Here is a 144,179-nt window from a genome sequence, read left to right on the forward strand (position 1 = left end):
ACATCACTTTTATATCTTCTTGTCAGACGATTACAGTTATTAACAGCAGCGTTTAAAATTCACTTTCTTCTTTGAAGGAAACCCTGTCTGTAAGACAGAACAAATTACAAGTGCTATGTGTAGTGCAGTAGTGTTAAAGCTGCTGTCAGCATCCCAATGTGGCCATATGTCTGACATAAAGTACACAAAAGAAAGTGTTGAGGATTGAAGCACAGTCCGATGATAAGTAGACTTTTTAAACAATAAGCCTCTCAAGTGAGCAATATACATTCTGGTCTGTTTTTCTTACTTTGTACTGCTTTAAATCAAAGTCCACGGGTCTGCAATTGCTGAGAGGTTGGACATGTTGTCTGCGAATAAATAGGCTCTCTGCCAAGTAACTACAGCTCACTCTTGGTAAAGGAAGAACATTGTTCACTAAAATAGTTTGCCTTTTGATGCCAAAGGAAATCAAATTGTAATCAAGGGCTGAGAACGGACTGAAGTCATAAAGGCTGGCTTGCCTCAGACTTTGGCAGCTTTTCTTGTTCCCAGGCATATTAAATATAATTTACGTTTGCAGAGGGGAGAGGCTTTATTGCACTGGAAATTTGTTTTAAATAACACTTAAGTGAAACAGTGTTGGGGGCAGCCAGGGATACGCTTCTATTGTCATTTAGGCTGATGAAAATCCAGAATATATTCACAAGCTTTAACAGATTTATTCTGAATTTTCATCTTTGTAAATAGATATTTACGGTCAATGTTGATTAAAAAATTACATTTCCTAGGTTCTGGTCATCCATTCCAAGATGAAAGGCTTACCTTAATTACATAACATTCAATTTTAATGTGCATGGAAAAAATAATCTTAACTGTAAATGACCATTTTTGGGTAAAAAATCATGAATATTTTATAAAAGTGATTGAATCAATTCTGTTCTTGATCTGCGTTATGTGAGATGAAATCAATTTTATTGACAATTTCTGCATACCATCTTGAAGTTTAAAACACACTTAATAGCTGCAAAAAATAAGTCTGGGAACACTTCAAAATTATTTTCTGTTTTTTACTTTTCTAAATACTTCTTATAATATTAAAATTTGTTTTGATTTCATCATAGAGTTTGAAAAAGAACTTGAAATATTTTCTCCCAATAAATGATAATTTCATTTTTCAGTATCAGTAGCCTGCTTAGACAAAATATTGTTTTAATTCCTTGCACACTTTTGAATAATAAATTTTTCTTCCAAACTGACACTACAGTGTAGATTACATCTGAATTTTGTTTTACAGATTTGTACTGAATCAAGGCAATGGAATCTGTCAACAAAATGTAAAAGGTCTTCCATGCATATCTAATTTAAGATAACATTAACTTCTTTGTTTTGCAGCTTTGTCACATTGCATACAGCTTTTGTCAGCAGATTCACTGTAGTTTCTACTGTATAAAGGGAAATATGACCTTATTGAGAATCATAAGGCATGATTAAACTACTGAAGAAGGATTTGGATAGTTGTTGTCTTTAAAGAGATTTTTTTGTCTCAATTTGTCTGTTGTAAATTATACTGAAACAACACTCTTCCACCTTAAAATGGCAATATCAATATTGCTTTGCAGAGCTCACCTCTTTTCAAGTAATAATTAACATTTGGATCAAATTAATTCTTCCAAAAGACTAGGACAGACTTTGTATTTTGCCAACTAATTTGGGAGTCTGTCACAGACTTGTAAGAACCTTAAGAATACGTTTTCTGTTTCTCAATGCTTCAGAAACCAAAACGAGTAGGCATCTGTCTGGGATGTTTCTTAAAGATGTGCCCCTGTCTATGCATATATTTGCCCAAGTCCTGATGACACCTGACATCTAAATGACTAATTTAATGCCCAAACTCTGCCACCTCAAAGTAACCTGTGCCTCATGGCTAAGGCTGGAGGCTTCTTTGAAACAATATGTTGTTTGTGTACTCCACATAGGCATCTAATTCCAGTCAACTTGAGGCAATGGGTCCTAATAAAAGGTGAGGTATCTGGAAGTCCTGACCTACATTTCTTTCCTATTGCCTGAGTCCTTGTATGAGCGCAGCTGAAAACAAAACCATTTCCTGTAGGTAGAAACCTTCTTCTCAAGGAGAGAGATCAGAATTTAAATGTATTATTTTCTAAACAAAATTAGTTATATCACACTATTAATATTCAATAATTTGAAGGTTAAAAACATGATACTGCCACAGAAGAGGAAAATAATCTTTTTTTTTTTTTTTTTTTTTTTTTTTAAACTTACAACACATATGAAAATATGTCAAGAATTACAGAATTTCTAAGAATACCCTGACTTACAGTATCAGTGGCTATTCTGAGGGGAAGATGACAAGGTGAAAATTTTGACATCCCAACATAAAAATACTAAGCCTATTAATTGTAACGTATGGCTGCTCTTTTTTTCCCAGCTGTAATAGACATTTGAAAGACATATGGTGAAGGCTAAGAAACTACAAAAGACAGAAGGGTGACTGAAGAGATAAATGCTATGACTCTCAGACATGAACTAAACATCCTGGCACCTTTGACAGCCACAGGCACTCAGGGGATTTGACAAATAGGTAGTCACTTTAAAATAGACCATGTCAGGAAATAATACCATATGATCATGAAGCAAGGGCTTTTAGACTAATAAAAGCAGGACACCACTAAAAATACAGACTGGGAACACATTCCAATAAGTAACTGGAGAGACCTCAGGACATGTGTTCCTTTCAGTGAATATAGGGATTAAGCAGCTATGTGAGCTTGCAACTGTGGTTTCTGTGATAATCTGCAGCTCAGATATGCTCTGAAGTCAGGAAGATGCTTTGAGACAGCCCCACACACTCTGAAGTAATCTGCATAAGAAGCCCTTCACAAGACACCTTCTGGATCCAAGCCTGTCTCGAGTATTCCCTTCTCTAGCTCCACACAGTCCTGTATCGCACTTTTCAAGCGCTCTCAAATTTTCTGTTGTTTTTCTTCTTCCCTTTCAGTCAAACAATGCAATACGGTGTATTTAGATGTTAATAGGAAGGTTTGTGTAAATTTTGAAATAGGAACAGACAGCTTTAAAAGTTTTTACTTTTATATATAGATAGATATATAAAGATATTTATACCTTTGTTATGTTCTTTCTTCCTTTTGTATTGTCTTGTAAACATGTCATGAACTTGATCCTTCATTTTTGAAAACAATAGGAGCTGGATGTTGACTTCAGTGGAAGCAAATGAAAGACCTTCTCTCTATTGTTGAAACTTTCTTTAAAAAAAATGTAGCTTTCAAAACCATTTGTTGAAATAAATATATGTGTTGAAAAAAAATGGGAGCAGAAGGATCTATTTAAGTGCTCAAACTGTAATTGCTGTTCTATCCACTCACAGACAGGGCAGTGTTGTGAAACAGAGAAGCAGATATAAAAGAAAGTCTGAGTGTAAAAAAATATATATGTGTGTGTGAGAAAGAATTAACTTTGTAAAACCACTCTACTGCACCTCACCGTCATTTTTTTCTGTAGATGCTCCTTGGCAGATCAGCAGGCAGTGTCCCACAGTGTTTTCAGGCAATAAAAAACTCACACGTTTTCTGAAGTAGGAAATAGGTACACATGCTGCAGAGTTTGGGAAACTATTTTTGTCAGCTTTCAGTCTTTTGTTAGACTTGTTTTTTTGTGTTCTCGAGATTTCCAAAGCCAATCGGTCCGAAGTTAACAGCTGTTCAAATGGCCACATGATTTTGGAGAAGATGTGAAAATGAATGTGTATCAGAATTTTGGTTGAGATTAAATGAGGTAACTCATTTCAACAATTAACTTGAAATTAACCCTTAAACTTCTTTTACATGCTAAGACTTGATTATTTGGGAAAAACACAGTTGATGGGGGTAGAATTACCAATCTGTCAGCTTAACAAAGGACTTTGGGAAATGGGTACTCTCCCTAGGAAAGGGATTCTTTTGCAAAATATTTTGTCTCAGAAAATGTACAAAATTCTGTTACAGTGGAAAAGTGGGTGCACAATAATGCAGTTAATTTTTTAACAGGCAGGAAACCAGATGATATGATAAGAGATGGGACCTGTGATAGTGTCTGTAATTAAAAATATCTGAAACTGGTGTACAGGTTTACATCTGTCTGTATGAGTATATATGTGTATTACACCTAAGAACATATACGTCTCTACATAAACACCAAGTACAGCTCCACATAGTTTTACTTAATTAAAAGCACACAGAGACTAAACAAATGCTTGTTAACAGCAGAAAACACTTCTTTTTTTCTTTTTTTTTCTTCCTCTGTTTTTTTCTGGGTTGAGATTGGGCAAAATAAAACATCCGAAATCATCTGTACTGCGAATGTCTAGATTGCATAACCTATAGAAACCTTAAGCTCACAAACTTTATTTTTTATTTGGTGAAAATCCAATGCTGTGAAACAGCGAGATAGAGCAGCCTTGCCATGCTGAGGCAAGGGATGCTGTGTGCTTGCTATTGCAGCCCTATCATGCAAATAATGAAAAGATTTCAGCCAAACTAAATTTAAACAAACAACCCAAGCTAGAAACTCCCACTCCAGATCAAGTGTTTGTTGCAAGGAATGTCAGAAACATTAGTTAAGGCATAAGAACTCAAGAGACTGGTTTTGCAGAGCTGTTACAAGCAAATGTGGAAAAATTATTCAAAACTGAACATCACTTCAAGCATTATAATTCTGGCTATTCAAATTTTTGTTCAAGTTCGATATTCCTACAATAAAATCCCAAACTCTCAATATAGATTCCTTTGCCCACATACATACAAATGAGTCGAAAACATGTATTGTACACATCCAAGCATTTTGCTATGTATGTTTTCACTTTTTAAACACTACAGTTTACTTGCTAAATTCCTTCACTAGTATAAGTTTAGATGATAAACAGAGGTTTTCAAAAAGAGGATCACAGTGTAGTAAAACTTCACTATTCACTATCTTAAAACTTCACTATCCAACCATTAAAAAAAGTTAAAAAACAAGAAAAAGATTTTTCAGCAACATTTGAAAATAAAAATCTCAATGACACAGATATTAATGAACAGTGGATATTATAATTTTTAGGATACTTGAATGAAACTATTGAATAGTTCTCATGGATACTTTTTGCCTTCCTCTACAATAATATCAACTCTTTGAAACTTTTTTATAGATGATATTCATAGTTTGTCTTCTGTTTTGCAGTTCTAGAAGACACAAGGCAAAACTGGCTTGGAAGTTAAAGAAAAATGAAAGCATGTTTTCTCTACGGTTTTAAGAAAGGATGAATAAATGTTGTGTACCTAATATGCAGAGACATCCTAGTATAACAAGATACAGCTTAACTCCTAGAGCCCTTGTTATTTAATCCATTTAGTTCTGCCCAGGGATCACATGAATTTATGGAAACCCCCTGCTACTCTCTTTGTTGACTTCCATCCCTGCTGGGAGATCCCCATCTGCTGGGAAGTGAAACTCTGTCCTGAACTTTACCTCATTTAACAGAGTGCCACATGTAAATCCAGCTTCTTCATTTATTACTTTGACAGAGCAGATGGCAGTTGGCTTTTAAAATACTATAATGTTGCCTAAAACCAGCTATATTTGTAAGATATAATAGTTTTAGTTGCTTGGATTCTAATGCTTGATTTTCATGAAGAGACTGACACAGGCAATTAAATTTTTGAGCCATCAGTACTTAGCGATGCATCATAATTTAGCTGTTTTCAGAAAATCATATTGTGATCAAATAATCGTTCATTAAGACAGAAAATACTTTTTTTAATGGAAATTTGAGACTTGTGTTTGGTGGCTGATATGACTGACTAGTTTTCTAATAGTCTTAATCACTGGAGTATTTCTTTACTTGTTCATTTAAGCCCATTAATGAAAACATATGATGTTAAGTCTAATATCTGCTAAACCTTGATGACTGTTTTGACTTCCAGCATTGTCCTATAAATAACTGTGAATGACATGCACTGAAAATCAAAGAGTATTATTTCACTGTGATTAAAGAGAACAGGTTCATCCAAGACTTCCACTTTATCCAATAAGACTATAGAGAAATTCTTTGTTAGCTTGAGTCAGATGTAATGTACTTCAAAATGTCTTGTCCTCAGAGACGCTACCGTAAATGTATAAAGCAAGATTTAAAAATAACCCGGAAACTCAGACTCAGCTGCCAAGTTTGCTTATAAAAGGCATATAATGAGATAGGAAACATTATGCACAATCACAGAATCCTGGGTTTGAAGGCTGCAAACACTGTAAATTACTTGTCCCCAAGATCCAGCCCAATGGCTTCTTTGTTTGTCTGTTTGTTTATATTCAGTGGTCTGAAAGGATTTTTAGCCCTGAAGGCAGAAAGTAAACCTTACACTGTCAGTGCTGACTGCTTTGAAGTGTTAGCTATATGATGCTCAGTAAAATTCGGAAAGAGTATCAGAAAACTGACATAGCCAGGCTCTCTGCTTATGTTCATCTTGACCATGAACCTTCTGATCACATTATAAGCATTACGGCTAAAGGGCACTGGTTGTTGGCGTGACATTTATGCTCTGTCATGCAACCATGTCATCTTGTATGGCAGCTTCCGGGTGAGACCTCATATGAGACAGACAATCTGTATTTTCTGGTATAAATTAAGCAAATGTCTCTAATGTGCACTTCCTTCGTTTAAATCAGGCACTTTAAGGTATTTTAATCCTATGCTTATCCTTAAGCTCTAATGGCAGGTATTGTTCTACATAATATGCCTTTGCCTTTCTCATGATAAACACACTGTTGAGAAACAGGGACGTCTGTCCCCAGAGGGCTTTTGTGTTGAACTGTGCAAGCTTCCCCTGTAACTTGGTGGGTCAAACTTATCTGATAATATACCTTGCTTTTATTGACCTTATGGATAGCATTATACCAATAGGATTCTACTAGTCAGAGTAATTTCATGTAATACACATAGTATTATATTTAAAATTTTAGCACAGATATTAAATTTTTCTTTAGATTTAATATCAGACTGAATTTCCCTTGATTATTTTTGAAGAATCTTGAATTAGAAGTTAAAACCTAAGGGCCACATCCCGCATGAAAATCTACAGAAAAGATAACTCTGGTGGAAAATTCCTTTGCAAAGGTTTCTTCAGTACAATATGCAGAAAAGTGAATGAAATGCAGAATATCTCTGTTGTTATTTCATAAATTTCCAAAGACAAATTTAAGGAAAACACTAATCTGGTTTGGCTGTTTCTGCTTCAACTATAACCTTGAAAACGCACCTTTCTCTTACCAATGTAGCTCTAATAGAAAGAGCTGCTGCCTATAGACGTGTTAGGAAATCTGTGGATAATTAGTGAGCACATTTAGCATGATCCTGTGGAGAAAATGGACTGCAGTGGGAGACAGTTTGGGTAGTACAAGGAGATCAGGATCAGGAAGGCAGCTGAGCCTTGCTGGTACAAGATGTGCTATCTTCCACATATATACAACTCTCAGTGGTAGTTTAACCTTGAATGATTTGTGACAGAATAAAAATGTTACTGACTTTTTCTTTCTAATTTAAGAGCCTACAGGTTAAACTTTAGTAGGAAAAGGCTTACTACTCAGTGTTAAAGAAAATGGTAGAATCAGGACACATGTATTTATTCTAAGATGTCTAGAATTATCCTTTTTATTGTAATTTAAACTTAAAACAAATGTAAAACATGCAGTATATGGTACCTAAGTAAAGAGAGAAATGTAGTCACTAGTGAAATTTAACAGCACAGGGAATTTAAAGAAAAAGACATAAAAATCCCCAGTGTGATTGTACAAGCTTTAAAAAAATCCCCACCTCAGTAAACAGGTCACTTCCTTTTCTTGATAATTATGTGTAGGCAGTTTATGGTATTTCAGTAATTCTGATCTTTGTTTAACTACATTACTGTGTGCCAATAAAATGAGAAGTTCAAACAAGCAAAGCAATCACTCTGTGTATGGCTAGTTAAAATTCATGGCTAGCAGGGAACAGATTGCCATAGGAAAACCCTCAGTCTGTCCATCTACTGGTACTATACCACCAGCAGGGCTCCTTTTATACAAGCTTCTCCCTGTGGTTGCTTTTAATTCTTTTGCAAATCTTCCTTTCCTCTCACAAATTTATAGCCCATTGACTACTTTCTGTGGGTGGCTAGAGACATCTGTGTAGCAATGCTTCAGTGTATGTCCTGCACCCTGCTTGGAAACAACAGTGCAAAGGCCAAGAAGAGAACAGCAGTGCCCAAATGCAAAACCAAGGAGGAAGAAAGGAGCTGTTTAACATGCGTATTCATTACTCACACTCAATTAAGATTGAGTGAATGTGGAGGATCTCAAGGCACTACTTTGTCAGCCTCAGAAAAAAGTTCTTGTGATCGTTACATCATATTTCATCAGACTGATTCATTTTAGGCAATGCCAGTTTCCTCCTTGATGTCAGCCCTATTGCTATCAGCGCCACTTTTCCAGGAGGTTGTGTAGTAGATTTGGCCAAGCTAAGACTGAGCTGATTGAACTATCATATCCCAGGGCCTTCAGCGTGACGAAGGAAATGCCTTAAAAGAGTACACAGAATTAATTCACAGGAGTCTTAAATTCAGATTAATGAAATGGATTTTAATAGCAGAAGACAAGATATCCCCACAGCTTTGAAAGCATTAAATAAATGGGACAGAATTCCCTAGAGAACTCTAAACTTAAATATTTTATCTATAATAAATATTTTACATGTTTGTACTACTAGAGATCTATCTGAAAAGATATTTCTTTTAATAGAACCCCATCTTTGGATAACTAGGCAACGTGAGAGAAGGAAGGGTGAAGGAAATTTCCCCCTTTTTTTTTTTTTTTTCTCCTGGATAGCATAATTATACCAGGAGAGTAAATTATGAGGTTTAGAGTGCAATAAATAGTATTCTTTCCCTTCCTTCCCCCCTCTGCTTACTGACATATGGACATCTGAGAGTGTTTGTTCAGTGAAGAGTAGGAGATTCTTCCTTTAAAATTTTTCTTCAGTGTGTAACAGTGCTCTTAAGCAAGAAAACCTAAGTCAGTTACTCAGTTATCTTTACTGAGATTCGTTGGACCGGATTGTTACTTGTTTAACACACTTCTTGTTAAACCAAACAAGTGCTGTGTATTATGTTCATCACTGGGAACTGTAAAAGCAGGAGGCATCATAACTTACAGGTCTTGGTAAATTCTGGGCAATATTTTGTTCCAGTCTAGACTAAGATTTTAGTTTGTCAGGTTTAGGTACCAATATTCTAGACATTATGTTGTCTTTCATTATGTTCTGTTATACAGCTATTGGGTTTATTTTTTGCAAATGTGGGCAAAGATAAAGAGTAAAAATCTGCACCTCTCGCTGTCACTTGAACTGTATCATCTCCTGCTGAGCTTTCTTCACAGTTTAATTTTATATCTGCATCAGGTAACCTGCTCTGCAGCAGCAGATCTGTGCTCTCAAAGAATGTGTTTCAGATCCACCCAAGTGGCAAAGCAGCTGTAGGATGACATAGCAATCTATTGTTACCTGCAGAACCATGAAACTGCCAGGCTATGTGGCCAATTCCAAGTGGGTATTGATGACATGAACCTGTGAGATAAAAGACAAACACGACTGGCTTGTCAAGATATAACTATTTTTCTGCAGCGTGTGCTAAGAACAATGATGGCTATTAGTCTATTTTTACAGAGAGGACTACTGACAGGTGCTGTAAGTCTCCCCAGAGAGCCTTGGTGCAGGAATGATTAACTGACTGAGACAGGACTCTGAACACACACAATTACTGTGTGCCATTGCAGAAAAGACAGTGTGTGTAATATTAGGTGGGATAGGAAATTGCTTGGATATCAAGTATCAAATGCTTAGGGGGTTTAAATTAGAATAATAATCACAAATTTTCAACAAAAACAACTCCTGCAAAGGATACTAGCAGTTTATTTTTAGTATACCTTTATTTTAGTATATTTTAACAGTATATTTATTAACTAATAAAAATTTCAGTGCAGTTCTGTTGTTTAACAAGATCTATGATTTGCACTTGAACGGATTTATCTCTGGGGAGAAAGAAAAAGGTGCATGCTTTAGTCACTTATTGAAATCCCTCAATAAATTCCTGCAGGATACATATTCCATTGATTGGCATCTGTCTGCACTTAAAACAAAGGGAAAAGAGCCCCCCTTGGCACACCCCCTGGGGACTGGGAAATTTCTTCCTTTTATCTATTGTGGGTGTAAACACTCCATCTCACCCTTCCAAACTAAAGCTTTTGCTCCTGAAATTAGATATACTTTGCACTTCGTGTCACATCCCATCTCTCTGTGAAGAGAGGTCCTCTGAGGAGCTTCTGCTTATCTTGTTTTACTTTGAAACCTGTTCAAAGGAAAGAAGAAAGATCCCACTTAGCCTAGTTAGCCTGAGACTAGATCATTTGGTTTGCTTATGGAAAGGCTTCCCTTTAAAGATAAGAGCCCTTAGAATGTATCAGATAATTTGAGTTAAACTTTTGGGTTTTGTGTCTTACTGTCAGTCTAAGTACTTCCGCGGCTGTCTGCTTGAGCATGTGAGCACATCACAGTTACTCAGTTTTGTCATTACAGCGTCCCAGTGAGATAAGAAAATGTCTTTATTTTGTGCCTGGGGAGCTCAATCACAGGGTAAGTGAGGAATCTCGCCTGCAGTCAAATGGAAGCTCTGTGGGAAGCGCTGTGGTTGATCCAGGGTTCTCAGACTGGATCTCATGTCCCAGAGCAGTGCTGTCTCCACAAAAACAACCTTTCTGCTACTTTTGTCAGCTATGATAACAGTTAGTGAACACCTTTTGTTGCAAATCATGTCCAAATTATGCACGGACCTGAATTTGTGGCAGCGCTACCTAGGCATCATTTTAAGATATTACTCACACCATGTACATGCTCAGTTTTTGCAAGGTTTTGAGTGCTGCGCATTCTTTCATAATGTAAATAAACATTAAGGACTTGGCCATATGAACAGATTTTTGTATATTCCGTGGCAAAATAAATAAATGAATTTTAAAATATTCTTGCAAGTTCAGAGGAAATAATAAAGTCAACTTTCTTCATCAGATTTTGGGGATAAATATATATAATGACTTCTATGATTCAGCTGATTCACCCACCTTAAATTGTAAAAATACGACCACTTCAATCACCAGTCTTGCAGTGTTAACATTCTGGGATCAAAGTGAAAATGTGTCCGTCAGTGAACAGGAGCAAAACCCAGAGTGCTGACCCTTCTCCGCCCTCAGAAAAGTGCATTAACATGATTCTGAACTTTTTCTGCATGTTTAGCAGCTAGTGAGAGATAGGATTGATTCTTCAGTGGTGCAGATTTTTTCCCCAGTTTAAACAGGACTTGGATATCATCTAAGATTATCAATGAAATCTGTTACAGAAAGGCAGTAAGTTCTTTTGTCTTTCCATGTCAGCTATAGCTACCAGTAAAAATGAGAAAGGGAGTGACAGCACAGAGAGCTGTTGGAGAGGGTCCAGAGGAGAGCTACAAAGATGATCAGGGGGCTGGAGCCCCTCCCCTACAAAGACAGGCTGAGGGAGCTGGGTTTGTTCAACCTGGAGAGAAGAAGGCTGCAGTATGACCTCATTGCAGCCTTTCAGTACCTAAAGGGAGCCTACAAACAGGAGGGGAATCAACTCTTTGAAAGGGTTGATAACTGCAGGACAAGGGGAAATCGTTTGAAGTTGAGGGAGGGAAGATTTAGGTTGGATGTCAGGGGGTGGTTCTTTACATAGAGAGTGGTGAGGTGCTGGAACAGGCTGCCCAGAGAGGCTGTGGATGCGCCGTTCCTGGAGGTGTTCAAGGCCAGATTGGATGGGGCCCTGGGCAGCCTCATCTAGTATTAAATGGGGAGGTTGGTGGCCCTGCATGTGGCAGGGGGATTGGAAATTCATGATCCTTGATGTGTCTTTCAATCCGGGCCATTCTGTGTGATTCTGTACTGGTGTGGATTACAGCAGGGCATCATCTGGTGCAGAAACTCATCCCTGCAGTGTTTTCCTCACAGTCACTTTGTCTCTGCTGTCTGTGGGAGTGACTTGGGAAAAAGTGCAATCTGCTCTCTCCTAGGCTACAGTTAGGGAGGTTACTAATATCTCTGGAACTGTAGAAATTGCTTGTGGCTGCTGCTGCTGGCAGCACTTGTCACAGTACTTCCACTGCAGGCCTATATGGTGGAATACAGAAAGTGCTATCGAAAAGTGAGGGCTCCCCCATGAAAGTGTCTTGATTTTGGAGGGGAAGCTTAGAAGCAAAGTAAAATGCTGGCATTTCTCTTCCACACTGGTGAAGGGTTGGAAATCTCCACCACCAGGACTGGATGTTCAAGTTGATAGGAATAGCATAACTGTAGAGATATTGGCTGAAGTATGACTGTATTTTTATATTTTGTATATATACTCATATATCTCTCTATAAATATACATATATATGCACAGCTGTTCCTTTTTTTCTTTTTTTTTCTTTTTTTTCCCTTGGATGGTCTTCCACTCTGAAAAAAAAATATGTAAAATGGATAGAAGAATGCATTCTCCTACACAGTCTTTTGTGTCTTACTTAGGTAGTTAGATGAAAATTATTTCAAGTGTAAGTAAAGTATCATAGAACATATTTTCTTGCTGTTTTTTCAGTCACAATCAGGCAATCATCTTGTTTCTTTGTGCTACTAGATATTCCACTTCTTTTAATATCCAGCTTGTGGCAATCATTAGCTCTTAAGGTGACAGTGATAAGATCATTGCAAATTTTTGTTTAATGAAAGATTGCTTTCCTATTTTACGTGTCTAATGTTAGACACTGAATCGAGCAGTGAAATAGCCTATTTTCTGCCCTTGCTTGACTGCCTGGAAAATGTACTGACTATAGGATTTCAGCGCCTGGTGCCTTATGCCTTTTCTCTAGTGGATCCTGCACATTTCCATATAATTTCTGGTACAATTTAAATGACCAAAAACTACCATGATTCTTAGACTAGGCTTGCTCTTGGACTAACTATGGCCTTGTAAGTAATGAAGATATTATGACTGTTACCTCAATGAGTTTTGATTTTTTATACTGTTATACTTTCCTACACAGTATCAACCAGAGCCTCTAAAAGCACTGCTGGCTTCAGAAGTTTGTGGTTGCACTATAATTTCCTTTAACACCTTCTTCCTGGTAAACGAACTTATTCCCTACAGATAGTGAACACTCTTAACTGTTGGTACATAAAACTTAGCAAAATCAAATGCTTTGAGTACAACAGTAAGACAGTACTATAATTCTGTGTGCCCTCAGGCTTCAGTTCTCAATTATAGTGTTTTTAGGGTTACATATACAAGAGCAATAATTAATTTTCTAAATTAGCTCTGTTTTGGCTGCTTGCTTTTTGGAAGTGTGGAGAAATTTATGGTGATGCTGGTGAACACAGATGATTCTCATCATCTCTACATACAGAATTTTTATGTTTGACTTCAAGTTTGTGGAATTACTCTTACTGGCTTTTTTCCTACACATCCCTACACATCCTAAATGGATGATTTTTTCTATTTTGGTATAATTTATCATTACACCCAAAAATGCAATTAAAATGCACCAATTTTATAGTAGTTTAAGTTCTGATTCAGCAGATAAAGTAGAAAGAATAATCTGAAATTAAAATCAAGAATGATATTGCTCTGTAGAGATCATTCTAATTTGATCTGTGTAGCCAGTTCATGCCTGCAGACTTTGCATATGGATTCAAAATTCAGAGAAATTGAAAGAGAGGAGTTAGAAGGGAAGTGCATAGCACAAAAACAAAACACCGTGAGAATTCCTCTTGCTCAGCCATTAGATACCAAAACCTGTCATATAACAGTGATTTATCACAGGAAAGAAAAGAAAAGATCTTGTGTATAAATCAGAGTGTTAGCTGAGTTGTGGTTCAGCTTCAAAGCCTTCATACTACCTTTCCTCTGCTTTACTCTTCTCTATGACTTCTTTTCCCATTGCCTTTATCCTTCATCTGTATGTTAGTCAAGGTCTGCCTTAAGGTTGTTTAAACATCCCTAATTGTAGCAGTGGTTTTGACCTTTTGCTTTAGTAAGTGTAACTATCAGTATGCTGCTTGCCAATGTTAAGCATGCTCTGAAGCAGCAGGCTGAGAAGTACTGAGCTGTCTTCAGAGCACAACCTTCTCATTTCTCTGAAATAATGAAGAGTCATATGGTAGGAATCCATCTCGATGTGTTTAGATTCACATGTAAAACACAACACAAAGAAAAATAAAACTGAAAATGAGGCAAATGAACAGCATATTTTCATGTGGTGTCTGATACCCAGCTGCCTTTGGTTTTGCAGATGGACTTGGCAGGCTGCCTGAGCAATAATTACCAGTAAAATTTTCTAACTTTTCTTGAGTTAAATGAACCAACTACTGAAAGAAAATTATTTGCTTGTTATAAAACAACATCAGAATATTAAAGTGGGTAATAAATGATGATTTTTTTTTTTTTCTTAACCACTTAGACTTCAGTGACTTCAAGATTAGCTTAGGATTTTTCTACAGTGGGAGGGGGAGGGAAGTTTGAGAAAGACAGAAGGCCCTCTGGAGATGGAAGAGTATTTTCTGTCTTTTACCAGTGATTTTTAGCAAAGGACAAACTAATGAATGTGTAAGCACGCAACCATGACAACAGTGCAGGAAGAAAGAGCCTCATTACCCACAAAATTGCAGAAATTACTGTTCTCATAGGTTTCCACTGAAGAGATGCTGTTTTCTCTAGACTGATTTTTTGTTATTTGTCCAGACTGTGGACTTTTTATAACTTTTTAGACTTTTCATATCTCTAATAAATTCTTGCCCAAACAGCTATGCCTATCTTGAAACTCAAATATGATCACAAGAAGCAAAAACAAACCAGAAAACTAACCTTGTGTTGTTGAGTGTTGGCATTATCTGCAGAACTTAGAACATTAGACCTAGTTGGGATCTCTGGTAATGTTGTTCCATCTTTATTATTTGTCAGTCTTGCTAGTTTAGGAATTGTTTCTTATAAGTTTGCATAAATCACAGCATCACCTTTGAGTTCCAGTATATACTTTAACATTCATAAATTCTGACTTTTCTCTTACCACTTCCTGTTGGCATGTATATGGTGCTCACTATTGACTGTAGACTTCAAAATTTTGGAAATAGTCCATGACTTAAGGAACTATCTGCATATCTGAAGCCCTTACCTACTCAAGGAACAGAAACAACCTCTAGTTTTCTTTTGCAAGGTAGGAGGCAGTTATGGATGATCTTTTCCATGTGCTTTCAGTTGCAGAACAGCTACTAGAGAGCAGCACATGGAATGGACTTTGTTAAAGACCCTAACTCTTTCTGATACTGTTTTGTTTCTTTCCTATGACAGAACAGATTGAATCTAGTTACATGTTTCCAAACTGGGAATAATACTGAATGTACACTGTACCACTAAAATGAAATGACTTTTTCAAAACAGCACAACTAGGAAGAGCCCACAAATGGGAAAGAACAGAGAAGATTGCTTTGGTTCTTAATTATCCCCTTACTTTTTGTGTTTTGTACCTTTTATTTTCTTACCATCTTTTCCCCCTGGGTTTCTCTCTCCACTCTCTCCATATTCTAATTCAGATGTTACCTTGATCCTGTTCTAGTCTAATAATTCTCAAGCTGAGGTACGTTACATATATGAGATGAATTAAACCTATCATCTTCCAGATAACTATTTACAACCTTAAATATTTAACAGTGATTCCTGCATTAAACCACTACCCATCTCTCTACAAGTTAACATGTTGTCATTTATCACTAAGCTCTGTTTACAGTTCTTGCTTGCTCCTCACTTCTGTCATAAAAATCGTATGGTTCAGGCACTATGCTGTCAGTAACAAGAGTTAAGACATTTAGCTCATTGCTGGTCAGCTCAGTATCTTCATGTCCTTCCTGGAAATGGTTGACAAAAGAAAAGGTTAAGAGTTGCACAGTAATAAGGTCATAAGATACTGAAGGACAGCAATACAAGGGCCAGGAGAACAATGGCAAGGACAGCTGGGAGATGTGAAATAGTAAAAGTTTGCTTGAGAGAATAACATCAAGAGGAGAAAAGTAGATCATTAGAGGAAAAAGGAAGTGTTGAGCGTAGAAAGAATCTAGTATCACATTCAATTAAGCCTGCACACCTAGTCAAAACACTTCTACAGAGATTAAAATGAGAACAAAATTGATTGGCCATCTGTATTTAACAACTGTTATTTTCTTTCAGTAAAAATAAGAACCAAAAGGAAAGGTGAAGAAGGTTTCTTTTATTGCTTCTATCTTTATAAATTCTGAAACACAAAGATTCAATAGAACTCAGGTGGAAGCATATTCCCTTTGTTTAACCACAGGTCTGAAGTGGAGATATGATTGCTTAATATAGATAATCTAGTATCTGCATTAAAGATCTCTTGGGATAGACATTTAAGGTGATGTTTTTGTATCACTGTATTCTGCAATATTAAAGAAGAGACATATTTTGAATTATTAAGCTGCAGTTCTCTGTAAATCAGCTGAAGTTTCAGTTGTGATGAATTTTCTCCAAAGCCTCTAAAGGCTTTTCTTTTTCCTGCATACACCTCCCAGTTAAATTGCAAACTTGATTACCCTCCAAAATCCATTTATTTATGATGATTGTTTAATATTGTCTCCTCATTTCCACAAACTGCATCATTATCAGCCTTACCACAGCACAAATATTTATCCTATCTTTTACCATACTCTCATATTACCACCACTCTCCATTCCTCTGGCCATTGACCTTCACCTTCTTCATTGACTCATTGTCTTTTCTTCTGTCAGAGCTCCCTGTCTCTTATATTTCTGCCTGGTCTAAGTTCGCTTGGGTTTTGCTAAGCCTCTAGGAGGTAACAGATAATGAATAGTGAACTGGTAGTAGTTCACTTTGTATTTTTAGGCACTTGCCAAAGCATGAGGGTCTCTTTGCATCCCTTTCTGCTTAAATCAAAAAGCCAGGCAAAGGTCAATAGTTTTATGAACTGTATCATGTGAAAGGGACAGGCCTCTTAGGTGGAAAAAATGATTGAAAATGAACAGGTGAATATAAGATTTAAATGCCCTCTTAACATGGTAAATTCTGTGGTACAAGTTAGCACGGCAGTGAAATGAGCAGGCATGGAAGCTCACATTTCCCTAGAGTGTGACTAACGCAGCTCTAAAACAACACATGTAATCCTGAAGTATTAAAGTGGTCATAAAAGAGCACTCCTCTAAGTCTATGAATATTGTGTGAAATCTGGGTCTGCTTTATAGGATGTTGTTCTTTAGTCACACTGCCTCAGCGTGGGATAGCCTAGTGCTAATGCACCTCTTTTTTCTTTCCTCTGTTTTGCAGTGGAAGCTGACTTATATTAGTGAAGTATTCACAAGCATTTCTAAATGTATGGGGCAATATTTTATTCAGTTGTTCTTTTTCCTAGGCAATTATAGAAAAGACTAAGTGCTCCCAATCTAAGGCTAAGTGCTTATGCTTCAGCAATGTACTGTACCATAAAAATGTTTGTGACGGGAACCTGTGGTACATTTCTGCCTCTAGATAGTTAGACACCATTTAATTGCCATATTATTCAACAATGACTTGTAATTACCAGCCAGATTTGCTTCTGACCCATGCACCGATGTCCCAGGTTTTCCTTTCAGGTGCTCTGGAGTGGTGTCTTTGAATTAGACAGAATTGGCAGTGTGTGCATTAAATACAAACAGCAGTCCTTCGTGTTTGAGCTAAAAGAGAGAGCATAGATTGGTGGGAATTCTTTGTGTGTTATTGTTTTTTTTGTAATACACACATACATACAAATAAAAAGCAATAATAAAACAAAGCAAAACAAACCCGCAGAGCCTGGCCCTGATGTATAAAATTCCACTTCAAAAAAGACAAATCAGAAAGTGAGTACTTTGTTACAATCAAACGGAAAGTCAACAGAGACTCTTTAACTTTTCCTGTTTTTGTTGTGTCTAATGTCCAGCAATTGGTTAAGACTAATAGACATTTTCTCACAGTTACATTAATACTTCAAAGCATTAGCACAGGCTGTGACTGAAAAATGGCTTTTCCTTTTTAAAATGGTGATGGCAAGTTTGATTAAAAACTTTATTCCCCATAAACAACTTCTGCTTTTAAACAGATTTTTTATTGTGGACTTTTAAAGTTTCATCTCTTCACTTAGTAAAACCATTTATTTGCAGAGGCTTGACAAAAAGAGTTTGAGATGCCTAAGTGCAAATAAATATAGCATGAAAACTTCCACACTGAATTAAGAACAAATTATTATTTTGAGCCAAACACTTACAAGATGTTTAAAGGAAAGATAGGATTCCTCTTTCCTCTGTCCTAGTCTACAAAAATCTATTCTCACAAACTAAAAGAAGAGTGATTTATTACTCCTGGCATGATGTCTTCTCTGGGTAAGACTGGGAGTTTTAACTCTCCCTCTGGATGTCCCTATTCACACGCCAGCTCCTAACAGCATTAGTATGTGAATACGAGACCACAATACACATCCAGGAATAAAGTTATATCTCAGAGAGGTTTTAGTAGCTGAAAATGTGGACTGTGGTGGAAATCATTTTGAAAAATATTTGTAAAATTGAAGGCCACAATACTAAATCATTCTGTTTCTTATCATTTGCACAATTCCAGAAGAACATTGGAAAAGAAAACCACCTGATCATCCTAGTGGTGCATTTCTCTGCAGTGCAGTTTTTCAGAAAACATGGAGGTTGTCTCTCATCGATGGCTTCTCTTCATTGATGGCTTCTCTTCATACCAGCAGGTTTGATGTTAGACTGGGAATTACTCAAATTGCGTTACTTGACATTCATGAGAGAAGTTGGCCCTGCACTTCCCAGCTGCTCATCCACAGCTTTACATCCTCCTTTTTTAATGACAAGTACTAGAGAGACACTCAGGAGAAAACTAGTAAATACAAAAGAAAGACAAAAAAGATTAACTTAACCTGGGACCTAGGGGTGTCTGTGTAAACATAGTGTTACCACGAAGAGTAAAACAGTGTGGGAGTAGGAAGTGGTGGCAGTGGTGATGGGAAAGTGGCAATATATTATTTGGGGGACATGTTGGCTAAAATTTGGCTGAGCTACAATGTAGCTTTATGCTTTGTTAAATACTGACTGTCCTTTCACAATCGTTGTAAATCCAGTATGATAAAATTGTGTATTAACATATGCTAGCCAATTTAACAGAAATATGTTGATATAGCCACTCCTGATCTAGGCAAACTTTCACAGTATGTAGTCTGGCAATGCACAGGGCTAGTACAGCTGGTTTTGTAGACTCAGTTGCATTTCATAGCCAGTATGCTCAGAGATTAGGAGCTACAATCATCTGCCTGGCAGTGACCTCCTTCCCAGTCCTCCCCATCAACACTGGAGCATGAGGTTTTGTCTACACAAGTTATGCTGTTGCTCCATAGCCCCATCAATATAAATGATGTGTTAATGACATCTGTTAAGTAGATAAACTACAGAACATATATATTCAAAAATAGCCATGTACAATTTCAGTTTACATATTGAAATATTGGTCAAAAGTCATTCCCAAGAAAAATCATTTGGATTTTATACCTGAAGCATAATGGCATAACTTGTTCATACTGGGCTGGGATATACCTGTGTTGGTTTCAAGTGATAATTCCATTTTTTCAAGATCTTGTCAAAGTAATTATTTTGGTAATTTACAGAGTGTAAAGAAGAAATATAAAGTCAAATTAGAAACATCCACATTATAAAAGAGATGATGAATTTATGAAATCAAGCGGTCATCCAGACCATTTTAGACAGATTACTCTGCTTAAAATAAAATTTTCCTTCACCCTTCTGTGCCAAGGCACACCTTCTGCAATGCTGGGGAGAAAGCCTATTTCTACTGAAAAGCAAGCACTTTAGATTCCTCATACTTTATAAAACCAATGTAAATATACGTCCAGTGGTAAACAGTTTTGAGGTATTTAAATCACATTTGCTGCTTGTTTTTAAATGCATTCTAGTGATCTAGCACTCTGCTGACCTCTGGATTGAAAATATCTCTCTGTGAATATGTATTATTCCCAATATTGTGAACAACACTTAGCTGTTTCTTGTGATTCTGCTTTTGCCATGTTTCTATACTTTGTTTTCCATCTATTTTTCATCCTGACATGCACACACACATTAATGGTTGTTAATATCCTTTCTAGAAACCAAGTCCTGGCTACAGTGCTCTTCAGATAATAGCTAGGGCTATGCAGGCATGAGACCATAAAAATGCAATCTTTAATCTTAAGGACTTCCTGTTCAGGAAGGAGTAAGTACAGACCAAATGGCAGCAAGCGAACAGTGTGACCTAGGTTGACTTTTAATGCAAACAAACAAATCTGATTAAGAGTTATTCACTACTAGACATTCTCAGCAATTCTGAAAGAAAAATAGTAGCTATGCCAAAACTGGAATTTCGGTTGTTTCCACCAGCATCAAGTAAGCCCTGTTTACTGGTGAATTGGCATGTTGGATTTCCTTCCTCAGTTTAAGGAACAGAGTAATTCCTTCCCACTCTGTAACACTGGTATCTCATGATCTTTCTCACAGTTACAGATACACAGTGAGCAGTGCGTTCCCTCCGGCTCTATTGTTAGAGTATTGCAGTAACTACCTTCGGAGGACACTCCTTCAGAAGATTCTCCTTCACTTCACATTTGAAGAATTGAATTTATAGGCTTTAAGCCAAATACTTTTGAATTCTTGAAATTTACTGTATTTAATGTAAGCTTTTTTTTTTTTTTTTTTTTTTTTTTGAAACTGTCTGAAGATGAGTTAGCTCTGTTTCCCTACGTGAGATAACTGGCACCAAACCTTACACTAAGGGAAAGCAAGTCTGAGTAGTCTGAGTAGCAGGAGAAATCTCCTTTATCTTCCAGTATATCATAAAGACTACTTTTATTTTTACTCTCTTTAACTCTATGCTTATTCTATTTTCTGCCTTTATTTGTTTGTTTGTTTTATCTAGCTTTGCAAAGAGGGAAGTGAAAAAAATGATAGGAAAAGTTTATTTAGAACGTAGCAGTCATACTGCACTGACAGCTAAAGCTAAAAGATATGATTTTATTATCCCATTGTCTATGATGTAGGATTTCATCTTCATGTTAAAATAAACGTAATATTCTCCTTTTTAGCTGGAGTTTCTCCTGGCAACTTGGCATATAATGGGAAGATGAAGAAGAAATTTTCTTTTTGATAAAGATTGATCAGATCCCTCCCTTTCCCTCTTGCCCTCCTTTTTCTCTACTTGCAGTTTTTATTCTTACTTACAAGATTTGCCAGTGCAAAGCCTGAAATAAAGAATTTCTGAGATTCCTCTATGCAAGGGTTGTTCCAACATTATTCCAATGCTTATCTTGCCATCTCTCAAGCTATAAAGCAACTAATCAGGATGAATCATTTTGGCTCTTGCTTTACTGCTTGTAATGGATTTTGCTAAAACAAAACAAAACAAGCCAAAACAACTGAAAAAGTAAAAAGTAACACCCTCTTCCCCTTTCCCCCTTGTCCCCCTCCCTACCCCGACACACACACAGAAGTCTAAAGTCTGAGAAAACATATTAAGGTTGCAGTCATTCAGGGCTGCACACGTACTTTTGAAGATAGGACTGGGTTCAGTTGTTTTGAATTCCTTTGGCTTTCATGAGATTAAATTGAATCTAAGTCTCCATACAAATATTTTCTCAAATCCCACTGCCTCCAGCCACTGAACTGTACAACACTGAGCTCCATATTTTGTAGATTATTTTGGAGAAATTTGCAAGTTTTGTACCTGAATACTCTCAGAAAAATACACAGCCCCTATGTACTCTGGAATTAGTGGAAATAGATACTGTTTCACGGACGTTAGTTGAATCTGTAATTTTGCTTTTCATAGGTTTTAAATATTCCTAGACTTACAAGATGCTTTTAAATCTGATTAATATCTCAGTGAGGTACACAGATGTTTGTCAAGAAAAGGATGAAAACTGATTAACTTAGCTTTCAAAATTAGGTCCCCACCATGATAATTCAAGCTGTCTTTTTTCCTGTGTTTAATCTTAGACAAAACCAATTTTTTACTAAAATAGACTGTCCTTGTTCAAGTGTCCCTTGATACGCTGAAAGCAGCTTCCTCTCAATTTGGGAAAGCCTAATCTCCACTTATCAGAAAAGAGTATGGCTACATGTTTTCCTGTTGTGTTTTTTTTTTTTTAATTATTATTTATTTTATTTTTCTTTATATAGATTGCTTGCTGCAAACAAGAATTAACTGCAATGACTGATTTGGGAACAGGGTAAAAAAGATTTGTTTGGATTTAGTAGGACACACAGTAGTTCTAAGACTTTGAAATGAACTTAGCAGATGAATTTTATTTAATGTAATCAGAAGAAAGCTCTCTCATGCAAACCACAGTCCTGATACTTTAGAGAAACAGGAAGCAATTTTCACAGTTCATTCGCACAACCAATGAAATGTGAAATAGCTTGCATGGTTAGGTGAGACTGTGGGATGTTCTCTGTATCTCTGGGTAAAGCAATACTGTTCCCGGGACATAAGGGTAAGGAGAAAAACACTGAGAAAAAAAATATTTATTAAGACCACTGTTACTGTTAGAATAATAGAGGGAAGACAAAGGACTGCTCAATGCTTTACATTCCTATTTACGTCGAAGAAATTTTAAAGAAGCTTCACACTGCTGAAAAGAAGAAGTGTTTTGTTTCATCCAGACAGAACAAGAAATTTGATGTAAAATTAGTGAATAGGGATACAGCAAAGCAAATTATTACAGGCATCACCTTCCAAATGGGAGAGACTGTTGGAAGACTGTAAATCTTCATACAAAAACAGGGAGAGCTGTTAGCTCTACTGCAGCATGTGAAAAAGGTGCTAGGGTAGAAAGATGCATCTCCCTTCCTTAAAGGCAAACTGAATGATGCAAATGCATAGAAAGATTACAGGATGAAGCTAATTAAATTTTTAAAATAGTCTCCCCCTTTCTCTCTCCCTCCCCCCCATAGTCAACTTGATTGACACTTAATAGTTATGCCAGTCCATTTGTTTCTTAAGAGTGAAGTTCCCACAGAAAAAAAAAAAAAAAAAAAAAAAGGAACAAGGAACACAATAGTTTGAGCTGGAGTCTTGTGGGGAAGTGCAGCAAGCATGGTGAAGCTCTGATGAGTCTATTGAAAAAGCAGCTGTTTCTGCCTCCACTTCTGACCTGGTAGTGCACTCCAGTATAACTGTGTTCAAAACCCTTTCACTCTTTACTCAGTGCCGCTCACCATTCAGTGGGACAGAAGCAAGATCTTTATGTTGGTTTTAAACTACTTCAAGAAGCAGATGCTGCAATTACCTTTAAAAGCAATAGCTAGATAGACCCTGAATGGTGGCCTGTTTTTATTATTGCTGTCTGTCCAGGGAGCACTTTTATTGCTAGCAATCAGTGTTAGATCTTCAATAGCAGTTGATCATTTTTGCTTCAGGCTTTTGTATGCCCATATGGCTGTGCATGGGGAATGCAAAGAAGAACAAATTTTACTACAGGATTAGCAGCCTTGTCTTGCTTTTTAATTTTACATTATGGCCTATTGTGTGCATACTGCAAAATGAGGAAGCAATGTGATTAAACCATAAAAACTATTCAAACTGAAGGAATGTATGTCTCAATCAAAAACCACATCTCTGGACATGGTAATTATAGAAGGTCTATAGAACTGCTGACACAGATGGCTTGGGAAACAATGTATACTTACCAAAATATAAAACATTCCCAAAGAGTTACCCTAAGGGTGGTGCAGATTTCTGTACTTCATTAATTTGTATTACACAAATGGTAGAGCTCAAAATGATAGGGTTAGGGAAGTAGAACAGGTATTATTAAGTGTGCAGTCTTTTACCTTGAGCGATATAACTTTTGCACATCTCCAAACTGCTTGTGTCATAGGGGCCCTGAGTACAGGGAAGTTGGTTGCTCTGAGAGAAATTCCTTGAGTAGACAGAGGGGCCTCAGCAACAACAGATTCAGTATACAGACTTGTTCTTGTTGCACCAAATTAATTACTAGAAGGCATACCTTTAATTAGCATTACATCAATATTACATTCACCACACTAATATTTGATGCAATACAATCACTGGAAGAATATGTGAAGACTGAAGAAATATTTTACTGCTTTGGTGCTAAAGTATTGTATTGCCTTTGAGCATCTGGCAGTTGGATTTCCAAACATTTTTCATCTGTAAATTGCAGTCATTTCCCAAGATTTTGCAACTTTTTTTTTGTGGGCTGATGCCATGCATGCCAAACAGTGAGCTGTTTTTGTTTTGTTTGTTTGTTTGTTTTGTTTTCATAAGTACATTACTCTGCTTTGCAGTGAAAAACTAGATTAGGGCTCTGCATGTAGATAACCACTTGGGAAGGAGAGAAGATTAGAAGTAGATACAAACTTCTACTGAAATTTGCCAATAATAATAATAAGTGGCAAAAAATGTGGATCAAGCAAGAATTAGCAATGTTATAAAAATCAGATTCAAGTTGCTTATCTTATAGACAGGGATCCACTGTTTTTAATGGTCTGCTATTTGTTGTAATGCAGTTGCGTGAGAACAGCTCAAAACAATTGGTTACATAATGTCCCTGCCTTAAGAATCTGATAAGCAGAGAAATACAAAAAGCAACCATCTGGAATTTACACCCACTAGAATACAGGCTGTGGCATTGCTAAGAAAATGAAATTCCCATCATAAAAATGCAATTTTGGAAGCTAATAAATAAGATTTTTTTTTTTTTCTCAGAGGTTACTCTCAATGACATATTAATTTCTCTGTAACATGAAGCTCCACTTCTTTCCTCCCAGAAACAGCAGTGGCAAGATGACCCTTTCCTTTCCTGTGGAGTTTGACTGACAGGGCTCTGCCAAGGAGAGAAAATGATTTTCAAAATCTGACCTAAGAAAAACCATTTCTTGTGCTCTCACAGGACTTTTGTTGCTTCAGGTGTTACAGGAAAAACAAATCTCTCAACTGCTCTGCTTCTTAATAAGAGTATTAAGATCCCCAAGCATAGCTGATATCACTCTTCCAAGCAGACTGAGAACTCCATTCATTTATTGATGCACTCTCCATGAAGGGATTATGTTTCACTTTGTTTGAAGGACCTGAGAGCCCTTATTATTTTTGTTTGCAGAAACACTGTGGTGCACATGAAAGAGACACAGAGAAAAAAAAACCTTTATTTTAGGTGGGGGAGAATGGCCAACAGTTGATTGCCTCTTTTTTTTTCTTTTTTTTCTTTTTTTTTTTTCCCATTTGAAAAAAGCTTCTTGGATGATTGATTTCTGATTTAGATTACCACATCCTCCCTGTTGTTCCTGGTTCTGTTTACTGAAATTTTTAGCTGCTACTTTCATCTGACATTCAGGATATTAATAAGGTTAAAGATAATGACTGAGTTACTCCATATCTAGCGTATTTTGGTGAAGATTTTCCTCCTAAACAGTAAAGACAAAGGCTTGCTTATGATTAAAACAAAATAAAACAGGACAAAATAATAACTAAAAAATAAAAGATAAAGAAAAAGAAAATCGCTCTCAGATTTTATCACAGCACTCATCATGCAAAGCAATTGCAACACTTGGTGGAATGACTGTGAATGTTCATGCAGTGTCCTATGTACAGGGTGGAGGACCCACTACCCAGCCAACAAGTATGTCTCTGCTAGAAAATACGCACTTCCTGGGAGGTTCTAAATTTAGTCAGCTACTGTGCTTAGGCTGTGTGGCTCTATCTAGGCTGCTCAGGTCTATGGCATGTTGGTATCCAAATACTGAATGAAAACCCCTGGAAAAGAGTGAAGAATGGCTGACGTGAAGTTATGGGGTCTGGGAGAGCAGATCCCATAATTCTTCTGATTTGGCCCATTGCACTTGCAGTGAGCCTGGTTAAATTAAGTCTGAAACTTTTTCCACATTTCCATATGTACGCCACGTTTTTTTCATTCTTTCAAAGTCAGTGAATAGAACATGTATGACTTAATTCTTTTTTCTACACTTCAGACTTGAAAAACCTCAGTTAAGAGTGCCATTCATTTTGGTGGCCTGAAAACCATTTTAACAAGGTGGATATTTTCCACACATACTGCAAAAATAAAGTAGTTTGACTAATCTTTCTTATACCTTGTTTAAGTCATAATAACTCTTGTGCTTTCATGTACCTGCCTTCTTTCTCAGTGTGAATCACTGGACTAACAGTGAGTGAAGGCTGAGCAGGATTTAATGTAACTGGAGGACAGCATGTGCAGGTTGGTAAGTTATACCCTTTCCACTACTCCATCTTTGTGTTTAGCATAATGGAGACTTTACACTTTTTCTGCATGCCAGTAAGCACTAGGGGCTTTTGACAACTGCGGAAGGCCAGGATACTCCTGCATCCCACTTTTACGTGCCTTTCAAATGTCCCCATGACTTATATCCAGTTGTGGATACCTCAGTGGATATCAGCGCACTTACTTTGTGCACTGGTAGAGTGTGATGTAATTTACCTCTGCAAGCAAAACATTTTCTAAACATGTTACATATTTGCATAGTAAAGCAGATCCTGACATTTTGATAAGTAGAAGATACATTCTTTTTATCAGTTATGCTAGATCTCCTCCTGAAAATTGCAGTGGTGTATGAAACCACGAATGAAGGTGTCGTGTACCTTCAGCAACAAATAAAACCAGCAAGGAGAAAATTCTATTTTCCCAAGGAGGTGCTAACCTGACACAAGTTCTACATCTGAAGAAAGTTTTAGAGTATCCTACTTTACAAATAATGCAAAATTTAAGGCATTAAAATATTGCTTAATGTAGTAATATACTGGGCCTAATGTTTCACTTATATGCTGTGCCTTTTTATGTATATAAACTTCATAGCTTTTGACTGACTTCTTCTAGTCTTCCAGGGTGTAATGCAGCATTGGGTCATGCCTTTTACTGTAAAGAGAGTATTTGCATTTAAAGGAAGTCTTTACAGACAACTGTTAAACCAAAGGTTGCAGAAAAAGTAGACTGCTGCTTAAGCTATAATCGGACCACAGCAAAGTGGAAGAGGAAAGATATTTTTAGTCTGTGAACTGCTGTCTTTCTTCCTGTGTCATGATTCCTGCTGCTCAGACCTGATGTTTTAAACTGACAAAGAGTTTTGAGTTTCTTCACTTTCAATTTTTAAAATTTTCTGCACGATAAGGTCAATTGATTCCAGCAGTTATCTGTTTTGATAGCTATGTAGAGAAAAACAGTAACATACTGGAGCACTAGAACCTCACTGAGATTTCTGTAGATTCTTATAAACATACTGTTTTGGGAATTTGATCTGCATTGTGCTTCATATTTTGTTTAACAATAAAACTGAATTCACACTGTGCTTTTGCCACGCTGCCAGTTTGGAAAGTAGATTTGATGTCACCAGGAAGATAATAATATTAAAATCCACAATAAATAACCAGGACTATATTCCTGCATTTCAGCTCAGAAATGGTTTTTTTTTTGTGTGGAGTGGCTTTCATAAAACATTGGCAGTTTCCAAATTCTTGTTGTCTGCAAATGGAATTTAAGGTGTTCAGGAAAAATCTGACCTTTTTATCTTTAAAGACCACTGTGGTGTGATACTGATTTTAGAGTGCTGACATTCTGCTCAAGGTCTTTACTCTCAATGGTGGCAAAGATATTAAGAAGATTCAGTGAAAATATCAGAAAGTTGATTTAAAAAAAATGTATGAAATAGAGCATATCTTTTATGTGAATATTTTGAAGGAAAATACCAACTTCCTCAGATAGGTACATGGATCAGTCTCCTCTTCAAAGCCATGAAAGCCATCTTAGAGCCTATTAACAGTATAAGGCTGATAAACACCAGCTGTGAATATGTCCTGAAATATTATAAAAACCTGTACAATTGAGTTTTTCACAGCACAATGTTTAATAATCTATTGTTTAAAGAAAAAAAAAAACCCTTTGTATGAGTCGTATTCTGAGTTTTGGTAGATAATATGCTGTGCAAATTAACTTCTATATTGATAAGCACTTAAATGAAAGTTCTTATTACTTGGAGAAGAATTAATCCTTTTTTGATTTCTCTCTCTCTTTTTCCAAAGTCTGTTGTGTTCAGACTTCATTTTGAAGGCATAATTAATTTGATTTGGTTGGTATACCATACAACAGAATTTAATATAACTGTAATTAAAGAAAAACAATTGAATTTTGTGCCCCTTCATTATGAACACTTTACCATCTAAATGTTCCAGCTGATTCAGTTATCCATGGTTTTGTGTTCATCCAGTATTGATCATTTATTGCATGGAGCTTAACTTCCTTAGCTTTAATTTTGATTATTTTTTTCACTGAGCTTTTGCAGAAAGAAATCATTCACTATAAACTCACAAAACAAAATGAGAAAAGCCCTAAAAATTATGATCATGTTATAAAAATGTATACAGTAAATACAATAATAAATATAGAACAATGTAATAAATAATTATAATGTTTTACCTAGATAATAGGTATAGAAAAAAGATGTGCCATTATTTCTTATAAGGAGGATATTTTGAATAAGAAATATTTTAAATCTAAATTACAGGGAATGCTGCAGATGACACTGTAAGAAATTATTCTGCCTTAACAACAAATGGATCTAGACCAGTGACATCAGTTCATATAAGGATATATGTCATACTGACCTCAGTTGATATGAACTGCTTCCATGGCCACATTCTATTTTCTTTTGAAATAGTATTAGATCAATTAATTAAAGTTCCTCTGCAATTGTGTCTTCACACAAAGAATTGTTTATTAGTAAGATGGTTCTAGATAAAAATGAGTAATCAGCTTTACGTGTTTTATCTCTGATCCACTAAAGCATTACTCATATGATGTGCCCACTAACTTTGAAAGTCACTGAATACCTTGAAGAGCCACTTAATAGTTCTAAGGACAACTTCTGTAATGAAAACTGTTGTGATTAACAAAACCTCTATCAGCAGTTATTATCTATAGCATTTTTTAAAAAATGCAGATGTTCTTTTAATGTGTTACAATGAGACAGCATAGATTTCTATCGTAGATGAGTACTCAGAATATTTGTCTCCTGCAGAAGGTTAGTCCTCTTTGGAAGAAGGTTTGATAGCATTTCACATCAGAAAGAACAGAACATAAAGCATAAGAATACCTCTCACGGTTTTTGTTAAGGACTGAATGTGTCTTAACTAGTGTGTGGCCATTATGGGTGCAGTGGTGGAATAGAAAGGAAGGAACAATGTCAGAGGAGATTCCTCCTTTTATCTGCCTAAGCACCTTCTTTGCTGCAATGCTCTTCCTTAGGTGCACATAGGAAAGCCATTCTGCAGTCTTCCTAAATTAGATAGAAAATAGTCTGATCCACAAAAGAGATGATAGCACAACGTAAACCAAAAGCAAAGTAATGGATAAAGCTCTGACAAAATCCCCTTGCATTTTGCAGTTATCACCAGTAAAATGCACTCTCAGAAAAACAAAGAGCCGAGTTAGACAGACCACTGATTTGATCCAGATTGTTCCCAATAATGTGCAATCAGACTCTAAAACAGTAACTTCATAGCATCTAGCCAGGTTGAATTCATCTTTTATGGCATGGTGTAAGACTTGCTTGTCCTTCCAAATTTCTTCAATTATTTTGACTTTAATTAAGATAGATAGACAACATGAGTCATAACAAAGGAATAAACTCTGAGTCTAGAAAATATTTTCCAAATACATATCCTATGGCAACTATTGTACAGATTTCTGATCAGTGTTTCTGTAGGGTTCGGAGAACCTGCAGGCAGGAAAAAGCCTGGAAGGAAGGTGTTGAGAGCATTTGGTTTACTTCAGTCAGGAACTTGGACAGGACCAGGTCACCTGAGACATACAGCTGGGAATATTTTTCTGGACTAGATCAGAAGAATTGGTCTAAAATAATGTTTTATATGGTGACAAAATAGGAAAATTCTATAGTGGTGTAGTGGTGTACAAAATCTGAATAATTTCCCCAGAAATTAAGAAAAAAACATCTTACCTGAACTAATAGCTTTTTGGGTTTGTTTGTTTGTTTTTTTTCCCTAACCATTTTATGTCTGTATTCTTCCCTCAAGACACGTAGGGGAAAAGGTAGAGCAGGCTGAAGGTGAAACTAAGCATAAAAAAGTTACAGTTCTTATTTTTTTGGCTCTCAATGCTCATTAAATTTCTACATTTTTCTCTGATATGCTGGATGTCACAAAGCAGTAGTCTGCCCACTTTTTGACAACTGCACTCTAAACATTGAAATGGACCATTTCATTCCCAATTGTGTGCACATGGAAGGAAGAGTTCTTGTGTGATGGATCTGAATGAACAGCCTGTCTCTTCCCAGCTGAATCTTTAAAGGGAGATAGGCAGTAAGTGTTGTAGAGTGTTCTTTTGCTGTCCAACACAGGCACAAACCACACAAGCAACCCCTTAGCCACCCACCCAGCCAACTTAAGTGTTCTCTGGCAGAAACTACCTGATGAAAGAATTTTTGTTGGAAAAAAAAAAATACTGTCAATAGAACCGAGATGAATTTGATTCCTTTAGAACGAGTATATAAAAGAAAATCACTCTTGACAAAATGAAAAAAAAAAAAGAAAAAATTGACTTCTCTCTTGAAGGGTTTATCTATTCATTTGATTGTCTCTTCTAAGTGAGCTGTAATTAGAGCTAGTCCTCTTCTAACCCTTGTGCTAATGAGGCTTTTGCTCACTTCTATTAGTGACAGCGCATTGTATTTTAATAAGGTTCCCCCGCCTGGCATAGCAGGGCCCAAAGATAAGGGGAAGGAGAGCAAAAGGAAATGTAAAGAAGTGGGATCAGCAGGGGGTCCCCCTCTTGGCACTGGGCTCTACAGGAAAGTGCTGTCTAACTTTGTCTTAGAACTGTCATTTGTATTAACTTCTAACCCATCACCTTCCCTGGTAGGCTAGCTTTACTCAGTGAAGCGGGATAGATCCTTGGCTTGGCCTCTCTATCCCCTATTTCAGTAAACTGAATGCAACACAAAAAGTTCACAGGGGAAGCATTTGGGGAGATGGTGTTAAGGATAGGGTCAAGAAGAGCTTTTAACTCATCTTAACATTACTGTCCTTTTCCATTTCAGCTCCTATCTGCCCATCAGGGCTTTTGGTTTGCTCAGTCATCCATTGCTAAAAAAAAAAAAAAAAAAAAAAAAAAAAAAAAAAAAAAAAAAAAAAAAGAAACAAACAACAAAAAAAAGAAACAAAAACACAAAAAACTTATAAATGGAAATTTTATGTTTTTTGAGAATCCAGCACTTTGGATACCTGCACATTTGTGTTTTCTCTCTGTATGTGGGTTGTATTTTTTTTATTATTATTTTTTCCTGCTGATTGAATCCTAGTTGGATTCAGCTAGGCAGATTCTACTTTAGTGTATGCTGATGCTGATGCAAATTGCGGGCAATTTCTCTGCTATTCAGTGGAGTTAGCAGGGAAAAGAGAATCAAGCCTTTTGTATCTTTTGTGTAATGGTCTTACATCTCAGCCAGAGCAACCCTTTATGACGAGGTCTTTTCAGACAGTGGAGGCTGTTAGAATGTGACAGATAAACAGCTCTCTATATGCCAGAAGGTAGAAAAGCATTTTTTAATTTTTTTTTTCTTTCAGTTTGTATCAATGACATCCCAAGAGCCATAAACAAAATACATTTCTTACTGCTAATATGTTCAGAACCATCTTTGGGATCTTTCACACCTCTAGGGACATGATTCTGCTCTGCTTGAAATTACACAATATTGTTTACATGTCAGTGAAGCGAACACAAAACTTTAACTCAGTTTGCTATCCACCTACGTTTTTATTCACATCTATAAATACCTTTACCAAAATGTAAAGAACAAAGAAGTTAAGGCAAAGGCTGTACATGAAATACTGAGGCATGTATTTAAAGGTGCTATTTTCCCTTTGAATATCATCATATACTTGGTCAGCTTCCTTTCTGAGGGGTCATACGTTACTGACCTTCATAGAGGAGATGTAATTTGGTGATGAAGGGTTTTAGCAGTTAAAATTTGGTGGAAAGTGTTTAGTCCACTATTGATGCTGTAAACAATTAGTATTCTTGGAGACATGAGTTTATGTTAACTCGTACTCAAATTCACACTCAGATCCTTTGACTGTCCACACTGCCTCTGTGCTGGCATTTTGTTATAAGAATTTTGATACAAGCATTTTGACACTATAACTCCTTTTTAGGAGAAACTCATTTTGGGAGGGAACATAAAGAGAGCTGATGTTCAAGTTCTGCCTCTGCCTTGTGTGGACATGACAGGACAACACTGTATTCAGGTGAAATGGTCTCAGGCCTCTAAATAATTCTATTAATCTTTGTGAATTCTTCTATGAAATTACATCTTTACATCTGTCATTGGCTGTCTCACCACAAAAACTTGCCTTCACTTTAGAAACCTTCTCTTTCATTTTTTGATGATTTCTCTAGTTATTTTTTCAAACACCTGGAGCAAAACTGCTTGAGACATCAAGTAAGTGAATGGCATTTCTATATATCATCTGTCTGCTGGGATCAAAGGCTCTTGCAAGTGGTGTTTCTTCTGATCAGCACATGTGTTCTCAGTCCTAGATGCTTTTCTGTCCCCAGATGACTATCAGGCCCTCAATGGCCTCCATTGTCACCTAGATTTACTGTGCATTGTCCCGGCATAGTGTACTCCTCGGGCACCAGCAAGAATATTCTAGGAGCAGTCTTAGTGATGGTATCTGTATGAGACAAGATAGATAATCTTCTTCTTTAGATTCTCCAGAGCCACAAAATATGTCTTTTACTGACAAATAGGAACATACTCAATATAAGTACACATTCTGGAGATTTTAAATGTTTTCTGTTGCTGCACATGCAGCTGACATGCAGTCTTCTTTTCCTTTTCTTTGTCTGAGCTAGTGATCCATTGTGCTAGCTATCTGAAAATGGCACTGTGCGTTCCCTCTCTTTATCTTGCTGCAGGTTCTTAAGCTCCTTAACAGCACTGTTAGCATGTACCATAGACCTGATGCTTTCACATGCATCTCTTCTGTCCCTTCTGCCACCTCATCCTCTTTCACTTCATTATCCAAATCCTTTTCAGCATAAATTACTGATTCTATCCTGGCATACAGTCCGTCACACCTCTGGCCATACCATCCCATAGTCAGCGTCCAGAAATAGCAGCTATAATAGTTACTGTTTAGATGGCAAAGCCATGAAGAACATTTGGAGAGGAATATATTGAAACAAGAGACAAAATGAGATAACTGACTTTACAACAAACTGCACTTTACCTATGGTTGTTATAGAAAAAACATTCCATGGATCTGGCACATGAACAAATGGCAGCACTTCATGTCTGTAGTTTTGTTTGTTTGCTTGCTTTTTTTTGTAGAATCACAGAATCATAGAATCTTTAGAGTTGAAAGGGACTTTAAAGGTCTTCTAGTCCAAATCCCTTTCAGTGAACAGGGACACCCACAGTTAGATAAGGTTGCTCAGGGCCTGATACAACCTGGCCTTGAGAGGCTCCAAGGACAGGGCATTCACTGCATCTCTGGGCCACCAGTTCCAGTGCATCATCACCTTCACTGCATAAGACTTTTTCCTTCTATACGGCCTAAGACTACCCTCTTTAAGCTCAAAACCATTTTCTATGAAACCACGTCCTACTACTCTGCTAAAGTCTCTGTCCTCTTCCTTCTTGTATATCTCCTTTAGATATTGAAAGGCGACTGTCAGGTTGTCTTGGATCCTTCTCTTCTCCAGCCCCAGCTCTCTCAGTCTGTCCTTGTAAGAGAGATGTTTCATCCCTTGGATCATTTTTGTGGACCTTCTCTGGATGTGCTCCAACAGATCTATGCTTCTATGACCTCCTTTTTTTTTTCATGTATTTGTCTTTCAGTTACTTTCACTACTATATGAACACTGGAGCTGTAAGTAAACAGACATGCTGAAGTATTAAGGTCATATAATAGCAGAAGTCTTTGATAGTGCAGCAGCCTTCAATACTGTGCACTGAACATACCAATGTTTTTTATATCCTTAGTTCCGGAGATTTTTCTTAATGTTTTCTTTGCCTTACAGATGGGAAACTGCTAAGGATTTCAAAAATAATTTAGATGTTGGTCTAATGACAGAACCAACTTTAACCTCCCTTAACTGCCTAGTGGAATTATCAGACCTCACTTATCTAGTTGAGTTGATTACATGGGTGTCTATAAAGTAAATGAGGATAAGTAACCACCTATGAAAAGGTTGGAATTAGCTAGCTGTGCACAAAACTAAATGGAGGATATCATCAGCACTCTGAATCAATTGTTCACCTATTGATTCACAGATAATTTTGTATGTATATTTTCTTCAGTCACTTGCAAAATCTGCTGCAATTTCAGTTACAGTGACATCTTGCCTTTTGTGAAAATTTGGAAAGATAAATCAGTCAAAAAGCAGAGATGTACACATATATGCATACATACTTTGCAATTGATCTCCTCATCAGTCTAGTAATAGGCTTTCTTCCCCCTTCTCATTCCATGGAGCTCTTGAACTATGAACTTGCTACTGCAACTGGATAGCCAAAATATATCAGCCATTTCTTTATTTGCCTTAAACCATATCTTTTTACTCTAGTGAATTATTTAAAGAGCTTGATATATTTCAGTTAGCTACCTTTGTGTTTAGAGATTGTATCAGTGTTAATGTTGATGCCTGGTACCTCATTTAGTGAGGGGCTGAAAGCACAATTCAGACAATATATTCATCTGTTCTAGAAAAGGATTTTCTATCAACTGTGAGAAACACCATACTCAAGCTATACTCCACACCCGTGTTAATTTGTCCTGATCTTAAAGGAGAAGAATTATGAGCTGAGGAGATGAAGATTGCCTATAGCATTGGTATAGGAGCGCCACAAGAACTCTTCCCATTCTTGCTTCATTAAGAATACTCCTACTAGTGAGTGTCTTTTTCCATGTAGAGTAATACAAATTACTTCTCTTGGTAAGAAAAGAATGTTTCCAGTTTCTGACAAGAGAAGCTTGTCTCCCAAGCGCAGACAGAGAAGTGAGATCAAGATTGTTGTGTCTTTCCTTAAATTTAAACACATACTTGAATGCTGACGTTGTCCTAAATATTATAAAACATTCTCTTCAGAATTCCAGTTCCTCAAAAAAGTTGTTTTTTGTTGCTGAAGACAAAACAATATCTTATAATTACCAAATTTACTTCAACATTTGTGTATTCAAGAGATGCCAAAAAATATATGTGTTTATAAATATGACAGTTACTGACTACGTTGGAAAAATTGTGTGACTTAAATATATATATTTAGCTCAAGTATAATAAATCTACTATTGTCATGGTTTTATGATTTTTGGTCATCAGTATTCCACACCATAACATCATGTAATGCACTGGGGGTGGGGTTTGATATCTGCCGAATGTTCGTCCGACGGAGAAGAACTACATTTCCCCAGGAGGCTTTGCGGTCAGCAAGGGGATATAACTCCATGCAAGGTCACCTGATCCTTCTTCTTCGCCTGCACTTCGCTGTCTGCGCTTCGCTATCTGCGCTTCGCTGCCTGCGCTTCGCCGCCTGCGCTTCGCCATCTGCACTTTGCCGTCTGTACTTCAGTCACTCAACTGGACTGCACTTCTCACCCCAGCATTGTGGTGAGGTCTATACAATTCAAACAGATTCTCTCTCTCTCTCTCATTGTATTTTACTAATACTATATTTAGTAAAATCATTTGTTCCACCTCAGATTAGTGCTGTTGTTTTCAAGTATTTTGGGGTCCCCTGCTTCCCCTTTCCCAGAGGCGCGGATCCGCAGATCCCTCCGCCCTGCTGGTCATGGAACTGGGCCGGACCAGCCCATAAACCGTTGACATTTTTGGTGGAGAATGCGGGCAGCGAAGCACAGATAGCGAAGCGCAGACAGCGAAGCGCAGGCGAAGAAGAAGGATCAGGTGACCTTGCATGGAGTTATATCCCCTTGCTGACCGCAAAGCCTCCTGGGGAAATGTAGTTCTTCTCCGTCGGACGAACATTCGGCAGATATCAAACCCCACCCCCAGTGCATTACATGATGTTATGGTGTGGAATACTGATGACCAAAAATCATAAAACCATGACAACTATTTACTCCTTTGAATTGCTGTATGTTTTCAAGATGTCTCATAAAATCATATTTTAGTATCCACAATTCATGTTGTGTGAATCTCTTCTTCTAATTTTATTAGTTACGTACAGGATGAAAAGTACATTTGAAAATCAGTACTCTAATGTTTTATGAGAAAAGAGAAAGAATATGCTGCATGCAAAGATCTATTAACTTTCAGACTAATATCTCTTTAAAATTTTTGTTAATGAAAGTGCCACAAATATAGTTTTGTGTTTTGGTCTGTGTAAAATTGTATTGAAAAGTTGCAATAAATTAAAATAGAGTTTAATTCTTATTGTGATAAAAATACAATGTGACCCTATTTCTTAATTAGTTGGTATTCTTTATCAGTGAGATTACATGTTCATTCCGATGATACTCTATAGACAAGTGAGTTAAAAGTACTATAGAAAACTCTCTAATTGCATGACTGGAGAGAGATTTTAATTAGAATTTTCTAAGCCTCTTTTTAATTTTAGAATTCCTCTCCACTGTAGCTAATATATCCTGAAATTTAACATATTTATTTACTACATTTTCATTTGGGTAAGTCAATGAATTTGAATCTTCTAAAAGCCAACCTTTCAAATTATGAGAATTTATCATTTTACTTTTTCTTCAGTTGCAGAAATAAACATGATTACTACTGTTTATTGGAAAAAATGACAAGAAAACTGCAGAGTCCTTACCATCAAAGACTTCTTGCCCTTAGGTCAAAGTTGTGTGCTTTCTTAAGTATGTTTTTTTTTTTTTTTTTTTTTTTTTGGTAACACTTGTACTTTTACAGAAAGAGAAACAGAAAGTAACAATAAAGATCTTTGGAAAATCGTTTATCAGGCTGAAAGACCCCTGGTGTGTTGAACAAGGAAGAAATCGTGGAGGTAATTTCTGCCCCAAAGAATCCCAGATCTAAAATCTTTGTAAACAGAGACTTTCATTTAGTACAACTGGATCATAAAGTGACAAGTTTTCCCCTAGAGTTTAGCCTAAAGCCTCTTCTGGTCAGATTAACTCTGTTGTATTCATCTGCAGACCTGGATTAACCCCTAAAAAACACTGTTTTGTTTCTCTTCATTGCATATATCCCCATGTCCCCTATTATCTCCTCTTTACATCAGACAAAGTGATGCAAAGTTTAATCCATGATAAGCTTTTTTTGTAGTTTGAGGTTTGCTTAAGACTTCTTCTTTGGCAGTTCTTTTCTCTTTTAATGCAAACAGCTCATCCAAATAGGAAAACTTGTCAATAGACTTTGCTAAACTAAAACAGAAGATAGGTACCAGCAGTATTACTAGGACAAAGTTGCCAGTGCTAAATCCATTGTCCCTTATTGTGTACTGTTGTACTGTAAGCAAATTGAAAATATGTATGTACAAGATGCGTATTTCTTATGACAGACCTGCTACTTTATTGTATTTTGCAGTGAAATCATTTCTACTGCAAAGTTTTGTGAAAGCTTTTTGAAAGCTCTTTTTAAAGATTGCTGTGTCAGCAATAATCTCTGATATAAGTGACAGGAGGAACAAGACGAGCCATAATGAAAGCAGCTGTAGAAGTGGATGTTGCAGTAAGAGAATCACATTACTTCTGTACTTACCTAACTACCTACTTATTAGAAATCACGGACTTAAAAATTATATAACATGGGGCACATTTATGATTTGGATAATACAGCTCAATCTGTTCAGTTTTTAAAGTTTTTTAGTCATTTTTATAATGTTCATATTTGTATGAAAATAATATAGAACATGCTTCAATATTGCTACTAGTATGTTACAACGTTATGATTTAATAGCAAGCCCAGCCCATTTTCAGCAAACAACTAAGTTCCAAGGAAGCTTCACTGGCCTCATCACATGAGTTTTGCTAAGGTCTCAACAAAGCAGTGTTCTCCATGGGGTAGGGTTAGGGCTAAACAGAGATAATCCTGTCAAGACTTCAAGATGTTTTCAGAAACTCAATCCAGGGCACAGTACAGCAGATTATCCCTTGGCCTTTCACCTTCAAGGCAAGCAGACATGGTATTGAGAGATGAGACATAGCTTTTAAAACGTCTACACTGGAAGTTTCTAAAATGACTCATATTAATTATTGCTGTAAATGTTTCCTGCAGCCTTTGGATGGCAGTGTTATATGCATGGCACAGGTAAACTGCATTTCCATAGTCTTTCTGACTTTCTCATACAAATTTAATAGTGACTTATTTCTTTTGATAATTTCAGAATAAATTAATTTTGATTAGAATCTTCTTTTTCATTAAAAAACTTCATATTTTTCTTAAAAAAAAAAAACAAAACTAAATCTAAAAAAAAATTATTTTATTGTTCCTCTCAGAATTTAGTTTTTAGAACTGAAAAATGTATCTGGGAGTGTGATGAACCATAATTTTCTTTTTTTGTTCTTTTTTTTTTTTTTTTTCAAAACTGTATTTCCAGCTAAAAATATTTTGTCTATTTCTTAAACCACCAATAGCTTTTAGTTTGAGCATATTAATAGACTTCAGAAGTGTATCCCAAGAAAATTCTTTCTAAGCTTAAAATACAAGATTGCAATGACCCTTGTTCTTATCATTTCAAGTTCTAAATAATGTTATATGTTCATTCCTACTATATGCATATCGCTTACAAAAATTCTGAACGTAGATGATGTACAGAATTGAAAAGACAATTCAGACACAAAAGGTTGGTTAAAAGTGGTAAAAAATACATATTTTCTAACAGAAATAGTGTCTCAATTCAATCTCCAGCTTAGTGCACTCTGTCAGCTAATTCTGTTCCAGGACTTCAGAAGACTTTTGGGCCTTCAATTAGTTCAAATATGGGGAAGTTTAGCCATGAAGGATATTTCTATCTGCGCTCTGGAGAGGTCACTTTTCTAAAGAACAATAAGGTAGACTGGTCACATTCAGAAAACAGTGATGAGATGAAGTTGTTATCATGGACAGAGTGATGGAGAAGAATAAGACAAAAGTAGATAAGTATGGAGCGGTAAAATTGGATGCGCTTTTGATAGTGCACTGAAACAGTGTCAGTCTGGCATAGTGAAAAAGATAGAACTATGTAACAATTCAGGGTGGTGAATGTGTTGTTCAGCTGAGTTTTTTTTTTGTTCAGTTTGCTTGGACTGAGTGCAGAAATGCCTACCCTGTGGAGGTCATGGTACTGTAGACATCAAGGTGTGACATGATAATGGGTTGTACTGCAAATGGCAAGGTGAAAGAAATCATTATAGGGATGCTGAGAGAATGGATGGGTAAATGGATTTGGATGCCCATGTAATCCTTTCAGGTGTGACGCTCTCCTAACAAAATGTGTGAAAATCCTCTCCCCCCTGAAAGAATTTTTTTTTTGTTTGGCAACCAGCCCTTCTGTCTCTTTCATGTTAGCTACAAAGGAATTAAATAACCATGCAAATTTATGAATTTATGCCTCAAAGGAATTTCATTACAATGCAGCTTAGATCTCCATGCTGAGGCAGTACTACTAGACTTCACTTTTCTTCGAGGGTCATGATATTCATCCTGTTAGTAGGGTTTTCCAGAATGGTACTGATGCCAATATCAGTATACCTTTCAAAAGAGAATATGTAAAAAAATCAAAATGCTATTAAGCCCAAACATACAGAAAATCTGCCTCTGGAAATTCCTAACCCTAAGATAACTAGAAATTGAGGTGGGATATCAAGATAAGTATTATAAATACGGTACTATCTACTAGTAGACATTAGTGGAGTACCTATGTTAAATTAAGCTGTGTATTTGATCCAGTCTGTTTTCTCTTATTTTCTTACTCAGAAAGCACATCATTAAACATATATTGTAATCTACCAAAACTGGTTTACTTACCTAAAGAAGTACAAGTACTGATTGAAGCTACTTTGTGATAGGACTGTTTTCTACATTCCCTTGCTCCTGTTATTGATCACTCTTTGTAAAATGACTACGTGCTACTGTAAAATTAACTACGATAATTTTACTACTCAGTTATTTAATTGAGTTTTCAATGCATCTAGCACACAATCAGATAAATGTTGATTTGTGCTTAACCTGATGCACATAATGCATGGGCTGCATCAAAAGAAACATGGCCAGTGGGTGGAGGGAGGTGATCCTTCCTCTTTGCAGTGTGCTGGTGAGGTCTCACCTAGACTGCATCTGGATGTGGAGTCCTCATTACAGGAGAGACATAGACCTGTTGCAATGTGTGCAGAGGAGGGCCACAAAAATTATCCATGGGATGGTACCTCCCCTAAGAGAACAGGCTGAGAGAGCTGGGGCTGTTAAGCCTGGAGAAGAGAAGGCTCTGAGGTGACCCGAGGGCAGCCTTTCAATATCTAAAGGGGGGCTATAAGAAAGAATGAGACAGACTCTTTAGCACGATCTGTTGTGACAGAACAGGGGGAAATGGTTTCAAATTAAGAGAGAGGAGATTTCAACTGGGCATAAGGGAAAAGGTTTTTTCACAGTAAGCGTGGTGAAGCACTGGAACTTGAAGTTGCCCAGAGATGTGGTGGGTGTCCCATCCCTGGAGACACCCAAGACCAGGCTGGATCAGGCTCTGGGCAACTGATCTAGCTGAAGGTGTTCCTGCTACTTGCAGAGAAATTGGACTAGCGACCTTTAATGGTCCCTTCCAACTCAGGTGATTCTATGGCTCTGTGATAATGCTTCTATCTCCTCTAAGCCACTGACAGTACTCAATTCCCTCTGAAGTTACATGTTAAAGGAGAAACAGCTTTAACAAATATTGAATGAAATTGTATGTTAAATGCATACCTTGTGGAGGCCTTTGAAGTTTTTTTGAAAAAGTGTGAAAAACAGCTACCATAGTTACATAGCAAAAAGTCATATAGGCGTGCCAATCACTTTTCTTGTTAATCTTATTAAAATACAGAAAAAATTGCTTTTATCAGTGGAACTTCCCAGTCAGACTCTCCTTCTACAAGATATTTATTGTAATGGTATTTTAAAATACAGTTTCCAGTCGATGTTTCTCTAAGCAGTCCAGAATTTTTCTATAAATGAGTCATACACTCCCAGTCTATTTGCTTTTTTTTCTCATTTGTATTCCTAGCACGGTACAGTTTTCTTCAGCATTTTGAAAGTTTTCTTATTAATTACATGTGGAAAAACTAACATAAACATCTGTCATTCATCCTGTCTCCCACCTTCCTCCTTCCCTTTCCCCCAGAAAAGGGGCTTCAGAAAGGAAGCTACTGTTGTCTTTATATCATCACTTCCTCTATATAAAATATGTTGTTATATCCTCTATGATATATAATATATAATAATATATAATAATTAATTTTATTCATAATCAGATGAAAAATAATGTACTTCAGAAGGAAGCGTAGATATTTACACTCAAGAGCATACTTTTATTAGATCTCCTCATCTAGTATTTTAATAGGCTGGTATTATATACTGGTATTATATACTCATCTAGTATTTTAATAGTGCTGAGGGAACTGGCGGAGGTGATAGCCGAGCCGCTTTCCACCATCTGTCAGCGCTCCTTGTTGACTGGTGAGGTCCCAGAAGACTGGAGGCTTGCCAACGTGACTCCCATTTACAAGAAAGGTCGTAAGGAGGATCCGGGGAACTACAGGCCTGTCAGCCTGACCTCGGTGCCAGGGAAGGTTATGGAGCAGATTGTCTTGAGGGAGATCATGCGGCATGTGCGGGATGAGCGGGGGATCAGGCCTAGCCAGCATGGGTTCATGAAGGGCAGGTCCTGTTTGACCAACCTGATCTCCTTCTATGATCTAGTGACCCATCTGGTGGATGAGGGGAAGGCTGTTGATGTGGTCTACCTAGACTTCAGCAAAGCCTTTGACACTGTCTCCCACAGCATTCTCCTGCAGAAGCTGGCAGCCCGAGGCTTGGATGGGTACACTCTTGGCTGGGTGAAGAGCTGGCTGGAGGGCCGGGCACAGAGAGTGGTGGTGAATGGAGTCAAATCCAGCTGGTGACCGGTCGTGAATGGTGTTCCCCAGGGGTCGGTGCTGGGGCCTGTCCTCTTCAATATCTTTATAGATGACCTCGATGAGAGCATCGAGTGCACCCTCAGTAAATTCGCAGATGACACCAAATTGGCTGGAAGTGTGGATCTGCCTGGGGGTAGCGAGGCCCTACAGAGGGATCTGGACAGGCTAGAGAGCTGGGCTGAAGCCAATAGGATGAGTTTCAACAAGGCCAAATGCCGGGTCCTGAACTTCGGCTACAACAACCCCAGGTGACGCTACAGGCTTGGGGCAGTGTGGCTGGAGGACTGCGTAGATGAAACGGACCTGGGGGTATTGATTGATGCTCGGCTGAACATGAGCCGACAGTGTGCCCAGGTGGCCAAGAAGGCCAATGGCATCCTGGCTTGCATCAAAAACAGTGTTGCAAGCAGGAGCAGAGAGGTGATTGTTCCCCTATATTCAGCACTAGTGAGGCCGCACCTCGAGTACTGTGTCCAGTTTTGGGCCCCTCACTGCAAGAAAGATATTGAGGCCCTGGAATGTGTTCAGAGGAGGGCAACGAAGCTGGTGAGGGGTCTGGAACACAGGCCATATGAGGAGAGGCTGAAGGAGCTGGGAATGTTCAGCCTGGAGAAGAGGAGGCTCAGGGGAGACCTCATTGCTCTCTATAACTTCCTGAAGGGAGGTTGTAGTGAGCTGGGGGTCGGCCTCTTCTCTCGTGTCATTAGTGATAGGACCAGAGGGAATGGTTTCAAGCTACGGCAGGGGAGATTCAGGCTGGACATGAGGAAGTATTACTTTTCAGAAAGGGTGGTCAGGCACTGGAATGGACTGCCCAGGGAGGTGGTGGAGTCACCGAGCCTGGGGGTGTTCAAGGAAAGGCTGGATGTTGTGTTGAGGGACATGGTTTAGTGGGAGCTATTGGGAATAGGTGAACGGTTGGACTGGATGATCTCTTAGGTCTTTTCCAACCTTGGTGATTCTATGATTCTATGATTCTAGGCATTATTAAGGAGTTGTACTGCTGGATGCACTGTATTATGACAGAGGACATTTGCCTGTAACATGCACTTCTGATCTTTACATTTGCTTCATATTTTTATGATAAACATAAATAGCAGAACATAAATAACCACGATGTTTGTCTTATTCAATCTAGTGATGAACATTAAAGACACAAGACTTTGATGTCTGACATCCAACTGGTAGCAGAAGTGAAACGCCGTGGTCAATGAGAGAACAGCAAATTTGAATTATTTTAATTTTACAGAAAGAATTTCTGTCTATGGCAATCTCAGAACAGTTATTTTGAGACACTTAAATCTCATCTACATTTGAAAAATAGCTCACAATAGATGGGAAAAATACCCTCTATTTTGGATAGTAGGGATTACTCATATGGAGAGGATTACTTTAGATTGTGAAAAATATTCAGTGGCATTTTTCTTGTCTGTAAATCGGTATAGAAGTGTAAAATCATATGCACATTGGAGCGTCATACTGTTATCACATACTGCAGTGAAATCAGTCACATACGTGTGAGATTTTCAGAGGCATTCACTGATATACAATCTGGGTGTCTGTAATTGGATGGGTCCAGGGAAAGAATTAGGAAATATCTATATTTGTATAAATCATACATTAACACATTCTATGCATAAGAAAAAGTGTACAGTTATAAATAGTACTATGAAGTAATGTTGTCTGATAAGCAAAATCCTGAGCTTTGATTTTTCAGCCTTTTCTGAAACAAGAAATGCTTCAATTGCAGGATGTTGCGCATCAATTTTATATCAGCATCATTACTGTGGCTATGACTTTTTGTTGCTACAGCTGAATTTTTATAAATCGTAATATCTTTATAATGTGCATTTATATACTCATCTAACATGCTGTGCCTTGGCCATTCTAGGCAGAAATTTTTTTGGTGTGTGCACTTGTTGGCTCTTACATTTCCCTGTGCATAACCCAGAGCTAAGTTGAGATGGAAGAGGAGTTCAGTCACGAGGGTGTCAAATATGTGGGACAAATGTAGCAATAACATACTGTTGCTATCAAACAAAACATTTTAAAAATGGTATAGATTTTGAAATTAAATTTAAATTAATTTTGAAATTAAATTTAAATTAAATGTTTTCCTCCCATCCTCTTCCCCTCCTTATTCCCCTCCCCCTGCTCCTTCACCCTTCCCCTCCCCGGCCTCCCCCCCTCCTCCCCCCCAAAAAAAAAATCCTAAAGCATATTTATTCTGTTTTGGGGACAACCTAAAGTAAAGTGATGTATTTATAGATTTCAATCTGTTGTTTGTACTTGTAAAGGGAAATATTTTTTAGGATTGTTTTTCTTTTACCTGATGTAGCAATCCTTTGCGTTTAGGATTTATCTCATGTGACTTTGATCTTTCTTTCTTTTTCTTTGTCCAAGAGGCAAAACCTATCCACTTGTCTGCTCAAAGGGACTGATGTTATATATCTTAGGTGCAGTCTACTTCTTGTCTGCAATTCATCCTTATTTTCATAATACACCCCAACAGATTAGATTATTATGTCATTTTCTACTGGCTTTTGAAGCAGTTTGGCTTAGATGGAAGCTTAGCAATGAATTATTCTTTATTCCCTTTAATACATCACTGTTTCCTTGGGAGTGATGCTTATCACCATATGTATCTGTCTCTGACCATATGCTACAGAGATAGTACAGTGTTGATGATTGCACTGAAGGACAGGGGTAGCTGGGAAAGTGAAGAACTCAGGTTTCACAAGCAGAGTCTGAAAGAATGGAAAGGGAAATGAAACCATGCAGAAAAAGTAAAATAAGAAAAATTGAGAAAAGTAAAATGTGAGAATGGAAAAACAGCCAGTCTCTCTCTTCCCAGCCTCCTTCCAGTCTGTTCAAGTTCAAAAAACAAATTTACAGATCTAGGTAGAGAGTATATTCACCATATTTCCCATGTATGTTATTGCATTTATTATATATGTAATAATTTTATTTAGCTCCACTCATGTATTCTTTTTCCTGCCTAAAAGGAGAAAAATCAGCCAAATTTAGTTCAGTTTTATAGTTTTATTCAATGAAATATTAGTTAAATGAGAGGAAGTGTAGAAACATGGTTAGTAGAGTCATGCAAAAGAGCTGTTCCCTCTTTGTATCCGCTATTAGATGAGATAATTTGAGGGTAAAATGCCAGCAATGCTAAGGTGAGTACTTATTAAGCTGAGGCTGAGCAAGGCACTAATAACATATGTGAGCTTGATAAATACTACCTCGGCAATAAGATCCACTTCCTATGTGATTTAAACAGAAGGTTGGGCAGGGATGAATCTAGCAATATAATGCAATGTTCAGATTTCCTAAATCTATTTGGGTGGGGTGAAGGTATTTGTGGCTTCACTGAATCATACCAGTCATTTAGGCTGTTAATTTCAGATTATTGTCTTCCATTGCCATGCCATAAAGCCTGAACATTAAGATCAGGTAGAAATGGATGCAGTCATTGTGTTCTTTTGCTGATCCCAAGAGTTTCCCAAATTTATTTCCATTTGTCATAGATGACTCTACTCTATTTTGAACTATATTAAAAACACTGATTTTGAAAAGAACTTCATTTCCTTCAGCCAGCAGAATCAAACATTACAGTAAGAATAGTTACAAATGTAACCTTCATTTAATATACCTTCATGTAACAATTGAGAGACTCACAATTTTTTCATAATTTCCAATGCTTTTGAGGAGGTTTCTTTCTTTATTAGGCAGCATATTGAAAGGGGTGAAAAATTAGAATCTTTGTCCATAATGTTTATTCTCATTACACACACTTAGGTTCTGTATTCTTACTGAAGAACCACAGATATTCTCAAATTCTTTGGCTAAACTTGACCAGTCCTTTAAGGGCATCAGATTTGGCATGCAAGCTTCCTTCCACAGACTGAGGAAAGTTTGCTTCTACAGAGAGCAGCAAAATCTTGATTAAATCTAGACCCTCTGCCACATGGACAGGATTCCTGTGTTTCACACTGGGAGACTAAAATAAATCAAGTAACTTTTACAACTGAGTTCAATGGATCAGCCACTTCAGGATCCCAAACTAAAGACTGGAAAAGTTAAATCATCTCACTAATTTCAGAAATATTTGGCTTATCCTTAGTTGGTGAAGAACTAGCCATTCACAACTGAGCACTGTAGCCTGGAAATATTTTTTCTTACATTAAGAAACTTGAGATACTGTTGAAATGAAGATCAAGATCCTTTCTGAAAGCAACAGAAACCTTCAATCCCTGTTAGCTTACTGAGTACATTATCTTATTCTTTATATTTTGACTATCGCTTTTTATTTTCACTTTGTTCTTCCTGGGACTTTTATTACTGTCTTGCAGATTGATACTATTTCTTCCTCTCATGCCCATCTGTCCACACATGTGCTTATTTTATCCACATTTCCTTTCACCCTGCTGGCTCCCGTATATCCTCACTACACCCCAGGCATGTATATTTCAAGAAGATTTATAATGTCAACTATTTTTAGCACCTTCAAAATAGTGATATAAGAAAATTGGATTCCTACCTTTTGGTGAGTAATATAAAATTATTTATAGGGTTAAAAATGAACACAGTTGCTCTAAGAGAGGCTTTAGGCTTCAGATAAGTTTTCATAGAATAAAAACAGAAGAATAGATTATATCTAGAAGATGAAGTGCCAACCACAGCTGTCCTGTCTCCTCTTCCTTACCTGGTGGAATAGAAAGGCAGTCTGCACATCTGGGCCAGATGAGGCTAGAAGTTACCATGTGATACACCTGAAGGGATAGCTAGAAGCTGCAGGTATGCTAGGGGATCACTCATGGGGCAAGTGGAAGCACTTTCACAAATGCAGAAACTTTACATGTGGCCTTGTATTAATAGATTCTCACAGGGGGAAATCAGAACATTTTTCTCACTGTAGGATCTTACTGCTTATGCACAGTAGTGGAGTTTGACATGAAAACTAGGAATGGGTCTGAGTGGAAGAGAGTGAAGTTTAACCTTTGTCTCTGCCCTGAAGTTAATTTTATCTTTGTTTGTGTTAACTTAGCAGAACTGTGAAGAGAGCCATAATAAGACTTTGTTGTTTGCCTATTGCTTAGCTTGCAACTTCGAACTGAATGGCTTTTGGTATGACAAAATTCCTTAGGAAATGCCATGTAGATGGTAGTCTGCACCAGCAATGGAGAGAGGGCTGCACTCCTTGCCTCTCAAATTCCCATTTAGCATGGCTTAATTTGTTTGAATATTTTTGATAGCCTCATGCAACAATAACATCCAATCTGCTGATGCTGAGGGGTCCCTTGTGGTCCTTTCTTCCAGAGCTCAGGAGAAGAGCAGCTGAAAACCTGCCACTGTGCCACTTGCTCAGGGTGGGCCATGTGGTATGGGAGGGTGGGGCAAAGCCAGGCAAAGAACTTGCTGCAAATGCTGAGGGAGAATGACAAGCCATGCTGAAGCTCCAGATTAGATTTTTACTACGCACATTTGGTGCTTCCTCTTCCCAGTGCACATTTGCACTCTCTAGTGGGTTACTGGGGATGCTGGGGGGAGGCCTCTGGGCCTCACCTTAGAGTGGTGTGTTCCATTCTGTAAATCTAGCATATGAATGCATATGCCACACTTTCTACTGTCAAACATCATACAGCATTCAATGCTTTTGTACCAGTAGCTGTTTCCAAAAATTGTTGGTGTTTATGGAAACTTAATTATGCTGGAAATACTCCGTGTTGTAGATGTATGCAAATTCTTCTCTCTGCCCAAGAAAGAGGTGCTTGTATTTTCTTGTATATAAACATAGCCATGTCCTTATTTCTCCACAATTGCTGATAAAGCTTTGTTTATTTATATATATATATATATATATATAATTTATATTTAAAATAAATTAGTTAATAAAGCAGTTTAGCCTACAGTATTGATTTCTATCTGTGACAAACAAGCAGTCATATCTCCTTATGGTAAAAAGAGAAAAATTCAGCTTTGTCTTATTAGCAGACTGTCTGCCTATATCTAAATGCTTCGAGCAGACTCTAAAATTGAAAAGCATAACTCCAAAAAATTGAATGACAGCACAATCTATTTTATGTGCTGAAGAAAAATGGAAATTAACTTAAAACAGCTGAAGTCTCTTCTAACAAGGAATCGTTGACATCTATTCAAGCAGTAGGGGTTGCGTGTATAACAGTATGTGATGTAATTGCCTTGAATTTTAAAGACTGCTACTTTCACAAAGATGATTTTGTTTCCTCCCTTTAGTAAAAATGTTCTTTTATTAAAGTTTATTGACCTCACGTGTATTAAATCACCACGATCTCCCTAGCCTATGTCATGGTCTCATTTAGTAACCATTACATGTTCTTTTTTTACACAATTGAAAGTGCCTATAATCTATTTTGGAATAGGCTTCAGTCCAGAAATATGTTTTACTTTATTATTTTCTCTTCTCTCTGGGGATGCCTTCACAAAATGGTAAAGCCCAAAGACTTCCTGAAGGCTAATCCTTTTCTGGGTCATATGATTCTTTTCAGATTCCATCTTGAGAGAGTTTTCTTATAACAATAGGTTCTGCTGTCTGCGAACTGGAGAAAATCCTGTTGCTTTAGTGTTAACAATGAGTGGAATTTCAGAGCAGGAGTAGTGTTTGCTTAATACAATAGAAGTTGGTACAGGCTGCACTCACAAGTGTCAAGTAAACAGTGTGGGAAAATCTATACCACTGCAACTGAGTCAACAAGGTGCCGAATGCCTAAATGTGACTTAACTGTAACTGCAATAACTATCTGGTTGACTTTATTCCTTCCTGCAGAATAGGACTTGACACATGTCTCATTGAGAGCGGGTTAAACAAGAAAACAAGCTGCTAACAGGGAAAAGATTAACAAAGCAAGCATTCAGTCACGCATTAGAAAATGCACACCAAGTGCAGTCAAAGCAACTATATTTCAGGGTGAGAAACAACTCTGATTTACTAAGCGAATACGATAGAAGGTGACATTTTAGCCCCTGCTATAATTACATAAATTCACTCAAAAATGTAAAGAAAGCAGGACCTAGCTCACATAAGTGTAGCTAATTAATTTTCATATAAGTATTAAAAAAAAAATAGCAGTCCTCAGATTGATATCAGTGGCAATAATGGGAACTCCAGTATTCTATTCATGTTTGGCCTGAGCAAACAAGTTCACTGTAACCTTACCAGAGGCAAGACATGAGACAACATACATTTATATTTAATACAGCAAATAGAAAAAGTGGTATAGACCTAACCTCTCAGAGTCTGAAACTACAACTCAGACTCAGCTATTCCTCCATTTGTAATGAATTTTTTTTTTCTGGCTTTATGTTAGGACGATTTTTTTAAAATAGTCATATATTTGTCCCTTCAAAAGTAGCAAGTTTTTCAGGTATTTTGTCGGCAATTTTCCATTATGATTTATATTCTTTTACTCTGATTTGAAATCTCATTCTTTTTTTTTTTTTTTTTTTTAAATTATTTGTGTTTCTGTGATGCCTATAATTTCCAGTTATGCCTAAGACTGTTCAGCCAACACCGAAATTCCTGTTCTAAGATAAGGATAAAAGAGAGGAAAAAAAATAGTTTTGCAAACTATTTTAGATCAGGCACTAACTAAACCAGAGAGATGTGGCAAAATTCCTATTTAGCATTCAAACTGGCTCCACATAAGAAACACTCCTGCAACACTCTATCTTCCCTGCACTGGAATCATCAGTGAGATGCTTCAGCACCATCAGTGCTAAAAATCCAGAACTTGTATGAGATCTAGGCTGCTGAACTGACTTCTAACTCGTATAAACATGTCTGGAAAGTCCAATTCCATGAAAATGATGTATAGCCATGTACAATTGGAGCAGTGTTGGAAAACTCCAGATGGCTTGTGAGAACAAAAACTATGTTAGAAGTTCCTGTGACTCAGTCAGATCAGCCTAGGAAAATCATACAATAAAGTCACTGCCCTGTTTCTCAAACCCAGGCTAGCATACCTGAACAGTTTTACTGCTGGCAGAAGGTACTAGTTTTGCTAAGGTATACTTACACAGTACTGCTTTGTACTATGTATGCCTGCTCCAAAATTAGAACTGGCTCAATTTTCTGTAACTGATTCATGTACATTCATAGTGTTCTTTATTCTCTAAATTCACTATTTCTAGACACATGCACACATGTATCTACAAATGCCTATATACAGCTACATCTACATCTTTAGCTACATCTCTATATCATCTCTATAGTTATATATTGTTATATCATATGTGGCTATGTTTATAGATATATAAATATATACATACATACATATATAAATACTTAGATATAAAAATTCAGCAAGAAATATTTCTGCCAATGAAGCCATTTCTTTTATCATTCTCTGTAAGGAAAAGAAAAGAAAAAGAGAGTGGTAGAATGTCTTTTATTTTTATTTTAGATTATTTAGGAAATAATCAGAGGGTACAGCAGATAGGCAATTGCTTTGCAGCAGCAGGGGTTTTCATTACTTGTTGTAGACTTGTGACTCAGAGGATATAGACACGGGATTCTCTTACCTTTAGGTGTGATTTAGGATATGTCTGTAACTCATAGAGTTTATTTTTCAGTATTTCCTGCAAAAATATCAAGAATCCAAAATGGAAGATTGTGCCACTCAAAAAGAGCTCTTTAGGACACACAATACTGCCTCTTTACTTTGTAAGTAGATGAATCAGTGTTGTATTTCTCAGTGTATCAGCCATCTTGAACTCTTCAGAGTCCAGGGCAGTATGTATGCCGCTCTCCTCTTTGTGTCTGGTCAGATGAGAGGATAATCCTATGGCCCATTCTTCTCACTGCTCCTTGTCTAGCTCAAGATGAATTTGAGACATTTGCTTGTGTAGCTGATGAAGAAAAAACAATGCATAGACACATGCACAGGAGAACTGTTTTCCTGTCTTGGTCACGTACCCAGGAAAGAACCAGGGATAAGCTTGTTTTTGAAGAAATTAAGGACCATTAATTGCAAGCAACTTGTGTAATGCAGGAGGCTTTTTCTGTAAATTTCATTATGGACTCTCTTCTGCCCTTTCTTCTTAGAATGACGTGGGAACAATGGAACAACCCCATGCTTGGTAAGGGTTAAGAGTAATGTATAGAGGATACTTTCTGTGAATCCTGTAGAGCTTCACTGACCTTGAGGGGTATTGCAAATAGCATCACTTTATTCTGCTATTACAAATTACAGGAGTTTGGTTATTGGCAATTTGACCAGCTGCCAACCCTCCATATGTATTTTTAAATACCATTACAGAAGTGAAATTAATTCACACAAATTTAAATTATTGTAGGAGACATATCAATGCCTTTGTTATAGAATACTAAAAGGTTTCATTTAGTCCTGAGTGCAAAAGTGAAACATTGTCTCTGAGATACGCGGGGATAGAGTGTTTTCTTTTTTTCATTTCATCATAGTAAAGTAAATGATAAAAACAATGGCATAGAGACAAAAAAAAAGACAAAAAAAAAGAAAAAGGGGAAATTTCTGATATGCAAAGGCATAAGCATATAGCTATATTTAAAGTAATCTTTCCATATATTTGAAAAAGTAAGATAGCATTCATCACGTTATGGAAGATCAAATAGATTAGAATAAAAGTATATAACCCTCAAGAGAAATTGAATAATTTTTTTTCTCTTATTCAAATGCCTTTCTCCAACCTCCAGAGCAAGTTAAGAGAATCTACCTTTTTAAGACCCTTTTTTTTTTTCTTTCTTATTTTTCCAGCCAACTAACTTGGAATTAAAAAAATGAATTATATTTTCCTTGTATGCCAAGGGCCAGGCAAACATGAAATAAGAAAAAAGTCATCACATTTAGATGGCCAATTCTCAGATGGCCAGCTTCACAGAGAATATTGACGTGTATTTGCTGCAAAGAAATGGAGAATTCAGCCTTATAGCCTTTCTTTTTTTGACAGTAGCTTAAGACATTTCAGTGACCTCTCTGTTTCGAAAACCATTTCTAATCTTAAGAACTGTTGCTACTGTTGGAAGCTTTCAGAGTCACATATAATATTACCCATAATATTCATGCTTGACACTGCCCCATCTCTTTGATTTCATAAAGCATAAAATAATAATAATAAAAAGCATCTTGTTTACATTAACCTCTTTCAGGACACATCATAATGAGTAACATTGTTCTGTCCCTTTTAAGTCACTCTATTGTGAGATCTGCACTATAGCTTTGCTTTATGAAAGGGTGATTTCCACATCCTATCAAATGTACCCTAACTTTACATGTTCTGTATTCATTACAGATATGAGAATGCACAGTTTTATCACAAGAGTACAGTTTCAGTGCACCTATGTTGCACTCCTATTCCTTTTATTACAGTCTTTTGGGTGAAAACAGGGTCTAAGGTTTCTTTGCAGTTGGCACAGAATAGCAGTTTTGAATCTCGTTCTTTGATAGGCTACTTACTCTCTGTTTTCAGACCTCTAATTCTGTCATTTTAAGGTAGTGTCAGAAGGACCATCACTGTCTTGTGATAAACATTTTACACTCTTGGAAATGTTTTCTAATGTATGTAGTTTTGAGAATGTCATAATTTGTGCTGTCATACTCAAATATATTTCTCTAAACGTTTTGAACTCCTTGTATTTCACCTCAATTCGATTCTATTCAATTCAAATATACTCAATTCAAAGATACTGTGTGGTGACCTTCACCCACTGAGATGCTTCAAACCTCAGCTCTGGCAAAGTAGTACATGTTTGTCTCTTACAATCTTATTCTGCACTTATTTGCCTCTTTCATCTCTGGGCAGTTGCTGGTAGCAAGACAAATGATTGAATGCATTCTTTTTAGCTTTCAGGACAAGGATAGACAACAATAATTATGGAATAAAATTAAGATTTGAAGAGAGAGAAAAAGACTGGGAAGGGTAGAAGACTCACTGCATAGTTGTATTTTAATAATGGGTTAAATTGTGAAAGTGAAAGGTTAAGCAAAGGTCTTTGCTCTCCTTATCAGGAAAGGTGAAAAGAGTGGCTAATTAGATTATGCAAACCAGTAGATAGCCCAATTATAGTTGATAGGCCAGATGTAACCCAGGGGACATTTCCTCTTGGAGGAAACAGAGAATGACTGCTTGAATAGCAAATACAAATTTAACCAGCTGAGTGCCTCTGTGCTGGCCAAAGGCTGTGAGGAGATTTTACCCTAATCCCAGGCAGATGAGCAGATTAAGATTGAGAGATTTCTGAGAGATTTTCCCCAGAGTCTGTCCATTTACAGGAAGAGCCCATCTGATGGATTGGACCAAAGTCCAGATATCACTCAGACATGAGGGGGTACCCCACTGGTTCCTTCTGTCATAATGAAGAAAGAACTGTTCTCTATTCTGTGTTTTGGGGAGTTTTTTAATGATTTAAACATAATCATAAGCCTATCCTGTAAAGCCTGGGAAAACAACCTGATGTCATGTTTCAAGTATAGAGTCTGTCCATGTCCTGACATGATGTCTGTATATATCCTGACTTACTGGCTAATATCCAGGAGTTAATATCCAACACCTTGTTGATTCTCTACGAGAACAAATGGTCCAGAAATTACAGACTTGGCTAAGAGCTTCAGTTTTCGTGTAGGAGGAAAGATTTTGAAACTCTCCTGTTCCACCAAAGACTTTCATATTGCTTTGATTTGTTGGATGGATTAAAGATCTTTGCATAAAATTTTGAATTTTTTTTCAAACTTAGCTATGCTGATTTTACAAACACAAAACTCTTTTCACTTTGTGAACCTGTGTAGGAATTCATGCATCAGCTTATATTAAAATTTAGCATTTATCTAAAAAAGTAATTTGGTTTCTACAGACTAGAGATGAGCTCATGTATCACAGGGTGGTTATTCTTTCTTCTCCTTACAAAAGAATGGGAAAAGTAGGTAGAAAAGCTAACATATTTGTGTATAGCACATATTTAAAACAAACTACAAAGAACCTTGAGCTTTTAATCTGATTTTTTTCAGTGTAGACAATTTACATTTGAACTTGTCTTACAAGATCTTTTTTTCTTTCTTTCTTTCTTCTTTTTTTTTTAAGATTGTACTGAATGTTTATGAGTCATCCTAAATGAGTATGTTGCTCATGGAATAAGCAGGCTCAACCATATGCTTCGTTTGCATATGCTAGTCTGGAGAACTGCAGAATTGCTCATTCCTTTTTTTTTTTTTTTTTTTTTTTTTACACTCATCTTTTCAGAATCCTTGTGATTTTTCTCAAAGTTGGTTCATGCATGAGAGTATTATTTATTATTTAGCAATAATAACAGATTCAAAGACTGAAATTTTAGCAAGATATGGGAAAGCTGATAAGATGCAAGGAAAAAAAATGGATGTATGGAGACAAAATTTTGTAATGCAGTTTTGTTTGTTTGTTTTCAACACATTACACTCTTCCATGGCTTGATATAGCCAACGTCTGAAAATCTGCCTTAATTATTTTGTTAACATGATGAATCATGTGAGAAAGTTCTACTATTATAAAATAATTAATTTTGTGTTTTTTGTCTTTTGTTTTTTGTTTTTTCCTGGTGGAACAAAATAGAGCATTCTTTTGTTTATCTTTGTTACTGTCTGCCACATGTATCAACACATACAGCAAGAAGCTATTAAAATGTGGAGAGGAGGAAAGATGCAGTATACAAATCTGAGTGGAGAACTGATGAAAAAAAACATGTATTATTGATGTACAGCATAAAGATAGCTTAAACTGAAGATGCCTCATTTTCTAAAAGCTGTGTTCTGTAAAGACACTGTGCTTTACACTGTCCTAGATATCACACGTTCCCTTTCAGCTGGCAGTCTTGCAGGGGTAACAGCTTCAGAAGATTGCCTGCTCTTGACATATTTTCTTAGTTTTGGCACAAATGTGGCTTCTGTCAGCAGTCAACATGCCTGGTATTTTCCTCCCATCAACATTATTTCTTGGAAACTCACATTCCTTGCACCAACATGCAGAAACCCACATTCTCTGGCCATGTTTGAATTCCCAAGTTTTAATCTTGTGCCAAATCCTGACAGTTAGACGCCCATGACCTGCACCTAGACTGGGAAAGATAATCTTCAGAAGACTTAAAGCACGCTGAGCATTTGTGTATCCAGTTACAAGAAACTTATCTGTCTCTTCCTTCTTCAACCGGAAGATGGACCCAGGAACTTCAGCAAAAGTGAGCTCTGACATCAGCAGCTGAGGGCTTATAGAAAGCAAAGAGAACTGAAGATACTGGTCTGAATCAAACCATAAGAAGATCCCTGGTAGAGAAAGGGCAGATACTCTGGTAATTTTTCTAAACAAGGTAATACCTACAGACTGAATAAATTCAGTCAGTTCTTTGATAAATAGTCCCATTTACTCCCACAGTTATCCATGTGCAGCAGACCAATAATACTCATGCTATAGATAGTCATCTAAGTAGCCCTGATGGCAGAGCAGAAAAACTCTGATTTGCCTTATGCATTTTAGCAGCTGTTTCCTAAATACTAGTTCTTGAATATAGTACATCTATAATGTGCATCTGTGGAGAAATATTGCACTTCAAATGTATAATCCAAAAATTAACCAAAGTTGAAATTCTTCCTGGGTAATGAGTTTCTGTTAGCATACTTGATTTGTGTGAAATTTATCCTAAGGATTACTTTGAAAAAAACCTGCATTGAGTGGAAGCAACCTGAGAAGTTGTGTTTTGAAGCAGTTTTTGAAGCAATCTTTGTGATCTGAGTGAGACTTTTCTATACCCAGATGAAATTCTGATTATGTACAAAAGCTAATCCAAAATTTTGTTCCAAAATTGAGCTGCACCTCTATTTAATCTTTTAATTTATCTTGATTTAAACTTCTGATTTACACCTGACAGATTTTTTTTCATAACTGTGTGATGAGTTGTACATATAAAAAAGATATGTCTAAATTCCTGTAGAAATATAGCTGCCATAAGTGTTTTGGTTTAACCAGGAGTAGTAAATAAATGAATTCAGTCTTACTGGTATTTTGATTAGAGTTTAGTGAGTTCAAGAGTTTCAGTTAAAGACATACATGTATCCCACTGAATTAATCTTTTCATTATTATTCATATTTAATGCATGTATTTTGGACAGAATCCAGAGACTTTGAACTCCATTGTGCTAATGAATGTAGAGATCAGGCTTTATCCATTAATTCTTCAATATTCATCCATTATTGCAGTGCAGTATTTCACTGCATTTCTCTTTTAAAATGATTCTAACTAATGTCAGTTTCTTTGTTTAAAATCCCAGTAAAAGTAAGAGTTTTTGCTCATTGTTATTTAAAGTTAATTTTATGCTTCTGGGATGGGACTTAATAACAACTTTTACAAGGCTAGTTCACACTCATGTCTGAAATGTCAAACCATGGCTTTTCCCAGGACAGACATAGTTGCAGAAGATCTGTTTGCCCCAAATTTGTGCTACACTCTCAAGAAAGAAAACCAAAAAATGACTCCCTCCTAACTAAGGAAAAGCACCTGCTTAGTAGTACAGACAAACTAGAACTGAAATATTCATGAAATATTTGTAGTTATTCTCATGGAAAGATAATAATTAGAGCTGGAAGTAAATAATCTATAATTATTCTTAAAGAATATTTTTTAGATTTTGCTTTTCAGATTTTTAAGTATTATCGAAAGTGGAGCTTTACTTCCGGATGTCTTCCTTCATTTTCTTTCATTGTTAAAAAAAAATGAAATTGAATGACTCTTTCTTGGAGAGAATGATTATAATATATAGTTTTCTATCTCAATTAAGTGTGTAAATTATGAATAATGTAAATAGCTGAAAGTGCAGTCAATTTTGACATATTGTGCAATATCCATCCTGTCAGTAGAGTACTGTGACTAGTTACTCATTTGTTTTTTCAGCTGATGGGAATGTGTGCTTAGCAGTGTTAGAAGCATATTTAGCACTTTGTAATAAAAGTTAAGAGATGACAAAGTGGAAGAGACATTTAAAAAACATGTTTGAGCTGTGAAAGTACAAACAGTGTCCAATGAAAATGCATGAGATCTTACAGTATAGTGTGTTTGAAACAATTTTGTGACTGGAGGCTAACTTTTAATATGCAGTGTATATTACAACAGGAATTGGACCCACTTGATGTCATTACAACTACCACAAGCAATGGCTTGCTATTGGTAAATGATAATTAAAGCAAATATGTCAAATTATTTTTATAGGTGTCTCAGTGCCTTATGACTGAGGGAAAGAAATTACCCTCTTCAAGCATCAATTTCTCTGTTCAAGCTTTAGCCCATAAATATCTTCAGAATTCTGAGGACCTTTGCTTTAAAGAAAGAATCTTTAAATTATCCCCAGTAGCTAGTTGACCATGATTTGTTATGAGGCAAGATCTCACAGGGTTTTCAGAATATCTGCAAGAATTTACACCTTTACTGAGAAGAAAGTATGATTTCAGTCCTTGAATTGTAGAGATTAACTCTTCATTACAGAATTTAAAATAGCTAGAGGCCAAGGAAAGTTCAACTTGATCATTTGTAACATCAAACAATATAGGATCATATTCCTGGTGCCTAATGGGACAGAAGGTTTCAGACAGCATTAGAACAGAAATAAAGAAGCAAATTAAGACTTAACACTACATTTGCATGCAGTTAACCATTTGCTTTCACCATACCATAGTTACCTCATCGTTCTTAACTGTCTTTGTCATTCTTTTCAAAAGTAGAAGAGAATTGGGGGTATTATTTTCTTTCCTGTGTTTAATTCAGGAGAGATGATGAAAGCTTCCCACCAATCTAACTTCTTAGATTTATTCCTTCCATCACCACATCCCCAGGTTGAAAGCTCACTTCCTGCTTAAAAGAAGAAATACAGAGCTTAAAATACTATTACCCTCTCCCTTCGAATTAACTGCTGCGAGAGCCATACCTTGTTAACATGTTGACTGAATGATAGAATGTGCAAAAAGTTAATTTTGTTAAACACTTTCTACTTTCTTCCTTTGAATATCTATAGAGAAAATCATGGTGGCATATTTTGTTGTTAAAAAAAAAAAAAAAAAAAAAGCCATTGGATGCCCTTAACAATTCTTCCCAGTGTTGTACATTACATATCTAGTTTTGCATTCTTTAATTAAAAGGTTGCAGTGATTCTCTGAAATTGTAGTTTTCTAAACCCTAGTTGTGGTGTGAACATCAAAGTAGTGTGGATTATAATAATCCAAACAAATAATCTTCTGTCAACTCATAAGAAAGAAGAAGCTGGTTGTTTTCATTAAGAGAAAGGCAATTCATTTAACAGTCAGTTGTTGGCTCTTTCTGTGTGGTGAAAAGTCTGTCAATTTGCATAAGAAAATAACCGCCAAAGAAATGTAAATGATTGAACTAGGATCTCATTAGCAAAACCTCTCCAGCTACCTGAAGGACCTATCTCTGCTGGCAGTAGATCTAGTTTCAAGTACCTTCTTACTTTTTAAAAACCAATTAACCTTAGGCATTTCTATCAGTTAAAGAAGGGGGAAAGGAATACTGCAGTGTTCTTGGCAACAGATCTTGTAATTTAATGAAAGGATTTTCTCCAAAATAGGCCTTTGAATGACTTCTCTTTTTTGACATTTCCTACATACCTATTCTTTAAATAGGTACTCATAAAACATGCATGCTTTTCACTATGTTAGGAAAGGAGTATATACTTTCCTGGAAAAAGGAAAAGCAACACAACAAAACAGCAACTAGAAATTTCAATCAAAAGGTTCTAATCTAGTTGAAGAGCTAGATGACATTTCAAGTTTTTTGATCAGTAACAGAGCAAAAATATCTGGATAGGGAAATAAAAATGTTACAAAGTTATTTAAGTGGTTAGTGAGGAAACAATTTTTTCACAGTGATGATCCTAGTGAACCCAGGGCCTTAACTCCCATAACATATAAAATAAAAGAACAGAGCAAAACTATGATGAAGTAAATTGATTCAGTTTTACTCTTGTCAACAGATGTTTGCCTGCATGTGTCAAATGAGAATAAGGTTCACAATATTCTCTCTCTACTTGATAATCTCAGATGTTTTAAACACATACAGTTGCTAGGAGTTGGGTAGTTCAGAGGATAAATGTGGTAATATTCCATCCCTGGACTCCTGACCCTAGCTGGCATTGGCCAGGTTACAGGAAGCAGGACTTTGGTGGACTGTGCTGACCTGCTAATGGAAGATTTTGTTTTACAAGAGAGTCTTTCATTCCTGATTTCTGTCTCAAGCAAGAGTTTTATAGGATCTTGGAACACAGGCTGGGACTATAGAAAAAAGTTAGGACAGAAATTTCAGGCATTCAAACAAAGATGTCCTGCAGATCAATAGGTACTTTCAGCATTGTGACCTAGAGTATGGTTGTGAGGCTACAGGCAAGGATTTGCCTGACTGAGCATGAGCATATGGGGAAAATAGGAGGAGCTTTAAGTGTAGTATATTAGCTCTCCAAAAAGACCCTTTTTAATAAAGTGAATTCTGTCTTGGATTAATCTAAATATCTCCTGGAACATTTACATGAGTTTAAGATTGCGATCCGCAATCCTTCTTTGTCTGCAGCTGACTGTCTTGAAGACACTATGCTCTTCTCCACTGCTTTTTGCCATTTCCTAATCTCATTCACTGCCCAGTCAGCTCAGATAATTGTAGTGCAGTCAAGATGACCTGAACTAGGAAAAAAATATCCTGTGTTTCAGAAGATGAGATGTCATTTTTCTTTTGCAGAACAAATAAGAGAAATGAGCATATGGCTGTAATTATGCAAGTGGACATAGTGGAACACATGTGTTGCCAGAGGCTGAGCTAGGATTGCAGTTACACTGCATCATCTGTTCTGCAGTGACTGCATGTGTAGTTTTCTCTCTATCATAAAATTTCACTGAGGGAAAAGGTTTAAGAAAACAGCCAGAAAGATATGCACAAAATCAAAGTATCCAATACATTGTGTAGTCACATTCTTACTTACCCTGTAGTAATTTGTTCATTTGCTAATGATAATTTTGTAGACAAGTGTCATTAAACTTATCAAACACATACAAATTAACTTTTCGTTAATTGTGGCAGACAGAGTCTGTGAGTAGATAACGAAGATGTGAAACCTTTGAAGACATCTGTAATGAAGTCTCTGTACCCTAAACAATAGTGTTTGTTCCAGATTAACAGCAATGCAAATTTCATTAGAAACTAGAGCCTTTAGTACAAAGTGACAATGACATTACTAGGAGTAAAATAGCATATCTCTAACATGCTTTCTACAGATCATCAGTGTCCTCTATAAATATTCCCTATCAGACTATTTGCCCACAAGGTAGAACTTTTGGGTTTGTTTTTTTGGAACTTTTTTTTCATACCATGCAGCCTTCTGTTCCAAAAACATAAATCTTCTCTTTGAACTCAATTACATGAAACTATTGGTTATTTCATTCTTTATCTACAGAATCATGTTGCAGAGGTCATTGAGCAGATACAACATCAGATCATTGAACTGAAGTAGAAAATACTTGGAAGATACTAAAGTGATACTTGGTATTTCAGTATTGGCCTAGATCCATGAATGGGGAACCTGCAGTTCCCCATTCATCACTGGAATTTTAATCTGCTTTAAAATTATAAATGAGTCCTAGGAAGGTAAAGAGTTATTTCTAGAAGTTTATCTCTTCTGAAAGAAGGATTGGTATATAATAGGTCAAAAACAATTTAAGAGAGGCTAGACATAAAACGGAACATTGGTCAAAGGCTAAAGAAGGCTAAAGTAAGGTTTGAAAGCTAAATATTACTATTATTTAAAGTTACTTGTATTAAATATGGTGAAAATGAACTGTTTGCAGAAGATGCTGGATTCTGTCCAAGCAGAGTCTGACTATACCAGTTAAGCATTATGTTTTTGAGAGACAAGGGATTTGTTTTCTAGCAGTCATAAATGAGTAAAGAAATGGGGGGCAAAAAGGAAAGTATACTCCCAGGCAGGGACTCTGATTGCCACTGCCCAGATTATAGTGTGGTTAAATGTCTGGGGATGAAGCATGAGAGTTGAAGTTTTGCCAGCAGGCGGGCATGAAGAACTGAGCAATGAAGCTGTCTGCATGCACTGCTCAGCACAACCTCCGCGCATTCCAGTGCCACAGCACAGCATCTCGTGGGTCTGGAAGGGAGAATGTGGGAAGGTGAGCTGTCTCCTCAGAAAGCTCAGGCATTTATATGCTTGGAGTGGCAGGGGGAAACATATTTTAAAAATGCCTTCACTGCCCACATGCAGCTTTCAAAATTCCTCCAGTATGATGCTCCAGTTCTTCTGTACAATCCACGCTTCAGGGGAAGGGGGAGTTGATATTCTGCCAGTTTAGCTCTTTGATTCAGCTCACTACCAGTGCAGACGAATGCCAGAGCCTGTGCAAGAGTGAGAAGAGGACCGTGGGAGGGAGCCTTCCCTCCTTCAGCAGCAGCTGGCAGAGGCTAGCACAGATGTATTACTCATCCTCACCCTCAGATTCCCCACTGGGCACCAAACCCCTCTTCTGATCACACCACTGCATCTTTAGACTCTACTACAGGTATTGCCCGTGGCTAAATCAGAGAGCAGCACCTGTTCCTCTTAACAGGTTTTGCTACTGGCTTTAAGCTCCATGCAAACTTTTAATGTTCTGAGTTACTCTTTCATTTTCAGTATGTTGTCTGTCATTTCCCCTATTCTGCCCCTCTGATTTCAAGCCTCATATGATCTGAAAGACTTCAATAAGTTTGTTTAGCAAGTCAATACCTTGCCATTCCTCTTAATTTACTTTGAATTTCTTCCTGTTCCTCCTTGTAAATCTAGTAAGAAGGAGAAAAAAATAGCTTTAACATGTGGTCTTAAATACTTCCCAGCTGAAAAAATACAGTTAACCAGCATGAGGCTAATGGTCTGATGTACAAACTGATGAGCCGCACTAGTTCCCCTGCAGCCAAATAGCATATTCTGGCCTGTATACACAGCAGCTGATTTCACCCTGAATGTTCTAGTTTCCCTTCTTCCTGCATTTCCGATCTCACAGTAGAGAGCTCTAATGTTAGTTTTGACTCTCTCAACCCATTAGCTGAATGATGCAGCATCAGGCTCCCTGGCTTGTAGGATTGAGCCTTTTTATTTCTCTGCAGATGATAGTCAGCTACTCATTATTTACCTTGCCCTTTCCATAATGACATACTTCTCCATGAACATCATTCAAAACAGACAATATAATGATTTAAACTACTCTGTAGACAGAGTAGGTTTTTTTTTCCCTGTTGTTATCTAAATAGCCCTTTTGATCAAAATGTATTTGAAATTCTATCTTTTGAAAGATCTTTAACACTGAAAAACTGCTTAAAAATGAAAGTTAATAGCTAGTATTATTTGTACTACCAGTAATATGACACTGGTTAAATCTTCTCTTGGTATTGTTTTCAACTTACATTTTTTTTTTCTTTCAACATGCCTCTGATATTTGGGGAATTTGGATAAGAAATAAGTGGCAGGAATATTGGATTTCTTTGACTTGCTTTTCTGATAATTATAAGGAGATATTATGTCCCTTGGTACTGGAAAAAGTGTTTAAATGCAGGAGAACTCTTATGAATTAACATAGATTTGAAATCTATAGCAAATAAAGGTATAAATGAAGAGAACCCCAAGTCTCCGGACCTCTTAAAATGTTGAACCTCTTATAGTACTTGTACGAAACCTGTCTGCAAGTTCAGTCCATAAGAATAAGGTGAGATGTTTTACTATTACAAGGAAACAAGAGAAGAAAAGCAACAGTATATACTTAAAAGTAAAAATTGTCCAACTCCATTCTTAAATTAGAACTAACATAACTGGTATCAAAGCCATTTAACCAGTATGAAAACAGAAGGGAAAAACTACGAGGACTTGTCCAAAAGTATTGCCTCTTATTTCATCACTTTGGCTCAAGACAGCATACCATGCCAGTGGTATGGCAGGTAGAACCTCCCCACCAATATTTCACTACATTTTGTTGCTGTGTGACAGATGGCAGAAGAGGAACGCTGACAAAACATCATCTGACATGGAAGTGCATATGAAACAAAGAGCTGGAACTAAATTCCTCCATGAGGAAAAAATGGTACCCATTGATACTCACCAACACTCAATGAATGTTTATGGAGACCAAGCAGTGGATGTGAGCACAGTGAGGCGGTGAGTGGTGCATTGCAGCAGTGGTGACAGAGACACTGGGCCACCTTCACTGGTATAGATTCTTATGAGTACAACATGCAGGCTCCTGTTCATTACTGACAGAAATGTGTAGCCAGTGGTGGTGAGTATATTGAAAAATAGTGTTTTGTAGCTGATAATTTGCTCTATCAAATAGTGTTATTGTGCTCTTTGTACTTACTGTAGCTTCCATGGAAACAAATAGACGGCATTGCTTTTCGAGCAACCTACACAATTCTCAGGAGATTCTGAAGATTTGAATCAAGGTCAGATAGCATCATAGTAACCGGTACAGGATAATCACAGAATCACAGAATCACAGAATTGTAGGGGTTGGAAGGGACCTCCAGAGATCATCGAGTCCAACTCCCCTGCCAAAGCAGGTTCCCTACACCAGGTCGCACAGGTAGGCATCCAGGCAGGTCTTGAACATCTCCAGAGAAGGAGACTCCACCACCTCCCTGGGCAGCCTGTTCCAGTGCTCCGTCACCCTCACTGTAAAGAAGTTCTTGCGCACATTTGTGCGGAACTTCCTATGCTCCAGTTTCTGGCCGTTTCCCTCTTGTCCTGTCTCCACTCACCACTGAAAACAGTCTGGCCTCGCCATTCTGCCCCCCACACCTTAGATATTTATAGACCTGGATCAGGTCCCCTCTCAGCCTTCTTTTCTCAAGGCTGAACAGACCCAGTTCACTCAGCCTTTCTTCCTAGGAGAGATGCTCCAGGCCCTTCACCATCTTCGTGGCCCTCCGCTGGACTCTTTCCAAGAGATCCCTGTCTTTTTTGTACTGGGGAGCCCAGAACTGGACGCAGTACTCCAGATGAGGTCTTACCAGGGCAGAGTAGAGGGGGAGGATCACCTCCCTCGACCTGCTGGACACGCTCTTTTTAATGCACTGCAGAATGCCATTGGCCTTTTTGGCCACAAGGGCACACTGCTGGCTCATGGCCAACCTGTCGTCCACCAGGACACCCAGGTCCCTCTCTGCAGAGCTCCCCTTCAGCAGGTCATCCCCCAGCCTGTACTGGTGCATGCAATTATTCCTCCCCAGATGCAAGACTCTACACTTGCTTTTGTTAAACCTCATCCGTTTTTTTTCTGCCCAGCTCTCCAGCCTATCCAGGTCTCGCTGAATGGCAACACAGCCTTCAGGCGTGTCAGCCAATCCTCCCAACTTCGTATCATCAGCAAACTTGCTGAGGGTGGCCATTATCCCCTCATCAAGGTCATTGATGAAGATGTTGAACAAGACCGGACCCAGCACAGACCCCTGAGGAACACCGCTGGTTACAGGCCTCCAACCGGACTCTGCACCACCAACAACGACCCTCTGTGCTCTGCCAGTCAGCCAGTTCTCAACCCACCTCACTGTCCACTCATCTATCCCACACTTCCTCAGCTTTGTTATAAGGATGTCGTGGGGGACAGTATCAAATGCCTTGCTGAAATCAAGGTAGACTACATCCACTGCTCTCCCCCTATCCACCCAGCCAGAGACAACATCGTAGAAGGCTACCAGGTTGGTCAAGCACGACCTCCCCCTTGTGAACCCGTGCTGACTACTCCTGATAACCTCCTCTTCTTCCAGTTGTCTGGAGATGACATCCAGTACAAGCTGTTCCATCACCTTTCCAGGGACAGAGGTGAGGCTGACTGGCCTATAATTGCCTGGGTCTTCCTTCTTGCCTTTTTTGAAGACCGGGGTGACATTGGCTATCTTCCAGTCTTCAGGCACCTCCCTCGTCCTCCAAGACCTCTCAAAGATGACAGAAAGCGGTTCAGCAACCACCTCTGCCAGCTCCCTCAGCACCCGTGGATGAATCCCATCGGGTCCCATGGATTTGTGAACGTTCGTGTTGCCTAGGCGCTCCCGGACCACCTCTTCTCTGACAGAAGGGAGGTCTTCCATTCCCCAGATCCTCTCACTAACCTCCAGGGTCTCAGATTCCCGAGGGGGAGCTTTTTCACTGAAAACAGAAGCAAAGAAGGCATTCAGTATCTCCGCCTTCTCAGCATCCCCCGTTACCAGAACACCCCCGTCACTTAGCAGGGGAGCCACATTCTCCCTAGTCTTCCTTTTACTGTTAATGTACTTGAAAAAACCTTTTTTATTATCCTTTATCCCCTTTGCCAGATTTAATTCCAGGCGGGCTTTAGCCTTCCTTGTCGCATCCCTGCAGACCCTGACAACATTCCTGTATTCTTCCCAAGTGGTCAGATCCTTTTTCCACATTTCATGGGCCTTCTTCTTTCCTTTGAGTTTGTGCACAAGCTCCTTGCTCATCCACTCAGGTCTCCTGCCACCCTTTCCCGATTTCTTCCTCACAGGGACACACCGATCCTGAGCTTGGAAGAATCTTTCCATTTATTTTTAAGAATGGTCTTTAGACATTAGGCATTTGTGATCTGTGTCCTACCTTTGGATCTGTGAGGCGGTTCTAAAAATTATGTCAAATTGTGTGAAAAACTCAGAAAGGTAAACATATTTCAGTTGCCTAAATACATAGGGATTTGCACATCTAAAAGGGTTGAAAATCATCACGAAGTGTTAGCAGTGCTGTTTCCCACTTCTACCTATCAACAACAGAAAATTTCTAACCTCCCCCTGAGCTGAACTGCTCAATTTCAAATCAGAGCTATGGACTGAATCTTAATCAACTTGAGAAGAGGAAGACTTAAGAGGAAATCATTTGAACTCTGAGCTGAGTCTCCCAGGGTTTCTCCAGGCTTTTTCATGATGATGCCATAACTGTCAGAGTTCAAATGCTCTAGAGGTTCAATAGCTATGATATTTATTAACCAAGTGGTTATGATCACAACTTTGTTGCTCAAACTTGCTTAGTATCAGCTGACATATGGTATTATGTTTGAAATACCACCCAGTAAATCACTGATAATGTCAGTGTAATTGCCAAAAGCTAATATAGGGTATAATTCTTTTCCCATTGAATTTGATGGCAAAAATTCTATTGATGGCAGTAGTGCAGAATTGAATTTGCTAACCAGAAAAATATTTTCTTTTTCCGAGTTGCACATGAAAAATGATTTTATTTTTTAAAATCAGCTCTTAAAAAGTAAGTTTACATTTACAAATGGAAGCATGTTAAAAATTTCGTGATTGACTTTTTTTTTGGTATATAATGCTGCTGTGACTATTTCAATATGTTTTATTTGTGAGTCAGATGCTAATATATTCATAAGTAGATGAATATATGAATGTAAGAGCTCTGCATATATATCTACTCCATCTGTTATTTCTTTTTGCCCTAAATCTAAATACTCTGTGTTCAGTGCTAGCATTGTTATTAACATTTAATCAAATTTTTGGCATATAATAATTAGATGGTATTCTTGGACTAATTTTATTCTGCCTTCTAGGGTTTAACTTTTAACTGGTCATTTTCTCATCTATAAATGCTAGATCATCAAAAGCAAAACTTTTCTGTAAAACCTTCTTTTTTTCCTGGAAAATTTCAATGACAAGGATTTCTCATGTTCTGTGCAGATTGCCACTGCTGAGACGTGAGAGATTCAGAGTCAACCCTCTGTTCTGTACAATTTGAAACAGAGACTTGAATCTGTGCTTCCCACATCTAGAAATAGCATCTTTAAGTGGTGGGCTGTAGACTCAGGCTCTCTCCGGCCTAACATGTGATTAGTCTATTTGTTGTGTGGTTAGATATTTTTGCAGGTTTGTCTGATTTGTGGTTGCCTAGAATGCTTGCAAAGGTCTTATATCATCCCACTGCTAGGCAAAATTCAATATCCCAAGAGATTTTAGTGTAATAAGAACAGTCTCTATAATTCTAACGCATTTTGTCCTCTGATTGGAACCAACCACTGTAAGCAAGGGTTAAGTGAGAGATGATCTTGAAGATATGCATCAGAACTAACTTTCATCACTGGTCAACATATTTGGATGATTCTGGATCTCTTAGTAAAGTGTTGTTATTACAACACATTTAAATTTGAATGTTACAAACTCTGATTTATCTGAAAAATCTTTGTATTTGTCAGCTAGTTGTTTGAAAATTTCAGATTTTAATGCACCTGAAGGCCTTCATAAAATTAATGCTTGCCTACTATGCGTAGTCCAGAATGTATACTGACGTTTTTGTCAAGTATAAAAGTAAATTTTCTCTTAAATCTGTTTTATAAACAGAGTAGACTGCACAGATTAAGTATAGGAAAAGTGGAGGAGTAACCAGCAAAATTAGAGTGTGATTTGATTAAATCAAACATCTTGTCTTGTTTTGTCTGTTCCATGGTTTCTCTTGCAGATTTTTTACCTCAAATTGTCTATCTGATCAACACATCTGTTTTTTTCCTACTCAAATATGGGAAATTACTTTTATCTTTACAGACAAGTGGCTGCAATAGGAGGGAATGCTGGCAGCAAAAGTAATGTCCATTAAAATACAAGAACTTCTCCTTTACACTGTAATTTAAGACAAAGATTTGTACAAACAGCTCTGCAGATAAAATATAGATATCATTTGGAGTTTTATTTTTCTCTTTTCTAAAGGCTCGCCAGATAATGTGTGTGTGGACTTATTCACAGCAGGTTTATTACTGTATTTGTCTGCTGCTTTTGAAGTTCTGTGTGGCATTTCATTCTTCTGACCATCAACTATAACTGCACTCTTTTTCTTATTTTGTAAAATCTATTGCTCTGATCTCCTATGTCTTCAGTGTCATCTGGTATCCCTCAGGGACTCATTTTGGGATCTATAATACTATTTTCTTTTATGAAAAATGTTTGTTGGAATTGTGTTTGTAGTCTGAACTGTCAGGCAAATAGCTCTTGTCTGTATTTATCACTCCTTGAAGATCTTGTAATAGCATCTATGGGTGCCGTATGATTGTCTTTCCATTATCAAAGATTACATGGTGCTAATTTTCTTAAGTGTAGTGCTGAAAGGATGATATGTAAGTAGAAATGGAACCTCTTAAGGATCTTCTATGTTTCTTGGATTTTAGCTTTTCTGCTTTCCTGGCTTTGCAATCTCACGTCCGTGAGAGCATCTCGACTTCGGCTAAGATTCAAGGCCAGATTGAACAGCCAGTGTGATGAAAAGGGAACACTTGGCTTAAATTTCCAGCTGGGTATTCTTCTTAAGCAGAGGTATAAAATGGATATTTCTTATTCTTGGTCACTCACTTCTGAACCTCCCGATTTTTTTTTCCTGGTGAAAGAATGTATATCTCTAGGTCTGACGCATCAGGTAGAATACAGGATACTCATGCTTAAGTGTAACCAACTGTCACAGAAACATTAACAGTCACTGCAACTAAGAGTGTGGCACATTTCTGGGGAGAAAGGAAAGGATATGTGTATGACGCTTTCTCAAACTTTTCTTCAGTTAAATGCTAACTCAAATAGGAAACTTTGAAGGATTTATAATGGCTTCTATTTCATTTGCTTAAACATCCTTACTATAATGCAACTCCTCTTTTCTTCCAGTGGCAACTTGTAGGTAGTTTTGATTTAATTTTACTCACAGACAGTGGCTGAATTGGCCTACTGATTTGTGTTTGAGGCAGTTGCTTGAGATATGAAGGGTGCAGGGATGCTGGCTCACTCAAAGGGGAGATTAAGCCATTGTAACCTGACAGGTTCACCATCTTGTTTGAGGAACATCTTCATACTTCTGGTGACTAGAGACACTGTCACATCTCTCCAACCAAACTCTATATTTCTTAAGAATGCCTTTTTCTTCTAAAATCTATTGATTCTAGATTACTTGGAACAACAGATTTCTGCCAGTCACAGAAATTGGTGTGCTGTTTTCTCAGCGAACTTTTTATTGCTAATGCTGTGCATTTATTATTTAACAAGGTTCTGCAGATTAACTAAATGTTCCACAAAAGAGTTTGGATCACTGCAGAGCAGTGTTATAAGAGGAAAGCAAGTGGCAGACCGTGTGCGGTTATCCATTCCTTTAAAAAAATGCAAATAAATAATTCACATAATGTTTCATAATAAATTTCTATAATCAAGTGGGTTTTTTTCATTGTCATTTCTTTTTTTTTTTTTTTTTTAAATGGTTAATCTTTGCACTGTGTTCTTAAAGGCCTTAGCGCAATGTGGTTATGGTCCGTAAGAATTGTATCTAGTTGAGAAATTACTGAAAATAATGATAATATATATATTTTTTTGTCTGTTTCTGTGATATCTTAGCATAAATAAATCCAATGAAAATAAGTGGTCAGCCTGAGATCACTTTCATTCTGTAATTCTTGGAAAATGTTTATGTTAGAGCTTTCATTTCATGCATGCTTGTGCATGTATGTGTGTAGAACATAATGTGACTATAGAAAAATGATGTTTAGGATACAAGGCAGCAAAATTTTCTTTATAAATAATACTGTCTTAAATCCTGTTTTCAGTTAGATTTTAGAAGGCAAAGAAAAATATTACAAATGGAGATGCAAATGACTGACAACCAGCCAGATGGAGAGGGAAGAAAGAAGTTGAGGGCCGTAAGACATAAGACAGTGTTCTGAGCCAAAATTTTTACATAGAATAAAACAAAAGGTAGGTAGAAATCAGGCCCAGACAGTCAAAGGAAATATGTATGAGATGAGATATTAGGAGGATACAGCCACTGGTTTTAATCCTGTTCCAGAGTGGAACGTTTTTTAATTCTTTTTCTTCAGTCTGAGAAAAGAGTTGAAGGAACAGAAAGAAGGAACACATAAATAATTCCAAATGCTCTAAACTGTCATCAAATTAACATACTTTTCATTCATTTCTAGTTTTTTTAAATTTCTTTCCTTGATATTTTACCCAAGCAAATCGAATTTCAGATTTTACTCCAGCAAATTCTACTTAAGACAGTTGCTTAAAGCTTAGTATCATGAGGAGAGTAAAGAGGAATGCTGCGGGTGGAAAGGATGGTGACCTGAGAAGCTATAAAGTATGTACTGCAATCTTTGTAGTGCGAACAGAAGCTACAACACCAGGTGAGGTCACCTTGGAAAAAAAAATACAGTGCAGGATCACCACGACAGAGGCTGGAGAGACTCTTTGATGAAAGGCCGGTAACAACTTCCTGTGGTTTCAATATACTGGGCATCACAAAAAAAGAAAAAGGAAAAAAAGAGAAAAAGAAAAAAAGAAAAAAGAGAGAAATCAGCTAGCATTTAGGCTTAAATATTCCTCTCTCCACCACCTACAAAACCATGCTGTTTTCTGGACTGTCGTGCTGCGGTTACTCCTAGTCTATGCTGCCCTCTACTGCTAAGTTTCAAAGCTACAGTAGTAAACGATCGTTACTTGCAGTCTGCACCTCGCAGAAAGGATGCTTGTATTAGCTTAGTATAAGTTAATATAGGAAGTGTTTAGGCATATATGAACAATTTAGGATAATGGTTAATATGAAGGCAATATGCAGCTCAGCATCTTTTCATACCAGTTGTTGGACTGTTAACATGCCATCACAGCAGTTTACTTACAGAAAGTAGGAAGTGGAGTTTGATTATGCTAGAAGAACCAATCCTCAGAAACGTTTTGTTATGTTAATAATTACGCTATTCATAAATTAAAAGACCAGTGATGTGCATTATGTATTCTAATATTTAGCTGCCTTGAAGGAGGTGGAAAACACTAACACGTTGAGTTGGTCAAGCTGTAAGAACAGAACAACCCCTTATAACTATGTATTTACTAACATTTTGTCCAAACAAACATTGAATGCACCTGCCAAGAAGATTTCTATCATTTATAGCTCTAACATTAACAGATCTTATACAAGAATGTTTTTTAGTTTCTTGTAGTTAATCTGGTTATTTCCCTTGTTGCTAAGTTTTCTCATTGTTGTTCAAATGTTTAGAGATTACTATTGTGTTCCGTTGTCTTAGCCAAGCTTAGACATGCTTTAGTATGTGTCATTTAAAAAAAAAAAAATAATTCCTTGCGTGTTCTTAACATTTTCAGTGCTTCTTTTAGAATGCTCTGCGTGTGTCAGTGATGAGATACCCAGATCTGGGCACAGCATTTCAAACAAATTTCTATGGAGAAAAGAGTTCCTATGGAGTGACAAGAAGGGGTTGGACTCGATGATCTATGGAGGTCCCTTCCAACCCCTACAATTCTGTGAAGAACTATGTATTTACTTTCCCCTGCTATTGAAGGCTGCCCCTTTCTGTAAAACCAAGCTTAATCCACCCTCTTGCACTATTTCTTGCCCACATTTTTAAATGATTTTTGAATTTCATTACAATAATTATAATTCACCTTTCCAGACAGTAATTTAAATGACTGTAACGTGGAACTTGAGAGTGCATTCTCACGAGAATCTGTTCCACAGACCAAACATTGCCATCCAGCATATTTCCTATGTGTTAATTAACCTGTTTCCATTAAACATTAAAGTTTTCCTATCTAGGAACTAAAAGTTTCCTATCTAATTCAGCCCAAACTAGTTGAAACTGACTAACTCAAGAACAATTGGCTTATAGCTGTACTTCTTTGATTTTTTTAAAGCTATATTAAAAAAATATTATTTCACTCTGAAGTTCGCTTGTATTTCCTGAAAAATCTGTGCTGGGATGCTTTTGGATCTTTTATCATTGAAGAGCAGAAATCTCTAATGCATCCTAAATCCTGCTGCTCTATCCCTACTGGGTATTCCTTCCTGTACCTTGATCTCCCTGGAGACTCTCTGGAATGGACTTTGCCTCAGGTGAGATTGCTCTTCTCAGCTGAAGATGAGCTCATTTTTCATAAGCTCTTTTCAGAGCCTGCATGTAAAATGGGTAATAATTAAAAAGCATTAAATACTCGAGTTTCCCTAAGCATGCAAGGTATCTCATAGTATCTCCTCTGAAGTACTATGAACCTTTTACTCCCACTTATTTTGGCTATCACTGCTCACTACTTTGAATTTAATAAGAAAGCATTTGTGGACAAGAGGAATAGTAGCTTTTAATCCTCAGAGTGCTCCAGAACCTCTTCACTGAATGACAGGTTGCTTCCAATAAGTGTCACCTTCATCTTTGTTATTTTAAATTTTATTTTCAGAAATGTCTTCTTATGTTCCCTTCGTGCAAGCTGACTAGCAGATGTGGATAGATGATGCAGTGGTGTTGCTAGAAGGTGAATGTTTTTTCAGACTGTGTTGCAGCTTTCAAGGCTGAGCAAGGAATCAGACTATGGAGTATTGTGGAGCTTTTTAAATCACCTCTCCAGCACTGAAAATCTCAGACCAAATCCTTCAACGATGTTTATATTTTATATTTATTTAGTTAATAAATATAACAGAAAGGGAACCTTTCAGTACAGATAAAACTGCCTATTCTTTCAAAACCCAATGCTTTTTGTTATATTTATTCATTTATCAATGCTGTGAATGTTTCAGGCTCTCCAGCCATTGATTGCAGGAGCAAATGCTATTTTTCCTGTTTATTGTAATATATTGTCTCATTGTTGCTGGTAGTTTGCACTTAGTTGAGTTTCCCACACAATATACAGGAAACATCTCTATAGCATCAGGTTTCCTCAGATTGATTCTCACAGGGTCTGGGAGGGACAAGCCAATCCTGTGTGCTTTGTGATGTGGCTGCAGGGAGTGATGTTAAATCCACCATTTGGAGACTTCCTTCCTTACACCTTCAGTCGCACATGCAGTAGCCAAATCTTGTCTGCTCCCACCACACACTCTCCCACACAACCTTTGGGAAACTTTTATCGGTGTGTGCGCTTTCACAATCGTATCACCTTTTTTTAATGCACTTAACACATTTATTACCAGTATCCAGTGAGAATATGTGTCTCCAAGGGCGTCTATTTGTATTAGAAGAAAGCTAATGAAATTATTTAGTTAGGGTGTTTCATTTAAGGTTACCTTTCTTTGCTGTTGATTAACTGATGGCTTGCAAATGTTGACTGATGTATTAAGTTGTCTACATAGAGATGCCGTGGGTAACAAAGTAAGCTACATGTGCACCTTGGAAAGCTACTTAAATAATACCTGCATGTGTCTCCTGGGAAAGCTGGGAAATCAAATGAATGCTGTCTGTGTCTCCTTCATGAGCAATACTTCCCTACTAACAAACAATGAGTTCAAGGGTTTAGAACAGAAACAACTTTATTGGGAGAGGGGAAGTGGTGACGAGAAAGGTGAGTATGGAATTAACTTTGCAAAGTCAATGATTCATAAATCAAGTCTATTAAACTATGTCATCACCCTTTCCTGCTTCCTTTTCAATCCTTTCTCCTACAGCTCTCCCTCACCTCCCCTTTATGTTCCACCTACTTGTCCTACTTGTCCTCCTGGATATGCTGCACAATATTTGCAAGCCTGCCCTCCTCCCTTGGTTCTGGGTAGATAATGAGGTATTTAGTCACCGCTCTGCCTCATAACACATTGTTCATGGTTTTTTTTTTTTTTTTTTTTTTTTTTTAATTCAAAGCTAACTGGATCAGATTTTAGCTTGCTTCAGTTCTTGACCTTAAAAGGTCATACTGCCTCTGAAGGCTTTGACTTTTCCCTAGTGCGCTGATTCCAGCTCGGATGCTGGGAAAGATACCATCAATAGCCCTGGTTGAGCTATTGATGGCATCTTTCAGCTCAGCCAAACACGCTGCAGTTGTCCTTGTGCCATGTTAGGTTTCTCAGGTTTTGGTGAGGAGGAGTACTGTAAGCATACAGTTCATATTAGCTTACAATAAACTCGATTTAAAAATAGGAAAGCTTTTTTTTTTTTTTTTTTTACCACACTGGTACAAATTGCCCAGAGAGACTGTGGAGTCTCCATTCATGGAGATATTCAGAAACTGTCTGGACATGACTCGTAGCAACTATGAGAAAGTGGGTTGGACTATACGATCTCTGGAGATGACTTTCCTCCTAACTATGGTATGATTCTGTGAAAAGTATAACGCTTTCAGTTCTCAGCCAAGATACCTGAAATATTAGTTTCAGAGACATAAATACTACTTTATACGAACCAAATAAATACTAAAAAGTCAGTGGCGGAGTTATTTCTAAACTAACTGCCTCAGAGGGAAATACTTGGAGACTTTACTTTTGTGAGTAGCAGACTTTTGCAAAGTTTGTGATTAAATGTTATTGAACAAATGGCTAAATTCTTGTGTTCATGAGAGACTCTTGAGTGCTCAGTACAAATACTTCCTAAAATAAAGTTAACTAAATTGCTAATTATTACCTGATGTCCAAAATCCAACAGAACACAGCTTTTCTTTTGTCCTACCTGTTCTTCTTTAGACTGTTGCTACAGACTGTTAGACTATTATTTAGTCTAATATATGACTCCCATGATGACAACAACAAAACATCTAGATCTCCCTCAATAAAAAGGCAGCAGTTTAGTTAGTTCCTGGTAAGCCTGACAAAAGACTTTTTTTTTTTTTTTTTTTTTTTCTTCTGAGTTCTCACACCAAAAGACAGCAAGGATGTACTGGCTTCAGGCTGCCTCATGTGCCAGAATTAATTTTAACTGACCGTATCAGAGAAATAATTCTAATTGGACAATTTATACAGAAACATAGTTATATATATATATGTATGCTCATTCAATGGCGTATGTATTTTAAAACAAAATAAACGCAGTTAATTATTTGTCTAGCAACCTTTAAGAGTGGTTGCATTTCTTTTCTGTCAGGAAATGTACTGAAAATTTATATCATGGGAAGATTACCATCTCAAGAAATAGAAAGCCAGATGAATTCCTTAGCTCCTGGGACCTTCTGCAGATTTACAAATATATTGACAAGGATGCTTGGTGCTCCATCATTGCTTTCTGTCTTGGCATCCAGTTTGCCCTTTTTATCCCTGGCAATTACCGCCTGCTCAGAGGAGCAGCTAAGCATCTCTAAGGAATCTGCTTCTTTTTCTGCCTGACTTACTGTTTCTTCTGCAGCTGATTTTTGTTTCTCTGTTCTCTTTCTTTCATAAGAAGTTTATAAGAAATTAAAATATTTCTCATCTTAGCGGACTTATTTGATAAAATGCCAAGTGCATCTTTTTGTCTGATGCTTCTTTACTCCATGTCTTTTGTCCATTATCTAGTACAAAATTCATGTGTTTGGATCATTCTGCTTTCTAGGAGGAACCTTCTGTAATTACCTGGCTATGTTTAATGCTATGGAATATAAAACAACTTTATTAGCTATTAATAACATACACAAAAAGGGTAATGATTAGAGAAATATTACTGTAAAACTTCTGTAAATCCTGAGAAATTATAGAATATTTAGAATACTTCATACCCACATTTTTTGGTTTTTTTTCTGAAGAGTTCTATTAAGTTCATGAAATGCTTTCTTGTACTTTACAGGCTGAGTTGAGGGGGTGAAATTGCTCAGATGCCTGAGGCGACAGACTGAGTTGACTTGAATCATTATGATTATTCAAATGAGAATTATCCAAATGACCCAGATTTCTTCCTTGCTGCATCATGACAAATTGCTAGACAATGACACCTCTGCTGTCTGCATTTCTGTGGGCAGACACATTTGGATACTCATTCAGGTAGCTATATAGATTAAATAAGTCATTAAGTATTTAAACTTCAGTGCTTTTAGTTTAATTTTCAGGATTATCAGTTACTGCAGCTGTGTTGGTAATTTTTTTCTTTTGTACTTCATTGTCTTTATGATACAAATTCATCTTTATAATGAACAATATCAGAATAAGAAATCTCTTTGCAGTTAGCTGTTGTTGACTTACCTGAGTTTTACTTTTCTGAATCACAGAATCACAGAATTGTAGGGGTTGGAAGGGACCTCCAGGGATCATCGAGTCCAACCCCCCTGCCAAAGCAGGTTCCCTACACCAGGTCGCACAGGTAGGCATCCAGGCAGGTCTTGAACATCTCCAGAGAAGGAGACTCCACCACCTCCCTGGGCAGCCTGTTCCAGTGCTCTGTCACCCTCACTGTAAAGAAGTTCTTCCTCACATTTGTGTGGAACTTCCTATGCTCCAGTTTCTGGCCTTTTCCCCTTGTCCTGTCTCCACACACTGCTGAAAAGAGTCTGGCCTCGCCACTCTGCCCCCCACACCTTAGATACTTATAGACCTGGATCAGGTCCCCTCTCAGCCTTCTTTTCTCAAGGCTGAACAGACCCAGTTCACTCAGCCTTTCTTCCTAGGAGAGATGCTCCAGGCCCTTCACCATCTTCGTGGCCCTCCGCTGGACTCTTTCCAAGAGATCCCTGTCTTTTTTGTACTGGGGAGCCCAGAACTGGACGCAGTACTCCAGATGAGGCCTCACCAGGGCAGAGTAGAGGGGGAAGATCACCTCCCTCAACCTGCTGGCCACGCTCTTTTTAATGCACTGCAGAATGCCATTGGCCTTTTTGGCCACAAGGGCACACTGCTGGCTCATGGCCAACCTGTCGTCCACCAGGACACCCAGGTCCCTCTCTGCAGAGCTCCTCTCCAGCAGCTCATCCCCCAGTCTGCACCAGTGCATGCAAGACGCCCTAGATGCAAGACTCTACACTTGCTTTGTTAAACTTCATCTGGTTGAAGTGTTTGTCCTGAACTGTGTACAGACTAAGCTCACAGTAATAGTTTGTTTAGCTTACAGAGTTTATAGCTGCAGGCTTATTGCTTAGATGGGATAAAATACAATTTATAGCACCAACTTCCCTAGTAGCATCTCTCTGACTATGATCTCCCCAGTAACGCTATGGGAAACTTTTAATCTTGGTTGGAGTAATGTGTCCTATGGTGACTTCTCCTAAATAGATTAGATCTCAAAATAGTAGACTATACCAAAGGAAATGACCAAGGCATATATATATTTCCAGATCTTAGTATGTTTAGGCTTTCTTTGGAACCGTTCTCTAGTTTTACCTGAAAACTCATTCCATTATCTCTCCTCCCCTCTCCTCCCCTCTCCTCCCCTCTCCTCCCCTCTCCTCCCCTCTCCTCTCCTCTCCTCTCCTCTCCTCTCCTCTCCTCTCCTCTCCTCTCCTCTCCTCTCCTCTCCTCTCCTCTCTCCTCTCCTCTCCTCTCCTCTCCTCTCCTCTCCTCTCCTCTCCTCTCCTCTCCTCTCCTCTCCTCTCCTCTCCTCTCCTCTCCTCTCCTCTCCTCTCCTCTCCTCTCCTCCTCTCCTCTCCTCTCCTCTCCTCTCCTCTCCTCTCCTCTCCTCTCCTCTCCTCTCCTCTCCTCTCCTCTCCTCTCCTCTCCTCTCCTCTCCTTTTGCTCTTCCTTAAAATCTTTAACAAAAGGGTGAGCAGGTTTGTGGAATATAATAGAGCAGCTGTGATTCTTCTGGATATTTAGTAGTAGTTATCTGAGCAATTTTTCCTTCATATGATAATGGATCAGACAGGTAAAATCTGTAATAATCCTCTTCCTGTTGTCTGTGCTCTGTAATATCCTTTTCTTTTTTTTTCCCCCAGACAAAAAATAATTGAAGAAAAAATCCTGCTGTATCTCTCTGCAACAAACCTGATTCCATTAGAAAGCACTTTTAAACTCTAAAAGAAATAAACACTGTAAACAAACAAGATCTGACATTTCTTCTAACGTCTGGCAAAAGAACAGGTGATGCTTACAAAAATCCAAAGCTTTCAAGAAGAGTGTATCAGTGACCTCCTAGTTTTCTATGTTGGTAGATTATGGCTTGTAGAATACATTCCAGTCCTTGCGGAATTTTGATGAAGCACCAGTTTGCACAAGATATTGCTAACACATTTTTATCCCAACTGTTGTGCTTAGAATGAAGTGCTATAGACATAAGAAGAGCATGCATCATCAGTTATTCAGGTCTGCAGCTCACCGTGATTTTAATTCTCCACCTTCCTAACTCTTAAACTCTTATTTTTCCCAACCAGATAAATACTGTATGAAAATGAGAAACTCTGGGTGGGCCATATATACTTATCAGAATTCAAAACAGTTTGATAGTTTGACCATAATACTGTGTCTCACAAAGTTGCATAGCTTTTGATGTGAAACTGGCCTGCATTCAGCTGGTTAGAAAAGCAAAAACTTGCTTATTATTCTATATTTCCATTGTCTCCAAAAATAATATGTTACATGCTTTTATACTACTACAAAGATTAGATGAGAAATAAATACATGAAAAACTACATATGAGACAGCTTCAGCTTTCAATAGGATATGAATAAGAATGCTGCAGAAGAAGAAGGATGTGAAGATTCCATCCCATCCATCAAGCAACTGTGATACTGTGCCTCTGCAGGTTTTGACAACACCAGGAGTGGACACTGGACACCCCACATCACTTGGGATTGAACGCTAAGATTGTATGCCACTGTATCTGTGTATCACACTAGAGAGCACAGAAACTCTGAAACACAAATTAAAATGATATGAAGTACTTGAGACTAAATGTTTAAAATATTTCCATGTGCACCACTGAATTTGTTTGGAAAATATACTGTCTATAAGATAACACTTCTTACCCTTCTCTTGCCAATAAAGCCTGTTTTAACCTTGGAATCCTGAGAAGCATTAAATTGAAAGTTCTATTTATGTCTGAGTGATAACTTCCTAAAATAAAAAATCTCCCAGAAACACAGAAAGAGAAGTGTCTGTAATCACTAAATCTGATTGCAAAGTATCCTGTACACCACATAAATGACAACACCAGCTTCAGAATTATTGTCACGTAACCTGTAATCCTGAGCATCTACACAGAATTTCTGTTTATTTTCTATATAAAAATGTATCTCTCATAAGAAGTTAGTATGTCTGTTATTGCAGACAGAACACTTTATTTTCAATACTCTAATGAGAGTTATATTTTTAGTTCACCTTTTTTTAAGCTATGATAGCAAAATCTTTGTCCTATATACAAATTATTGCTCTTTTCCTTTAGTACAGTTAAGTGGTAGATAAACTTTGTGCTGGAATTTCTGAAGAGTAGGAAGTCTCCAAAGAGTATATAAAATCAGTAATCACCTCAAGAAAGCTTTCTTGCATATAGCAAGCAAAAATAACATCTTAAATTGACATATCTGTCTTAAAACAGATGCTGCACAGATGCTGGCATTTGGTTCAGTGGAACAGGAGTCCTCGAAGACTGGTGTTAAGAAGTAGTTGCTAGGTTTCATAGTTAAATGGAAAAGCTGAAAATCTCCATCCAGCATTGACTGTGTGTTACAGGTCAAAATGAGAAAAAAATATACATACATACATACATACATACATACATACATACATACATATATATCAATGTAGTTTCTTAAATCAGGACAATAAAGATATTCTGTTGGGATTATCATTAGGCCAACTGTGTTATGCCTATCTTGGATAACATGCTTCTCCATCAACATATCATCCATTTAGTCATTCTCCAGGCATATGCAGAGTGATGAGATACAGAAGGAAGAAAGGTCTTGTAAAAGGAGTTATGTGATAGGAGAATGGGAAAGTTCAGGATCTTGGAACTGAAGACCTGCCTTTGGATCTTCAGTGTTTTGGTTGGTTTGGGGTATCCTGGGAGGTGCTTCAACAGTTCTTACCTTTAATGTGGAAGATTTCATCTCCAAATATTGCTCTAGTCCCTGCTTTTCTCAAGGAAGCATGGAAATTATTTTTCTACCATAAATATGGGATATTTGCTAAAAATTGAATGCTGTAGATGAAACATCCCAGATACCTGTTGAAAACTCCTCTTCACAAGGAACAGATGGCTGTATGAGAGAATTTGTACTTGTGCCAACAGAGTCATTCCAAACACCCACATTGTGAAGGTCACCAAGTGCAGAATTAGCACAGACACCAGCTTTATGCTGACTGTTGCCAAGTCCTAGCTGCACCTGGCTGAAACTGAAACATAATCATCCTGGGGTGAGTCATGTTTGGTAACTGTATCTAGAGTAAACCAACCAAATACCTACCAAGCTGAACTAAAACAGTATCAGTTCATTAAATTACCTTTAAAAAGCCATTTGGAATCTCTGGATCTAGCAGAAAAAGATGATAAAGAGCCAAAGAGAAGATTCCTGGAATGAACTCGCATACAGAACTCCAACATTAAGTCTTAGGTTCCTTGCCAACTAACAGAATTTCTTACATGAGAAGCTACAAAAGCAGCTCAGTTTGAGCAAGAAACACCAAACATGTGAAAACACTAGGAAGAAAATGCTGATCTGAAAATAGCAACGTTATTGAAAGTAAACTGACTGGAAATTTGGAACTCTAGGATTTAGTGGAAGGAGGGATTGACTATTTTAATTAAAGTGCTTAAAAACAAGTTAATTGTATCCTACCAGCAGCCATAAACTTCTCTAAATATCACATACTTCGCATTGATCTAGAGAAATTTCCAGCATTTTGTGTTTTGAGATGAAATGTTATGGTGCCCTGGAGTGGACAGTTTGAGTAGAGGTTGTGATTTATTTATTTATTCTCTCCCCCCCCCTCCTCCCGTCCCCCCCCCTCCCGTCCCTCCATCCCCCATCATTCTTGTGTAGGAAAGGACTTGATTCTGATCTAAATAAGCCTCTCTGACTTTTGGGATAGGGCTTTGTATATAGCCCTTCATAGTTTTGTTTTGTTTTTAAACTTGTGGATTGATTATGCAGATTATATTTCATTGAAGCTAATGTTAGCAGTTCTCCAAAGTCTTTTTATTTTCTGACACTAGATCTTTTATTTGGTTCTGTGGAGTCTGTTTCCTGCTAGTTTTATTCTCATTGCTTCGCAGTCTTCCCAAATAATTCCTTTGTTCTTCTCTTCCAGACAAAGTTTCCATTCTTAGCTGCTTTCTTCTGTTCATTTTCTTAACGTTTAACTCTGCAACCAACTACTTCTAGCCTCAGACTATTTTATTTTATTTTTTTCTCTCCATTAGTATACTTTGTCTCAGATTTGCAGTCAGTTTTATTGTTACAAGTTTCTCTGGCAAATGTCACTGATGCCATCATCTGTGAAGAAGGTAAACAAGTGTGAAGGACAGTTATGTCCAAAAAAGGTTTTGCTCTGGGCCTAATCTGCATACACATTCCAGCCAAATCAGCATTTGTATGTTAAAAATAAGGTTGGTAGAGAATATCATCATAGCTGAGTAGTGTATAATTCTCTTTGCTCTTGTCCCTTACTCTCTAATAATCATTGTTATAGTTATTAAATGCCCCAACAAAGAGCCAGTCACCTCCTGACATCCCCAAAAGAAGCTTTGCTCTGTTAGAGTATACATGCTGCTCTAATCATCTTGAGAGTGAGAATCCCTCAGGGCAGATGAAGTAAAAACACTGCTCACATATTCCAGGAATTTTATTATATACTTACATCAGTAAATTTATTTAGTTATATAATTTAATCATAAAATTAATACATAAAGAAAGCCACATTTCAGATTCCTTGAAGTCCTAATCTCCACAGAAGTACTATCTGGTGGAAATTGGCTTATTTTAGACATCAGGAGGAAATTTTTTCACTGAGAGAGTGATGAGGCAGTGGCACAGGCTGCCCAGAGAGTTTGTGGGTGCCCCATCCCTGGGAGTGTTCAAGGCCAGGTCAGATGGGGCCCTGGGCAGCCTGATCGTCAGGTGGGAACCCTGCCCACAGCAGCAGGATTGGAACTAGATGATCTATGAGGTCCTTTCCAGCACAAAACATTCTATGATTCTATGATTGCAAACATTCTATTACTTGGGCCATTTTTCTAACTGTCTCTCCAGCCTTCTGTACTTTTAGCTTTAATTTTATTTTCTCTTCCATTAAATGAAGTCTTGATCATGAAAGGCGCTCAGTAGTTGAGGTTCAGTAACCTTGATATCCGTTTGAAGTCAACTGGAGAAGATGATGCTCAGTCTTTTGTACTACTGATTCTTTCTGTGTATGTGTGAGTGTGTGTGAGAGAGAGAGAGAGAGAAAGAGAGAGAGAGAGAGAGAGAGGAAGGAAGGAAGGAAGGAAGGAAGGAAGGAAGGAAGGAAGGAAGGAAGGAAGGAAGGAAGGAAGGAAGGAAGGAAGGAAGGAAGGAAGGAAGGAAGGAAGGAAGGAAGGAAGGAAGGAAGGAAGGAAGGAAGGAAGGAAGGAAGGAAGGAAGGAAGGAAGGAAGGAAGGAAGAAGAAATAATGCAATGCTGTTTCCTTACAGCTTCTTCTGAGCCTATGAAGAGTGAACAGGGGAACATAGTGATCTAGAATAATCTTTGCTAGTCTACTATTTTGCTGGTATTAGAGTTCATTCTTTATTCTGACACAGACTTGAGGCAAGGAAATCCACTAGTGAAATCATATCTCTTTTTAATTTTTTTTTCCATACTAATAAGAACTAGTCCTCAAATAGAATGCTGAAGTTTTCATATTAAATATAAAAAGGAAGAAAAGTATCAGTAATTTTGATCTGTCTCAAGCATATGGGAAACACAGAGAAGAAAGTAATGCTCACTGTTCCTATGGTCATAAAGATACATCACCAAGGACAGGATACTTCTCTCCAACTTAGCTTTTCAGGCAGTGAGATATATAGTTTTTCTCGAGTCAGTTGACAGAAATACACATATCTGGGAAGCAAGTCACCCCACTTTTCTTTTGTACACTTATTTTGGCTTACTGAAGGAACTTATTCAACAAACAGCCTGAACACCCCAGGGAACAATTGTGGTGTCTAAACACAGGTGTGAGGTGCCAATTTTTTGAACTCCAAGGTATAGGTATTTCAGAGATGTGGTATCATTTCTGTCAGTCCTGTGCAAGTTGTTTTGGACCCTTCTAAGTAGCTAAACTGCTGCAGTGTAATGATACATCAGTGTTTATAATTTTTGAGTTTAGACCTACTGCAGATATAAAACTAGTGGAGTGAATAAGAGGAATGAACAAAGTGAAATGCAATGTAGCAGAAAATGAGAAGCTTTCTGGAGAACTTAACATCTACGAATACGATTTGAAGTGATAACTATAAAGATACTGGTAGGAAAGGGAATGTGGAAGTTTGTTTTCACTTGTTAATATGAACTTACCTGCGTTCAAAAACTCAATACTCACGTGAGGTGAATTGGGAAAGTTATGAAGAAAAGCAACTAGAAAATTGGAAGGAAATTAAGACAAAAAGAAAATTTTTTTGAGAAGCAAAGTGAAAGTAAAGCAAAATCTCACTTATGATTTACAGAGCAGATAAAAACCAGAAATAAATAAATTGTGGTGGAGGAAGGGGTGATCACTGAAGACTATTCTGCATTTTTGGATTATGGTAATTTCTAAAATGAGAGAAGTAATCATCAGAGTTTGAGAATGAAAAGATATGTTCTGCAAAAAGGAATATTTTCTGACTTTCTACTTGCACGGAAGTATTTATCAGAAATTCAGCCAGAATAGATCTGATGATATCAACAAAGCATAAGCAGAAGAGTGAGACCTTAAGGGATGTTTCAAAAGATGGCAAGGTTGCTGACAGGGCAGGATTTAACAAATAAGGAAATTTACAATTTAATTGTTTCATCCTGAAAGTAAAGACAAAAGTTGGACAATATAATGCATCCACATTAATGGAAGGACAGTAGAAACTGCAGATGGCAAAGGCAAGTTTTGACAAGGAATCAGAGAACAGAGGCTTCTATTGGGAAAGCAGTGACTGTTCACAAGGCATTGTGAATAGGTAACATAAAGTACTATAAAATAGAGAAGAATTACTTTAAAAATTAAAATAACAGCTCTGAAACTGTGACAAACTAATTGCAATACCCTAATGCCAAAATATGGAGGGTTTTTTTGGCAGGAGAATGTGGTTGCTTGGCTGACTTCAAAGACAGCTGTACTGGCAACAACTGAATTGTTTCTGGGTCATTCACATGGGTGTAAGGAGCTTGTTTCAGTTTGAGTGTTCTCTCAGTTCCCTGTTTTCCCTGCACAGGTTTTCCCAGTGTCTGTGGTTTTATTCTGATGGATAGGAATAATAACATATTTAATGAAAGCTCTGCAAAGAATTTCTTCTTGCTTAAAATGAAGATTACAGCTGTAAATGTTATGCATATAATATGTAAAAATGCCTTCTGACTTTTAGAGTAAAGCAGCATTCTGTCAATTACTTTCAGCTGTATGTAAGATGTAGTGTATGAAATTCACTGGAATTATTTTTAATATTGTGGTGTTTTTTACTGCGCTGTATCAGTACACAAGTTCTTCTCTGATATTGTTCTGCCCAAGAATGCTCTGTAATCTTGAAATATGGATACCATTTCAGAGACATAGACAACAGTAAAGGAGGATTTAATGGTCAATGTGCTGCCCTCTGAAATGAATTGTATCCGTTATAACACTATCCTAGTTTAATATGGAAGTCAGTGCAGTTAATTGTCCAAACCTTACACTGCCAGAAAGCAGAAAGCCCCCTGTGGAAATCATTTGACAAATACTTAGTAATCCTATATTTAATTTGTGCCCAAGTATGTAAGAAGCATGCAAAGTGGCATCCTGGAAATTAGAGGGAGCCTTAGGGACAGTCAGTCCTTAGCCCATGCCTTGGGATTGGAAACCATGGCTTTGCCTTCCTGTGCTGACGCAGAGATAGCATTTAGTGGTTGTAGAGGAATAGCTGTGATTCCAGAAGGATTAGCAAGTGTGCCAACCAGGAATCTGTGAAGTAAGTTCTTATTCTGCATGATCATCTACATCCTATTCTGTTTAATGCTGCTTTTAATCAAAGAAATTCTTCTCTAAAATAAGCAAGATTTGTGCTATTAAGTTTTCTGTTTTTTTTTTTCCAACATGCAGTCCTTAGGAACTTCAGTGTGTTAGGCTATTTTCACTGCATTTAATATATGGACAGACCAAAATTTGTAAAAATATTGGAGTGATTCACAAAGATTGTTATATATTTTCACAAGGTAAAAAATTTTAAATGTAGTACCAAAAAACATAAAAAGTAACAGTGTGCCAGCAGCTGGTATTTCTACTGTTTCTTATACAATGCCTTCTAAATTTGATATGCTGGAGATTCAAGCTTACAGATGCATTTTTTTCAGTTGCCATTTTGTTCTCTCAAACAGTAAAAGCCAAATTTCAGTTTTTAAAAAATCCCACCACAATTATCTTCATTTTGAAATATGACATTGTTACTGCAGTATGACTGGGCTATGCTTTCTAATTTCATATTCCTTGTGTTAATCATATATATTTATATTCATTTACATATAGGCTGTAAAAATCCTATTCTAGTCATTATTCCAAACCCTGTTTTCTGCACCCAGACTTTTTCTCTGTCAGATTATAGGGTTGAGGAAAATCTGTTTAGAAAGCTAAAAATTGAATAGAGTTCAGTAAAGATATTTGACTACAAACATTAATGTCAAACATTGGTGCACAGAATCCATGGAAATCAAGTCACCATGGAATTAAATATCTATTTTTGGGTTTTGAGGTGAACAGAAAGAAGTTTGCTTTCAGTGTAAGTGAGGAAAAAAGAGAAAGATTATTTATTCATAGAAGATCTGAGATCTGATCCAGCTGACTTTTAAACCCATTAGAAGCTGCTTAGCTTTCTATCAGATTTGATAGCCAAATAAATGTTAAAATGTGATTCATAATTTATTGGTACAGAAAAAAAATATTTTATGAACTCTGACTCACGCATGTACACTGGTGACATGTAGTACTGAATAACTCTGTGTGACTAATATACAAAATAACATTGTTTTGTCAATCACGTTTCATTGTAAGAATTATGTCTAACAGGTAGTTAATGCATTTTGAGGATAGTTTAAGTTTCAAAATCATAATTCTTACATTAGTAGTAGAACTAATGTCACCATGGCCTACGGGCTTAAGTAAGTTTAGTGGGAAGAGGCAATGTATTTTATTAGAATAATGGATATTTTTTTAAAAATGCAGCACTCTCCCCACACAAAGATAATCCAAAACAAATGAAAATGACACAACTCCCAGTTCTTAGTATCTAGACTTTTATAGTACTGGTACTATTTTTCCTGCATGACAATGTGGATAATTTTAAACTCAAATCTAGAGTTTAAAGAAATCACTACTCTTGAGTATTCAGTCAGTGAATAAGTGTGTTTGGAACAATGGATATTTGACACAACTTGAACTGAGAGTGACCTGGCAGTGCCAATCTGCAGACGGTGTTTAGTTATATAATTTAATGGCCTTCACATTTTTCTATGTAGGTGTCTGATGCAGGTTTCCTCTTTCATACAAATCTTGTGCTAACCTTTGCTCCCTGATGGCTTAAATCACATTCTTAAGGGATTAAACTGTTATGACAAAAGAGGAATGTTTAGATATTCTGCTTTGCAGCTAAAAATTTGTCAGATTAGAAATTGTGTATTTTATAATCTCAAGATCAAAGAAGCTTTCCATCAAAGCTTTGTGTCCACTATAATATTTTCCCAACCTTTGTTGAACCTGAATTGTTTTGGATTATCTCACATTGGGTTCACTGAGTATGCCTAGCCAAATGTGGGAAAAAGCTTCCTGCCAAACATTTTAAACATTTCACATGTGTAGGGCAGAGGCGGTAAGCCACAGGTATTAGTTTACTGCAGTGGCAAAACATGCTTTAACAGTCTTTTAAACTTCACTTTTATACAAGATGCTTTTTGAGATTAGCACGACAGATAAAACCCCACAGGGCAAAACCGTTTATCTTCCATTAGGAATACCATTCACTTTCTTTAACCTGATGACCTAAGTGCTCCTGTAAAGAGTCTCTTTTATAGAGTTTTGCATCTCGATGGATTAAGTATCATTCCTCTGCTGAGGAAAAGAAACAAAACCAAAACACAATTCAATTTCTTTAGAAGAGCGGTTTGTCTGAGGAGAATAGTTTTTGTCTTTACCCATCTTTAAATCTAATAGTTATGTTCCCCAAAATGTCACAAAACAGTGATCATTCAAAGTTTGAATTGTCAGTTAATTTAAAATCCACTCGCGGAAAACCTTTATTAAATTTTCACTGTGTATTTGGCAAAGTAAGTAGGATACTAAGAGGACAGAGGTCTTTGTTGTTTTTACTATGTTTACTTTGCTGTTTTTACCTCAGTAGTCTTTGATGCCATTTGGCATGATATTTTTGAGAAATGCATGTTTAAAATATTTTTTACTTATCCTAAAATGATAACATTATTGAGAGATATAAATGTCCATTTATAAAAATACGTGTAATCAAAGTAAATTCAAATAAGTTCTATGAAGAAATAAACAAAATATATATTTAAATAATTTCAACCAAAATCTTGGAATCTAGCTTACAGAGAGATGTGCATTATTTAGGTCAATTAATATATTTTGGGAAAATTGGGTAGATTTTTTTTTAATGAATATAATGAAAAGTGATGTAGTCAAGCATACAGAAATGTGAGGTGTCTGAAATACATTTTCTCTTTTTGGTTTATGAAAGTGCAGCAAATTTTTTGACTAGCTGTCTGTTCTCTCATGTGTGTTTGCTTTCAGAAATGGTGAAAGTTTGGTTCCTTTATCTATTTGATACTGCACTGCACCACATTTTGGACTGAGGCTCAGTAACTATTCATTTTCGGTGGCACTTGAGTGAAACAAGCCTCCCCCCTGCCTCCCACATTTAAAATCTTGGATATGAATTGTTTTCTCCTGATTCTTTCTGCATTATCCTTGTCTAACTACTGTAGTGAAATAACTGGTTATTCTCTGTTCCCTAGCATTTCATATCATTTCATTTTTCTGCACTCAGTAACCTACTTCCTTGATTGAGTTAGTTACCACACATGCATTTACAATGGTTAGAAGTCATTGTAGATTTCAAACTACACTTGCACTATTTTAGGCCCCAATTTTTTCAAATAAAGCATGAAACATCCCAGTTACTTCACTGGAGTTCTGCAAAAGAGGAGCAGCTCACATGTTGTAACTTAAAGTTATTTCATGATTCTGTCCATGCTCATAGCTTTCATCTTCTTAGATTGAATCACAGAATATATAAAAAGTGTTGATGTAGCCTATATTCCAAAGTTCTGTTTTTTCTTAAACTCTGTATTATTTAATAGTATTTTTACTGAAGCACTTGATATACTGTATGTTTGTTATCACCTGTGGAGAAAGTCCACTGCAAATACAATATTTACGTATTTGCCATTTGTTTTTCAAGGGATGTGCAGACATCACTAAAGGAAGCAAAGCAATCATGACTTACAAGTTTACACAGGTAATCTTATAGTGCATGCATATTCTTTTTACAAAATCTACAAAATACTCTGTGACTGAAAAGATTGATATTTTTGGATTCATAGCAGATGACAATTAAAAGATTCACTAAATATATGCTATCACATAAACTTTGAAGAATTGTTTGTTTTCCTTTCCTCAACTGAACCCAGTACCACATTCCTCTTCCTTGTTTACAGTGGTCATAATCAATGACTTTGAAACCCCGAAATGGTTGTGCTCAGATTGTCATTTAAAATGAACCAATATATTTATTTATTTATGCATCTAAGAGTGAAACTACACTTTAGCTTTTAATTTGAATCTAAGTCTACTATTTATGGACCACCTATACTGAATACCAATACTCAGTATCTATGAGAAATAATGTGCTGATATACCTGGTGTAGGGAACCTGCTTTGGCAGGGGGGTTGGACTCGATGATCTCTGGAGGTCCCTTCCAACCCCTACAATTCTGTGATTCTGTGATTCTGTGATATTTGTCTCCTCTGTTTATGGAATCAGAATGAGACATCTGGTCCTGCAGCAGCATCAACTGTGTGTCTTCATTTACTAGGCCTATTAATTATGAAATATATTGCGAACAATAATCAGCTAATGCATTTCTACTCACCAGAATCTTGTGATTTTGTGATATATAACAAATCTTTTGATCATTATGTGAAAAAGTCCACTGAAAGTTTCCACAAATGCTTTCTGTTCAGTAGAAAAACTGGCACTAGTCTGAGAAAGGCAAATTGTGCCAAACCAATGCCTTTGCTGTAGCATGGTCTTCCTGTGCATGTTTCAACTACAGTAGTTGTGGATGCGCTCCTCCTCATGTTATTTTTTCATCATTTTTTATTTGCCCAAAATTAAAACAGGAATTTTCAGATGGAAGAAATCATATGAATGAGTGTCTTACAGGGATGTTAGAATACCTACAAGGATGCTAGAATATTTATGGAATTGTGATTTAGTTGACAAACGTACAAAAAAAAGTATGTAGGTATGTAAAGAAGAAAACACAACTTACGCCTTTTGAAATGCTTCATCAAACTGTTTTAAAATGAGAAATGAGATTGTGCTTGCCCATGGTCAAGGGATTTCTGAAGTAGAATATTAAAGGTTTGTTAGAATTAGGTTTCAAACAATGTTGAGCATTTCATGCTTGAATGACGAAAAGACAATTATTTCCCAGTGTCACTGCTGCCTCTGGGCATGTTTAAATAATGAAATTGTATTCTCAGAAAGATGCGGTGTATTACTTTTAACAGCTTTTCAAGCTGAAGTCTTTATAAATAAAAAGAGCTGTAATTTTAAAAAGATAAAAGCTGTACCATTTCATCCCCTCGTAACATGGAATAGAAAGAAATATGTCGTAATATCTATAACCTTTAGCATGCAGCTTTCCTGGGATACACATTCTTGAGGGAAAGAAAATGTGATGCTGCCAGGTCCAAGTGGTTCTGTGCATGCTTTATTGTTTTAAGGTTTTTGCAGAAATGACTTACGCAAAACAACTGAGTGAACAGTTTGGAGTTTGCTGATTCTTGAAGGTGCTTCCATAGTTGGATAAGACTATTTTTTAAAAAAGATATTTTCAAATGCTTTGCCTAGTTTTGTTGCTCATGGATGTTTCCTGGCCAGACTGCAGGGCCAGTCCTGAAGCGTGAGAACTATCTCATGTTTGTTGACTACTTGTAATCAAGTCATTGTTGAGTAGTATTTCTGGATACTTGATTGAGTTGCCAGTCTCTCTAGCATCGTTACATTTTGGGGTTCAGCCCACAGAGTAAGTATTATAATCTTCCCTATTCCTGGGTAGGTTCTGTTCGGCTGAATATCTCACAAGCACAAAATCTGCTGAACTGTAGATACATTCAGATTCAAAACTGAGTGGTATACATCAGAAATCAGTAGCTTTCAACATATTAACACTGGAATTTCCATTTGACTTTTCCAGTGAAGGTGAAGGCTCACATATGAATAAGAAAATATAGAACTGCAGTTTTACTGAAGTTTGAAAATCATTTAAATTCTGTCTCGCAGAAAGACACACCCTGGTGTCTATAACTTAAAACTATTTTGACTGTGTTTACCTGGTACTTTTGTATTGGGAAAAGAGCAGATTGCTGCCAAAAGAGATTGTTCAATGAATGGTTGGTCATCAAATGTTTTTTCTAACGGAAGATCTATCTTTTACTCTTCCATGCATTTACCTTGTTGAGGAACATTTTCTCTGAGAACAATCTTGCTTCCTCCCACATTCCTAATAATAGTTTGGCTGGATCAATTCCTTCTCTGAAGTACTGTGCATCTCTCAAACACTGGAGATGGAAGCTGAAGAGAAATATGAAGTATTAAAATGACATATCTGTTGCTTTACTGCATAGTCACTGCAACCATGAGATATCATGATTCCATTTGCTAGAGCATGATATCTTAAAGACTCTCTGTATTTGTATTCTTAGGATTTTGAATCTCTCTCAGCAGGCCACAAAACCTTCTTTATATACTACCAGCTTTCCATGACAGTAAACGAGGTTAAGATACATGACAGCAGCTCAAAAAAAGATACTTGTGTGTCTGCTCTCTGACACATCATTATTCTGTGATATGTATCAAAGCTCTCCTCTTTTTATCAGATTGCAGAATTGTCCCATTTGTATAACAGCTCAAAGTAAATAAATTATCCAGACAATACTAGGTGATAACATGGTTGAAGCTATTCATTGTTTGGTCTCACATCAAGGAGAAAACATGTCAAAGAACTTGTCCAACCAGAGCAAGGTGCCAAAATCCCTAGATCTAGCTTTGGCGTATGGTATTGAACAGATGTACTGGATATGAAAAATCACAGCTGCCAGCTAGCTGATAGCTACCTAAGAATCAGTCAGTGCTAATTTAGTATTCCTATCTATCTATTCCTATCTAAGATCTATGCGGTGTGTCTGTGGGTAATTCAAGCTCTGTTTACATTAGGTTGATAAGAATGGATACCATACAGAGTGTCTTAGGAAAGATGTATCCATTTGTGACTGCAATCCACATGACAGCTAATTATTTAAAATGAACTCTACTATTGCTGCATCAGAAAAGTTGATCTACAAAGGCAGGAGAGAACTAACATCTTCATGAGAACTTCTGGAAGTTATGAGCAATCAGTTGCACTTGTAGTCTGAATCTTATTTTACTAAGACTCTTAACTGCGCAGTGTAAATGGTCCTTAAAGTGAGTTAAATTAATCAGGGTAACAGAGCATGCCATTAAACTTGAAAATCAGGTCTATGATATCTAAGTACAATTGGAATATTCCTGATGAAATTTTCCTTTGCTATATTCTTCCCGTATTGCTTCACATTCTTTTTTTTCAATGAAATTGCTCATGTGTAATCAAGGACAGAATTTGTCCCATTTATTGTATTACAGAAAATGTTGACTTTACGCTTTAAGTGATACCAGTATATATTTTGTTCACTGTTGCAAAAAAAAAAAAAAAAAAAAAAAAAAAAAAAAAAAAAAAAAAAGCAAAAACACTTGCTTCTAGCACCTTCAAATGAAGTAATACTGTAAAAAAAAAAAAAAAAGACAGAAAAAGAGTTACTAACTTCCAACTACTTGAGCACAGTAGACCAGACAGCTTCCTTATTGCCTCTTATTTATTCATTTGTAAGATTTTATTTCATATCTTTTCTCTATATTACACGTAAAAAAGTAGCATAACCCAAATGTCTTAGAAAAAGGGGAAAAAGTCTATGCTCTCTCTAAAGCCTACATTAATTAAATAAATGCATTTTTAATTGAAACACATGAAGCTTTAAAGTCAAACTGAGTTCATGTCCTCAGGCACCCCATTAATGGAATTTTGTAGTGACAGTGCATGCCAACCAGCTGGGTCAGGGCCATGTTAATGCATCATGAAAGTTTTTTCTCTGATGGCACGAGCTATTGAAGATATATTCTAGAAGGGAAAAGTCTACCCCTTCACAGTTCTTGGAGAAAAAAAAACAAAACATCTCTTGAAGACTTAACAGATTCCACAAGCAGTTAAATTTTTTTTTAAGAAAAATTAGTCCTTTTAAAATTTTTATTTTGGAGCCAGACAAATTCTGACAGCAGTTAAAGATATTAATCAAGATTTTTCTTCCTTTCTGAGGATGGGGGAATCATTTATTGTTCTTTTACTCTGAAAGAATTGTGCACAAGTGCATTATATGCACAGAGCAATAGTTTCTGGACCTGTATGGAGCCAGAATACTCCTTGTGGGTCCCTTCCAACTCAGGACATTCTATGGTTCTATTCTATGATTCACTGATGTTATTTTCAGAGGAGCAAAGCATCTTCTTACTCTATAAAAAGAAATTAAAAAAAAAAAATAGACAAGTAAAACTGAATCGCTACAGATCTCCAGGGGTTATACTTATGCAAATAAAAAGCACGGTCACCATCAGCAATGTGCATGCCAATTAAAATAAAATAAAAAAGGCTAAGGGTTGTCTAATTCCTTGGCATTGTTGAGTAATGAAGCTTTCCAAGTTATGCACGTCTTTTGTGTTCACTATTGGCTAGGTATGCTACAGTCTGCTCTTCACCTTTTTTTGTGAGATTTCCTAAAGTTCCCCAAGGTACTCAAATAACAGTGTAGGCCAGTTTCCTAGGATCCATCTACACCAGCAAATGAAACCAAACCAAACCAAAAACAAAAAAAACCCTGATGAATCTAACGTCTTCCAGAGTCCAATTGGTGTGCACTTGTACAATTATACTCATGCTATTTCTTTCCTCAAACTGTAACAGCTATAAGCCCACACTGTAGGAAACTCTCTGGGTTGTCCTGTATTCTGAACTTTCATCTATATTATTCGAGAGGGTTAGTTGATGTGGGTAAGAATTATCTCAGGAAATGTATTTACATATAAATATTGCAAGAGAGTCTTGACCAATGGGCAAGCACGATCCCATATTTTATTTAGCACTATCAACATAGATCAAGCATAAACTCTTCTTCTATCCTTGTAGGCATCACGGGTTAGAACGATTTAAGGGATATATTGCCTACTCCATAGTATTACAAGAACTGTAGATCAGAGCGAAAGCTCAGAAACCAAAGCTTGCTTAAAATACAACAAGAGGAAGTAAAGGAAGTTTCTTGTATGCAAAGATATACCATTTTACTAAGGAAATTTTAAAAAAGCTGGATCCCAAGGATAAAGGACAACAGCTTCTAAATCATCCCTTATGTTCTTTGGAAAAGAACAATTTAAGTCTGGTCACTTCCTTCATAATTCCTTCTGTTTCAAAGGAAATACTTTCAGCCTTGGCAAGTGAGTCTAGTTACACATTTATTCACTGAATGAATAAATAAATACCTGGAGGTATTCCCACAGTGATATTCTCTAACTTTCAGATCTGGGAGTTCGTCTTATTCTCCAACTGTGTGGCCTCCTGAATACTTCAGGTAACAGAAAAAAAATCCTTTTACATATGGTGAGAAAGAAGTATTTGACTGAAAACTTACAGGCCTATATTTCAAACTGAGTACAACTGTGTGTTTAATAAAAGTCGATCGCGTAGGGGGGAGGGTGTGTATGTAACTAATTATGGGATTTTATTATTTATTTATTTGTATTTATATATATTCTTTTTCCCAGAGAAATAAACATCCTGGTCTTTACCACCACCATAATAAAAATTGTGCCCATGAACTCCATATTAGAGAAGTTTAATTTCTACTGTAATGGGTCTTCTTGGACAGACACACTGCACACTGCTACTAACATTGTACCCTGCTTAGCTTGTTCATCTTTCTGAATCCTTTTTTTCAGCTTCCATCTTGCATTAGAAGGGAGTAAATATCAGGTTATACATTCCAATAAATAGCCTTTTCTTCATAGAATCATAGAGCTCCTCAGGTTGGAAAAGACCTTAAAAATCATCAAATCCAACCTCAACCTAACCATACTACTCTAACTCTAAGAACCTTCTGTTAAATCATGTCCTTGAGCACCACATCCAAATGATTTTTAAATGCATCCAGGGATGGTGACTCAACCTTCTCCCTGGGGAGCCAATTCCAGTGCTTAACAACCCTTTCTGTAAAGTTTTTCCTGATAGCCAACCTAAACCTCCCCTGGTGCAAACTTGAGGCCATTTTTCTGCCACCTGTCACCTGTCACCAGTGAGAAGAGACCAACCCTACTCTCACTGCAATCACTTTTCAGGTATTTGAAGAGAGCAATAAAGTCTCCTGTCGGTGTCCTCTTCCCCAGACTAAACAGCCCCAGTTCATGTATTTTTGAATAATCTGGTGTGAGAATCCTTCTTTGTTTTTTTTGGCTCAAAGCTTGCTTTCTGAAGTATTTCTTGTGATAAGACTCTGATTGATGTGTTGAGGAGGCAAGTGATGGGTGCTACCATGTGACAATCAACATCACTTTGGGAACATTTGAAAGCCCTTCCTCCAGAGATGCTTGCCTCCGGAAGAGAGTGCTCAGGAGTGTTTACTGGCAGAAGATCTGGCCTGTGAAGCTCCAGCTTGGTATGAGAAAACTGGGGAATGTTACCATAGTGTCCTGTGAAAAACAGGATGCAGATGGGCATCCCTGCTCCCTGTTATCTGCTGGCAAGGCCCAGAAGATGGGAACAAAGGAGTTTCTGCTGAGATCCCAGAGCCAGAAGCTGTCACTCCAAGAGAGCTGACTCAACCACTTTGGATTTGAGATGTCACTCCTAAGACAGTTGACTTGATCACTTTGAAAGCATTGAATAGGGGCCATCATCGCCAAGGTCACCGTTGCCATCATTGTTGTCAACAGAACAGCAATGCCCTACAACCCACCACTACTGAAGATCAAGAACTGAACTATGAACCACGCTGGATCCGTGGTGGTTACTATCTCTCTCTTGCCTCCTATAAAGACTCCTTGCTTCTTCTTTCCCATCTTTTCTATCACCCTCCTTCCCTTCCCTATCACCCTGATTCATAATAGTGTCCGTCCTCCCCTCCCCCATCTCCCTAATTAAGATTTGTAATAAACTGGCCGGACCAACATTTGAACCGTTATTTCTTAATCTCATGCTGGGTATACAGATATTAAAAGAACTTCCTCTCCCTCCTATAATTGGAGCGAGACATCTGGTAAGATACAAACAATATTATTAATATTTCTTCTGAATACAGTAGGCAATATGTCCCTTAAATATCTTTCTAACATTTCCATATGATCACTGTAGAAGTCTTTGAATCTTTCTCATACGTATTTCTTAGATGGAATGGCTGTTCTTCCTTCCATACTTTTTCATATTGATATTTTGATATTTTATTATCTGGTTGTTCAAGCCTACTAATCTGAAATTCCTTGTAATCTATCCTTGCTCTCACTATTGAGTAAAGTAGTGTTGTCAGTCTATTTCACGTGGAACTTTTTGTTCAAATGGCTTAAAGTAATTAATACACGAAGAAAGCATCTCTAGTTTCAAAAATTTGCAAATAACTTGTAAACAGCCATATCTAATTAAAACTGATAGCCATGAAATTATGTATTTCTAGTTAGTCATTCTATTTTAAAAAAATGATAATGATTTATGGCCTATATTGCCAGTCACCTACCAGTTTACCTAAAGGTTTCTGGGATATTAAAAGTGCTTTTTTATTCAAGTCAGACTAACAAAAATGCAAAGTGTACACAAGACCCTGTACTTGACTTGGTGCCAGTAACCAAAGATTTTTATTTATCTTTCCTTCAAAACACTAATGAGGCAGATTTTCTTAGGTCAGTTGACAAACTTGTGTTAGTCAGTGTGAGCTTTCCTTGATATATAAATGTCAATTTAGAGATGTCCATGCTTCACAAAAGGATACTCCAAAGTACATTATATATTCCCCAGACACTAGACAAGAATCACTCATTTGGTACAGTATTGACTCATTTTCTTTGGCACTTGTAGCTTGTTTTAGTGTGGGATTCCACAAAGAGGCATAGCCTTAATCAGTCCAACAACATGTGTTAACACCATTTACATGCAGGGCTCGCACAAGGAGGAATTTGCAGTCTGGGGTGCTGTAGTGGTCAAGGTTGAATTCAGCCCCTGTGCTGTAAACAAAGATCAGTCAGCTACGCCATACCCACCCTCTCTCTAACATCTCCTTCTGTTCACCTCTCTTGACCTCTTGCTTTGTATGACAGCTGTGGAAAATCAAATCATCCTGCAAACCTGCTTTCTGCTGGCCAGCTGGCAGCATGGGCCAGGACCAGGAGTGCCAGAACCTTACAGCTGTATGTATATTGCTGCCTATCCATCTGTAGCATATGCCATATGCCAGGCCCTGAAGTAAGCTGCAAGAAGGATTCACTTGAAATGAAACTCCATTAAAACATGAAAGTTTTCCTCCCCACTCTCTTGCCTTGTTCCTTTGATCTTTTTTGTTAGTAGTTCATTCTCTTCTCCCCTGTTCAGTGCTCTGGGGATCATACGAAGGGAATTAATTCAAATTCATGACTCACTGCTATATTTTGTTAGAGAGTACAAAAATTCGATGTGACCTTTGTGAGCAGAAGGTGTAGTGAGTCTGACTTCTCTTGAGTAAATAATGTAAATGTAGAATTTACTGCTCTGTGAGTTCAGACAAATCTGTTCAGGCAATTTACAGTTGATTCGATTTTCTTTCCCATGAGGTCAATACAGTGCGTACAAATGCTATATAAGGGATGAGAGGTTAATTCAAATATATGGTCAGTTCTCTCTTACTAAAATAAGCATGCACATATATGAACACATTCATTTTCTAGCCTAAGTTATTTAAAGTGTTTGCTTAGTAAAATAATGTTTTCCAGCTTAAAAAGCCAAGGCAGATACTTCTCCACTTCCCTGATTTTTGAAAGGCTTGAAATAGAGATGGCAAGAAGCCAATGCGCTTAGTAATGTGCAGTGCCACTCTGAAGGCAAACACGAACAATAAAAATATCCTTCTGCACTGGTAGGACTGATCACATTTGGCTGGAATGTGGATTTCATTTTCTGTCAAAAGATGAAACCTGTGCCATGCTCAAAGCACACCTCTCACCACAGGCAGAAGGAAATTGTATGCAGAGAGAATTCATGGCAGATGTACTTTTACATTTTTGTTACACTAGTTGCTGAGAAAAGGATTCTAACAGTGGAGGGTATTTATAGAATCATAGAACCATTTGAGTTGGAAGAGTCTCTTAGTCATTTAGTCCAACTCTCCTACAATGAACAGGGACACAGGGAACACCTCAGCTTGCTTAAGTTGCTCAGAGTCCTTTTTATCCTGACCTCGAATGTATCCAGGAATAGAGCATCCATCACCTCTCCCAGTAACCTGTGTTAGTGCCTCACCATCCTTATTGCAAAAAATGTCTCCCTTTTATTCAATCTAAATTTCCCCTCTTCTAGTCTGAAACAATTTCCTATTGTTTTTTCACAACAGATCCTGTCTGCTTCCTTCCATCTTATAATCCCCCTTTAGATACTGAATGGCTGTTATCAGGTCTATCCCAAAGCTGCCTTTTCTCCAGGATGAACTGCCTCAGCTCTCTCAGCCTGTCCTCATAAAGGAGATGTTCCATGCCTTAGATCACTTCTGTGGCCCTTCTCTGGATGTGCTCCAACAAGTTCACATCCCTCCTGTACTCCATGACTGGGCAAAGTAGTCATAGTGAAGTCTTACCAGCACAGAGTAGAGGAGAAGGATCACTTCCCTCTACCTGCTGACTGCACTTCTTTTGATGCAGCCTAGGATATGTTTGGCTTTCTGGGCTACAAGGACATATTGGCTGGTTCCTGGCTAGCTTTCTTTTATCTGGTACGCATTGACTTTTTCAGCTGGGTTGTTCATTGAACCTCATAAAGTTCACATGGATCCACCACTTGAGCCTGTCTAGGTCTTGCTGAGCAACATCCTGTCCCATAGGTGTGCTGACTGCAACACACAGCTTGTTGTCATCCACAAACTTGATGAGGGCATGCTCAATCCTACCATGGACGTCATTTATGAAGATGTTAAATAGCACTGTACTGACCAGTAAATCCCAGTACTGACCCCTGAGAGACACCTCTTATGGGAGACTGTGTCAAAGGCCTTACTGAAGTCCAGATAGAGAACATCAGAGGCTCTTCTCCTGTCTACTGAAGCAATTATACCATCATAAAAAGCCACAAGGTTTGTCATGCAGGAAGTGCTTTTGGTAAAGCCATGGTGTCCCATATCACCTCCCTTTCTTCTATGTGCTTAAACATAGCTTCTAGGGGGATCTGCTCCATGGCCTTCCCTGGCACAGAGATGAGGCTAACAGGTCAGTAGTTTCCTGGGTCATTCTTTCTACCTTTCTCAAAAATGGGTGCAATGTTGTCTTTCTTCTAGTCACCAGAGACATTGCTTGACTCCCATGATTTTTCCAATGTTCTATTATCTAGAGTTAGCCAGTTACTCATAGTGCCTCACTTTATGTATCTAACCTGAAAGTCTACAGTGCCCTTTTAAGGTGTTTCCTTCTCTCTTTCGGTTGAATAGAAAACATGTGCTCCTGAAAGTTCATGATTTGCTCCTAATTTTTTTTCTAAAGTAAGACAGTCAAATCCTTCATTCCTCAATATTCTTTTTTTTTTTTTTTCTTCACACATCCGGAAGTATCTGTATAGTATTACAAAATATCACTGTAAAGCAGGCTCAAGTGCTTTATAGAACAATAATTTAAATGTTGGTAGAGATTCTTTTTCTCTTGGCTTCAAGCTAAAATTTAAGGAACTCAAATCTGACCCTTCACTAAGTAAGAATTATCCCCTTCTTTTTCATTTCCTTCAAATATTTTTATTGAGTAAACCAAATTTGTTTGCATAACTCTGAAAATCTGCCATCTGGCAACGTGCTGTCTCAATTTATGGCAGAGTGTTTTGTTCCTGCCAATTTCAAGCCTTGGTTTTAAAATCTGTACTGAAAACAACCCAATCCTCCTTCCCCCAAAGTCAATGGCTGAACTCCCATTAGTTTCTGAAGTGAAAGGATCAAGCCCAAACAATAATGGAAGGTAATTTGAAAAAATTTCAAAGAATCATCAAAGGAATTGCATTCCTAATTCTATTTGTCACTGCTTTGAAAACATAACAGCAAGGTTTTGCGTATATCAGTCAATAGCTCTAGGCAAATTGAAACTGTCTGATTTTTATTATTTATTTTTTTATTTTTTTAATAAATCCCTATGGGAAAATAAAAAAAGAACATTTGAAAAACTGCATACCAAATGGTGTTTTCTTTTCTGAAATCTAGAAGAAGCTGCTAAATTATTCTACTATTCATCACTCAATAAACAGTATTTCTGGAGCAGATTTGCTGCCTTCTGATTTATAGGACCAAAAATCATAGCCATAATGATTAAGCTAAAATCCCACTTAGATCTTATAATTAATAAGATAACATGGGCCACAAGCAGACTGTTTGAGAAACAACTTGTGATTCACTGCTCTCTAACTCTACTGAATTTTTTCCACTCATTTCAGGGGATCTTGATCACTCTTCCTGATGCTCTCTTCATGTCAAGTCTGAACTACAACACATTAGTAGGCTCCTTCAGCTAGGTACAATGAGCTGTGATCACAGCAATCTGCACATTGCCCCCTTCCCCAGCATGAGAAACAACCCTCCGTATTCTGGGCCAGCTCCAGTCAAATTCCAACCTGCATCCTTGGAATTGCCCTGTAAGTTTAGCCATGCATAAATATATGTAAATAAATATATATTAAATATATATATAATAATATATATTAATATATAATATTATTATATAGATAATATATATAAATATATAAATATATAAATATATAAATATATAAATATATATATGTTTCATTTCCTTTGTTTAAAATGTTAGTGGTACAAAATGGCTGCGTAATTCTGATCTGAGCTGATGAGATAGCTGCATATCACTGGGAGGGAAAGTGATATCTACTGAAGTTCCTGGGCTTGTAAATAGCTGTTGTTATTAAAAATGGTACAGATCTTTCCTTCCCTCTTGCAGGCTTCCACTTTCAGCGTAACCCAAATGTTACAAAAAACCTACAGATACAGACATTATAGGAAAAGTATATTCAGAGCAGATGTTCAGAAGTACTTGCTATTAGCGAGCAAGACTCATAGAACATCGATTAAAGTAGGATATGATAGACAAAGAAAAAGAAGTACAAAAGCACAAATGAAGATGAGATGTGGAAAATAATCTGCTGCAAGTTGAGTATGGGTCCTAAGGCATGGATGGTGCATAGGCCTTTTCTAAGCTCTCATCCTTGCAGCGCATGCAGGAGATGAGAAGTTTTGGCATGCCTCTATGTGCCATAATTTTAACTAATGTATTTGTTATGTGTTTAAATGATGAAATGTGAGCAACAGTGGTTCCATACAGGTATAAGGAAAATATTTCTTGTCCTTCTTATAGGTCAGCTTACATCTGAAATCACTGAGTACAGGGCAAAGAAAATTAGGACATGAAGCTGCAATTTTATTTTTTTTTTTAAAGAAAGGCTAAATGTTTGAAATCAGCTGTTAACATGATTGTTATTTTTATTCTATTTTGTGCTTATAAAATTGTTTCATTTCAAGTACAATTATACATTTCATACAGAAATGTATGAGTAAAATAGTTTCTTCTATTTTTTTTTTTTTGTCTTTAGTTCTCAGAGTCCATGCAGAGCCTAGCTGCTGGGAGATAACTGCATGGTATTCATCGCAAACTCTCCATGTGAAAGGTGTGCAGCAAATCATCATTGCAGCACCCTCCAGAGTGTTTTTTGCTGGTGAAACCTTTGCTGAAATTTATGGAGTTCAAAACTGGGCTTGTTGTCTCTGGCCCAGAGGTTTAGCAATGGGTTGTGCACTAAAACTCTCTTGTTTCTTACAAAAACAGGAATGCCTTCTCTTAATGAGAAATTTAAAGTGTCTGAAGTGGTCCTGGTGGTTGAAAAAACTAAAATAAGACTGTTAAATTCAACAAGACAAAAACTGAAAACCACAAAGCTAGGATCTTGACTTCTGGTGTGAAGCTGCGTGTATTTGAGCATGGGCTTGTGTTCTTTGCCATTTTTTTTCAAAAGACTTTAAGATACTATGAAGTATAAGAATGGAAGGAACGTTACTAATGTAAAAAAAAAAAGCTGGGATTTTCCTTTTTTCCTTTTTTCCCCTCCCCCCACTGTACACAAACTGTTACAGTAGCTTGAATGTAAACTTTCATTTCCTATGCACCATGAAATATATACTTTCAGTGGGGATCAACAGGGACTGAAATTATTCAAGGGAGACAGTGTGCTTCAATAGCTACCGCAGGGAACACGGAAAGGTCCCAGCCTAGTTTCAGCTTGTTTCTGGTCATTCATTCACCGTGTGACCTTGGATAACTCACTTGACCTCAATCAAACTGCCATGAAAGCAGATAAAGGAGGCCTGCTCTGCAATGGAGATACTGTATTTTAATTGACCCACCCTGAAGAAACAAATATAATATTCTGAATTGGCAACATTCAAGCTTTATGTTGAAAGGCAAATCACTTCCAGTATCTGATTATGGAGCAGTGGAAATATATTCTCCTTCATGGATCATTTCAAAGTCTGTTTGACAGCATTAGTTATTGTGTCCTTAATGTGTACGAACTTAAGCTGCCTGAATGACAATGAGTTATCTAACAAAGATAACAAGTATTTAAGGAAGATAAATTCTCTTCTAACTGAACTCTGATTGTCAACAAATAGAGTACTTGCAACATTTTAGTACAGCTTTGCTTAAGCCAGATGATGTGACAAACTATGCACAGTGAAGGCTCAGCAGGTCTCCAGTACGTTTCCAGACAGAAGGTGCAGCAAGCCAAGCACGTCCTCCTACCTGAGAGGAGATCACATTCATCACAGAGTATGCTCAGGATTGTCCTATGGCAATTTACAAAGCCACAGTCGCAGCTAGTATGAATGATCATGATTATTTGGAGGTTAATGCTGCTGTGCAGTTTTCTTTTTTTTTTTTTTCCTCCTATCACTTGGCTTTATTCATTACAATTTTCTGACGTATTTAGAAGCAAATATCCAATAAATATTAATTCTTCATTAAAAGAGATCCATATTTTCCAGTATTTAGTGCCACCTCATTTCTTATGAAGCACAACTAGGAACTGCCAATTTTAAGAATGAGTTGTGTGAAATATTTAGAATGGATTTTAAATTGACCTCAAGTGAGCCTTAAATTGGATACTATGACAGTTGTCACCTACACAGAGTACTGCTTAAAAATGAGATTAGGTAACATTTGTCTGGGCTTTCGTGTATAAATTCCCACTGGTAACATTGGAATGATCACCTCCAGTGAGATTTAATATTCCAATTATATTTAAAAAATGTAGCATCGTTACTCTGTACTTAGTTTGGCATATGGAGAGCTGTGTGAGATTTGCTTGGAACTTTTTTCATTCCGCTTCTTCTTCTCTTTCTCTTTCCCTTTCTCTTAACTTTTCCTTTCCCCTTTCTCCTCTCCCTAATATTTTTCTTTTCACGTCTCCCTCCTCTTTCATTTTTCCCTTTCCCTTTTCCATTAGTGAGTTCCTTTTTACATTTTCATCCCCTTAAACTCTTATTTCTTCCTCCCCCTTCTCCTTTGTCTCTCTCTGTCTCTGCTTCTCCCTCTCCACCTCCCACTCCCTCTTTTTTTTCTCTCCTTTTCTTTCTTTTTGTTGTTACATTCAAGGATTGAGGTAAGGTGGGGGTGAAGGAATTCATGCAAATCTCATTACTTCTTTTTTTTTTTTTTTTTTTCTCCCCCCTTAGGTTTCTTTATTCTGGATCAGACATCATTCCTGGTGGTGTAAATCCAAATGAAACAGTACATGGTCATTGATTGTATTGTGGATCATTGGTTCTCATTTTGCATTTTTAGCCTGAAAGAAACCTGAAAAATAAAGCCTCAAACCAACTTAAGCAGGATATATGAAATTCTAATCTGTAGGAAATCTGTGCAGGTTTAATTTATTGTCTCTCTCTCCCTCTTTTAATCTCTTCTTTAAAATAGTATCCACAAACACTAATTTTTCAGTGTTTTATATTGAGAAAATTTTAAATTGATATATTTTTCATTGTATGTTAATTCCATGAATTAAGTTTTCTGTTTGTTCATTTTATGAGCACTTTACAGAAAACTAAGCCTTAAATTTTTATTATTATTATTTTTTGACATATGACTGATGGAATTTATTTTCTGTTCTGAAGTCAGACTACAGTTTAATCCTGGAGGGGAAATCTGTGATCTTTCATTATACATCTTCATCCAATCACTTATTTATCATAAATCAAATGATCTCCATTTTTGATGTACTCAATTTTACAAAACATATGTACAAATTACTCTGAAGGAACAAACCAAAAATAACAGAAAAATTGTATTGCTTCTCTGGAATGTGGTTTATTACATATGAAGATATTGGAGGATGTGTCTTCTCCCTGAGAAATCCAGTCTGGTGGACCAAGCACAGACATATACACAAAACACATAAGAACATTTATATAAATAGTTCACTCAGATGACATGCACTTCTTGTATTTAGCATGAAATAAAAGTCTATATTCCAGAAATATCGAAGACTGAAACTCAGAGTCAATATTCAGCTAGGTCACATATAAGAAAACAGTAGCACAAGAACTAGATGAAGCCTTTGTTGTTCAGTTCACTTGCAGAAGACTTTGATATGAGCTTTGGACCCCACAGTGATACAAACAAGTTACTTTAAAGTAACAAATCTAGTAATAGTGACCTATTTAATATATTTAAGACAAAACTTTTCATGATATGAGTTGTGTGTCTCTTCTGAGGTGTATACTGTTTCAACTAATCATCACGAAATGCAGTTTGTAGAAGTCAGGAAATCAAAGAGATACAGAAAGTGCATTCCCAGAAGGAAAAGTTACAGAGTTCAAGCCGTTTTGATATGTACTGTACTTAGAGAAAAAGATTAAAAGGCTCATCTCAGCACTGCTAGGGCCGTACCTCAAGTACTATGTTCAGTTTTGGGCCCCACACCACAAGAAAGACATTGAGGCTCTGGAACATGTCTAGAGAAAGGCAACGAATGTTCTGGAGCACAAGTCTTATGAAGAGCAGCTGAGGGAACTGAGATTTTTTTCAAGAAGGGGAGGCTCAAGAGTGACCTTATCACTCTCTACAAATACCTGAAGGGAGGTTGTTGCAAGGTGGGGGTTGACTTCTTCTCACAAGTAACTAGGACTAAGAGGGAATGACCTCAGGTTGTGCCAGAGGAGATTCAGGTTGGACACTAAAAATTTTCTTCTCTGAAAGATTGGTCAGGTGCTAGAATGGCCTGCCTAGGGAGGTGGTGAAGTCACTGTTCCTGGTGGTGTTCAAGAACGGTCTAGGTGTTGCACTGAGTAACATGGTTTAGTGGGGAAATGTTGGTGGTCGGTAGATAGTTGGACTGGATGATCTAGGAGGTCTTTTCTAACTTTGGTGACTCTGTGATTCTATTTCATTTGATAAGAACTAGATTTTTTTTCTCATTTCCTTTTTTTCTCCATTCCACTTCTTTTGGAAAGATTTTCTGAAACGTATCTTGTCATTACTGTCAGGAATTATGTTCTGATGTGATTTATTTTATGTGATGTATATAAATATATGTTTTCATCTGACTAATCATATTAATTTCTTTCCTGTTTAGAGTTGAACTTCTGGAGGCAGAAACTATTAATAATGTGTAGTGCCACTCAATGACATTTATTTTTTGTGAAAATATGTCAATAAAAATAATTAATTTGAAAATTTGAAGTAAAGGTTATGGTTTTACTGGTTGAGATAAATATAATTTTAATTATATTTCTTATTGACATAAAAGATCTTTTTAATGAAGAATCATATAATATTGCCAAATTGCATGTTCTAAGATACGCAAGAACAGCGTATCAGATTAACTGATGCAGTATATTAAAAGGATCCATTTTCAGGTACCAGAAATCTAAAGTCATAAGGAAGGAGACCTAAGAAAGACTTTGTGTCAATGGAAGATGTTAATTTTCTATAATTACAATCAAAATATTTCCTGTTTTCTTTTAATAAGAAAAAAAAAGTTTGTATTACTGCTTCAAAACGTACTGTTGAGTAATTTTTTGAATGTATGTAAAGAGAAATCAGAGGTTTCAAACCTAAATCAAGAAAATATTTCCCTCTTAGTTTAAAATTTTCTAGGATTTTTCAGTAAGATTTCTGAGGGACATAAGATTTACAAAGACCTTTCAATTATTACTTTTTTTTTTTTTTCTGGGGCAATGATCCAGGTAATAATTACCTGGAATAAAATAAATTTAAAATAAATTTAAATAAAAATAAAATAAATTAAATAATAATTAATATAAATGAATATATTAATAATTACATACATTAAATAAAATAAATCTAAAATAAAATAATTTTTTTTTTTTAGATAATTATCTTGACATATTGGCAGTACTTGATGAATAATGGTCCATGAAAAAGCACAGATTTTCTCTGTGTCCTGGCTTTATTACAGGTTTATTGGATAGGTAAAAAATAGTATACTAACACTAAGCAGAACTGGGTGAGACATTTCTGCACTCCTCTGTCTCCGTTCATGAGTTGTGAAGAGTCTTAATCAGGCTGTGTGGCTTGTGTCTGAATTTCAGTACAAGTTGCTGTACAGTTTAAACTGTTATAGAGTGCTATAGTCCACAACAGCCCAATGTTGAGACTCACTGCATACCAAAAAAAAGTAGTTCAGAACCTATCAGCAACCTCTGCAGAGAAGAAATGTTTTACTGAAAGGCATAGGATTCTATTACTTTCTAATTGCCATATGAGTTTGTTCTCAGAAAGATTTGCCTGTAAAAGCGATTTTCAAATGCTTCCTGGACACCTGCACCTGTTATATCTGAGATGTTGTATCTCATCTCATGACCTCATTTTATTCTATGCCTTTCAAATGAGAAATTGGCTTTCTAATCCCTGCATCTGTCTGTCTTGTCTATCTATCTATCAACCTATCTATCTATCTATCTATACCATAATGAAAATATTAAAAATAAAACTGCTATTATGTTACTTGTGTGCAGACACATCTGTTTGAAAAAGAAACATATGCTTCAAATTTTATAAATTAATATGTGGAGAGTTAAAGGTACAGCTTGTGAATGTGCTTGTAAGACATGTCCAACATTCCTCCATTGCCAGTATACAGCTCCCACAAAGAAAAGCCTTCAGTTTTATGCCAGTGCCATAGTTGTGTCTCTAAGGGGAATTACAGGTACAATGCCCCTTAGCTGTATCAAAAATTGTGCTCAAGTATTTTTCTTGTCAGAAGGCTTCAATAGATGTATACGTAGAAAGAGATGCTTTTTTTCATATTTAATTTTCAATTCAATACTAAATTTTTTTTTCCTATACTGTGGCAATTTTATTGTTTCCATTAAAAAACAGAACCCCAAATTATTCTTCAAAGGTAGAAAATATATATTGACAAATATGCATAGTAATATATGTATATGTATGTACATATGCATAGATAAAAATATGTGCATGCATGTTTGTGTTTGTGAAGTTTCAGTCAATATTAGTGGAAAATAGCCTATTGTGCATGTATAAAGTATTCCTGCTAGGACTGAGAAATGGAAACGGTATGAAGTTTTGACACTAGGCAGCAGTTCTCAGTTTCTGCCCTGAAACATGTTCACTATGAATGATGCCTTCGAAAGGTCATCAAAGGCAAAGGAAAATGGGTCAACAAACTAAACTAGCCTGACGCTACTTGAAACAAATTAGTTGATCTGTTTTTTTATCTGTCGGCTGTTAAAAACAGGAGACTGCTGAACAAAACTGCAATCACTGATGGCAATGAACAGAAGAGTATTATTTTCCCATCTGTAAAAGATTACAGTTGTTGTATTACAGTTGTTTTGTCTGAAGCTGAAGACCGGAAATGATGTGTATTTCAGCTTACGTATGTATATTTATACTGATTAGATTTTCCCTAGAGAATTGATCAGGAATGCAACTTGTCCACTTTTCTTAATTCGCTCTGAAGAAAAAGTATTTTGGAAGTTCTGAGTATATTAGTGTTGCTAATACTATGTGCTTTTATAGTACCCTTACTCACCATCTTCTCTGGAAGAAGAAATGTAAACTGCAGCTAATAGAAAACACAACAATTCACAATTCACACCATGTCTTGTGAAGTCAGTTATAACCCATGTCCTACAGTGTAAGGTAGGACCTTGCTATTTTTTATTTTGTTAACAAAATTAATGACATTTAATATTTTGAGATATATTTTGATAACTTCAGAGAAATCTAGGCCTGCAAATTTCTCTTTGCAATAAAATAGCACTATGGAAAATAAAAATGTTTTATACAATTATACGAAAAGTTGGTATGAACTTTGTAATTTGTAATTTTTATCTGCTTTTAATAATAAAGTGATTTTGCCAGAAAGACTTTTTGTCCTTAAAAATAATTTACTGACAAAAATTTAATTTCTATTAAAATCAGGTTTTATTAAAAATCAGAAAGAGGTAATTTCCCAAAGGCACAAGGAACATTTTGTATTTCAAGTGTATTTGAAAAACATACTATTTAACTGACTTTGTGTTTAACCTCTTTTTTTTTGCCTCCTTTGAATCTATTGTTCTCAATGGAGAATAAGAAGATAATGCCAGGATGTGAGATATGGTACTTACCAGCCAGACCTCTAGCAAACACATTGTAGGCTTCTTGGGAGTCTTGTATTACAGAGTACAGCTCCTTACAATAAATATATTTTTAGTGCTAAGCTACACAAAATTGTTTGGTGCTGTATATTTTTGACAAACCAGTACAAGAAAACAACATAATTGCTATGTGTTAGGTCCTGGGAACGAACAGAAAGAATAAGAATGTTAAGCCACCAACATACGACATTTAAAGAAAAATAAATTCCTAATAACTTCATGAAGTCTGAAGAATTGTTTTTATAAGGGTATATATACATGTCCTACTAAGTTTTCCCAAGAAAAATTAGGAGCAAAGAGAAGCATCATGTTTAAGACAGTCTTGCGGAAAAAGAAAGACCATCTATTTAACTATGCTGTTGCATTTTCAGCCTGGTAAGTAAGCAAATTCAAGTATGTAGAAAATAATGTATTGTGTTTAATGTTCTTTTCAATAACTACTAGTCATCAACACTCTAAGGGGAAGTTTATTATAAAATAAATGTAAAGATTTATAAATAAGTAGGGGAAAGTAAAGAAAAATGTTAGTGACCTGAAAAAATGTATTACAGATTTACAGAGTTGCAGGGATTAGAAAGGACATGTAGAGATCATGGAATCCAATTTCCCCTGCTAGATTAGGTTTCCTACTGAAATTTGCAAAGGTAAGCATCATCCAGATGAGTCTTGAATATCTCCAAAGAAGACTTCAGAACCTCTCTGGGCAGCCTGTTCCAGCAAGAAGTTCTTCCACACATTTGTGTGGAACTTCCTATGTTGCAATTTTGGCCATTTTTTTTGTCCTATCCCAAGGATATTATTACATTATTTGTCCTAACCCCAAGTCCTTCTAATACGGCTTCTCTCAGTAAGTTATCCTCCTAGTCTTATAACTGTTATGTACTTATAACAGGGATTGCCTTAAACCAAGTGCAGTGCCTCACACTTGGCTTTGTTGAATCTCACTAGATTTTGTGCCCACTCCTCAAACCTGTCCAGATCCCCTGGGTAGTGTCCCTCCCTTCTATTGGTTAAACTGCACCACTCATCTTGGTGTCATCATCAAACTTGCTGAGGGTACACTCAATCCCACTATGTTGCTTATAAAGGTGCTAAAGAGCACTAGCCCCAGGATGGACCACTGGCGGACACCCTTTGTGACCAGCATCCACCTGGACATAGAGCCACTGACAACAACCCTCTGGATATGACCATCCAACCAGTTCTTTATCCACCTAGTCTAGCCTTCGAATCCATATGTCTCCAATTTAGATCTAAGGATGTGGTGTGGGAACTTGTCAAAAGCCATGTAAAAAATGGATTATATTTTGTAAAAAGCTGAGTGTTATAAAAAAGACTAAAGTAGAATTCAAAGTAAGCCACAGATGTTCCAGCTGTTTGTAAAAGACTTCTGCTTTAATTTTTTCCGTCTCTAGTTATTTTGATTTTATGCACTTTATGCATATACAGAAATTAATGTACTCCCCCATTTAGCAGTGGACACCTAGAAGTTAAATTCCATGGCTGATAATGAAAATAGTTTTTCTGAAAGAGAGAAAAATGGCATGGAAATACAGCCTTTGATATTCTTGCAATAAGGAACTTACAGATTGCTGATTACATTTTGAAGATTTTTGACGGATAACACTAGATACAGGAACTTGCTAGGAACTCTTTAATGAGACATTTCCATAATCAGAATATCTGAGTTCTGAGGACTTGAAACTTTCTATTTGAAGGCCTTCTCAGGTGAAGGAAAGAATTTATTGTGAGGAGAAATACTAATTACAGTGCAGTCCAAACGGCTAAGGAGGACTCTTGGGTTGTTCACTCCCTACATTACCTCTGTCACAACACATTTTACTGGAGAATGTTAACCGTCTCACCATGGGGTACTGCAATCTTTCTGAAAATCTTCCACTTCCACTGATGTTTTTTCACAAAATGGTAAATACTTGGTAACCTGGAAAGAGCTTGCTTGTTTAAGCAAGTACTTTTCATTGGAAGTGGGCATATAAGGTGATCTCATATTTCAGATGGATATTTGAGTTAGTGGGCCTTTGATTTTATCTAGGAGAACTTTCTCTGGGATTGCACATGGAAAATCAATGAAAATTAAAAATTGCAAAATCAAAGAATATATTCCTGGCTAGCTCTAATAGGAACTATTATTTTTCACAAAGCTTTTGAAATCATTAAGGCACAAGGGAAACTAATATGATCAGCAGGAAACACTCAGCCCCTTGAAATGTGTTCATGTTGTAACTGAACAGATTTCCAGCTGGAATGTTCCTGATAACAATTAATTTCCCCCTACAGCACTGTTTTCATTCCCTTGCTGGGAAGAGCAGTACAAAGCCTGGCTCTGCTGTAGCATCTGGGAACAAAGACTCCCACTTCTTACTATCTCTTTCTCAAAGCTAAACTCAGGTGGATGTTTTGCCTCCCATGTATTGCTTTGATTAGTGAAATGATGTCAAGTGCAAGGCTAAATATACTGCACTGTTCATAAAACATTGAATTTACTGGAACTCTTTTCTCCTGACTATTAATGTGAATGCAACAATCCCAATTTTTTTCTCCCATCTTTCCTGCACAACCAGAGCCTACATTTGAACTGAGGCTCACTTTAATTATTGAATTAACACAATTTCATGGTTGATATGTTTCTTTTTCACCTCTGGGCTTTATATTTACTAGTCTGCTGTGATCTTTTTCCCTATTGGTGCAGGAAGAAATTAATGCATTTGCTTGTTGCTCATGCATTACTATCCAGAACAGCTCCAAATTAAATTTTACCTAAAGAAACAAAGTCCTGTATCAAAACTTCTACCTGCAGCTTCTTATATTTAAAAATAAATTAGACACCTTTCTTAAAAAGTTTACAGACTCAGATTTCTGTCACAGGCTGCTCAGGTCTGAACTACTTGTTATCTATTTAAGTCTTCTGTTGATTTCTTGAAACATGCAGCCCAAACTACTGAGATATAGAAACCATAAACCTTGGTCCTGACCTGTCCTTGAACATCGCTGTGCTGTAGCTTGTTCAAACAGAGAAACAGCCAAAACTTAGATTCCACAATATTAAAGTGTTTGGAATGTTCGGATATGTAAAATATTGAAGTCTTCATGTAATTTATCACTAGACCACAATGAAACCTACTTAGATATATCTATGCAGCATTAAAAACAATAGTTATAATCTGCAGTAGAAGAGTTTCTAATTTGCAATAAAAGAATTGGAGAGAGAAAAGGGGGTGGAAAAACATAGAGTTATTTCTTTTGAAATGATGCCCTCTCTCCTCTAAGCAGTCACAATGTGGCTGGCAGAGAAAATCGTGCTGAATTTGTTACAGCCCATCACAATCATTTCTTCCTTGCACGCTTTCAATTTTAAGGAGTCTGAAGTAACCTTCTATCAGGATGATGAACTAGGCTAAAGAGTCAATACATTGTAGAAAATATGAAGTCATACTTATGGAAAACCCTAATTGTATAATTACAAAAGCATACAAATTAACCTTAAAAATATAGCATTGAATCAAAAACTCCTTCCTCACTTATGTTTCTTTCTTTGTTCTTACTTTCCTTCCTTTTTGCTATTACATTATAATTGTTGCTCTCTCTTTTGATTCTTGTCATATTTTCCCCCTCCCAATGAGAGGAGCACTGGTGAATACTGCTTAACTGTCCCTCTTGAAAGATCATGTAAATATCATAGCAAATAACCGATGGAGAAATGAAGAATTATTCAATATAATACTGATATGGGACATGATATGCTTCTTTCGGTATCTGATTCCCTTAGCACATACTTATTTTGTAGAAAGACATTCAGCAAGATTTTTAGCCATCTTTCCTGCATGAGTCTATCACTGTTAGGATATGTAGAGTGGTGGGGGTGGTGAGGAGGTGGCCTCCCTCCAAGGTCCTCTGTTTCATCCTATAGATTACTATTTTTTACCCCCTCTGGAAGATATGATAACATTTTGTTAATAATTTTAGAGAAAATGCAAATACGTTTTTAGCAAGGAAACTATTTATTCTGTGAATACCTTTATGTTTATCTAAAAATTGAAGGAAATGAATGGAGATATTTATTAGGATAGTCTCTTTAAAAGTTCATTCCCTCACAATCCTTTATTCTCCAAAGTATCAAATTTAGACATTGTGTTGTGAATTTTACTCTCATCTGCCTACCACCGAAAATCATTATACAGGTGGAAAGCTGAGGTTACATGGCCTCTCTATTTACTCAAGGGAATATTTATTTTCCACAGAAATTATCCTTTTGAGTCATATGTCATTAAATTTTCTCCAGGAAGAGGATTGCACACTTGAATAGAGATTGCCAAGTTTGAGTCTGTGTACTTGTTGAACTTGAAATGAGGGAGTCTCACTACACTGTGTCAGTACAACTGAACTTTAGGCAGCCTTGCTGAAACAGGAACTTCACCTTTTGTATATCCTTTCTTTCAGAGAATATATTGAAGGTAAGCTTTTATAAGTGGATATTATATAACAGCAGCTGCTTTCAGAGCTGACAAAGACCTTGAGAAAGTTAATGTTTTGCTATTATTAACTAATCAAGAATGTGTACTCCCAGCTCATTTTTCTATGCAATGAGCCATAATCCTTTTTTTGTTGTGTAACCTTTAATTTCTAAGAAAAGCTAACTGATCCTGAATTAAAAATAATTTCAATGGATGATCAGCATCTTTATATATAGTACTCTAAGATTATAAATTGTAACTATTAAATTTTCCACTTTTTGTTTTTTAATATTGTAGAAAAGCAAGAGTAACAATTGTAATTTGTTTTTTTTTTTGTTTTTTTTTTTTGTAATTGTATACAAAATACAAAAATTGTATTTTGTAATAAAAAAAAATTGTAGTAAGATTTGGTTGCATACTTTTTCTACTCAGAAGGCACCTTCCAGGCATAAGCCTCCAAAGAAATGAATGCATTCTTTATATCAAATGTTTCTTTGAAACTCTTCATTTAAAAGGAAAGCAGCTTCCTCTTAGAAGGAAGCAAATCAGAGCATAAGTGACTGCTATTCTCTCCTCATTTTCTGTGGAGTGTTGCATAGAATTTTTAATATAAATGAAATTTTATTTTTTTATCTTATCATCATTTAATACTCTCCTTACAAACTCAACTACAAACAAAGTTTCTGTTACTTTTAACTTTTGATAGTAACTGCGGATGACACAATGAAAGTATAGAAATAAGGAATTAATTAAACATAACTTCTGTTATCCTCACTGCATTCAAGCTTACATGCACATCCTTTGTCAGATTGTGGTGCAACACTGTCACATCTCAATTGCATGACATGGAAGTATAGGGCAGGGAAAGTGGAAGAAAGCTAGCATACATGACCTCTTTCATGTTTTTTCTTTCCAACAACAGGGTATCTCAGGGACATCCATTTCACTTGGTCCCCAGTTACCCACAAAAATGTACAAAGGTATTTTGACTGATTTTTATGAAAGCTCTAACTGAAATAACTTGCCAAAAAACTACATGTTCACTAGTTATACTTGGTTTCTAACGTAGATTGCAGTTATAAGAAATGATTCCATATAAAATAAACTAAAAAATAATAAATATCAATAGGCTAGTAGGCTGGTAGAACTATATAACTGTACAGGACAAAATGTAATCTAATTTCATAAAAATATTCTCATTCTCTTTGCTTTATCTTTTCAGTTTTACTTCCTTCTGTATTAATTTGAAGATATATATACATGCTTTTTCCTTTCTTGAGTTTCTGGCTGGAGTGTACTAGAATTTATATTTCTCTCCCTGAATTATTTTCAAGATGAGAAGAAACCTTGTTTTCTACTTGAAAAGAGAGAATGTGCTTGCATCATTTTTGTCTAAAAGATCAACAACTAGAAGGACAGAACTAGAAGGAGTACCTAGGAGCTGATACAGTTTGTGAAATATCAACACAATTGAATCCAAATTTATGATCTCCATGTCTCAGCTCAGTTGCTGTCTAGTCTCATGTCTCTGGACCTTAAATCTTCTAGATATATGCAATCTTGCATTAGAACACACAGAGAAAACTTCAGATATTCTGTTGACTAAGCGTAGCCAAGATCCGGAAACTGTTTCTCTGCCTAAAACCCCTGATTCATTTGTCATGCTCCGAGCATGAATACACAAGCAGGTTATTCATAGCATACATTTTGTATTCCTTTTAACTTTTCCACAACATCACTGTGCACCTGGCTTTAAATCCTTTTCAGTGTCAAAGAATTCTGATCCAGCATTCCCTCTCTTCAGTAAAATTTCTCTAATTCCTGGAAAACAAAACGAAACAAAACAAAAAGTAATTCTAAGCCTCTACAGAAGCTGCACAAAGTCTAATACTGGTTTAGTTTTAAGGCCTCTTAACAAAAAATGGGAACTTGAGGACATATTTTCCCCTGTGATTGGCAGGACAAGAGAGAATGGCCTTGAGTTGCACAAGGGGATGTTCAGGATGAATATTAGGAAAAACTTCTCCAAAAAAATGGTCAGGTACTGGAACAGGCTGTCCAGGGAAGTGGTGTAGTCACCATCTGTGAAGGTACTAAAAAAAACTGTAGATGTCATACTTAGGGGTGTAGTTTAGTAGGCAATACCAGTGGTGGGTGGATGATTGAACTAGATGATCTTGGAGGCCTTTTCCAGCCTTAATGACACTATGATTCTATAATTCTATATTCAATCCAGTGGTATTTTTATTTTACTAGTTCATATGAACTAGTCATTTCAACTTGACTTATCCTAAAACATTCTAAAAAATCTTGCACGTCTGACATAAATGTCAAGCTTTCCATCTCATGATGTTAGAACTTTAAAAGACAGAGAATCCCACGTTTTTTAAAGAGTCAAACTGTGACTTTCTTTCTAGCTTCCACTCTCGAAGCAGGATGGTACTTGAAGGATCAAAATGCAGTCTTGGATTTCTCCTAACTCTCTTTCCCTTACTGTTTCCACTTTTTGAAGTTGGAATGTAACGCTCCTTATGCTCATGCTGTCCCTGAGTCCAGGACGTACCTTCATGTTAATAGTACTAAAGACAGTTAGAGGTAATTTTGAGTATTATTTACAGTCATATTTTCTGGTATCATAGATATTAATTAGATTCCTTTGCAAAAAGAATACCTGTAAAACAAGAAGTTTTCTCTGTTTATAATATTCTATAGTGCACTAGATATGGCTGGAGATATTGGTACCTGAATAGGATTGTTCTCCTTCATTACTCCACTTCTCAGTTTGACTGTGGGATGAATTCACAAACCTTAATTTATGACTTTACAGTCATATCCATGGAAACTGTCTCTAATAGGGCAAATTCATTGCTGTGACTTTATTAAGAAAATAAAATAAAATAAAATAAAATAAAATAAAATAAAATAAAATAAAATAAAATAAAATAAAAGCAGTAAAGCAGGCAAGGATGAAGAGCAAGGTTGTTAATTCAGTGGAACTAATTTGAAAAAGAGGAATGAATATGTGATATGATAACAAAAAGACATTCTAAACACAAGGATGCTACTCAAGCATTTATTTTTCTTTATAAGCAAATATATATATAATTTGAATTAATTGCGGTAGCACCAAATTAGGCTATTTTAACAGTATACTGAGGCATTGGATGTGATACATTTAAAGGCTGCAATACTTATTTAATTAGTAAGAAAAAAAGGAAAAGGGGCACTGTAGGGTATAGGGAAAGTAAATCCTTGTATAAAGTCCTGTCACTTGGCCAAATTCTCAGCTCAGTGCAGTCCATTAGCTTTAGTGCATAGAGTGATACAACTACATCTGGTCCATCTGCCTTGAAGGGAATGAGAAATCAAGCTATAAAGATGAGGGAGAAAAGAGAGGCAGTTGGCTAGCCAGAGGTATCATTTTGGTTTTTACAACTACTGGCAGAGATTAGGTAGGATGTCCATCAGAAAAAAAACTGGCTGAAGTTACCTCCTATTTCCCACTACTGACTGTAAAAGAGAAGCTGAGCTCCTCTGGAGTTATAGCTATAACATTCCATCTGGAACAAAACCTCTCTGAATGCTCTGAATGGAGTTCGAACTAAGATTCAGTGACTGGAGGAGCCACTTCATGCAGTGCTACATGCACTATATTTGCATTACATCTTGTTTGAACTGTACTCAAGTTTTCTTATACACTGTCTGAAGAATTTACCCTCAAAACTAGTCCAAACTTAGCAGCTGCAGTGTCTGCTTCCCAGTGCTATGATACAATGGGCTGCAGTGAAATGTATGTGCCAGACTGCAGTAGCCTGTAAAGTCGTTAGTCACAGCAGAAAATGTCTCCTCTGCTCATCTCTGTGCCAGAAATGTTGGATGTGGCAACAAGCTGGGGTGGAACATTGCTTACATCTTCCTTCTTCCTTTCACTTTGCCTTCTACTATGTACACCCTGCAGCAAAGTTGTCCCTTCTTTCCCAAGAGTAACCATAGACATTGAAGCAGACAGTTAGTGAGAAATATGACAGCAGGGTGATGTTGCCAAATCATGCTTATGCAGGGCATATCTCTCTCCTCCCCCTTTACATGTTCTGAGGGCCAAGAGCACACTGTGCCTTTGAGTAAGTCTGAGCAAGAGGGGGTAACTGCTAATTTAGAGTTAACTTTGGATGGTTGAGCAAATCTTAAGATCAACATATTCATATAGTATGCACTGAGCCACAACAGTATACACATTTTCAGAAAATATTCTTAATGTATAAAGTATTTTTGGTACATACCTTCAGCCATTCTGAAAATTATGAACTTGAGAATTTTTCTACATTTGGACGTTAAAAGGAAGAACCCATAAGTGAACAAGATTTATTTTAAAGCTAATTATTTATTCTGAACCTTTGTTCATAAATGACTTTTTTTTTTTTTTTTTTTTTTTTTTGAAGATTTGATCAGAAAACATGTTACACTTACAGTCACACATACCCCTATGATCACCAAGTGCTATTAGACTGCTTCAAACTAAAGCAACATATTGGAATTCACATAAAAATAACCAGTCCAAATTTAAGTCATTATTCAGACAGTATTTAACCACTCAAGACTCTGCTTATCCCACGTGGATGACATTCTTACTTATTTTCTTACTGCCTCTAGTCAATATGCTTTTGATATTGCGAACACTGCACTGTATATAGAATTTACAGTTTTGTGACAGACCTCACTAATGTGAATCAGCACCAAACAGGGAGTAAGGAATTATTATTGCTACAAATTTATCACAGGCATGAAAGAAAAATAAAACATTATTTCCCCTTTAAGAAACACTTATTTATTTTGCATTCACATGTGATTACTCACTGTATAAATAGAAGTCCATGAAGTGCTACAGAAAGTAAATTATACCTGTTACTCCTTAAGCCACATTGATACATTCTTGAAGCACAGTAGCATGGACTAAAAGATACTTCTCCAACAACTCATTATTCAAGGATCATTGACATGATAGACCCTAATAGCTCCCTCAAAGACATTACAATGTACTATATAAATGCAAGCCTTTAATCCATGGATCATTGGCATGATAAAATGCAACATTCATCTGAAACCCTTGCAGTCTATCAAGTGAATGCATACGATTAGAGATCCTTAATTTGTACATTATTGCCACAATTGATCATTACACTTCCTTTGGGGCTGCTATGGTCTATTCCATTAACATATATTCAGTGAGTGCTAATCGGCAGATTATTGATACAAGCCTGTCTGTTAAAAGAACTTTCACAGTTGAGGCATCACCCTTTTAAAGAACCTTATACTGTTATTTATTCTTTAGTTCAGCGACATCTTTTTGTTTCTTTCTTTTGCTACATTATCAACCTTTTCTACAAGCAGTCAAGTTCTTGTATTCAAATGATATTTTATGTTCATCCTAAAAAAACAGAATTTCACCTTTTATTTCTATAATACGTGACAAAATTACATGTGAAAAAAAAATGGCATGGTTTAAAAATCGAGTAGTGATTGTGAAAGTGTTTGTGAAAGAAAACTGTTGCACTTCTGTGCATACAGGTAATGAGTGCTTTTAAATAGACTTTCTCACAGTTTCCTCTATTAAAATTCCTAAAGTTATCAAGCCAGACCCTATGGATTTGTAGTCTTGAGATTAACTTTTTAATGTTTAACTATTGGAAAAGTTCATATTGTAACCCAGTGGCATTCAACTATTTCTAGTCTTTTTGTCATAAAATGACTAAATCTCACCTCATAAAACCCCATAGCTTACATTCTTGACTATTCATGGTAGTATTGTAATGATAGGTGGTAGAAGCTGAAAACTGATGGACTGAAGAGCAGCTCACAGCCCTCACAGAGTTCACCTCCCAGGCTCCTAGGTAGCAAAAGGACAGAATACAAGGTTACTACATTGCTCAGATTCCCACTTGGGTCGTAGCTGCAAGGAGCTGACTCCCTACCTCCAAGTAAAAAACTTGCCTTCAGGTTTCAGCAAATCACCGTTTTTCAAACAACAACAACAAAAACAACAAAAGAAACCCACAAACTTGCTTTACTAGGAAATTCCTCATGAGCTGTTTTTCCTCTTGCTTAATTTCAGACAACCATGCTTTAGATGAACTCTTAGAGGGGGTCAATATACATCTGCCTAGTGACTGCAGAAACTCCTTTTTCACTATTTAAAAATTTTTTTTTAGCCTCCATGGTTGCTAAGAAAACCTTGGAATGTGAACTGAGTGCACTGGCTTTACTTACAGCTGCTTGAAGACATAAAAGAAGAGCAGCAGATGGTAAAGCAGCAGCAGTTACTAAAGCACAAATTCAGTAAGAAACTCAACTAGCTCCCACACTTCTGGAAACAGGCATGGTTCTCATTTTCCCTTGTTGGGTGAAGAGCTGGCTGAAGGAGAAATCTGCCTGTTACAGATGTATGAAGGGAGAGAATAGAGATGGCTGTGGCAGCAACAGCAGGGAACAAGATCAGAAGGAAAGTTTACTCATCCTTCCCAGTCTCATCACTAGTTTCAGAAACATGGGCATAGGCTGCTAGCAGCTGGTGTATCTGATTTCCTGTCTGAGAAGTTCTTATATAGTTTAAAACTGTAGATATATATATATATGTATTTTTTCACCAGAGATTTTGTATTTTTTTAAGCTAAGACTACAGTACTTTTGACTTTGTAAAGCTTGCATCCTTTCACAATGAAAAACTGCCATATAAATTCTGTTGCAGTGTGTTGTAAGATATGGGAATTCCCTTGGTCTTTTTTTTTATCCTTCTATAAACAAAAAGATAGCAAAATCAATTTAAACTGGATCGGTCCAATAAATAGAGGGTGAAAAAAAAAAACAGTTCAGCTAAGAGCATATATGTTTTTTTCAGCTAAGAGCATGTATTTTCAAAAACTGTGACAGCCTCTCACTGCCACAGGAGTAGGTAGTTTAGTCTCTAGTTCTGACTTATGTTAAAATGATCACAATCTGAGGCGATAACCTCAGCAAGTAATTTTATTTCCCTTCCCTCTGTGCTTTTCTTATATTAAGAGAAAATCTTAATTTTCCATTGATTTTGGGGAATGTAAACAAATTATTTTAACTCACATACTACTATTTGCCTCACTGCAGTGCTCAGCATAACTCCTCAAAATTACGTTCCAGGGTGCAGTTCCTCATTAGAATTGCTCTGAAGTCAAATCTATTGTGAGCGGTTTTCACCACAGTCTTTTGCCTCACTGTGGGTTTCTGCCCTCTCAAAGGTGTTTATTCAGCTGTTTGTATGTCTGTCCTACAGAACAGTAGTGGGAAAGGAGCTTACCTGTGCAATGGTGAGAGCAGAACCCATAGAAAGGCTTTGTTAAGAAAAGATTCATAATGTCAGATATCATATGGAGACTATTATTCATATCAGCAGTATTGAATGAAGTATTTCAACTGTATTGTTGCATATGTTCTTGCTCCATGTTTTGTACACGTTTCTGAACAACACAGATGATGAAAACTGCTCTACTGGCTCTTTCAGAAACAGAAATATATACAAAGCATGTTAAAAGTTGATATTTGTTTTCCTTCTTCCAAATTATACCTTTGATGGACTACCGGAGATTTCTGTCAATGAAATCATAATAAGAATCAATATTTAAAAAGCAGCCTGGAATTTCTCTTTAAATTATGGCAGAGCTGTTGCTACATTAACTGCTCTCATGAAGTTGCTTAATGACATCTTGTTAGTGATTTAAGATAATAAGATGATAAGGGCAAAATTCATTGACCTTTCAAAGCTTTTGATTCACTAAATGACACTCTTAGATAAGCTAATTAAATTTTGCTTCTTCTGTTGGAATGATGGCTTGGTTCTGATCTTATTTGATTAAGAGGAAGAATCAGTGGTTGCTGCATGCTATCATTCTGATTTATTACTATGACTATTGAAAGGTGCCTTAAGGCTCAAGGACTGATTTACTTCTTTTTATTTAGTACTAAATTATCTTTGAGATATTTGTGATAAGTCTTCAATTCACTTACATGCTATTTGGCAGTACTACTTTGTATGACAGTCCTGTAATAACTCTGCCTTAATATTCTTGCTTCCAAAATGACTATAATAGGAACATTCGGAAAGATAAACTTGAGATAATGATAAAAGACTAACTTCATCTTAGTTTCCCAGGAGACTTGTCAAAGGGAAAGAGATATTCAACTAAAGCAAGGCTGTAACAAATTATCAGAGAGTAACCATGATTAGTCAGAATATTTTACTCGTGGCATTCATAGATAAGTGCTTCAAGATAAAACTATGCAGTCCCTCAGTGTAGTGAAGTCCTCATTTAAGCATTTATATCTAAGCATTTGAAGAGATTCAGTTTTATTTCTTTTATCCTATTACTGGGAATCTGGTTATGTTAATGAGATGACCTATTCACCAGAAGAAAAGTGGGTGCTAAAGTTCCTGAAGAAAATGACAAAATGTATAAACTCTCTTACAAGGCAAATTTACAAGATAAAATCGTCCTGATTTGATGAGGATTTAATTGCTAACTACTTTATGATAACTTAGTTAGTCAACTCATGTATCATTATTTTAGTCAGAATATTGTACAAAGTACCATATGTCAGAGTGCATGAAATATTTTACAAAACTAAGCATATTAGATCTGTTCACTTAACTTCATGTCTCCAACTCACTTAAGTCTGATACCAGGACCCACATCTGTTTTTACTTAAAATTATGTTGACAGCTATTATTAATACATCTTGGATTACTTTCTATCAGTTGGATTTAAATCTTTAATCTTTTTTTTTTTCCTTTTTTTTTTTTTCTGTTAAGTTCTCCTTAAACTGGGATACTGCCAAAGTGACTGATCTCTAGTTGGTCGGTTGATTCCAAGTATATTGGTGCTGCATTAGCATTCTTCATTCTTCTAGTACTCAGAATTTCCCAGGTTTGCTATTAAAAATGAAGTTCCATAAACCAGCAGGGTTTCTGGAAACCCACAGAGCCCCACTTTCATTAAGAAGTGCCAGCACTTCCAGACTTTCCACTGCAGTTAGGACTTGGAACCTGGAATTCTCTCAGAGGTTTTTGGGCTCCTCAGCTGCACATAGACCATAAGCATATTGATCCCAATCATCTGATTCTTAAGCAGACTCTGTAGGAATAATATTGTCAAAACAAAGGGAATTATGCTTGTTTATAGTTGTTAATGGAACTTGGTTTTGGGTGGTGAGACAGCTGAAGTTCTCCAAAGAGAGTTTGTCTGTGAAGTTGCAAAAGAGCAGAAGGCTACTAAAATACAAAGGAATAATGAAGATCTATGAATGGAATATAAAGAATGAAATGCTCACAGGGGTGCACATAAGACACAGTAATATTTTGCAGTAGATCAGCAGACTTCTGTGGCAAAGTTATGAAAGTCATTTATACGCAAGATCAGAGAAGACAAGCTGATGTAGAAAGACTCTGTGTTGTGAAAATAAACAATGTGGAGGCTCACTATTCTTTCCAGAAAGAAAGACTCCTCAGTCTCTTAGTCTGCTGTTCCTATTGTTGTGTAAAGTTTGGTTTTGATCGATCTTGTTTTTGTACTTTGTCTTTTTGTAAAAAAATAAGGGTTTTGTACCGAGAAGCTTCAAGTAAAATGTACCTTAATATGTGCAGGTCTGTATGCTTATAATGTTACTGTACTTTCTGAAATGTAATTCATAAAATTAAACTTGTGTTCCATTGATAGTAACCTGACAAAGATGCATTTAAAGCTGTGTTTTCATTTCAAAAATATAGGTAGATGTGGAATATAAGTAAGTGTAGTTTCTGAAGAAATCACATGGAGTGCCGAACATTGTTTTGAAGGTATTTTGATGATAAAGAAGATTTTTTTTTTTAAATCAGGGAGTGTAAAATTTTGCCATTTAAGACATAAATACTTTGCTCCATATTTAAGTACCAAAAGGAGTGTTTCTAGTTTCAGAGTATCTTAATGATTCCAGTGAATTTAGTGGGTCTGTTTTGACTACTTTCAAGATACTTACTGATGGAATACTGAGTTATATTCATATTGTTGAGTTAGTGCCAGCTATCAGTTGCAAACTCTGAAATTTGAGTGTCTGCTTAGTTAATGTTTTTGACTTATCCTTGACAGGGTTGTCCATGTCTGTCTATACTCTCCAAAACAAATCTCTGGCAAAGATTTGGATTTACTATAGGATGGAGAGCTAATATGCCATTTAACCTATTCCCAATAAGGACACCTTGTTTAAGAGAGCAAATAGACCAATATCTGGCAGATTTATAGAAATAGTTCATAGGCAGTGTGATCATTCAGTAGGCAAAACTGTGTAAGGAGCATTTTTTTGTGTAAAGTCATGTCTGCTTTTTTCTCCAACCTTCTCTTTTGCCGTTTCCAATTTCATTTCCCAGTCATGCAGAACAATGTGGTATAACCCAAAAAGGAGAATGAGTAAAATGATAAAGGGCAGCTTACACTGCAGCATGCAAAATGAAGCCTGCTAGAAGTGCTGAATGCTAATGAGTAATTATTTGGTCTCACCCCAATCAGTCTTGATAAGATAATTAATTCAGGGGCTGAACGTATGACCTGAACTTCTGAAGGCAATTGCCGATTTTTTTTTCCAGTGTGTGAACAAGTGGTTCACAAAATGCATTCATTTTATAACAAAATAAATTCCTTTCAGCTCTGTATTCCAAAAGATTAATACAATAATGTACACTTGCAAAAATCTATAAGTGTAGGCTAATAATATTTGGATCCAATCAGCCTTTATTCAAGATCAATACTTACACAGAGGTCTGTTTCATCAGATTATAAGCACCTTAGAATTGCCAAATTGTTGCTTAGAACCTGCTCATCTTCAATACCCACCACAAAGCATCTATCTGTTAACAAAAACTTAGACAAAAGCTTAAAATTAAATTCAAACAAATAAATTAGATCTACAACTTCAACTTATCTAACTTTCATAAAGTAGATTCTTCCTATGTGTTGAAAAGGAAATGAGTATTGAACCGTGTATTTCTGAAAGAATTATAATTTGTTCTTTTTTTCATCTTTACATGAAATTTTATTTAAGAATAATGAAATTTTATTTAAGAATAATTCCTGTGAAACAATGATCAATAAGGGATACTGGGAAGAGAGGAGAGATTTTGCTTCCTTTGAATATTTTTACTTTTTAAATACAGACATATGTAGAATATAGACAAATGTTGTTCTCTGAGGAAATCACATTCTTCTCTGAGGAAATAACATAGGTTATTTGTGTATTAGTTGTAAGAAGAGAGAAATGGAAAATTATAATACTCCAGATTTGATCTTTATGACACTGGGATATTATTGAGCATGAATATTCAGAAATTCACTATTTCGGAATCAAAGGAAAAATGGAAAAGTAAAAGGAAAAACATGAACATTGGAAATATAAGTTAACATGGGTGACCAGTCATTGACATAACAGACTGTCCAGATGAAAAGCAGTATCTTATGTACAGGAGAACATCTTGTAAAAACTGAGGACAACATTTCTGGACATCTCTGCAGTAATAACAATAGAAGGTAACTGGCAAAACTTTGAACTGAGACTCTAATACATCAATCCAAAAGTCCTCTTGATCCAACATCCTGTCTTAAATACTTTCCACATTCATATGCTGAAGGAATAATAAAAGAACAGGTTTAGAGCAGTTCTTTTGTCCTTTAAACCTTTCAGCTTCCTGGAACATTCTGAGACAGATTGTTTGTCATTCATTGCATTTTACAGCTACTGATGAACCTGATGCCCATAACTTTTCCCAGTCCTTTCTTTAAATCTACTTACATTTTTTGGCTGCCATTAACATAGATCATGTTACTTTCTGAGGCAGCAAGTTATTGACATGTGAAGTAAAATTGTATACCTCAGTAAACTGTGGGAGCTGGAAAATAAGACATGTTCTCAAGTTTCATACACTAGTTATGTATGTACACTAGTTATGCAGGCAAAGAGGCAGCCAGAATGCTCTCTAGTAGGTCTGGATAATGGTAATAACCATGGGGTGTGCTGTGGGTTGCACCAAATCTGTGTACTGCAACCAACATAACAACATCTATCCCTTATTTTTATGTTGACCTTTTTTTTTTTAAGGAAAGTTGTTGTTATGGGATATTCCAATTTGAGGAGTTTCTTTCACAGTTTTGGGGGGAAGTGGACACTTCATCATTTTAGATAAGAGGTATTTATGTTAATTTTGTTAACACTAGTTGGAGCCAAGCAAATCTACTGCAAGCGGAAATAAGATTTTGGACAGACTTAATATGATTTTATTTTTTTTTCTGCTTCCTAAGATAGAAAAGTCAAAGACATTTTTTAAATATTCAGAAATATTTCATAACCCAAATGGATGGAATTAGACTTGACAAGGTAAAATGAAGAGTTTTTTTATGTGTACTTTTGCAGAACACATATAACTACTTATTATCACTTCCAAAGACTGTGCTTATATATGGAAAAACATGAAACTGGTGGACATGGTCATGCTAAGGAAGATGATTATAAGATAAAGTTGGAAACAGTTGAGTATGTAGAGAACTGTCGATGCAGATCATGCAATAGCCTCGGTATGGACAAGATGTAAAAACCATGCTCTATGCCACAGCTGAGTGTGGTGGTGCAGTTCCCTATCTTGGGCCATTCATGACCTCAGGATAAACCACTGTTGTTTTTTTGCCTTTGTACAAGTGCAGTGAATTGAGATGAACAGCTACTCTCTGCCCATTCCTGGAATAACTGCTTTCTGAGTTGTGGCCTGGTCTGAAAGGTACCAGAACTGTCTAACCTGGGTAGTAGTAGGAAAATTCAAGAATTACCCCACCTTAATTGTGACCAGAATGAAAAGTTTTCTGACTAAAGCCATATATTTCTCTGTCTTGCAGATAATAGTTGTAAGCAAAGATCTCCATGAGATCTCAAGGACCACAGGAGGCTGTGATGACAGTTATGTGACTAACATACCAATATTTTGCTGGTGCTGAACAGTGCTTACATTAAGTTAAAAACTTTTCAGCTTCATATACTTCCCTGTCAGAAAGGAGGCTGGGGGTTCAGCCAGTCTGGGTTCCAAACTGGCTGAAAGAATATTCCATATTATATGGAAATTCGGTAACAACATCAAGCTAAGTAGTGCAGTTACTACAGTAGGAGAAGATGCCATCCAAAGGGGCTTGGACATGCCAGAAAAGTGGACCAATGAGAAGCTAATGAGATTCAACAAGGCTAAGTGAAAGGTAGGAACAATCCCATGTATGTGTACAGACTGGGAGAAGAACTCAAGAGCAGTCCTGCAGAGAGGGACTTGGGAGTTCTGGTAGATGAAAATCACAGAATCACAGAATCACAAGGTTGGAAACGACCTGCGAGATCATCTAGTCCAACCACCCTCCCATTCGTATCAGTGCCACAAGCTACTAAACCATCTCTCATAGCTCCTCATCCAGGCGCCTCTTGAACACTACCAGGGACGGCAACTCCACCACCTCCCTGGGCAGCCATTCCAGTGCCTGACCACCCTTTGAGAGAAAAAGTTTCTCCTAATATCCAACCTAAACCTCCTCTGGTATAACTTCTGGCCATTTCCTCTGGTTCTACTGTTTGCCTGGGAGAAGAGGCCAGACCCTTTTGCACCACAACCTCCCTTCAGGAAGTTGTAGAGTGCAATGAGGTCTCCCCTGAGCCTCCTCTTCTCCAGACTAAACAATCCCAGCTCCCTCAGCCGCTCCTCATAAGACTTGTGCTCCAGACCCCTCACCTGAAGTGAAGCCTGAAGTGAACCAAGAGCATATGCTTGTAGCCCTAAATAACAGCTCTATCCTGTGCTGTACAAAAAGAAGGATGGCCAGCAGAATGAGGGAGGTGATTGTCCCCTTATGCTCTGCTGTCGTGAGACCCCATTTGGAGTCCTGCCTTCAGACCTGGGGCCCCCAGCACAAGAAGGATGTGGAGTTGTTGGAGAGATCCAGAGGGTGGCCACGAAGATGATCAGAAGGCTGGAGCACCTCTCCTATGAAGAAAGACTGAGAGAGCTGGGCTGGTTTAGCCTGGATAAGACTTCATGGAGATATCATTTTGTCCTTCCAGTACTTAAAAGGAACTTATTAACTGTAGGGAGACTGACTTTTTATATGAACAGTTAGTGATAGGGGAAGTGGGAATGGTTTTAAACTAAAAGAGGGGAGATTTAAGTCAGATATTAAGGGAAAATTCTTTACTGTAAAAGTGGTGAAGAGCTGGAACAGGGTGCCTGTGGGAGCTGTGGATGTCCCATCTCTGCAGGCATTCAAGACCTGCTCAGATGTGGCCCTGGGCAGCCTGATCCAGATGTTAGGAACCCCTTGCAAGGGGGTTGGAACTTGATGAACAGTGGTGCAGTGTTTAACTGCTAGCTGGTTTAAACCACAACACTTGTATTCTGACTCCCGCAATGATTATTTTAAAACTGTTATTCATGAAATCAAAAGAATAATAACACTCAATCTGAACTATAAACTACTTCAGTTAGAAAAGTGCAGTTAATTTGATCAAGAACTGAAGCACAGACATGTCTCTATATGGTTTACTCTGGAGCATCCTTTCAATAGTATTAATAAATTAAAAGGATAACACACAAGTATGCAATATATATTTGAATCTTCACTGATATAATTCATCACCCAGATCATATGTTGAAGTGAAGAAATGATGTTTTCTGCCCTGGAATAGATGGCTTTATTAATGAAGTCCTTGATTTGGCTTGCAAAAAGCACATGCCTATTCCTGTCAAAGCTAAAACAGCTGTGCTGCACAATGAGGAATAAAGGAAGGAGAATGGGAAGAAGCTATTATTCTTTCCTGATCATACAATGGGGTTAAAAGCATTTCCATGGGTCACAGGTAACTGCTCAAGAAACTGTCCCAGAGATTGGTTTACACTGAGATACCTCATTTGCTGGCTGAAACCGTGTACCAACTTCTGTCTGAACTTCAGTTTCTTAATTCTTTCCCTCCACCTCTTTCAGGTTCTGTTAATGCCCAAGGAATACCATGTTTCAGAAAATGTTGTGGATGATGGCCAAGAAGTTTTATTTCTGTGGTCTTTCCAGAATCTAATAAAACTTTTGTATCACCAGTTGAATAAGGCTTAGATACAACACATAGTATCCAAACTACTCTAACTAGGAAAGCACATACTTTAAGTAGAATCACATCCAATGGAGTGATATTAGTGTCTTAGAAGTGTCACATGCAGAGTGTCAGTGGTTTACAGGCTGGTTCGGCCCAGTTTCTTGACTAGTGGGGTGGAGGGATCCTCAGATTCGTGCCTCCAGAAAAGGGAAACAGGAGACCCCGAATAATATAAAAACAGTAGCAATGATCTGAGGAGAAACAAACTAATTTACTAAATATGGTACTGGAATGCAAGATAACACACTATAATACGATATAATTAGAATTGAAGCTAATTAGTCAAATATAATGAGAGAGAGAGAGTACAAAAGATGGAAAAGCCTCCATGACTTTGAGGTGAGATGCACAGTCGGGTTAAGCAGCATGGAGGAGAGCCAAGAAAGGGAAGGTCTAGTGACCTTGCCAGGGGTTATACCTCCTCTCTGGACACAAAATCTTTTGGGATATGTAGTTCTTCTCTTCTGGACAGGTGCCCAGAACTGGAGCATTAACACTTTAACTCCCAGTGCATTACATGATGTTTTGATGTGAAATACCGATAACCAAAAATCATAAAACCATGACACAGTAATCTCACTCAGACATTACAGGACACATGGTATGACTGGAAGTATTACTCTCAGTGGTAGGACATAACATGAAGGTAGGCTTCCCTGTATCAGCCTTGTACAACTCATCTTCATAGCTTTTATACCCTTTTCTAAAATCAGAATCAAAAGTGAGTGGTCATGATATTGCAGAGGACCTAAAGAATGTTCTGGGCTCAATTCTAAAGACTTTGTGGCCAGCTTGTGCTGATACTTAAACACAGTGACAAACATCTGAAAAATCCATCACTGGTATATTAAGGCCCAAGTCAAATTTGCCAGTGTTTGGCTTTGAATTAGTGAGCTTGTACAAAACTACTTTCTCTTTGAAACATCACAGTGAGCTACTTGTTTAGGATATCTAGGGAGTAGCAATCTGAATTGAGGAAAGACAGGGAGTCTTTTGGGAGATCAAGTGTCTGAATGCAGAGAGCAATCAGAATGAATCACTCAGGTTTTATATTTTCCAAAGCTTTTTATTGGTATTACCTAGACTACTTCATAAAAAATAAAAATTAAGTAAAGGAACAGATATGATAAGTAAGTGCTCAGCTTTTGAACCCTACCATATGCAATTCAGTTCCTTATCACTTAGAAACTATTACAACAATGGTTGTCCTTGTTTTGTGCCTGAATAGCTGTTGTAGTTCTATTTTCATCACCATTCTACATGTGGAGGCTTTATATAAACATAGTTTTAATGTTATTTGCTTTATTTTCATGCTGTATTTCTCTTTTGATCTTCTCAGCAGAAATCCCATCGACTAAAATGTATATGATATCAGGCCACAAATTTTTACATTTTACAAATTAGTAAAATGAAGAATAATTTCTAGAATGCAACTTCTTTTCTTTAATGTTATAAATACTGTCACATGTGAAATACTTGATAACGAATGTGAATGTTTTAACCATTAAAACAAAAAATGCTTCATAATGCATTGTGTATGAGTGACACAAAATGAAAAAAAAAACCAAAAAACAAAAAACATTGCTTATGTTTTATGGTGATTACCAATCAATAGAAGAGGCAGTGTAATGCCTCTAGGAAGGCTTTAGTGAACTGGCAGTAGAACCCATGTATCTACGAAGCTATTCACTATCAAGTTATGTCTGCATTATGAAACAGTCTTGTTATGAGATTCTTTGTCTCTCTGTACTACAGGACTTAGTAGATATGCTGTAGGAAGCATATCTTTCCTACAGAAGGAAGATTGGGAAGGTAAGGGAGTAGAAAGGGGTACGAAAGTAAGGGAGTGAATTTTCTTAGATTTCACAGGAGAGGCACAACTTCAGAATCAATTATGAATCTGCAGAAATGATGTCTGCTTCAGCCAGACCTTTCCCATCACTGTATGCACTTTACATACCACTTTTTGCACAAAGCAGACTTGAAAGTGATAAAAGTGCAGAAGTGCACAGATGTATTGCCTGTGTCTTTCTCCATACACCTCATCATAAGAAGTCTGGTTAAGTAAATGGAGCTTCTAATGGTCCTCTAAAATCTGTGAACTCAAGACTGTGGAATCATAGAATCATTGAGATTAGAAAAGACCTTCAAGAACATCAAGAAGAACTGTTTCAAGGGGCAATGAACAACTATCTAGCCACTATAGATGGTCACTATAGTCACTAAATTTAGACTATACAGTCTTGTCTATAATAGTCTTGTCTGTATATAGTCTATATAGTCTCCATACATTATTCTGTTCTAGTATATATGAAAATGTAGAATAGATACAAACCATTCTGGCAGTGAATGAATAAAAAGTGTGAATATTAGCAATTGTTTTTTTATGGTCTCTCCAAATATGGATGTGAGACATTAGTTTATAATGTGAGTACCCAGAGGAAATGCTCTGACTGAAAATGAAAACAAAAATAAGTAATGAATAATAGATAAGAAAGCATAAATGAAGTTAAATATTTAAATATTTTCTGACAAAGCATGAGTTTGTTTTGTTTTTGTTTTTCTTTTTTTTTCCCAAAAAAGCAAAGAATACTCACAGCTAGTATGCGCTGGAAATGCACACATAGAACTAATATCAGTCAGTATAAGTTTCTTGCTTAATTTTAGTTTTGCACTCTGGATACCAGAGAGTGTACTTAAAGACTAGTGTTTTTGGAAGGTTTGATCGGAATGTATGTGATAATCTAAGAAGACTTATTCAGCATAACTTCAGACAAGATCACTGACATAGAATGCCCAATAGACTCTAAGGAATATGTCTAGAAATTGCTTAGGTATCTTTAGAAACATTGCAAAAAAAAAGAAAAAAGAAAAAACAAAAAACCCAATCCTCGATCAACACTACAAACCCAGGATTGACGCAAGCAGTATATTTTTTTTATAAATGGTAAATGGGTTGGTGAAAATTAGTGAGTCAGGTTACTGCATTTGAATTCTAAAACTATGAAGAACTTGGGAAAAAGAAGAAGAAAAAAAAGAAAACGAAAACGAAAACGAAAACGAAAATGAAAAAGAAAAAAAAAACGAAAAAGGAAAAGGAAAAGGAAAAGGAAAAGGAAAAGGAAAAGGAAAAGGGAAAGGAAAAGGAAAAGAGAAAGGGAAAGGAAAAGGAAAAGAAAAAGAAAAAGGAAAAGGAAAAGGAAAAGGAAAAGAAAAAGAAAAAGAAAAAGAAAAAGAAAAAGAAAAAGAAAAAGAAAAAGAAAAAGAAAAAGAAAAAGAAAAAGAAAAAGAAAAAGAAAAAGAAAAAGAAAAAGAAAAAGAAAAAGAAAAAGAAAAAGAAAAAGAAAAAGAAAAAGGAAGGGGCAGCTAGTTGATAAGAAAAAGGAAGGTTTCCCGCAAGTTGGCAGATCGTCAGACATTGATTAAAGCCAATATGTACATAATGTGTTCTGAATTTGCTATGTCTGTTGAGGTAAAATGAAGGCTGGAAGAGTACGTCTGCTCAACTAGATTGCAATAAACCCAGATTATTAACTGGAGTAAGTGCTCTCATCTGGATTCTTACCCCTTAGATCATTTATGCAGAACCAGAGAAACAGAATTTTTTAGGCTGTAAGGAATTTCTTGAGATCATCTTGTTCCATGCCCATGCTCAAGCAGGTTCAGCTACGATAGAGGGATGCCCAGAGCCATGACCACTCAGGTTTTGAAGACATCAAAGGATGGAGATTCCACAGCCTCCCTGGGCAACCTGTTCTTGTGTTTGACCCACTGAAAACATGTTATCTTGTGTTCAGAATGAACTGAACATATTTTAATTTTTATCCTTTGCCTTTAGCCCTACTGAGAAAAGACCAGCTCCCTCGCTTTTATTCCCTCCCATCAGGTGTGTTCCTATTTCTCCCAGATCCAGAATCACAGAAACACTCAAGCTTGCTTTAAAAAGGTAGTCATACCATACTTAAGAGGCAAATACACCTGAAAGAAGCCTTACTAGATTTGAATAGAGCTCCACTCATAAGTCTTGTCATATTTGAATGAATATGCATTGTCTACATCCATTGTTCTGCTGATACATGACACAAATGATCCATGCCTTGATAACTAAGATATATATTTATATTTATAATCATTAACAAGAAACGGCTATTGGCAGAGTTTTGTTTTAACTGTCACTTATCTTCAGCGTGTTGTACTTCACAATAAATGTAAGCTCAGAAGCTAGTGTTGAATCATTTTGATCCATTGCCTTAGGTAGCTTAACAATGAGACGTGCTGACATGAAAAAGTATCAAATCTCTACTGAAGATGTAAAGTGTTTAGAATTACTTTTCATTCAGAAATAACATATCATTTTAAAAAAGGACTTGTAGAGCAGAAATAACATGATGGAGAATAAGACAAGCATCTTTGAAGGTCATAGACTGTCAAAGTCAACAAATTCAATCACAGTCTCCAGAAGAAAGAGATTAAAAATATAAACACTACAGATTTTTCTCAGAACCCATGTTATGTAACTCCAATCTTGAGAAAACTTTCCCATCTACGTGTATCTCTTCAGACTTTTCAATCACGTTATTATATCTCCTGTATCAAAATGTTTAAATTAAGCAAACTTCAGATTAATACATAGTCTACCTGAGGAAGAAATATGTTTTTTGCTCCATTAATCTACCACTTTAGAAAGTCAGGACAAATTCTTTTTCTACATGTATCGTATTTCCTCTTTCTTTGCCCAAAATTTAAGTTTAGTAACAATTGAAGGGAGATTGTGAAAATTTATGGATTTTATTACATGATGTCTTTTGTTATATAGATAAATAAAATATAAGGATTTATTTTACCTGAAATGGTCGATACTGACATTACAATTGTTATAAAAAGTTTACAACAATTTTCTTTCAATAAAAAAAGGAGATACATGTTTCAATGCAGTGATTTTCTCACTAGCAGTGGTCTAAAGTTATTTTTCACATACTAAACTTATCAGCAAGCATTTCCATTTAAACTAATGGCTCACACCACAGCTCCACTTCTTTTAACTAAAATGTCAATGTCAGCATAACTTCCCCTTCAAACACTGCAAGCAGAAGAAATCGATTGTGGAAGGGTCAATGAGAAAAACGGGGAGTAAAATTTTTTCCTCCAGGTCTGAGGAAAAAATATTCCTAGTGAATGAACCTCTAGTTCATTCTGGCGGACTTGATTCAATTTATGTTAATCATATCCTATGGTGCATCAAGCACAGCATTGTTAGCCAGTTGAGGGAAGTGAATCTCCTGTTCTACACTGCAATGATTCAGCACCACTGTGAGTACTATGTACAGTTTTGGGCATCATAGTACAAAAAGGACATTAAAATGTTAGAGAGTATCCAAGGGAGTACCACAAAGATGGTGAGGGATCTAGAGGGGAAGAAATGAGGAGTGGATGATCTCCCTTGTTTTTTTTCAGTCCTGAGAAAAGGAGGCTGAGGGTAGACCTCATGGTGGCTGCATCTTCTCACAGGGACAGGCACTGAGCTCTACTGTCTGGTGACAGTGACAGGACCCAAGAGAACAGCATGAAGATTTATAAGGGGAAAGTCAGGTTGGCGGTTAGGTTCCATGCCCCTCACTAGAAGTTGGGCATGGAACAGGCTCTCCAGGGCCGTGGTTATAGCTCTGAACTTGTTGAAGTTCAAGAAACTTTTGGACAACACTCTCAGACTTAAATTCCAATGTTTTGCTGGTCCTGCGTGGAGCCAAGAATTGGAGATGATGATCCTTATGGGTCCCTTCCCATTCAAGATATTCTATGATTCTCTGATAACTCTGCAAGCTGTAGCACATTAAAAAATGAAGGAAAAGTCTTAATACCTTTATTAAAAACCATTTTTCTTTGGATTTCCATACATAAAAGATCAGTGACAGGCCCTGTTATATTTTTGAACTTTAAAATCCTTTCTGATTTAGACTTCACCAAGAACCCATCAGGACTATGTAGTGGATTGTATCCTAGCACTGGCAGATTAATTTGAGAGTTCAGGTGAAGAAGAGTGCCAGATAATTATGTCCAGTAAGGCTTCAAATATTGAATTAGACCCCCCAAAATAAATTGCCCATCTCAACTTTAATGTGCCTGAACAAAAATACAGATTTTATTTTTGAAGATTTTTAAAAGATTATTTTAAAAGATTTTTCTATAATGAAGAAAATACAGAACACAAGAAAAAAAAAAAAAAAAAAAGGCTGAGGCACAATAATTAAGTGCTTGGCATGTGAATATTGTTTTGATGGGCAAACTAGAAAATGTGAAATAAATAAATAAATAACATGTCGTATGAAAGTATTAATAATTTATGCTAGTCCAAAATGATTTTTATTTGAGACTGCATCAGTGTATTTTTTTTCCTAAAGAATTTTAGTACTTCTCTGAATTAGTTTCCTTTATACTCTACAGGTGTGCTACCACTGGTTAAAGAATCTAATCTTTGCCAGATTCTTCAATCAACCTTTAAGAAGTTGGTTCTATGTTAGTTTACCTACCCAAGGAGTAATGGGTAAAAAAAGCACAGGCTGCTAATCAAAGCTTTAGAATTCACCTTCAAAGTGACTGCGCCAGAATAGCGTTAAGGTCATTGTGAACAAAACAACTGATGGATGAGAAGTAATAACATAGACAAGCCTTAGTTTCAAATATCAGAATAACTCAAAATGTCCACGCTTTAATTACTTTTGTCAAAACACGTATTATAGAAGCAATCACCTTACATTGACATTTTGAAATGTCATGAAAAATTGAAAACTCAAATACCTTTCCTTAAATGGTATAACACCTTTACATTGTTGAGTGCTATGTTTCTAAGATGGTCACTGAAAATTTATCTTAAGTGTTTCTTAGCACAATTCAATTTTGCTCTGCTTTATTAAATATTTATATTCAGTCGAGGAAGAAAATGATGAAAATATTTACTTTTAAAAATAAGTGCAATAAAACTGAAAATGTGGTAAAAATCTCCATATTAGAATGCATGGTTTAGTCTAAAAACAGTTTTTTTTCACATGCGTGCATTTTAATTTTCAGAATGGTACAATTGTTCAGTACTAACATCTGTGCTATGATATCAACCTGATTTTCTAGAGTTCTCCAAGGCGCTATATGAACTTCCGTGTATGTCATCCAGAAGAAAATAATGTTCCTCAGAAAATAATTTAGAGTTTATAGAACAGTTACATCATTACCTTCAGCAAGTCTACATATAGAGACAAAAATGACAAGATGTGAGGAAGAGGAAAATACAGCTCCTTGTTTACTCTGACTTCCAAGATTATATTTATACTTTGGAAAGACACAAAGTAAAACTCTTGTTGCCATCATACCAGAGCTGAGATTTTACCTGATGTTTTTATTGACTTCTTTTTTTTTTTTTTTTTTTTGCCATTGTTAAGGGAAGACATTACTTGCTATGTAGCTTTTTAAAAAGATTATGCACATAATCATTGAAGTGAAATACAACATTTATAAATGAAAAGATGATGATGAAGTATCCCCTTAGATTTTTTCTCGATGATTTTTTTTTCTATTCTATGATTCTATGATTTTTTGAGGAACCATGTACTCACTGGATGATAAGTAAAAAGAAATCATGAATCAGAAGCCATTAAAAAGTAAAAAACAAAGAGTAGGAATTGATTATAATCATTCAACAACAGTGAAGATTAGCATATCAAGAGCTCTTAAACAGCACTGACAAGGAATTTGAACAGTCCTCTAACAACAAAGTGTGTTGAACACTGAATATCTGTACTGAAAAAAATTGTATATGTGGGGACACAACAATATATTTTGGTGGAAAATAGAGTTATCCCAGAAAAATGAGACAGAATTACAGAATCACAGAATGGCCAGGGTTGGAAGGGAACTCAAGGATCATGACTCTTCAACACCCCTGCCACAAGCAGGCCCACCAATCTCCCCATTTAATAGTAGACCAGGCTGCCCGGTGCTCCATCCAATCTGGCCTTGAACAACCTCCAGGAACGGGGCATCCACAACCTCTCTGGGCAGCCTGTTCCAGCATCTCACCACTCTCTCTGTAAAGAAGTTCCCCCCCGACATCCAATCTAAATCTTCCCTCCCTCAACTTAAAACCATTTCCCCTTGTCCTGCATTATCTACCCTTTCAAAGAGTTGATTTGTCTCCTGTCTTGTCTCAATACCTAAAGGCTCCCTTTAGGTATTGAATTCCTGCAAAGAAGTAATCCCAAGGCCTTCTTTTCTCCAGATTGAACAAGCCCAGCTCCCTCAGCCTGTCTGCATAGGGGACGCGCTCCAATCCCCTGATCATCTTTGTGGCTCTTTTCTGGACCATCTCCAACAGCTCTCTAGAGCTCTTTCTTGTACTGGGAGCAGTACTCCAGATGTGGCCTCACAAGAGCAGAGTAGAGAGGGACAATCACCTCCCTGTTCCTGCTGGCCACCCCTCTTCTGATGGAGCCCAGGATACCATTTGCTTTGTGAGCCGCAAGGGCACATTGCTGGCTCATGTTAAGCTTTTCATCCATCAAGACCCCCAGGTCCTTCTCCACAGGGCTGCTTTCAAGGACCACTCCTCCCAGTCTGTATGGATGCCTGGGATTCCTCCGGCCCAAGTACAAAACTCTGCATTTCACTGTGTTGACCCTTACTAGGTTCACTCGGGCCCACCTTTTAAGCCTGTTGAGGTCCCTCTGAATGGCATCCTTTCCTTCTACTGTGTCAACTGCACGACTCAGCTTGATGTCATCAGCAAACTTGATGAGGGTGAGAATTCTACTGACAATTGCTTTTTAGAAGTACAAAATATATTGCTTTCTGAACTGAGGCAATCCCATCCAGGAAAATGGCATGAGTGAGCCATGTCCCAGGTTCATGTACAGATTGAGAGGAGAACTCATTGAGAGCAACCTTATGGAGAAGGACTTGGGGGTTTTGGTGGACAAAAAGCTCCACATGAGTCAGTAGAGTATATTTGTAGCCCAGAATGCCAGCTGTATCATGGGTTGCATCAAAAGATGGATGGAGAGCAGGGAAGGATATGTGATTGTCCACCACTGCTCTGCCTTCATGAGTCCCTGTCTGGAGTACTGCCTCCAGGCCTGGGGCCCCCAAAACAAGAAAAACGTAGAGCCGTTGGAGTGGATCAGAGGAGGGCCATGAGCACCTCTCCTATGAATTCAGGCAGAGAGAGCTAAGTTTGATCAGCCTGGAGAAGAGAAAGTTGGGGAGACCTCATTGGTCTTCCAGTACTTAAAAGGAGCTTATAAACAAGATGGAGAGAAACTTATTACACAGACATTATGTAGGGCAAAGGGCAATGTTTTTAAGATAAAAGAAGGGAGATTTAGTTTAGATATTAGGAAGAAATATTTTACTCGGACATTGGTGAGGCACAGGAGCAGGTTGCCAGAGAAGGTGTGGATGCCCCATCCCTGAGGTGTTCAAGACCCTGGGCATACCAAACTAGAAGCTGGAAAACTTCCTCATGGCAGGCAGTTAGAACTAGATGATCTTCTGAAGCTCTTTCAAACCCAAGACATTCTATTATTCCATGAACTGGATGAATAGGGTATCTAAGGAGTGCATGTTCTGTAGATTTGGCTTCTCCAGAAACTTCCCTTTCAAAGAATAATCAGGAGTCTTTTTTTTTTTTTTTTAAGTTTTTAAATAGTTGATGTATTCTTATCTTTCATCCTTGTTTGTTTTTTATATATATTATATAGAATGTTTAAGAATTTCTTACTTTTGCTGATTCGTTTTTAAGTATTGACACTTTTAACTTGAGCCAATGTCATTTAATTTGCTGTTATTACAAAAAAATGGAGATGTGATACTTCTTTTGGCTTTGTATTATAACAGGAAATTGACTCATGCATAGGATTTGAGAGATAATTTAGGTACAGGCCATACTGAATACAGATGTCCCTTCAAATCATAGAAGATCCCAAGATGGAAGGGTCTCACAAGGATAATTGATTTCAACTACAACAAAAATATATTGTAAATGTTTTATATATTTCAGATGATCAGAGACGCCAAGCTATTAGACAGACTACCACAGTCTCCTTCCTGGGAACTATGTTATGGTGCTCACATTTAGAAAGAAAAGTTGCATAAGATGTTTGCAAGAACTTAACACCTCAAAGCTATCTTCATGCATATGAATGGAAGATAAAAGTTGAAGAGTAAAAGAGGATAATTGCCAAGTTGACTGATACTCAGACACACTGAAGAGGTTTCTGCATTCTACTGAAAGAATCCAATATGTACATGTAATCACATGTGCATGCATAAGGTACAAATGCACACAAACATCCTTAAGTGGAAACATGTCCATGTACTGAAATAAAACTCCAGTTTATACTTACAATTGTCTTAATCCCTATGCCAAAAAGAGGTTTTGGTGATATCCCAGCAAGATATATATATATATTTCTTGTCTTTTTAATGTGGAAATGGACAGTAATACCTGTCAATTGAAAGTAATACTCTTAGGGTAAGTGCTTCCATTTATCTGAAAACACATGACCAGAATGAATTGAGTCTTGAAGTGAAATAAGCAACAACTTTTGATACTACATTTTAATATGCTGCCTATAGGATGGAGTCTAATTGTGTCTTTTCTTTTTTTCATAGAAATACTTCTCCTTCACAAACTCTTGCAAACACTGAAAAACACTAAATATTTTCCTAGAAGGCCTTATGATTTTTGCTCATGCTAGTTTTAAAAAATGTGTTCATAACGTTTCTTTTCTGTTTTATATATGCCAAAGCTATTTTTCCTCAATCATATTTCTACTATGTTCCTTTAAGACTGACAAAAAGCGTGCATCTTTCAGTTAAATATGCTATTGTTTGTACTTAGTTTTACTTTAAAGTGAAGTTTAAATAGGGAAAACTGAAATAGAAAGAGTCTAAAGATTTTTTCTAACCATTTAATTCCTCATATATCTTATATGAATATATGTACAAGTGTAAAGTGAAAAGATGTTCTGAATTTTCACTCTTGAAAAAAACAGTCTGGAATCAGAAAAGCAACTTACATTAATTTGCACTTCAGCGTACCAAAATAAATTTATTCACTTAACAGCTGCCATTTTAACACTTATTTAGTTTAGAACTTCCCTTGAAAGGTTATCTCAACATTCTTATAAACATCCAAGGGAGAGTTGCACAAGTGCAATTTTGTAATTGGAAATCATTTTCTCAGACTCCTGAGCTGCCATAACAGTCTGTTAATTGATTCTATTTGTTAAAGCATCTGTAATGAAGAATACTGTATTCCCACCCAACAAACTGGATTCATTACTGTGTGTTGTTAAACACTGTGATTTTTAAGAATGGATAAGAAACCACGAGAACAAAGTACTTTCTCAGTTCTTTGCTTCATTAAACATTCTGAAGGGCTTCTCCGAAGGGCACAGCCTTGAATGTGCAGGTTATCTCAACTAAACCTCTGCATTGAAGAACCTGCTTCACTGAGAGAGTCCCCTCCGTGCCTGTATATGGATGATTAAAAAAAAGAACAAAAGATTCAGCTCATTTAGATACTAGGCATTCACTGAATCCAGGTTCTGCATGGAAACAGAGTTTAGGATGCTTGAAACATGACAGAACAGTGAGAAAATAATTTACTCTAGTGTAACAAAGTTGGAGGGCAAAAGCTCTCCTGAGTGAAAGTAGATTGCTTTGAAAGCTGATGGATCAAGTTAATTAGCAGTATATATATCACAGACTATGAAGTAGACCTCCAGGATTTAGAGGCATCAGTCTAATACCTACAAACATGCTGAAAGTATTTTATATTTTCTTCTGTTATAATACTTATTAATGAAATGAAATGAAATGAAATGAAATGAAATGAAATGAAATGAAATGAAATGAAATGGGGGTATGATTGAATGACAACATAATAACCTCTAGAAGGAAATCATTATACAGAAGTCTTTTACTTTAATAAACTATTATTACTGCATTATTTCCTGTTTTATTTATTTATTTTTTTCCCAAGATGATGCAAAGCTTTCTGCAAGTAGGAAAAATACGCAGTCAGTCTTTACAAATAATATTCCTGACAAGTTCATCAACAAGGCAGTTCAACTAATAAAGCCTTTTATCTTGTCAGCATTGTAGAAGAATGAATGACAAACACGTGTAAGATTCAACACTAGTTATATGCATTGCAGATGTGAATAGTGTTGTATTTCCTTGAATGTTCCTTTCTTCAACCTTCAGTGTATGTGATTCTACATGCATGGGATACACTGGTAACCAATGGAAATGATGACACCAAGCAGAGTGGTGCAGTTGACACGCTAAAGGGAAGGGCTGCCATCCAGAAGGATCTAGGCAGTATTGATAGGCAGGCCCATGCCAACCTCATGAAGTTCAAAAAGGCAGTGTGCAAATTTCTGCACCTGGATCAAGGCAATCCCAAGCACAAACACAGGCTAGGAAGTGAATGCCTTGAGAGCAGCCCTGAGGAGAGGGACAACCATATCCTGGATTGCATCAAGAGAAATATGACCAGCAGGTTAAAAGAGGTAATTCTGACCCTCTGCTCTGCTCTTTTGAGACACCACTTGGAGTACTGCACCCAGTTTTGGCTTCCCACCACAGGGAGGGCATTGAGATATTGGAGAAAGTCCAGAGAAGGGCCAAGAAGATGATCAGAGGGCTGGAAAATTTTGCCTATGAGAACAGACTGAGAGACCTGGGGCTCCTCAACGTGGAGAAGAGAAAGCTCTGGGAAGACCTTAGAGCAGCCTTCCAGTACCTGAAGGGTGCCCTTCAGGAATGTTGGGGAGGAACTAAGAGCATTTAGTGATAGAACAAGGAGAAATGATTTTAAATTGGAAAAGGGCAGATTTAGATTAGATATTAGGAAGAAACTCCTTTCTATGAGGGTAGTGAGGCACTGCACTGGAACATGTTGTTTAGAGATGTTATGAATGCTCCTCCCTATAGACATTCAAGGCCAGTCTGGATGGGGCTTTGAGCAACCTGGTTTTGTGGAAGGTGTCCCTGCCTAGTACTGGAGGTTGGAACTAGATGATCTTTCAGATCCCTTCCAACCAAAATCATTCTATGATTCTACAAAATGAATACTGACATGCTTTGTGTACAAGCAATCCTAAAAATTCCCCTTCTAATGTTAATATAAGTTTTCATCACAGGAGTTTGCAATGAATATGAGTTATGAAAAGGCATTTTATTATAAAATTCTTTGTTTGATTTTATACAGAAGTGAAGCTTATGTTCATATTTAATTGCATGAAATCTTTTTGCTTCTTGACCCAAGAACTTTTAAAATGAGCTCTTTTCAGTCAAATTTAACAAAGGAATAGAGGTATTAAACATTAATTCTGTAAAGTTTTCTGCAAAAGCAACTAAAACAGCTGAGGGAAAAGCAGGCACCTGGAAGTCTAACTCAGATCAGAAAGCAGAAGAGAGCCCTTACAAATGCTCTGACAAAGGGAAAATTTTTAATCGGTGCTAGCACTTTTTTATGCATCGTAGTTAGTTATCCATGAGACAGGAAGGTGTGCAAAACCAGAGTTCATTAGTTCCAATGCTTATCGTTTTCTTACACAAATTTTTAAGGAAAGAAATAAATTTCTTCCAAATGGTGCCTCTTGATTCCCTTCCCATCACCTCTCACATTCTATTTCTCATTAATATATCTCACCACAATTTAGAAGGAAGGTGTCTTCATCACCACATGAAAAAGTATGAGGAATAATTGTAGTTTATAACTTGTTCCCAGAAGATAAGAAAATAAACATATTCAAAAAATTTGCATTTATTTGACATCATTTGAAAACTAATTTAGAAACAAAGTTGTTATACATGACAGAACTGAAATTGTGTCTGGAAATAAATTGCTACAACACATACCTTGAACAGAGAGGATTTTGTTGGAACAGGGAATTTTCCTAGGAAGAAAAACCAACAGCCCCAAGTTACTCACTTTGTAAATCTGCAAGAAGACATTTCAGAAGCAAGAGTTCAGTCTATAGGCATTTTCCATTTTAAATTCCTATCAAAGAATTGGAAGTCTCTACAGAGAAAAAGATTATTTTACAAAGCATTTAAACATTAACACTTTTCAAATATCACAGTCTTTAGATGCAACTAAAAAGAAATCGCACATTTGTATTTGTTTCTACGTAGCATACTTGATGAAACAGAAGTATCTGAACTAGCCATGACACCAAAATAAGAGTCAAGAAAAAAGAAAAAGTCAAGAGAATAGTTTGTTTTGGATATTATTCATTTCCAATTTTGGCTTAAATTATATGGATCAAAGAATTAAAAACACATATGTATGTTTAAACTTACTAGGGTGACAAAATGAGTTATCCCAATGATGAAGAAAATAACATGAAGTATTGTTTTTGAAACAAACACAAACTAGTACCTTGCATAGTGGTAATAGGACCTAGCCTACATTGTTGCCATGGGAAATTCTCCATATGAGGTTTCCTTTGTATTTTGAATAGACTGAGTTACAGATAGTAAGTATTTACCTAAATACATATCTGAATGGGTTGTTGATTTTAATCTAGTCATAATTCTCAACAGAGAAATTTTATTTTCATCATGACCAGAAATAAAAATTTACATTCAACATCTTAGCATTTAATATGCATATTGTGAGCACAGAATATTTGTACTATATGCATACTGTTATATGAGCATAGAATAATATTAGAATTATATTATTACTACATACATAGGATTTGTTATAAAATAATACCCTTTCTTGAAAGTAAGCATAAGCACTGAGGTATCTGAAAATTATCTCAGCTTCCTTTTCTCAGCTTCCTTTTCTCATATTTCTGACAATAATCACAAAACATCAAAAACCAGAAACACTGGGATTTGGCACATAACACTGTAAATATTTACACAGAAAGTTGTAAATAATTTGAAGTGCAAATTTGATTAACACCAAGATATTACTTTAGTCAAATAATACATTGGATTGTTATGGGACTGGGCACAAAAAGTTGACAGAAAAGACTTTGCCTTTGGGGTGAAGTATGGTGTTACACAAAATTTGCCCTCTGATATATGATGTTTAGACTCACCTCTGATCATTTCATCCAACCCACAAACATGATTTATACTGTGCTCTTCATCATCATTTGTTAGACTAATGCTTGCCATATCTCTAAGATCTTTCACCTTCTGAATGATCTTTCACAGGTGAGTGAGATGAGTAATATAACTTACTGTGTCTAGAAAATAATACTGTAATAAATTACAGACCTTACAACATGTTCCATAAAAAGAAGATAAGGTTAAAGAAAAACATTGGAATTCACACCAGCAGGCAAGTGAATATAGGAAAAAAAAAAGCACTCATCATCGTCTTATGTAACACATCCAGACAGAATAACTCCATGTTTGATTTGGAAGATTATAATTCCTGCAGGGAAATAAGTATTAGAAGTCAATTAAGAACTTATTACAAAAACAAACAAACAAACAAACAAATAAATAAATAGCAGCAGAAATAGTTATTAGTGCTTCATATTAAGAGAATAAATGAGCATACAAAGTTCTCATATTTCGTAAAATAATCTAGAGCTTCATAATTCTTGACCTTTTTTCTAAATCAGCCCTGCTACATATGCAGTCAGCCATATGAGAATAAACTTCAGCAAGTGTATCTGTCAAACTGTGACACAGTCTGTGTGCATAGAAGTTTTCCACTGGATCAAACACCTGTTAAAGTAACAGTGTAGTCGCATGAATGTTAACAGCAATATATGAAATGAGATGGGAAGACATAACCAAAGGCAGGAAGGTGAGACTGCTTGCTCTTAACCTGACTTAAATCAACTGTGAAATTGCATCTCTCTTGTAGGCATTCACTGGCTGAATGAAGTTCAGTGTGAGATATGAAGTTTGATTTCATAAACACACAAGTCAGTCAGGAAGTGCAAGATATGGAATATTTATATTTTCAAACTTATACAGGTTTTGAAGAAAGTTCTTTGTTCTTTTCTAGCATGATGTTTTTAA

This window comes from Tetrao urogallus (genome assembly GCF_951394365.1).
Source record: "Tetrao urogallus genome assembly, chromosome: 1".
NCBI classification, from domain to species: Eukaryota; Metazoa; Chordata; class Aves; order Galliformes; family Phasianidae; genus Tetrao; species Tetrao urogallus.